The following is a 142,580-nucleotide window of genomic DNA, read 5'->3' as shown; positions in this document are numbered from 1 at the left end:
AGATTCCCTCACACAGGAGCCCTGCTCTGAAGTAAACCCCCCTAACCTCACATTATGAGCTTAAAACAAACCGAGGCTCATGCTCAGTAGTTACACTTTCAATTTGTACTAGAGACATAGATTTAATGAAAAGGTTAATAAAAGAGTCAACAGCGATATGATGAGGGAGCTGTTCCGCTTAATGAAAGCTGTTTGATGGTCTTGTAATTTCAACTCATTTTGGTTTCATCAAGCTCTTTAATGTAGAATAAAATCTTCATTATTGTAATAAATTTGCAGGAAGTCATTGTTGGCCTCCACTCATGACACATTGTGTAAGGATTCACAAGTATAATGAAAGCAGACAGTTTCAAGGCGGCTGGTATTGTGGGATAGAATCAAGAAGATCTGCACCCTTAGAGAAGTGTAGGAACAAAGATTCGGGAACAATCAGCAGCTAGATCGAAAGTTCTCAAATTGACAGTTGGTCCCTATGGACCTCCATGTTAAAATGCCAGACTTTATAGCATAAACAAACACGTTTAAAGCATGGTACAAAAGCAGAAAACTATAGAAGCTAGTTTACTGTGAGGCCTTAATTGCATCCCCAGGATGTGTGTATTATTAAATCCAGCACATCAGCACGGTTAACTCAATATGAGCCAGACCACAGCCTTAGACATTAAGACTGGAAGTGATCACCTGTCTGAGTAGATAAAGATTACAGAACCAGCGCTATGTTATTTTATTTTATTTTATTTTATTTTATTTTATCTTATGAACTTTGAATTCATATAGGTCCTGTATTGTCTCTTATTCACCCTTTTGACTCTGTAGGGATCTGTACGATGAGCGTCCCTGCTGTTGTGCACAGTCTCCTGAGAGTCCTCATGTTGTTACTGCACACAGTGCCAATCGTGTTCTTCACTCAGAGCTGTAAAACATTCATTAAATCAGTGTGTAAGTATAGATCAGTTACCAGCTCAGCGAAACATACAGCTGAACATGAAACAGTCAGCCTGGGAGTGACAGTAAAAAGCAGACTGTAAGGCTGATCATGTTGATGTTAACGCTGCACAGTGATGAAGAGGAAGTAGAAAAACAGCTCCTTGCTTTGATTGCTAATTTAGGACAGGCGGATCCTCTATAACAGACAGCTGAGGAGTACTGTACACAAATTAAATCCTATAGACTTTTATGAAAAGGTGTTTTCTGTGATTTGCAAACATGTGATTGTAATATTATTATTAGATTATTTTGATATTTCAAATAATGGCATTATTTGCTAACTTTTTAGCAGAATTAAAAATACGTATGGGCATTATGTAATGTTTTGTTGTTGGTTGTGCAGGGATGTGCTACCAGGCGCTGCAGAGGAGGATGTTCTCAGCACCTTGGCTGCAGCTTCACAGCAGGCTGCCTTTCCGCACAGCAGCAGCTCTTATGATTACCAGCCTCCTCCTAGCGCTGGGAGTTAAAGGACTCGCACTGTGCCGGTCTCCAATCCTAAAACAAGATCTGGATCAAGGAGCCAAACAAGGCTGCAGAGGAAGACGCTGGCTCCCGGAGAACAGAGATAGATGCATGAACAACAAAGACATTCCTGCAAGGTAACATGGTAACAGACGATAAATCTGAGCAGTAACACCTGATCAGGTTAGAACCTGGCTTGACCTCACAGCCACAGAGGTCTGCTGATTCCTGTGACTCTATCCAGCACCCTGCTGGCACTGCTGTGTGATCCACAACAGGTTCAGATCGAAGTAACTCTATAATCATCCCAACAAATAAATGACGCAGCTTTTCTTTTCCAAGGCCCCTCTTCTACAAAAACAAGGACCAACGACCAAAACACCATTATTGATGAGAGAACTGTTGCAAGTAAGGTCCAGGCGACCTGATCTGTTCTGGCTACATGTGACACCACTCTGGTTAAATGTTTCATTTATTTAAAAACAGCCATATCGGCAATAATAATGAGCCTTTTGTTCCTTAAAGCAAAGGAAGAGCCACAAACGATCACCAACACATACGTGCCATCTTTACTTAGTTTCAAGGCTTTTTGTAGCCTCCAGGCTTTGCTTCATGTATTTTCCCAGTGTCAATATCAGTACCGGTACATGTAAATGTCAGATATCCTGACTCTCTTGGACCACTGCTTCTCTGAGGATATCCGTGGAGTCCACCTGTTTCAATTCTAAGGCAGCCATGTTGTTTTGCCAATCGATCCGAATGGAAGAGAGGAAATAAAACATGGAAGAGTAGAAACCAGTAGATGGTTATTTAATATAGTTTTGAATGAGGAACTGACTGGTGCCAGTCTTTTCGAGAGATTTTTTTTTAGTACTTTTGGTAGTTTTGGTTGTTTATTTCTCTTAACTCACAGCAAGAAGGTTCCCGGTTCTCCCAGAACAGCACTTATGTTTTCTGATCATCGTTAAATGATGCTTTTATGTATAATAAATTTGTCAGTTTCTTGCTTTTGCTAGTTTATACACATACACACTAAGTACAGTAAAATAGAAGAAATGGCTTAGAGGGTTCAAGTAATGCAGACATTTACTCATGTCTAATATTGTGCTTCTAAACAATTGAAAAGAAGAATAATTCACTTACCCTACATATATTTAATTTCTACACTCAGGAATGAGATGATAAATCCTCCTGGTGCAGAGACAGATCCCATTTTGCCACTGTGCACTTTGGAAGGTTGGCTGTGCTCAGCCAAGCATGACACCGTATATCAAACCAACCTCGTTGGACAACGCTCTGTGCTTCTTCCTTTTTTCTGGCTTTACTTACATCCTGTCCTTATCCCCTGCATTTCTGTTTTTAATTGATGTAATCCTAGCTGTTGCAATTATTTTTCTTACAGCAATTAAACAAGAGTATGTCATAATTGTTATTTATGAGAATTTGCGATATTTTTTTCCATTCTAGCAGCCAGAGACAGTCATTGCGTATCTGTGGAACAGCAGGTGTTATTGCATGTAAGGAGGCACTGTAAGTGTAGTAATATAAACTATATATTAATTATTCAAAAAAAATCTGTGTGATTCTAGTCCTCACACGCCTCTGTAAACACATGAGTACACACATGAAATATACACATATTCCCAAGGAGACATTCGCACACATTCATATTCAGGACAGGAGGAAATGATCAGGTTGTGGAAATGTCAGAATCAATCAGCCAATCGCAGACAAGAAAAAAAACCCCTGTGGTCTGTAAGAATGGAGGAAGGAGTGTGTGTGCACATGTGTGTGCGTGTCAGTAAGAGAGGCAGAGATACAGAGAAATAATTGCCTCAGCATGGCTGTAAAAAGATTTTTCCAGAAAATCACAGATAAAGAAAGAGATTGTAATTACCAGAGTTGAAAAGAAAAAGACGGGGACTGAAAGAGAGAGAGAGAGAGAGAGAGAGAGAGAGAAGGCCTTAGTGTTGTGTGTTCTTGTTTTATAGTGCAATACTGCCCTCTGCTGGACTGAAGCTCAGCTCATGCAGATCCACCATGAACCTTTTGAACTATGTTTTACTTAAATCTAGATAGTGTATACAGTTACTTACAGTATTTTGGCTAAAGATTTATTATTGTTTGTGCATACACAAACAGGAAGTGATGCACTATTGACCCTCAATATACAATATATAGTGCTTCTGTTTTCTTTTTTTATTTATTTGTAGTAGCAAATTTACATAATTCACAGCCTGAACTGCATTTTTTTGGGCAGTGGTTACCCCTGTCGCCTCACAGCAAGAAGTTCTTTCTGTGTGGAGTTTGCACGTTCTCCCTGTGCCTGCGAGGGTTTTCTGCAGGTACTCCAGCTTCTTCCCACAGTCTAAAGACGTGCTTGTTAGGTCAATTGGTCACTCTAAATTACATGTAGGTTTGAGTGTGAGTGTGAATAAGTGTTTGTCTGCATGTTGCCCTGCAATCGACTGGTGACCTGTCCAGGGTGTACCCTGCCTCTGCACTGCAGGACAAAGCGGGTTAATGGATAATGGATGGATGTATGCTCCAGGTCAATGTGGATTTCTTTATCCGGGTCACTTTGTGCATTTGTTACCTCAGCGGCAGTACCTGTTTGCAGTGCCTTCCTCTCCTTGTGTCTTTCTGTCTTTGGTGTGGCAAAGCTGAGAATGATCAACAATCACACCTCCTGCAGTCTCACACAACTGTGGCTCATCAGCAATCAGGCTCTGCAGCAAGACAAAAAAATAACTTTGTGTAAATTTTATCATATTCTTTACAGTATGAAGTAATGCTACACTAAGTATTCTTTGTGTAAAATATTCTTCACTATTTCTGCCAACTTCCACAGAAGACTGATTTCTGCTTTTTAAAATTCAAATGACCTACCCTGGCCTGCCAGGCCCACTCCCACACGATGGGAGTCACAGCAACTGGTTTGAATCTGGGTCCTTTTTGTGTGTGGCGTTTAAACATCCTTTATGTGTCTGCGTGGGTTTTTGCTGAGTACTCCAGCTTCCTCCCATATAGCAAAGATGTAAGATGTTAGCTTCACTGGGGACTCTAAACAGCTGTTTCTCCTTGGAAAAGTACACAGCCTACACATGCCAACCTGGCATAATCCTGATGCATGACTGCCTAGTACCAATGGCTGGGTCACAGTCTGGCACAGTCCAACTTACTTAACAGTGAGTGAGTGAGTCATTTAGGCTCCTTTAAAAATCATATAATCCATATGTGTATAAAAACATACATTTGAAAGAGAATAAGGGTATGAGCCTTGGTGGAAGGATCAAATGGAATCCTTCAGAGCAAGACGCCAGGTGTGGATTAGACCATGTCTGATCAGTTGTCATTTAGTCTGTGGTTAGCACTACTGCTACTGTGTAGCCAGTTTAGCACAAAAAGGAGCCTCAGAATAGATCCGCTGTATGGATGCTGGTGAGAAGAGGTTCATTATTTATTTCTGGAGGTTTGCAGAGGATGTTACTTTGCCTCTGTCCTTGTTCTGGAATAAATAAGGACTGGCGGAGTAATAAAGGGAATTAAATGTGACACATTTTATTACCACCACTGTACCTATGGTTGCTGCTGGAGCTGGTTCAACAGGGTGGGCGAGTGGTGAACACAGATTTTTGCAGCTGTATCTGTCCCATGTTCAGATTATGTTTGGCAGATCATATCTGACACAATTAGCATAAGCATAACATGGTGTTGGATGTCAGGCAATACTTCCATATGTTCTTTTAGCATAAACCTGTGTTGTATTTGGTGGATGTATTATCAATCAAAGGTCTTTTGTATGTTTTTTTTTAAGTGGCTGAACTAAATTCCCATGAAACCCAACTACAAACTCGACATGTGGTTCCACCTAATAAAATTAAATCAATCACTGTACATACAATATTAAGAATGTTGTTAATTTATTATTTAATGATTATTTTATGGACCTCTGTTTACTGTAACCACTACACCACTATCAAAACACCTCCATTCTCTTTGACCACACTGACTTTCTTTAAATCAACCTTTATTTTGTGTATCTGAGGTCAGCGGTGACAGATACTGTAGCATCTGTGTTGTTAGTGTAAGCCTCACCTTTACACACCACGTCTTATTTTGGCAACAACTTTCAGCCACTAGTAGGTGGCTCCTTTTGCTTCCACAACACATCCAAATCTTGTGTTAATCAGTCTAAATGTTGCATCTTTACACTTCTTGATCAGAGCGTCCAGCTCTGGAACCTGAGCAGACATGGAGGGGAGACAATATTAGTGTCCTTTATTATCACTTTATATTGCAGCTGTACAACATACATTGTGTACAGTCATGCTGCTCGTCTCAAGTACTCACTGTGTACTATGATTGATTATGTAATTCATTTTTGTATTTGATTGCAAATATATATATATATTATGTTCTTATTTTTAATGTGTAACTTGTAACCTTTGGCAAAACAATTAGTTTATTATTGTGTGTGTGTGTGTGTGTGTGTGTGTGAAAGGGGAGGGCTGCTCTGTCAGCTTGTTTGAAGAAGTGTAAACACTGTCATGCATTGATGTGGTGGGTTTTTGAGGGATGCCTCAGGGCCAGACACTATAACTCTGACAACATGCAGGGCGGGCTGGCTGTCATGCACTCTGTTGGTATTGATCTTCATTTTTAATTTAGTTTGTTTTGATACACTTCATAATTTAATAGTTCAGGGTAAGGTCGGGATGCAAACAAATGATAAAACTGTATGTTGTGTTTAACTCATTATCACATATTGTTTAAGCATAAAAACACACAATACAATACTATATAACTAGATGTCTTTAAAAAAGGAGCATCTAGTGTCCTAGGGTCCTAAGACCCAGAAATGTGTTAGCATTTAAGCACTTCCTATTGAATTCCTATTGAAACCTAACAGTATAACTAATGCTGACCATGCGTTTACTGTGCTATGCAAGTATAGGCTACTGCTGCGCCCAAAAACATTTTTTGTAACCATATATAATATAAAATTCTTAATACTACTAATAATAATTATCAGTTAAAAAGTCTTCCAGAGACCCAAATTGATGTTCTACAAAGCACAGAGTAAGTAAACAGAATTAAATTCATCAGACAATCCAAATGGAATTCGTGCGCTTTTTTTTCGCTCCAAATCCAGAGGTCTTTCCTTTTTCCTGCTCTGAACCGATTCCATCCAGGTCAGACCGGAATAAAATGGAGCCTAACCATAAACACTGGTGCAGTCAACAAAGCCAGAACAGCGCCGCGTTATAAAAGACAGAAACATCCACCAGGCCGGTGGAGTCATGACGGAGAGCGGTGGGGACCTGGAGCGCCTGAGGTGAGTACACGCGTAAAAGACGCACGGGAGCGCACAGAAAGGCGATCTTTCTCCTAAAACGGATACATAACATATATTTTTTTGTTGTTTTTTAACGAAATCTATTTGCTACAGTCACTGCTAATGTAGTTTTACTACAGTTAACCCACACTGCTGCTGCGCGCACAGAAACTGATAACAATTTATTCTAACACATTGCAATAATTAAAATAGTAATAATTATATAATTAAAAGCTAATTGCTGTGTAGTTTGGTAGTTATAGAAGCACAACTTGGGTCCAATAACCCACATCATTTTTCAGTGAACGTAATCCGTCATATATATATATATATATATATATATATATATATATATATATATATATAGCATAACTGTCCATATTTGAGCCTATGATGAAAACTTGAGCCTATGATGAAAACTATTACACTTATATTATTATTATAAGCCTTAGCACCTCTTCTGCTTAATAATTTATTTAAATTTTGTATGAAATTGTGGGTAAAGCCACCAAGTGTGCAGCCTTGATTGCTACAGATACCACAGTGAATACTGAAGTTATGGAGAAAGTTAATATGAATAATAAAATATATGAATGAAGCATTTGTGTGTGTGTGTGCATGCGAACTGACAGAGCCACTCCGTCACAACACTATTGTAGTGAAAACGTAGGAAGGAGTTTGAGTACAAACAGCTGAAATAGTGTGACAGCAGCTTTGTTTGTGTGCATGCACTTGAAGAGTAAAAAGAGGCCCACACTGTTATTGTATGAAATTCTTGGATGAGATGGCATGATGTTGTTCCCAGATAAATCAGAGGGACAAAGGAACCTCTGTCATCGTCTGTCAAATGAGTCAGAGTTTCTCCATGTTGGTCACACTGTGAGGGAGCTGTAGGCATTCCTTCATTAATTCGGGTGCCTTCACATATTTATTCATGTATTTATGTGGATATATATGTATTTGGATTAATAGGTTTGTCTGGTTGGTATGGGTTTATAGTGGTTGTCGACCACCATCCCTCCCACTCCCCTCTCTTCTCTCTCTCTCTCTCTCTCTCAGGTGTTGTGAGATCAGCATAGTCATGGAGGTGCAACCATGAGTGTGCTGATGAGGCCCTGATGGAGGTCTGATGTGAATGATCAGCCATAGGGGGATGATCAGAAAGGGGGGAGGATATATAGCAAATTCTATGCTGTCTGTATTTTGTAATGTGAATTTGGAGAAGTAAGCAAAAGAAACTGAGCTCTGCATCAACTTGTCTTCTGTGCCTGGTGTTTCTCTGGAGGAGGACTCAGTGGCAACTGTCATCCAACAGGTTGATTTACACCTCTCAACCTTACACTTGGTGTCAGGAGTGGGATGTGACACTGCTACTCTGAGTAAAACACCATCAAGGAGAAACATGGGGCGATGGGCTAGTGGAGAGCATGGAGATTGTAGCTACACCTTTTGTGGAAGATGAGGAGGATGTGGAGTGTGAGTTGAGTTTTACACCTGCAAGTCCCTCTTCTGCCCTCACTCAGCAGCATGAGCTGCAGGCCATTATTCCACCTTACATCTTCCAGGAGAAATCAGTGAACACAAATCTTATGAATCAGTGCTGAGGAGATTGATGTCATGCTAAGGTTGGGTGTGATTGAGCCCTCTACTAGTGAGTGGAGTAACCCTGTGGTGCTGGTTATTAAAAAAGGTGGAAGCATTTGTTTCTGCACCGACTTCAGGAAGGTAAATGCACAATCTGACTTAATGCCTGTCCATTACCGAGGCTGGATGATCTCATTGAATGTGTTGGTCAAGCAAAACTTATCAGCACACTTGGTCCTTATAAGGGCTACTGGCAGGTGCCGCTTACTGATAAAGCAAAGCCTCCATAGTGCACCTGCAACATATAGAGGATCTTGTCAGGTATGGAAACATTCTGTGCAGCTTACCTTGACGATATTGTCATTTACAGTAACTCTTGTCAGGAGCACCTGATCCATCTCATGGAGGTCCTACAAGGCATTAAGCAAGCTGGTTTGACTGTCAACCATCAAAAGTGTGCTCTGGGTAAAGAGGAGCTACAGTATTTTGGTCATATCTTGGGTGGGGTTATCAACCAGTGAGAGGTAATTAGTAATAAGGTGGAGGTAATTAGAATGCAGGAGAGACCAGCCACTCGGGGGGAAGTGAAATCCTTCTTGGGCCTGGTGGACTGGTATGGGTGGTTCATCTGTAACTTCTCTTCTCAAGCTGCACCACTGTCTAATCTCACTAGCACGGCCAAGGCAGAGTTTGTTTGGGGGACGAACAGAAGAGGGCATTCCAGAATTTTCAAGAGGCAATGTGTAAGAAGCCAGTACTGGAGAGCCCAAACTTGCATGCATTGGCGGTGTGCTTCAACAAGGAGAAGGAGAGGAGAGGAGTCCAGTGGCCTACATCAGCAGGAAGCTGTTTCCCCGGGAGACTCTGTATTCAGTCATGGAGTTGGAGTGTTTGGCCATTAAGTGGACAATTGACTCGTTCAAGTACTACCTGCTGGGAAGAGGTTTGACCCTTGAGACATACCACAGGGCTCAGTGGCTGGAGTCAACAAAGGACACCAACAGCCTTCTTGTCCCACAGTGATGCCTGCAAGCCTTCCGAAGGACGAAGGAAAGAGTAATGTGAGAGCTGCAGGCATTCCTTCATTAATTCAGTTGTCTTCACACATTTATGTATTTATTTATATGGATATATTTGTATTTGGATTAACAGCTTGTTGGGTTGGTATGGTTTATTGTGGTTGTTCCTGACCTTCCTCTCTCTCTCCTCTCTCTCTCCTCTTTTTCTGTCAGGTGTTGTGAGAGCGCACCATGGAGGCCCATGACTGTGCTAATGAGTCCCTGATAGAGTCTGGTGTGGATGAGAGAGGAGGCTGGAAGGGGGTTATTTGTTTCTCTCTCATGGGTTAGTTGTTATTCTGTTTATTGTGTATGTAGATTGGTTTGGTGGAATTGGAATGTTTTGTGTGTATTGGGTTGTGGTTACCCTTCTCCCCCTTTGGTTGTGATGGAAGTCAGTCTCTATTTTGTAATGTGAATTTAAAGAAATTAGTAAAAGAAACTAAGCTCTACATCAACTTGTCTTCTTGCCTGGTGTTTCTCTCAGTGGACTCAATGGCCGCCATCATCCAACAGCTTGATTTACACCTCTTTATTTTAGGCTGGATTGAATCATTAGGGGAAGATACTTCTTTAATTCTGCATTGTGTAGTTAGTTGTGATGACTTGTTGAGTGTTCCTACCATTTCTGTGTGTAATTTCCAGTCACATTGTTTGTTTAGACAGATCAATCAGATCTTTTATATTTGGGAGGGAAAAAAAGTCAACAGTGCACAGTGGGTAAACCGACCACCTCATCCACAGGAGGTCTGAAGCATTGGGGCCCATTAACTGGACCTTTGTTAGCTGACTGCATGCACCACCCGTATTCTAGTTAGAGTCTAGTTTAAAAACATCATTCTACAACATGCATTTATTTTAAATTAGGCTACAAGAGAATAGGTTTGAAGTGTACTTGTTGGCTCATAGCCTTTTGTAGAGTGAATTGTTGTGTTTACTGTGTGACAGCTGCACTTTTTTTGAGACTTGGATAAATATTTTAAACATTAGTCATTTCACTAATTTGTTTTTTATCATTATTTTTTTTGACAGCCCTCTCTGAAAACAAATTGTGTCTTTCAGGTGCAGCACTCCCAGTATAACGTGATTATATCAATATATCAAAAGTAAATATAACCATATAACCATAACTTGAACTAATAAGATATTTGAACCCAGTGTTCATGGTGCCCACCTGTGGTTGTATTTATATAGCGCAATTCAAATCTGGAATCAGGAATTATCAGCATGGTGGAAGAAAATATGGGAGACAAATTTGTTGCTTAAAAAAATGGCCTCCAAGGATTTCCCTCAAGTCTTTCCATCCCCCTCTCATCCTTTCCAGGAGGTGTTGCTTTCCCATCTGCCCACCACGCTGTCAGCTCCAGCCTCCATCCTGCTTCACTCCAGACACAGTCATGACCGCCTTCAAGGGGATCTGGACTCAGGAATTCTGGCGCTGTGTTGGGGCCGAGTTCTTCTCCATGCTGATCTTTGTCCTGCTAGGCCTCGGCTCAACCATCAACTGGGCTGCCGTGGAAGAGGACCCCTGCCCCCCTGACTTGGTACTCATCTCGCTCTGCTTCGGCCTGAGCATCTCCACCATGGTGCAGTGCTTTGGACACAGTGCTCATATCAACCCAGCGGTCACAGCAGCCATGGTGGTGACCAGGAAGCTCAGTCTGGCTAAAGCAGTCTTCTACCTTCTTGCCCAGTGTGTGGGAGCCATAGTGGGGGCTGCCATCTTATATGGCATCACTCCAGCCTCTGTTAGGGGTGGCTTGGGGGTCACTCAGGTGAGAGCTGTAGCACTTTTCAGAGATAAATTTGACTCATCTGCCCATTACAAGGAGTGAAATAATTGCTCATTTTTTACACAGGTTAATGCAAACATATCCGTAGGAAATGCCCTAGTTGTAGAACTCTTCATCACCTTTCAGCTGGTCTTCACTGTGTTCGCTACCTGTGATCACAAACGGAAAGACCTGAAGGGGTCGTCTGCTTTGGCCATCGGTCTGTCTGTGTGTATTGGTCACCTGTTTGCTGTAAGTACACCAAACACATGTTGGCAGATTATTAGAAACAGATAGAAACTATAGACCATTTCATTTCATCACAGCCACATTATCCTAAAAACAATACCAAACATTAAACGTTTGTACAATGACAGCATGCTTCCAAAAAACTACAGTTAGGGAGAAATTGATGTGAACCCCTGCTGAAATGATCAGTCTATAATTTCCATAGGTTCATTTAAGTTCAGTGAGAGACAGAACAAGGCCACAAGGTTTGCACACATCTCAGGCAGCATTCCTCCTCCTCCAAACACAGCGAGGTGAGGTAATGCCAAAGAGCTGGATTTTGGTCTCATCTGACCACAACACTTTCAGCCGGTCCTCCTCTGAATCATTCAGATGTTCAGTGGCAAACTTCAAATCGGCCTGTACATGTGCTTTCTTGAGCCCCCCTGCACCTTGCAGGCAGTGCAGGATGTCAGTCCTTCATGGTGTAGTGTGTTACCAATTGTTTTCTTGGTGACTGTGGTCCCAGCTGCCTTGAGATCATTGACCAGTTCCTCCCGAGTAGTTCCTCACCATTCTCATTTTTATTGAAACTCCACGAGGTGAGATCTGGCATGGAGCTGCAGACCGAGGAAGACTGGTAGTTATTTTATGTTTCTTCCATTAATAATGAATAATAATAATCATAATAATTAATAATCACACCAACTCTTCTCAGCCAGCTGCTTGGCGATGGTCTTGTAGTCCATTCTAGCCTTGTGTAGGTCCACAGTCTTGTCCCTGATCCTTGGAAAGCTTGATTGATATCTTCTGTGGACAGGTGTCTTTTATACAGGTAAGGAGCTGAGAGGGCTCCCAGTGTCAGCTCCTTACCTGAATGAAACACCTGGGAGCAGAAATCTCTTCTGATTGATAGGAGATCAAATACTTATTTCATTCATGAAAATGTGAATTAATTTACAGCTTTTTTGAAATGCATTTTTCTATATTCATTTGTTATTATACCATTGAAATTATAGACTGGTCATTTCTTTGTTGGTGGGCAAACTTACAGAAATCAAAATCATTGTTTCACTAACTGTATAACTTTAACTGATGTTTGGACACTAGGTTTCAATTAACATACAATATGCGGTCATGTGACAAAAAATCAGTAAGCTATAGAAAATTGCAAGATTTTTGCAGTCAATGTGTATTAGAGGCTCATTTTCTACTTCACCTGTGGAATGAGAAATGATTTTTTGATTTCTGTCATTTGAACTGTTATGCTCCACAAATACATGTTTGTGTTTTGACTACTTGCAGCCATGATTGTGCCACAGTGGTTTGATCATAATGTTGTGTTATTGTTCCCTCAGATCCCCTACACTGGAGCCAGCATGAACCCCGCTCGATCCTTCGGCCCAGCCGTAGTCACATGGTGCTGGGAAAACCACTGGGTAATACATTTAAAGCAGATTAAATCACACAGTTCAGTAACATGTTTTTTGTGCGAGAGTCTATTGTCAACTTTTGCTTTGGCAAGTTTTCCCCCCCAAAACAAATGAGCTGTCTGCAGTAATGAGTGCAGAACCTTTGAAATGACTGCACGCCTGCTGTGCTGTGATTCTGATGTCTCACAAGTATTGTGTGTCTTTGTGTGTCTCTGAGCTTTGATGTCATTTCTTGTTGCGATTTTGATTGTTGTGGTCTCCTGTCCTTTGTGGAGCTTTGATATAATTTCTGCTTTTCACCATTTTCAATCACTTTCTCTGCCCCCACATTTCTATCTGGGTGAATATATTTGGTGATTAAATACACTTAAACTTTATTTTGTTTTTATACTTCTGCTGTTTATTATGGAGGTCTATGGGGATTAATTAGCTTTTAGAGCCTCCAAGTGGCCACTGGAGGAATTGCAGTTTTGCCTTGCAGCCTTTGTGCACTCTCAGAATAACTGTGTGTTTTCTGTGTGTGTGTGCATTAGGTGTACTGGGTTGGCCCATCACTGGGTGGCACTCTAGCTGCAGCCCTTTATGAATACCTGTTTTACCCAGACCAGGAGCTAAAGAAACGTTACTCGGAGACCTTAATGAAGACCCCCTTTGCTACCACAAAACTTCGACAGAACTCCGTCACAGCTCAGGAGCCTCTCTTCACCGTCATGGATGTGGAGAGAGCTGAGCGGAGGGAGAGAGAGAGGGAGAGGGAGAGGGAGAGGGAGGTGTCAGAGGAGGTGCTGTCCTCAGTATGACTAGAAAGAAGATGTACACTGGTGTCCAGACTGCTGCTCAACAGGAGGTCCTGAAGGAGACTGTCCTCCTATAGACTGGTATGATAAGCAACGACACATTACCAAGCAAGCAAAAGGGAACATTTCAAAGATGGCACCTTCTTTGAGCAATAAAACAAACAAGCTGTGAGGTTGTTTTTATTTTTACTGGTATGGAATAAAAATAAAGGAGGCACTGCTGAAAAGTGTGTGTGTGTTTTAGGTTACAGTGTTCTTTGATATACACAGAAAGTGTCACTGCAATAATATTTATGACTGTGGACATGTGATTGGACGAACCACCTGTCAGTCACAGGGTAGTGATCAGTGAGGAAAGGGGAAACAAGACAAGCCAATGAAAATGTTTGCTAGCTAGCATGTAGCAGTTTGTATGCTCTATATGGAAAATACGTTAAGAAAAGGAATCTCCCATAGGCCACCGACATAACTGACATAACTTCCTCACCGGATGCTGATTGGTCCGAACTGTTTCTGGTTCGGTTACAGGCACATAGCGTGAAGCCTTACAAGATAGATTTTGTTCTTATCAGAATCAAGCTGAAGCTGTGGCCTCCGACGTAAGCATGGAAGTAAACAACAAACAGAAAGCTAGCAGAAGAAGAGATGCAAAGAAAAATAGACACAGGGCAAAGTAAAGCTTTGTTCACCTACAAGGCCATGGAGGTTCACACTCTGAGTTTCTTGATTGAAACACATCCACTATGAAAAGCGCCACCACTTCAATGACTTCTGAGCTGCATTCGAGAATTACTTTAGAGCTGTAAAATCAAACCCATCAGACTCCAGCAGTGCCACATTGGGAACAAGCATGCGATCATGTCAAGATGAGGGCGGTGGTTTACACGCTCTCACAGACTCCGTCAGGTTTATGGGGCTAAAACAGTGAGGGTTAAGTTCAGTACTAATAAATAAACATTGACTTGGACAACACTGGCAGTGAAACATTCGTGTGGCAGTATAGGCAGTTAGGCACTGAAAGAATCATTAATTGAGAAGTTAACACAGGCATCAAATAACTATGAGCTGTCAAGCATAATCTTTATTTCAGTTTCACTTTTTTGCATTATATAGATTTGTTCTTCATGTCAGCCTTTATTCATTTACATTATTTTATGATGTCTTTTTTTCAGTCAAAGCTGATATCCCAGTAATATTATCTTTAGCTATCAATAATCTTGCATGAGAGATTACATAACAGTGATTTCTGGAATAAAAGAGAGCCTACTTAACACTGTTAATAATAACCTTGTATCTAAGCTTCTTATGATAAAAAGCTATGTATTTCATTAAGTGCTAAATATATAAATATATCCGCTCTGAATCACAGAAGACTGTCAGAGGCTACAAAGCAAAGAGCAGCCTTAAACTGGATTAAATTATTATTTTTTTAATAAAAAACTTAAGAACATACAAAAACAGAAATGACCTTTGCTGCTCCACAGAGGTCAAGTTTGGTATTAAGCAACTCATATCAGGTTCCACTAAAGTCTTAGTATTATTGTACAGTCAGGCCTCACTTTGTAGCTTACTATTAGGAAGAGAAAACAATAAAAACAACAAAGCCTATATACAGTCAACGGGAGGTCTGACACATGGCTGTATGTGCCACTGTCAAACAGCAGATGGCCCTATTGGCTGACTAATATCCCCTCTATGTTCTATGAAGACAAGTATGTCTGTGTATGCGGCTGCACACTCCTTTAGCTAATTGTTAAAAAATTAAGTTTGTAATAACTAATTGTAATAACCCTGAGAAAAAAGGTGCATTAACAGTGATGCTGTCATGAATCATTGCCTTAATAAGGATCAAGGGGCTTCATAACCTTTATTTACATGTGACTATGTAAATGGAAAATGAATTGGTCAGAAAAATGACGCCATACGATGCTGTATAATTCATTGTCACTAACACATTAACACTCTAACAAATTTTAAATGCAGAATATTTTCTGTATTTTTCTATATTTATAATAACATGAGCAAATGTTTATTATTATATCTCCAGATTTGTTGCTCAACACTGTTTTATAACTATTGCAACATGACAGATGGATCAGAAACCAAGAGTAATGATGTAACTTCTGCCAGTGATGTCATTCTGTCAAGCTCTAATGCTAAACAAGCCATGCATTGTGAAGTACCTGGGGTTTTTTTCTGTTGGTTTGTTGACCTTGGTGATGAAATAAAATTAGTCTCATTGAGGCGTGTCTGTCTGTCAGACAGGGTGGTTGAAACTGCGTGTGTGCATGTATGCAGATGACTTGGTGGTTTTCCTCCCATCTGGCAATATAGGAGTAGCATCCGTTCTCAGAGTGATGCTGAAAAACTCATCCATCTTTTGTCACTTCTAGACTGGACTACTGCAACTCACTATTGTCAGGATGTCCACATTACTCCATCAACAGCCTGCAGCTCAAGAATACACCTCAAGATCCTTCTCCTTACTTACAAGGCTCTTCGTGGACTTGCTCTATTATACCTGCAGGACCTGATTGTACCATATGTTCCTAATAGGACACTCAGATCTCTGAGTGCAGGTTTACTTGTAGTCCCTAGGATTCATAAAAGTAGAATGGGAGGACGAGCTTTCAGCTATCAGGCACTGCTATTATGGAACCAGGTACCAATCTGGGTCCGAGAGGCAGACAACGCCTCCACCTTTAAGACTAGACTTAAAACCTTTCTGTTTAGGAATGTGTATAACTAAACTAAAGTGTGTAGACGTTAGGCATAGACACAGTCGCTAGTTGGTATGGCTGTCAACTCCCCCCCACTGTCTCTCTGTCTGCAGGTTTTCTCTGCCTCCTGATCTGCATGCTGAAGCAGGAAGGTTCTCCCTTATGAGCTGGGTCCTGCTCTTCCTGTTAAAAGGGAGGTTTTCCTTTCCACTGTCTGCCTTTAAGTGCTTGCTCTGGGGTCACGCTCTGAGTTTCTGTAAAGCGCCTTGAGACAATTCTCATTATAAAAAGCACTGTATAAATAACACTTAAATGAACTAAATACCTTTTGTGTCAAATAGTGTCAAATGAGTGCTCATCATGAAACACTGACACTTGTGTTTATATATATATACACATATACACACACACACACACACACACACATTGTGTTACTCCCTGAGGCCAAATAGTTGGTGTTATCATGGAGAGTTAGAACCTGGATATGACACCCCAGGTGTTAACTTATTAGCTGCACCACTTCTATTGGATCCTTAGACAGCAGATGGTGCTCATACCTGATGAGACAATGCTGTTCCATAGGTGTGGGATTCATTAGTATATACAATTATGTCTTTATTATTATCCTGCACCTTGTACACTGTATCTGAAAGTTAGAGCTATCATTTAAATTATTTAGCCTTGCTGAAGTCACTACATGTTAATGCATGTACAAGTTCACGAAATAATAATACTGTAATAGCAGTGATTTAAGACAGCAACTCAAGTTAGGTGAGCAAATGCTTCTGAACTTGTATCTTAAATTTTGATGACAGCAACCTGCTCCTGCCCTGCTTATACACTTGTTAGCTAGGCACCACATTGAAGATGTACAATGTTTGTTGCTACTCATTACATTTTATTCTTTTATCTCTGAAGTTTAAACCAATCAGGTGGCTCTATCAGCTCCACTGATAGCAGAGCTCATGTTTGGCAGCAGCACAGCAGTAGATAAACTGTCACTGGCCTCCTGTCCTCTGCAGCTAACCTTACCATTGAACATGGATCCAGAGTCAGCCTCCACTGAACTGAGCCACCAGTGGACGTGTTTAAAAGATATGTTTGAATTTAGAGGGCCCAAAAATGATTGGTGGATATAGCAGAGCATTCTGTGTGGGTCTGCTGGCAGGGAGTTACTAGTAGTGACATGTGTAGAGGCAGAAGTATCACCAGGAGCTCTATCTGCATTCTTCATCAACATGGCAGCACCTAGATGTTGAGAGACAACTCACTGTGTGAGTACTTTTACTTTGAATACTTTAAAGTACATTTAAAAATAAGTAATACTTTAATTTAAGTAGGATTGTTGATGTAGCACTTCAAGCTTCAACAGCTCCTACCGTTCATAGCACATAAACCTAACCAAGTAAAGGCTAAAAGTATGTTTATAGAACTAAACCTGCATGGTGGAAGTGTGTTAAACTGCGTACATCGTGATGATAGTCTGGCTGATACCACCTTCATGTGCAATTTAAATTTAGCCCCGTCCAACCCCCGCCTACACACCAGTACGCACAAACACACACTCTCATATGCCTTATATCACTGTGCTAAATTAATTATCCTCACCTAGAACTCAACGCACACACACACATCCATACACATACAACTGGTTAAAAAGCAAATGTGTTCACACACAACCTCTCATTACCTCGGAGGTTTGCACACAGATCCCAGCTATTACACTTTGGTGTTAATTTCTTCAGGTTTTTTGACAAGCCTCCGAGCTAAAGCCTGTTCTTTGTGTAAGTGCTTTTTCTGAACTTCTCCCTATCTCGGCAGATTAGTCAGGGAGCAAATTACCTGCCTGCACACACACACACACACAAAAAGCGCAGTCCTACACATTTTGCTGTGCTTGGTGTACAGATCTCCTTTTGAAGACAGGCCATGTTATTTCCTTCAGCCCCGCAGCAGTCCTGGCATGCAAATCATCATAAAATTAAAAAAAAAACTGCACATGTACCGAGGGTTCTCTTATCAGCGTCTGCACAAACTGCATACAAATCAGGCCAGAATCACACAGCACAGCAAAGGTCTCCATGTTTAAAAAAAAAAAAGGCAGGCTAATTGCTAATTGGGTAGCAAGGTCTGGAGCAGGCACGGCTAACAAGAATTAAAATGTGGGGGTGCCTGGTGTCTGTGAAGTGTCTCCGGCTCCCTGGTGACATACCCCAGAGCACAAAGACGCCGACACATGCCACTACCACAGTGGGACTGTGAGAGGCTGCTTTTTTTTTTTTTTACACAAGGATGTTCACCATTAACAGCTTGTTTTATATCTGTTTAACTGCACCCAGATAATGAGACAATGAGCTCCTGGGCACAGATATGTAAAAGAGAAAAACATAAAACACCCTCTGAGCCTCACAGCTGGTATAGGATGTTCTCTCCCTATGAAGGAATAAATAATCAGGAATAAATTGTGTTACTATTACAAAGTTCTAACTGTGTAAGTTTTTCCATTTCTATGAAGTCGTTTTAAAATGAGGGATGAAATGACATTATTTCTTCGATAGCTTTTTTAAAAAAAATGCAGCCCATCCTCACTAGGAGTATGTAAAAGATGCAAAAACAAGATTAGTTCGGCAGTTTTGCATTAGAACTAAGAATATGAATCATCTGTGGAAGCTATAAAACGCTAAAAACATCAGCCAATCCTACGGGACGACCCTGCGCGGAGTATTGGCTGGTTGTCACTCTCTTCCTGCTCTGCGCACATCAGAGAGGTACGTGCATGATGGCCGAAGTCACAGACCGTACTTTCGATATCTGGCTGACTCTCACTGTGTCTTTAAAATCTCCTACCCTAGCGTAGCTAAGTTAAGCTTAACACAAGAAAACATAAGACACAAGACCATGTTCATAAGTTAATTCTATATTTTACTTTTTCATGTGTTCCATTATAAATTATATTATAAATTATATTATATAAATTATATTATTATTATTATAATTGTATTATTTTATTTTATTATTAATATAATTATAAAAAATTCAAGTCCTTGATGAATTGATCTTCAGCAGGTGTACATACCTCTATATAAACAGACGCTTTGGCAGCGTTCACGTGTGTGTTAACACAACGAGGGAAAGACATTAGCAATTCACCTTTGAGCATGGCTGTAACACCATGAATCAGACACAAAGAACAGCAGTTACCAAACTGACAGGAAATGCAGCGAAAGATCAACACCATGACATGTCAGGAAAAAATGTCTAAAATCATGCTGCCTTGCTCAAGTATGCTGGGAAAGTAAAAGAAAACTTCTCCATGGTGGTTATATGATCCTCACAGACAGTTTTAGGGCTACTGTGGAAAGAAAGATTTACTTTGTACTGCACCAGTATGTGATCCAGCAGAGTATACTCTTTACTTCCCTCTTTTGTCTTCTGTTCTATGACATTAAGGATCAGCAGCACTGACACCGTCGACATCAGTAGTAGATACAGCAGTTTAATTTGAGATAATACCACCAAACAGCAATGGGAGCAGTACGTGGGGTACAGACTGCATATCAAGGTCATGATTGCCCAGGAGAGAACCCAGTGCTCTTAGCTGGGAGCAGGCACAGAGCATGATGGGATGCTATATTAAGAAAGTATTAAAATAACTGCTAATATAACTGCATATCAGAAACGAGTGTATCTGACACAAAGGATCAATGTTACTTATACTTTTTTTAGCAGTTTGAGCTACAGTAGCTCTTCTATTGGATCAGACCCTGTCACTGGTTACCCTCTTTCCCCACGTTGGACCACATTTGACAGTTTTGGGGGACACTCTTGACACTATAGCCATCCTTGTATCCTTCTGCTGCCTACTATTTCTGCCTCCAACATCAACTTTGAGAACAAAATGTTCATTTGCTGCCTAATATATCCCAACAGGTGCCATGGTAACCTCATATTCAGTGTGATTCACTTCACCTGTCAGTGGTCAGGGTGGTATGGCTCATAAAAAATCAACTTAAGAAAAAGAAATTCCAGACTGAATGTCAGCAGCCATTATACATGCGAACAAGCACTATAGGTGCTGTTGAAAGTATTGTCTGTGGCATCATATACATATGCAGCCTGTGATGAGATAAATGTGATCATGTGTTATTAAAGGTGGTGAATCCATGTTGTTTCCTCTACTTGTTTGGAGGTGACACTGCAGTCACATCACGGTGTTTGTGCTGCTGGTCCAATATTCAGTCCGATACTGCAGCCTTTTTTTGGCAGGGAGCGCGCATCCAAATTTACCCTCGCTATGAGCTCGTTCTCAGCACCTTAAAAAAAGCGCGTGCACGGCTGAAGGTCACTTAAACACAAAAGGCTTTCAGCGCTGCGGTCCAATATAGCGCATGCGCGCTGCCGGAGGACTGCTTCACAGACCGCAATATGGCGAGAATGCCTGCCAGCGGAGACACGGAGCAGGAGGAGATGAGCTGCCCCGAGAGGAGCAGGGATGAGGAGGAGGAGGAGGAGGAGGAAGATGAATATGAGATCCAGGAGGTCCAAATCACCGGGGAGGAGGAGTGCGAGGAGTTCGATAGAGATGATGATGATGTGGAGCTGGAGTGGGAGTCAGGGAGCACAGTGCTGGACTCCAGCGGCTCCACCGCAGAGACACAAGCGGTCGTTATGCGCAGTATGGACCGAAGCGAGGAGGAGGGGGAGGCGGACCCATTCAGCAGCAGCATCTCCTCTGGGCTGGAGGGGGACCTTCAGCGGTCGGAGCGCAACCGACTGAGCGAGAACACCCGCCTGGCCACCCGGTATGCGGTGAGGATCTTCAGGGAGTACCTCAGTGAAAAAGCCCAAAGTCCAGACTTTGAAACTCTGGACAAGGATGCGCTCTGCGCGTTGCTGCGCTCTTTTTACGCTGAAGCGCGCTCCAAAAGTGGACAGCTGTACAGCAAGTCCTCCCTCATCAGCATCCGGAGCTCGCTGAACAGGTATTTAAACGAGCCGCCGTATTGCCGAACCTTGGACCTCACCAAGGACCCAGAGCTGCGCAGCGCCAACTTGACCCTGGCCGCGGTTATACGCAGGCTGGAAGAGCAAGGTGCCGGTCCCGTGGTTCAGAAACAAGCCATCACGCGCTCAGACCTGCGAAAACTGTATGAGTCCCCTGTGTTCAACACCGAAACCCCGTTCGGACTCCTCAACAAAGTCTGGTTCGAGACCTGTATGTACTTCTGCACCAGGGGCCGGGAGAACCAGCGGGAGCTGGAGGAGGACTCGTTCGGTCTGGCCGTGGATGAGGACGGAAGAAAGTTTGTGTATTTTAAGGCTCTCGGACCGTACCACAAGTCCCGCTCCGCCGCCTGGACCAAGAAGCGTCCGGACGCAGACGAGGACACTCTGCCGCGTATGTATGAGACGGGCACGGAGCAGTGTCCGTACGCAAGCTTCGTCCGGTACGTGTCCAAACGGAATCCGCTCTGCAGGGCGTTCTTCCAGCGGCCCCGGGACCATTGCTGCGCGAGCGACGTGACGTGGTACGAGAACAAAGCCATCGGAAAGAACCTGTTGGGCACGAGGATGCAGATGTTGTCGCGCGCTGCCAAGCTCTCCAAAACCTACACCAACCACTGCATCGGCGCCGTCTCCATAGCAACGCTCAACAGCATCGTCGGAGCTGTGGGCTTCAGGCCGACGACGACGCTTTATGTTGCCTCGGAAAAGGTAAATGGCCACGCGCAGCCCCACCTCCAGCTTGTGATCCCGTACCTGCGCCGGGTCGCCGATGTTGCTGATCTGAATCCACAAGGGGCAACGACGGACACGACAACAACATCAACAGCCCCAGCAGCACCACCACCACCACCAAACACAACAGCTGCTGCTGCGAAAAGAGGCAGCGCTGAGGAGGACTCGGGAGCTCCGTCTGCCAAGAAGCTGTGTCTGCGCCCCGGGAAACGCGAGGAGTCGCCCGGGGACAAGAAGGAGATAGCGTCAGTGCCCAGGAGAGCTGCGGAGTGCCACGTTACGCAGCCCGGCGTCCGGTCCCCGTCCGCTGCGTCAACACAGGTAACAGAGCATGTCATCAACTACAAGTACATTCAAATTTAAGTATAGGCTATAAAATATTTTTTTTATTTGTAGTACTATTTTTTTACCACTTTCTTTTTTTAGTAAAATAAAAAAAAAGAACAAAAAAAGAACAAGTGTTTTAATTCACCAAGTACGGCCTATAAAACTGGTTGGATTGGTTGAATAAAGTTACATAACCATGCTGATACAATGCATGTAAATAATGTTCATCTCGTTTTGATTAATTAGATAAAAAGAAACTAAAATAGAGTAATAATAATAATAATTATTATTATTATTATAAATGTATTCAAAATAGTTGCCTTTTGTTTAACTGTCTCATTATTATTATTTTTTTAAATTACACTATTATAACAATTTTTTACTGCTCTAAAACATTTTTCATTTCTATGTTATCATATAACCTGTATTAAAAACATGAAATACATAATACACTCACTATGGGAGCAACAAACAGCAGTGATTCAGTGTCCCGCTGTTGTCATGGGTAACTACACTGTACCTGCTGATGAATTTACCCACCATGCATTAGAGTGATAGCCGCAGGGTAAATAGTGTTTCAACTCCTGTCAGCACACACACACACACACACACACACAGGGTGTGGATGTGTTAGATACAGCTCGTGTGCTAGTTTTGCATTTCTATAGGCTGCCACTCCAGTACAGTATGATGTGCTCAGCTTCGTAATCACTTATGCAGCTTCAGAAAAGTCTGTATTTAGCCATGAATAGGTGCCACATAGAGGATATACTGATACTGTTTAACCCAGCCCTTTGACTCTGCTCTATTTGCATCTTAAGCTCTGAATTTAGCCTTAGCAATAAAAAAAATAACAAGTAGAGCAGAGCAGCAATGCTGGACACACGTAGGATTAAGAGAGCTCTGGTAGAGTTGGGGCACTGTCCAACAAATCCAGACAGTTTGACCTCACAGTAGGAAATGTGTGTGTATTAAGGATGGCTGCTCCATTCAGGGGAGATCCTGCTGGTGTGCATGCTGCTTCACTGCCATGCCTTGCTGGTACACTGAATGGCACTGAGCCATCATTTTACACCAGTGTCTTTCCTGCTGTCACAACCCAAAGCATCTGAGCTCCTTGCTAGTAGGCACCAACAAGACACACAGGAATAGCATGTGAAAGACTATGACAGGTATTTCGTTACTTCCTGTCAGGCTCTTGGCTTTATCTAACAGTCCCGAGGCTGCTGGCAGCAAACATGTCAAATAACCATCTCTTGGAAAACCTGCAGGTTGACATTGAGCACAGTGAGTGTGGTTCATTTCTTTTTAAATGGACTCACTACGTTGTGTACAGGAGGTGCTTGATGGCCACAGAGCTGGATGCCAGTGTAGTTTTCCAAAGGTACAGTCAGTAAACTCAGTTAAGCTGCACGATTCTTTGTAGTCCAGTGTTCAGCTTGGTCTGTTGAGTCTCAGTTGACCTCTTTGTTGCATTTAATCCGTGGCTGTCAGAGTGTGACATGCACCTCACCAGTGGGGGAATAAAAACATGCAGGTGGGAGGAAATCAGTCTTTTCATGTCTTCATCCTTATTACTGCTTGTCTTTATTGACAAGAATGATCCTACACTCAGAACAAAGCGAGCACACACAAACAAGAGGGTCATTAGTAGATGAAAAATATCCATTAAGGGACTAGGACAAAAAAGTGGAATAATTAATGAAGTTACTGCATAAGTGCACACATCTCTCTCTCTCTTATTTGAGGTCAGTTCTAACATTTTCCATTGGACAAATTCTCTGAAAATGTAATTTAATTTAATCAAGCTTTGCTGCTCTGATGAAAAACAGTGTGGGGCTTGACAAATGCTTACCATTGCTTTTTATACTTCTTTGTGTGTTTGCTGTGTGACCCATCATAGGACGGACGTGGCAGCAGCACCAGCAGCAGCATGTCAGGTCAGCACCTGGCTTCCGTGTCCCCCGCATCTCCTCTCGGTTCTGCCGGCATCCCCACACCAGCCCAACTCACCAAAGCCAATGCACCGGTTCACATTGATGTAGGAGGACACATGTACACCAGCAGCCTGGCCACACTCACTAAGTTTCCTGAGTCGAGGTGAGAGACACACAACAACTGATAACAAAACAAACCTGTAAATACCTGAATAGACACACAACACATCAATCTGCCTAGGATGTTTCATTAAACACGCCTTCACAGTGACCTTCGAGCACCAAAATTGGATGATATAATACATGAATCAAAGTGGATGTAAACACACAATTTATAGAAGTTTCATCAAAAGTAGAGTAGGCCACTTTAATCCATGTCACAGTTTTTTTTTAATTCTACAAATGTATTTGCGTACTTTACTAGTTCTCAGTTTAAGAATAAGATTAAGATTAAGATTAAGAAACCTTTATTAGTCCCACAATTGGGAAATTGCATTTTTGCAACAGCAGATACAGACAGCAAAGGATAAGTTAAGAAAAGATATATACATTATAAAATAGACTACCAATAAAATATAGAATAGAATCAAAAAACAGTAAACATATTAACAGTTATTGCCCAGGTGAGTGGAGGTAGAAGTGTTCTGTAAGAAAACTGTACATAGTGCATCAAAAACTAAATAAATAATGTATTGTACACTGTGGTGTGTGAGTGTTGCACCTATCAGAAGTGTTTATTATAGAGTCTGACAGCAGCAGGAATTAAAGACCTTCTGAATCTCTTCTTCACACACCGAGGGTGGAGCAGTCTGCCACTGAAGCTGCTCTGCAGTGCTGACAGGGTGTCCTGCAGGGGGTGGGACTCCAGCATGGATGTCAGTTTCTGTCACCCACCTCCTGCACTGAGTCCAGAGAGCAGCCCAGGACAGAGCTGGACTTCCTGATGACTCTGTGCAGCTTCCTCCTCTCCCTCTCAGTGATGCTGCTGTTCCATTCAGTTATGTACACTGTTAAACTCTTATGTGCTCCAAGTTGTAGCTCTTCTATGACGGTGCTCTGAATAGCTGCTCCCGCTTTCCCTTGTAACTTCATGCTGGGTAATGTGAGCTAACTGTAGATTGACATTGCTGTGTAACTGATTTCTGGCTCTCCGTTCCCTCTAATTGTCCTGCTGTGTTTCAGCATGTCACAGGCAAACATCTCAGTGGGTTTTTGTCAAAAAGAATCAACAACAAGAATCACACCAAACGTACCTCAGCAAGAGATGTCTTTGCCTCCTGTGTAGATTTCCTTTTTCAGGCGACATGCAGACGGGGAGTCATCATTTTATTAATGCTAAACAGTAGCACATGATACAGAGGTTTATTTTTACATTATTAGTGGTAGCATTGCCTTTAAATTGATCAAGCTGGGTCATAAGTTCTGGGTACTCAAACGTTTTAGGTCTTTTTCGCAGCAAATCACTCCAACATGATACTACCACCACCATGCTTTAGAGTTATGATGACAATCGCTCATCTACTGAACAGCTAAAAGAAGTCTAGACTTAGACTCAAAGATTTCCATTGGTACTGAATGTTGAGATCTTTGTGTTTTTGTCTTGTGCAGAATCGGCCGTCTGTTTGATGGAACAGAACCCATAGTGTTGGACAGTCTAAAGCAGCATTACTTTATTGATCGGGACGGCCCTATGTTCCGCTACATACTCAATTTCCTCCGGACCTCCAAACTCCTCATCCCTGATGACTTCAAAGTGAGTGTCTGTCTAGAGCTCGGATCAGGTACTACCACAGTTCATCACTGCAGCGCGTCAGAACATGTGTCTGTTCATGTGTGCCTATGTGCGTCAACATGTTTCTATGCATCTGTGTGTGTTTATGCATATGAGCCTTGCCGCTAGTTCTTGCTCATGCATCCGGTGTGTTTGCAGGAGTACTCCCTGCTGTATGAAGAGGCCGCTTTCTTCCAGCTTGCTCCACTGCAGGCCGAGCTGGATCACTGGAGGACAGAGCGGGAATGGTTGTGTCGGGAATGTGAGTGCGTGGTAGTTCATGTGGCTCCAGAGCTGGGTGAGAGGATCAGTGTCAGCAGCCACCGGGCAGTGCTCGAAGAGGTTTTTCCTGAGGTGAGAGACACCATGTCCAATTCCCTCAGTGCCAGCTGGAACCAGGACTCCACACACATCATTCGCTTCCCACTCAACGGCTACTGTCACCTCAGCTCAGTTCAGGTACAAACAAAGATTAGACTGGTATCAGGCTTTCTGTTGTTTTTCAATACTATTCTCTTTTTGTTTTTGTAGAAATAACACCTTTATCTTAATGCAATAACACCAGGAGTCACTACATCTCATTGTCATGGCAACACTATTCTCCAGCATGAGTCAGGCAGCTGTTTTTCAGGGAATAAGTGGTGTTTAAAAAAAATTAACAGCATTTGATTGTGCACTCTGTAAGTCTGGTGTCGATGCACCGTGTGAAGGAATCGCCCATTCACTCAGTATTAATGAATCCAGCACTCTATTGGTCAAGGCCCATTTTTGTACTGCTGTCTTTCTGCAGGTGTTGGAGCGGTTACAGCAAAGAGGCTTCTGCATCGCAGGTTCATGTGGCGGCGGAGTGGACTCTTCTCAGTTTAGCGAATACATTCTAAGGAGAGAGGTCGGAAGCAGTCGACAAATACCCACACACACGCCAATCAAACAAGAACTCACGGACTGATCTCATGATCTCAAAGAAGTCTGTGAGTTTACATTTATATCTGTTCTGTGCAACAACGTGACCATACATGAAGTCACAGACTCAAATCAAAATTGCAATATCTTCTTTGATATTACTGCTTGGTAAGGAGTAGTATCATCAGTAAATAGCTTGAGTTAAAGGTATGCTACCATTTTTATTGAAAGGAAATAGAGGCCAGTGGTTATCCTTTAGGCCGTGTGTAAATTCAATAAACAAAAGAAGACATTTTTAAACTAAAATCACATTTTTTTAAAAAGAAAATCATAAAAATATTCTTAAAAAAAAAAGGAAGAGGAAAAAACCCAATATTTTGACATCAAAGTTCAAAAAAGTAAGAAACTTTCTTTAAGAATACCAAGTCTATTAAAGATTCATAAAGTCTAGCCGGTGCATTTTTTCCCATACAGTGCTACTTGAATGTTTGTGAACCATGTGGAATTTTCTAGGTTTTTGCGTGATCTGACCCAAAAATGTCAGATGATTTTCACACAAGTCCTGAAAGTAGACAAAAAAACATCTTTATCAAACTGCAGAGAGGCAGCAGTGTTCTGTTTGCAGAACAGTGACTTTCTCCTTGAAGCTTTGCCATGCACACCATGGTTATTCAGTGTTGTGTGTATAGGCAGATGCTATATAAATAACATTTGATTGATTGATTGATTGATTGATGTTTTGGATAGGCATTTACAAACTATCAAGGAAGCACTGTATGTATATTATGGTGTATACTAGTACAAGGGTTGTGCAGTATTCTCTTGGCTTATCCACATTTGGCAAAACAAACACTGTAGATACAGCAAATCACTCAAACTCATTCACCTTTTACACCACACATAATAAACACATATTGTGTTCTATAAAGTATGATGCTTTCCATTTAAATCTGTGGGTCTACTGTTTATGTGCTGCCTTTGCTGTGCTACCTTTAACGTCATATACTATGGTGTAAAAAAGTGTTTGAGCCTTTAGTGATTTCTTTTTTTTTGTTTGTCACACTCTTTTTGACTCGTTCTGTCAAACTCCGATCTAGTGATCACAGTTCCCACCTATTTGTCATGGACAGTGAATTGCTCCTACAGCCATCTGATGCCAAACTCTTCGACCTCCCATTGGCCGTCTCAGAGTCTCCTCCACCCGTCGCAGGCAGCTCGATCCTCCAGGCAGCACTTATTGATTCACATTCCAAGCTCTGGTCTTGTCCACTACTAATCTTCCAGTGGTCCCGACCATCCATCACCTCCCAGGCACTCGCAGCGTAAACGGCCCAACGACGACCCTATAATGCCCAATGACATCACCGATACGTCAGTTGCTCTACCTGCACCTCCAGCTTCCCCTGGTTGAGATCAGGACATACTGCCTTGGCCTATCCCCCAACTACAAACGGCAGGCGCTCTCCTCTCCCTCCCTTTCCCACTGTTCATCCCAGCATCTCTTCCTTCTTTCATGTTCCTTCAGCCAATTCCACTTCTGCCTTCTTGCCCTTGCTGGCTCCGCCTTCATCTACTGCCATTTCAATGTCTGTAGCTCCAAGCTTTCTAATATCTTAATATCTATTTCTTTATATCTTTACCTGTCCTTTCCCCATCTCCTCCCAAAACCGAACCCTCCCCTTCCCCCCTCCACCTTACCCTCCCTGCTTCCCTCCCCAGGTATCAGTGGCACCACCTTCACCCTGGCTTTAGCGATTCCTCCCGGTCGCCCCCTCCTGGCCCAACGGCCTTCTGGACTCTTTCAGAACATCAGACAACAAATCTTGAACTGTAACTACATTGATCTTGCCTCACTTATTTATGCATCTCTCTTCAATAAGCATCCCCACCAGGGAGTTACCATCTCCGCAGGGCCCAGTTGCCCTCCTACATCTTTTGCCAACACGTTCTAAAGACCTTACTCCCACAGAGTTTGCTTTTGCATTTTCCTTGTTACAGAGACATCTTGTGCTCCATTTACCCTCACTGCCGGCAGAGCTTGACGTGTACCTTTCTATTCTTCTGGGCCTAGCCCTGCAGTTTTGTGGTGCTGGCTTCTACACTTACCACACTCTCTTCGCCTTCCAAGCTGCCAGCCGTCTTCAACAATACCACTAGGACACCTACTGGGGTTCTCTAATCTCTGAGCTTTATTGCAAAATTGCCAACATCAATTGTCGACATCATCAATAAAGGCCACTCTCAGTCTCTCGACATCATGCTCTTCGTCCACAAACCTTTGTGGCCAAGTCAAAGTGCCGACCTGAATCCAATTGACATGCTGTGGCATGACCTTAAAAAGGTTCATGTTTGAAAGTCCTCCAATGTGGCTAAAACTGCAAAGATGAGTGGGCCAAAATTCCTCCACAGTGCTGTCTGTAAAAGACAGTTGTTGCTGCTAAGGGTGGCCCAACCAGTTATTAGGTTTAGGGGGAAACTTTTCACACAAGGCCATGTAGGTCATTTAAAAAGCACATTTTGTGTTTATTTGTTTGATGATCTGAACCATTTACATGTGACAAAAAAAAGAAACCACAAAGGGGTCAGACTTTTTTACACCACTGTACTTAATGAGGATCATACATTGGACTGATAGTTTCAACAGTCTTGGCTAGTTTTTGGTCAATGGTGTGAGATCTTAATATTTTATAAACTACGCTGCCTGGCCATGCACTAATGCTTTTAGCTTTGATTATGGAACACATATTTCACACATTCACCGTGCCATTATTTAAATGAGGCATATGCAACATCATAACATTTATTTCCATCCTGAATAACATTCACTTTCTACCAAGATGTTGTATTGATCATGGAGAGTAAGACCACTGTCTTCTTCAGCACATCTCAAAGAATCTCAGTGGGGTTCAGGTCTGGACTCTGTGGTGGCCAATCCATGGGTGAAAGAATATATACTCACCTTTTTGCAGTTTGAGCCTGATGAATCCTGGCATTGTCACCTTTGAATATGAAAGAAAATTCCACTCATCATCATTACTCACCACCATCCTTCCAGGTTTAATAACATGTCGGACAGTTTTTTTACCCCAAGTTGTACCACAACAGACATACCTGTCTGCTCCTATATGCAGTACTCTGGCTGCTCATACATATCAGTATTTAGAACATTTTCCATCATGCATTCTGTGAATTAAAAAGCCACGATAAATTGATGTTGATGCTTGATTTTCCTCAAGCTCTTTTAAAAAAGTGTTCAAATCCAGACACTTCATACATCAACACGCATGCAGCATCTCACAGATAGTAAGCTGTACAGATTGTATATCAAACTTTGCATCTTAAAGGTTTACAACTACAGTATTTTTTGCAGGAGAGGAATACTAGTTTTAACAGGCTGTATTTGTTTTATGCAACATGTGTATAAATCCTGAGGCATGAGCCTTACTTGCATGTACTGTTGTATTAATTTGTAAGACATCATCAGTTACTTTTGCTGGGGCAAATTTAAAGTTTGACCTAGGAAAATATCAAAGCAAAAGCACTACAGAAACAAACTTATGTACAACTGCACAACTGCATCTTTTTAGAGTTGTTGCACTGATTGTGTTCTGTACTACATCTGTTAGCTAACAAGACTACAGCCAGGAAGTTTCAAAACAGTTCAGAGAAACCAATGATCAATAAAACAGAAATGCCATAACCATGAACATGCTCTTTATTACTACATGCTTGTTAGTGACTCTTGTCTGGAAAAAACCTATTGATCTAATGCTTGAGTCACTAGATATGGGGAACTAGGAGTTTCCAAGGTCTACTTAAGAAAAATCAAAGACTACAAAACCACCACAAACTGTTGACTTAAGGATCTCTGGATTTCTGGTAGTTATTGCTGCCACTTTAAAGCAAGAAGGTTCCTGATGTGAATTTGGCTGATGCTGAAGTTTGCACATGCTTTGCGTGGCTTTTCTCTGGTACTACGGCTTCTTACAAAGACATGCATGTTAAGGTTAATTGGGGTTCTAAAAAGTGTGCCATGAGTGTGACTAATTGTCTGTCTCACTAGACCTGCAATAGACTAGTAACCTGTCCAGGGTGTATCCTGCTTTTCACCCACTGACAATTGTGATATACTCCAGTCCATGACCCCGTAGTACAGGACAGAGTTGAACTTGAAAATAAAAAAGCAGGCTTTTACACTGGTCTTGGATAATAATTCAGTCACACAGTGATCCTGACTATGGTCGTGGCTAATAAGCCTGGTCTACCACTAGCATAAAATCAGGGCATAGTCTGCACCACAAGACAGCACCACATTTCCTGCTGTAGTGGAGGGGAGAAGTTTTCCATTAGCTCAAACAGGGCTTCTCAATCAGCTCACTGTCAGAATAGATGTGTCCCTCATCTTAGTGCTGTTTTGTTACTTATTCTGTGAATGTAACACACTGCCATTGTTGTTTTTCTTGTAATGTTAAGTGATCAGTGGTGCAACAGTTATAAAGTTGGTTCTGATTTTAAGTCGAAAATAATGACATATCCTCACCTATTAAGAAAATGTTTAAATGATAAAGGATCTCCCAATAGCTTGCTCATATGTTAAGGGTTCAGAAAAGTTACTAGACCTTTTTTCAATGAGGAGCAGGAACTATGACAGAAATGTGCGTGAGTTATGAGGGTGGCATTAGTCAACAATAACCCAATGCTGAAATTCAGTTGCTGTTTAGGCTTTAAGTAGACTTTAGCATGCTCACAGTACAAAGCGACAATCAAAGATACAGCAGGATGTGGCTACAATGGTGAAAATAAACAGAATAACGTATAACTTCAGTAAACAGCAATGTCCCCACTATTAACTTTACCATTTCAAGATTATAAATCAAATCTTTTTCAACGAAACACAACAAAACCACAACTGAAAACAGAGAACAGCTGATTACCACCAATAATCCAGCAAGACTCCTCTTACTTGACAACACAGAGAAACAAAGTACAATAAACTGAGGAGGAGAGCAGACATCCACATAGCCTTGTAAACATTTATTATCATTTTTTGATTAGTTATTGATCCATCAAAGCATTGCTTTGTAGAGAGTGAGAGAGTGGCGCAGGGAGTGCTCCTGCTCCATACACATCAGCAGATCCTTCAGCATCACACGTGTCATTCGGTGGACACCCTGCCTGGGCAGCAGACACACCTGATACACACACAAAATCAAACAGTTAATATTAATTATCATGATATCTGGCAATATGTTTAGCTAGTACATGCCAGTGAAAGGTCATTTTTGACATTTCATTAGTGGTCCTCTATGTTGTCACAGAGTTGTTTTGTTTTCATCATGAGACAAATGTAAGTGAATTTGATCTCTTATATTTAAAGGATGCCCTGACTTCTTCAGTCCCTATTGTTGTTGCTTTGTGTGTTTGTGAGTCGAGCCTAACATGCTGCGTGTGCTGCTGATGCTTGTCTTGCAAATATAGAAGAATAGATCAGTCATATTACCAGATACCTCATTTATAGGTATTTAGTCAGCATTATGCTGATATTAATATCCAATTTTAAACCCCTACTTATAACAGACATGTTTATGAGCTTCCTCCACAGAGTACAACCTTTACAGTCAGCACATTTACTTGCACACTTGATGTATGCTATGTCATTTTTTTGCTTTTGCCTAACCTGCACAGGCTGATAAACAACAGCTAGTGCCCTCCTTATACGATTCTTGTGTAAAGACATGATACAAAATCATCTAATTGTAGTGGGTCTCAGTATTAAGCAAGCACACCTGAATGCTGCAAAGCAGCAAACTGCTAAAACATCTGTTTTTACAGAGGTCTGTACAGCTGCTGATGATCAATTCATCATTATATTTCTACACACAGATATAAAAGGAGCTAACTTTTGAACATGACTGAACAACATAGACTTACATTTTAAGGGAAAATATTATAGTTCATGTGTAATATTAGGGCATGCAACTTGTATATTAACAGAAGAGTGGCAAGGCTGTGCACAGACAGATGTTGAAATACTCCTGTCATCACCCCTTCCTGTCACCAGTGTTTGCTGAGCCAGCTATGGTAAAGTCTGTTCAGAGTTAAAGGAAGCCCTGTGGCTGTGAGAGGGATGAGACAGAGGCGGCAGGCAGCCGGCTCCGCTGGGTAATGGAGTTCAAAGCCAGCGTGAAGAGTGTGCTGCTAACAGAGAGTCCTAATCTTTAAACCTACAGCCTGCAGGGCTGCGACTTAAAACACACAAGGAATTAAAGACTCTATGAGTTAAACTAACAGTCTTACACGGGCTAACTGTGGTAAACCATACAGCTTTAATGGGGGGAGGCAGCCAGCTAGCAAGTTGCTCTGTTTGTTTTCTGCAGCTGTTTATGCAGGAATTAACATTTCAACTAAGAGCCTCACATTGAAAGACTTCCAGCAGTGTCACTGACATCATTCCACCACCTCCTAATGAGTTTCAATGTGCACTTTTTCCTAATTGTAATGTATAAAGAAGCTTTAAATCTCTGTGATGAAGTTCTAAAGGTTTTGAGTCTAAATCAAAACCTCGTCAGGACTCCAAGCACAAAAGCTGCTCTTCTGGGTGGATTTTTAACATTGACCCATACCAACCTGACTTCCCGTTTGATCCAGGGGTCTCTTCCGCCGAGGTCCGATGGCAGCCAAAGCGGTGAGGTTGGCCTCTCTCTGCTGCAGCTGAGCTTCTTCCATTTGTTGTAACTTAAAGGAAAAGACAAAGAATGAATGAGGACACTTGGAATTATATAACAAATCAGAGCGATTTTTTTTTTAAATAGCATTAGTGATTTCACCCCTGCATTTTGTGAATATCCATATGCTTATACCAGTTGTACAGGAAGTACATATTATTGTGAAAGTCTATAAATTTAGTGAACAAGCAGAGGGCAGAGCAGGGAAGCTTTGTGTTGTGGTTATTAGTTGAACCAAACCTAAATAGAGTTAAGAACTATACAGACTATTTTTAGTCTGAGGACACTTGTATTCATATAACAACTCTAACAAATTCTACTTCCTTTATTTACTTTCCTCCAAAGGACGAATGGTATTTCCAAAATCTTAACACAACTTTATTATGTCTACACCTTATGTGTATGCAGAGCCGGCACTGCAGAGCCAATCACAGTTAGCAACTGGTTTATTAAGTAAATTTGCTAAACATGTCACTTCACACATTTCATCACTACTGGCTTACGCTTCAGCCTGAGAATCCATCTCAATAACAATCATCACGCACACCTACACGGTGTGTATGTGTAGGTACAGACTTGGCAAAGTGCCTAGCATGTGTGTGGTGCAGTGGCTGTGATTACGTGTGGGGGTGTCCGCAGCAAGGCATGTAAATGAAAACATTTTAATGCTTGTCTGAAGGCACGATAGCTGGGAGATACACAGCAGCTCCGAGAAGCAAAACAAGCCATGTGTGATGTTTCTGCCTCCTTTAAATAGCCACACAGCTACTAATGTCTTTCATCTCCCCTCACACCGCTGCGTGACCAGCTGGCAGAAAACATTACAAAGACTGTCGCATTACTCCATGAACAACTATCAGGAAAAATAGTGGAGATTTAAAGTTTTAAAGTTCTCCAGCAACCAAAAAACATATCAAGTTGGGTTTATATATACATCTGGGTAAATGTCACTTTGTATAAAATGACTCTACTCAGTTGGTTCAGGTTCAAAGCCTGCTGGCTAATGCCCAACACTTCATATATTCTCTATAATGCAGCTTGTTTCCAGTCACCAAATAAAGTACTTTACTGGCGGTATGGTTTAAAAAAGTTGCAACAAATATGAATATTTCAGTCTGTATGGGATATGTGTGTGTGTGTTTTTTGTGTGTAAAAACACAGTAAAATCATCTGATCATAGTTGATCGTAGTACCAGGCAAATATAATGTTAGAGAAATACCTTACCCCTCCTACTGCTTGCATAGGATTTAATTAGGTGAGCTGCAGGAGGTGCTGCTGATCATCAGTCCTCAATGAACTGATTATCAGCAGGTGTGCAGACCTGTATAACAACAGATGTTTTGACCCATCTGTCTGACAGTTAAAGCTTGGTGGAAACTGGGGCTGAAAAAATAAAAGTATCAAGGATTTGGAGTGGTCCAGTCAAAGTCCAAACCTGAACACAATTCAAATAATGTGGTGGGACTTAAAGAGGTCTGTGCATAAGTGAATGTCCAATGAACTGAATTAATGTTGAAAAAGAATGGACCAAAATTACTAAATCATGGAGGGCACTTAGTATTGTCCATGTTGTTTTCTTTTAGGCTTCATTTTTGTTAAATAAAGGCAAGGCTGAATAAATAATAAAATGATTTTGTATTGTGTTTTTACACAAAGCGGAGACACTAACTTTGAAACATTACTGTACAAACACTACACAGATGACACAAACAGTGTGGTGGCTGAACAACATAAAGCATTTTACAATCCAGACGCTATTCTCTGGAAGTGGAAGGGTACAAACACACCTCTTTGGCTCGTTGCTTGAGCTGCTGATGCAGTGGATCCTCAGTGTGTGAGCGACTCTGATCATAGACAGACAGATGTGCTGTAAGTAGGTTACATAATACTCCAAAGTAAGCAGAATTATAATGCCGTGCAGGTATGGTACAGTGGTTTCAGATTAAATGCTGGTGTCTGAAAATACTTCTATTTATTTATTCTATTCTATAAACCTTTACAAAGATAACATTCATTTAAATAAAAATGATGCCACAAAATTTCTTATTTCTAATGAAACTTTAAAAGAGTGCTTCTCTTTCCTTACTTACTCTGGCCAGTCGCAGAAGTCTCTCTCTTTCCTCTTCATCTTTTCTCTTCTTCCTCAAAATCTCTATTTCCTCAATAAAGCGAAGCTGAGGGCGTACATCACTGACTTTGGCATGCCAGTCGTCCTCCTGTTGCCACAGAAGCAGAGGCTTCTCACAGGTTTTGTGGTGGAACAACACACAAAAGAAGCAACGCTTTTCCACACTGAAACTCTATTTTTTTTTTTTTTAGATCAGGGTCAGATTACTGCACCTTCAGGGCTATCTTGCGGTGTCCTGCCATTAAAGTGAGCTTCTCCAGCAGCTTACGAAGGAACTCTTGAGTAGCATGAGAAACCAGGGCTACCACATCTGGGCAGACTTCAGTTATTCCACGTGCCTCTCCTAACACAGGATGCAAATTGAACTAAAACATATTTACCTCATGTTTTTCACCTCTTCTTTTGAAACGCTGCCCAAGCTCTTTACCTGTGTGAAGGATTCTGCTGAGCACCATGTGAGGTGACAGAAAGAGCTGATCCTGACATGACTGCACTACAGAGCCAACCACGGTGGTTAAAATACGGGCATTCTCCTCTCTCAGGTTGACTCCAGCCATGGAGGCGACATCATTAATGTCATCATCTTCTCTGGGGACACACAGAGACTATATTGCAGTCTTTGTGGGGATAGTCATTAACCACCACTAATAGATGCCCTTAAACACTGGATTCTGATGAGATGTGCAAACAAGAACTGTATACATTACTTATAGGACCCTGAACTGGTTTTGAATGTAGTGGAAGGTGGATTCCGACTGAAGGGTTGCTTCATCGTGGTCATTCCTAAAAAGAAACAAAATTAGGCCAAGTGATTTAAAATGCAGCCTTAGGTTTTACAACTTTTACCTGGGAAGTGCTTTCCTGATTGGATGACTGTGTGGTGAGTGACTTGTCCACTTTTTTTAGATATGTGGTTTTTGGATTGGCCTAATGTCATTAAGGCAGGTCTCAGAGCCACTCCACGGGCCTGCACGACACCCTGCAGTTTAAAGAGCAATTATACAGTGTCACTCCCATTTAAAAACATCCCCTTAACAAAAAGACCACAGCTACTTGGCATAACAAACAAACTACGATCATTGTTGGCACTTTCTCACCCCATCATACAACCAACCAGTCCCATATGCAAAAGCAATATATGAACATATTAAGTAAAAACATATATGTGTGCTCAAAAGCGAGTCAATCCCCATAGACTCCCATGTTAAAATGCAGCAGAATTAAACCGTGTTACTGTTTTAGTGTCTCGTGCTGTACAACTGTACATGATTTTTCATTTTCTAATAACTTACGCATGCTAATTAAACCTTGAAATTACACTTAATTACGGATAACAGGTGAATGTCACCTCACAGCATGAGCTTCCACCTGAGCACCACCTACCTCAGCTTAGGCAGTTTAGGCAGACTGTGATGCTGCCAACATGCTGATGGTTAAAGCCGGTTTTTGATTTACCTGCTGGCTGGTCTTCAGGTGTTGCCCAGTGTCTGAGCTGGACTGCTTTCCGGTGTAAGAGGGGTTTGTTGTGCAGGGGGATCCTGATGCATGCTGGATAAATAATTGTGGGTCTGCTGTGAGGCTACGCACTGCAGCAAGACTTTTCTGATAGGAATGAGGAAACAGCAAGAAGAGAGAAACCATTGCATCTGTGTACTGGAGACATTTTGAATAAGCCAAGAGTTAAAATGTGCTTCTGGGTTTCTTTGCACCTTGAGGAACGGCACCAGGCAAGGTTGTGGCGTTGACTTCAACTCATCATAAAGCTTTTCTGTAAACTCCTCTGCTTCCAGCTTCCCTTCCTGTGTGTTAAAACAGTACAAACCCTTTATATAGTTTAACTAATTTTTGTGCAAGTATGAAAAAACTGCATCACAACTATTCTGCTAATCTACTAATGAAACCACGTTCTGTGCAATTTAAGGTAGAAACATACCAGCAAACTCTTGATCAGTCCTCTGACATTGTTGGCCATGTTGGCTGACCTGGTGTCACTAGAAGCCAGCTTGATTAGAGTTACGAGGAAGTTCTTGCACTTTTTTGCACTTTCCAAGGTCTCCTGTTTGATAAAAAAAGTCTTGTATCACTCTAACTGTTTAATGTAGCAACATCTGTGACTGATGAATGAATGAGAATGCAGGTCATCAGTTCACCTGACTGAAGGTCGGTGGTGCCTTCTTCTTGGTTTCAGTGACAACAGCCTGTACGCGAGGATGGCTCCCTGCCTCTGACACAGTACTGAGAGTGTGGACTACAGCTGGTTTAGGAGGAACACCAATCACCTGTACACAATATACACTATCAGTACATCTGCTGTCAGCTGACTGTTAAAACCACATGTTGTATCTTTACCACAGTTGTCTTCTGGACTGGTGCTGGCTGAAAACTGGAGGGAGCTGCCATCTTGATTACTGTCACCTTCTCATTACTTTTAATCCCAGCTGCTGAAGATACCTAGATACACTCATGACATTCACTTAAGACCACAGCACCCATAAGATGTTTGTGAAAAAGCAGCAGCCCACACACACCTGTGGGACCAGGATTCGGGGTGCTTGACCGCTGATAACTCTTGGTCCTTGAGCCATCGCCAGAGCCTGCTGGGATACTAGCATCAGCTGACCGCTGTCACTGCGGATCAGCATCATACCTGGCACAATTGGAACCCAACATCACTGCCTGCAATAACAAATGACTTATCTTGATAGAAAAATTGTTGAAGACACAGTCTACTGCAGCTCACCTGGTGGTATCTGGATATTGGCGGGGAGCTGTGCAGACACAGTCTGAGAAAGCTGAGGGGCAACTGGCTGTGAAGCAGCTGATCTGGGTACGGTTATCACCACTGTGTTCCCTGGAGTTGTGACCTTGTTCACAGCATGTTTTGTTAGCTGTTGGCTGTTGACATTCACTCCTGCCTTTGCAACCACCATGACTGAAGGAGTGGAAGTGTAAGGAGCTGCAGAGGAGGCAGGTTGTCCACCGGGGATGACTTTATGTGTGGCAGAAAGAGATTCACCTTTCGACATGCTCGCAGCAATGGGTGCACGTTTGGCTGGAACCTGTAATATCCTCACTTGAATAGGGGACTCTCCACTCCCTGCTGCTCTTGCCTGCTCCAGGTTTTGAGCTTCAATAACCACTTTATTCGTGGCCATAATTATTTCTGAATGAAAGAACATTGATGTTTTAGACATACACAGACAAATTTTAGGCTACTTGCACTAATTCCATTATGAATATTTCAAAATAGACAGATAGATAGAAAGCATTTTGTCTAAATTTAAGTTGGAATAAAGACCCTTTCCTCCCATTAATAGTTCTTGATCTCGATATTTTGGAACATTTATTTCTTAGACTAATTCCTATCATTATGAATATCTCCACTAAGTACTAAGTAGACCATGATCCTGTTCGTAAATATATTGAATACTAGCCTGTTCTGAGGGTAAACTAGCTAGGCCACAAGCTACGTACCAATTCTGAATCTTAGCTAGCAAACGCAACTTTACTAACGTGTAAAATAACATTATATAATGATAATGTGTAAAATACCTTTACGCTTTGCTTTGTTGCCATGTTGTAAATGAAGCGTCCGTCCGTGAAATGCAGCGGTTTGCCATAAAAACAAACTAGTTAACTTGGCTGAATTAGTCACAACTCCGCGTGCGCTTCAGGCAGTACCACGAGCTCACCTGCTGCTGCGTGTTCCGTGACCTCACCGCGGGCCCGTGTTGCGTTCGAAAAACATGGGAAAAATGGGAGTCGAGGCAAACTCAAAGGAGCTATCTGCTGAGCACTGATAAAAATGTTTTTTTTTGTTTATGTAGAAATAAATCATTCACTATTACATTAAGCTGCAGGTTTTTTTGTGTGTGTAAATTGCATTTGCAATTTTTATAGCAGTCGTCGTATTGTGTAGTAAAGCCTGATCTGATTAAGTTTCCAGTGTCTTTTTTTATGTGAAAGCATTTTATTCACATATTTTGATCCACTCTAGTGGAATCAACATTATTCCAGTCAGAACATAGTCCTTCCACAAGAAATAGAAAACAAATATAATCATTTGTATAAATTGCTTAGCACTACTCAGAGGATAAACTAAAATAGAATGCTATATTCCATACATTAATGAATGTGTATTTATTTTATAATGTGTAAGGGGGGGGGCACCTTATTTTATTTGCTTATAAAACTGCTCAATTCACAACAAACCTTGTGGATGTGTTTATAATGATGCACTGCCTTATCTGCTGCATCAGTGTTTCCCTGTTCATACAGTTCACCACTGTGTCCTGACGGTCCGTTACATTTATTTTATTCTTGCTGATAAGAATACGAGCTGGTGGCTATGTGCAGCTTGACCAGCACTGACGGTTCTCTTTGCGGTGTTTTACGCTCGCTCGATGAAAGCCACTGGCTTTGTTAGGTCCGTTACTATAGTAACGGGCCTAACATTATATGCATTTGTCCATATATGGACATGTGTGGAATGTTGTGTATAACGTTGCTTTGATCTTGTCAGTGCATTATAAACCCTTCAGTCTTCACTGTCAGAGCAGCACTTTACACTCAGAGCTTGCAGAGTTTACATTTTCTTGTCACGTCTTCAGACAAAAGCCTAATTCTACATTTTCGAAGAGTTTATGGGAGCGTCCTTTTTATTGCATGCAGGTAAGTAATGACTTTCAGTTAAAGAAGCATGTTTTTACACACTTTCTTCAACTGATCTGCAATGTCTGTAATTTCTACCATTTTTTGTGTTTAAATATTATATTTATGCTGTGACTTTATGAATTGGATATCTTCATAGTCTACTGCTTTGAATCTAATGAAATTTCTGGCTTCAAAGAGCCGTATTGTGTTCCTGTTGTAAATGATATGGTGATATGATGTACACCGACATTGTAAATACTTGATTTAATCTGCACTTAAAGCAACTGATTTCATTGATGAGACAGTCACAGGTGTATGTTTGTAGTTCATGTTACATGGCCTGCATCCATCTTTCCTTCACACCTCCCGTTGTGAGCCCATGTGTGGGCCAGAAACGTAATGATAAGGTATCAAAGCTGTAGTTATGCATTACAAAAAATAGAATTGAAGTGCACATTGTTTTCCTCATTGCAGGAAAAAACATGTCAACACGACACATGAGCCACTCCTCAGGCGCCTACAACAATGAGCCAGACAACACCCGTAATAAAAAAAGAAAGGCAGAGGGTGATTTTGAAGATCCTGAACCCAAAAGGAGAAAAAGTTGCGACCCCAACAAGACCACCAAACACAGTCGGGGACGCAGCCCAGAATCAAACCCCAACAACTGTCAGCACTCTGAAAAAAGGAAGGCTGAAAGCCACAAAGAGGAGACCCCGGCAAAAAGAATAAGAAGCAGAAGCCCTGAACGACCTGTCATAGCTGCACAAGAGGTCATTGTTATCAGCAGCAGACTTAGTTCACTTTCCTGCTTTATAATTCCAAATGCTGAGGAGCATGAGGAGGTGGAAGAGGACAACAGGGAATCCGACTGTGTTGTCGATAATCAGTCTCCTGAAGAGATTTACCAGCTGTCTTCTGCAGCAAACACACAGCGAGGTAAGTGCGAAACAATAACACAGGGACGTGTTCACACGTCTAAATGAAAGATCTGAAAAACAAAGAAGCATTTCTGTGATGAGCAGTAGTAGAAACATCTCAACAAAACACATCTCTGTGTGTGTTTTCAGATCATTTTGAAAACACCTACACTCGGCTTAGACCAATCGGCAAAGGAGGATTTGGTTCCGTGTTTGCAGGCATCCGTAATGAAGACAACCTAAAGGTAAGTCTTCAAGACACATCGCACACATTGCAATATACACTGATGTACAGTGAGAACAACAAAGCATTTTTTTTTGTCTTGAGCAGGTGGCAGTCAAGTACATTCCTTTGGAGATGATCAGATTTGAAAGAGTGGTGAGGGAAAAGCTCCTTTCCTGACAACCATTCATCAGCTGTGTGTGTAGGAGCTCATTTTTAAAGTGTGTTTATTTTCTGCAGCACTGCAACGGCAAAACCTACTGCATCGCCTTGGAGGTGGCCTTCATGTTGAAAACAGGAGGTGTACCAGGAGAAGTCAGGAGGTCAGCCACGGTGTCCCTTCTGGACTGGTACTATCTGGATAATAAACTAGTTCTTGTGATGGAACGACCGCCGTTTGCCATGGACTTTTATGACTACCTTCACACTATAAAAGGTGGATACCTGCAGGAACACCAAGCAATGGTATGAAACATACTGTGTATGATTCTGTGTTGATATTTTCTAAGCCATTTGGCTAAATAATAGTGGTAAACAAAACTGAAGAGTGGTGAATCTTACTCTGGAACACCAAGTATGGAATTACCTTTAACTCATCTGGACATGTAACCACCTATGTAGGCCACACTAGCTGTGCCACATAGCTCTAATGTGGAAACAATGCTCATGTTTCCTGTGACATCTAATCAGATGGTGTCTTTGTCTGTGTTTATCTGTGTCTCAGTCGGTCCTGAAGCAGCTGGTGGACGCATCCATCGACATGCATTCAAAAGGGATCTTTCACCGGGACCTCAAGCCTGAAAACCTGCTCATGGACATTGAGCATAATAGAGTGCTCATCATCGATTTCGGCTGTGCATCGTTCTCAAATGAAAACACCTTCAAGACCTTCTGTGGTTTGTTACCCGCCTGCATTTGTGAACTCTAAAGATAAGGGTCTTCGCATGTAAACAAACCTCCACCTGATCTTTGTTCTGTCTTTTATCTCCATCATTTGTCTCTCTTTTCTCTGCTACTACTGCGTGTACCAGGAACATCACAATACGCATCTCCAGAATGGTTTGAAGAGGGATTGTATCAGGCCCATCCCACCACCGTCTGGCAGATAGGAGCCATTTTTTACTCCTTGTTCAAAGAACATCAGAATTTTAGTACCCTGGACTTCACCCTTGACAAGATCAGGATTGATCCTAAACTGTCAACAAGTATGAAACAGTTTTCCATTACAATGATTTTTTTCCTGAAAGGTAGCAAATCTGTTCATTTTTTAGGTAGCTGATTCCTTAAACATCGGGTCTCCTCTTTGTCTCTTATTTTACAGGCTGCAAACATTTGTTAAGCATGTGTCTGGCTAAAAATCCTAAGAAGCGTGCAACCCTGGAGGAACTAAAGACCTACCTCGACAATGCAAACAATGAAAGAAAACATTCTGGACTACCTTAACACAAAATACAAAGATGACATGGACCTCTTGTTTGCCATCCACACTGGACCTCCGCTTTAAAAACCGCTACAATAATGATGACCAGGTTGAAGCAGTTTTATCAGCTATCACCACTGAGCTGCTGGCTATGGCAACAGAGGAAGGCCATTTTCCCCAGGCCCCTCAACCACAGCAGCTCAGGGCACCACAGCAGAAAGTGCAGCAAGGGGCGATGACAGCAGGGAGCCACCCAAAAAGGCTAAAAAATCATTTGGATGTTACTTAAAAAAATAAGACACAAGAGAAGACGAGTCAGTTGCCAATGCCACTGAAAATGAGCTCAAGAGCTACCTGATGATCCCTGAGGTGGACAGTGATGTGAGGTGAATTTCCTCAGGCTGGCAAAACTAGCCAGAAAATATCTCTGCAAAATAAAAAAGAGCTGTTTTTAAATGATGTGTCTATCCATAAATGTCCTGGTAAGCAAGTTTTACAGCAGTTTTTGTAAAAAAAATAAAAAATAAAAAAAAACATTTTAAAGGATATCGCCAGATTATTGTTACCGTAAAATTAAAATAAAATAAATCGAGATACACTTTTTCCCATATCGCCCAACCCTAGTCATGGCTACATTTTTCAGACTGGAGCAAAGGACACAGGGTCACTGAAAGCAAACTATTAGCTGGTGTGAATAATAAATAATGTTCCAAAGTGAAAAAAATACCCAGAAACCACTTGGGGGCTCTGAGGGTTAAGTGTTAAATAAGGGCCAAATGTCTTCAGTCCTGATAGTGGTCCCTAATGGTTACATTTTTATCAGCCTTAATTAAAAAAGTTAATAAAGCTCACATTCCTATCCCAACTAGCTTTGGGTGAGAGGCGGGGTACACCCTGGACAGGTCACCAGTCCATTGCAGGGCAACACACAGGGAGACAAGACAACCATTCACACTCACACCTACAGGCAATTTAGAGTAATCAATTAACCTCACAAGCATGTCTTTAGAATGTGGGAGAAAGCCGGAGTACGCAGAGAGAACCCACACAGGCACAGGGAGAAAGAAATCATCTTCAAATTAAAATGGACCATGTGTAGTTAATGTACATTTTCAGTCCAGAAGCAGCTATGGACAGGTCTGTGTGTCATGAGGCAGGCTGTGGGCATCAAGTGAACAGAGAGGCTGCTGATAACAAACAGGCATTCACCATTTTTACTGTGTAGATTCCTGCTTTAGATTTATGTTATGATTCATGTTAATCAGACATTAATGGATGGACCTGTGTTAGCAGACAGCAGCTAACTAGTTAGCTAACTGAGCCAGAGCACCGGCATCATGACTGAGGCTCATTATAGAAACACAGCTGGCAGCGTGACACCAGCTCCATGCAGAGTCTGACCTCACATCAGTCCAGCACTGTGTTCATCACATGGAACAAGGAACTACAGACACTGGAGAAATGTAGTGGAGGAGAAAGTACAGGTAACAGCTGCAGCATGGAGTCAAAGTATAAAGTATGCACTATTATTTTTACTTAAGTAAAGTACTGTAGAAATACATACAAATAACTTAAAACAGTAATAAAGTACAAATACTTTTCACCACTGATTATGCACAACACTTAAAAGATGCATTTCACAATGTTGTTCTGCAATGTTGTGAGCACTTTGAGTCAAAATGTTTTTTAAATATTTGTAATGTTATATTTATAGTCAAGATATGAAAATAAACAAGAGTTTGGTTGCTGGGCAACCAAACTAATAATTCAATAACATATAATCATCAGTGTATCATCAGCATATAATGTTATATGGACAAATGCATATAATGTTAGGTCCGTTACTATAGTAACGGAATGTTGTGTATAACGTTGCTTTGATCTTGTCAGTGCATTATAAACCCTTCAGTCTTCACTGTCAGAGCAGCACTTTACACTCAGAGCTTGCAGAGTTTACATTTATTTATTTACTAATTCTACATTTTCGAAGAGTTTATGGGAGCGTCCTTTGAATTGCATGCAGGTAAGTAACGTAAAGAAGCATGTTTTTACACACTTTCTTCAACTGATCTGCAATGTCTGTAATTTCTACCATTTTTTGTGTTTAAATATTATATTTATGCTGTGACTTTAGGAATTGGATATCTTCATAGTCTACTGCTTTGAATCTAATGAAATTTCTGGCTTCAAAGAGCTGTACTGTGCACCTGTTGTAAATGATATGGTGATATGATGTACACCGACATTGTAAATACTTGATTTAATCTGCACTTAAAGCAACTGATTTCATTGATGAGACAGTCACAGGTGTATGTTTGTAGTTCATGTTACATGGCCTGCATCCATCTTTCCTTCACACCTCCCGTTGTGAGACCATGTGTGGGCCAGAAACGTAATGATAAGGTATCAAAGCTGTAGTTATGCATTACAAAAAATAGAATTTAAGTGCACATTGTTTTCCTCATTGCAGGAAAAAACATGTCAACACGACACATGAGCCACTCCTCAGGCGCCTACAACAATGAGCCAGACAACACCCGTAATAAAAAAAGAAAGGCAGAGGGTGATTTTGAAGATCCTGAACCCAAAAGGAGAAAAAGTTGCGACCCCAACAAGACCACCAAACACAGTCGGGGACGCAGCCCAGAATCAAACCCCAACAACTGTCAGCACTCTGAAAAAAGGAAGGCTGAAAGCCACAAAGAGGAGACCCCGGCAAAAAGAATAAGAAGCAGAAGCCCTGAACGACCTGTCATAGCTGCACAAGAGGTCATTGTTATCAGCAGCAGACTTAGTTCACTTTCCTGCTTTATAATTCCAAATGCTGAGGAGCATGAGGAGGTGGAAGAGGACAACAGGGAATCCGACTGTGTTGTCGATAATCAGTCTCCTGAAGAGATTTACCAGCTGTCTTCTGCAGCAAACACACAGCGAGGTAAGTGCGAAACAATAACACAGGGACGTGTTCACACGTCTAAATGAAAGATCTGAAAAACAAAGAAGCATTTCTGTGATGAGCAGTAGTAGAAACATCTCAACAAAACACATCTCTGTGTGTGTTTTCAGATCATTTTGAAAACACCTACACTCGGCTTAGACTAATCGGCAAAGGAGGATTTGGTTCCGTGTTTGCAGGCATCCGTAATGAAGACAACCTAAAGGTAAGTCTTCAAGACACATCGCACACATTGCAATATACACTGATGTACAGTGAGAACAACAAAGCATTTTTTTTGTCTTGAGCAGGTGGCAATCAAGTACATTCCTTTGGAGATGATCAGATTTGAAAGAGTGGTGAGGGAAAAGCTCCTTTCCTGACAACCATTCATCAGCTGTGTGTGTAGGAGCTCATTTTTAAAGTGTGTTTATTTTCTGCAGCACTGCAACGGCAAAACCTACTGCATCGCCTTGGAGGTGGCCTTCATGTTGAAAACAGGAGGTGTACCAGGAGAAGTCAGGAGGTCAGCCACGGTGTCCCTTCTGGACTGGTACTTTCTGGATAATAAACTAGTTCTTGTGATGGAACGACCGCCGTTTGCCATGGACTTTTATGACTACCTTCACACTATAAAAGGTGGATACCTGCAGGAACACCAAGCAATGGTATGAAACATACTGTGTATGATTCTGTGTTGATATTTTCTAAGCCATTTGGCTAAATAATAGTGGTAAACAAAACTGAAGAGTGGTGAATCTTACTCTGGAACACCAAGTATGGAATTACCTTTAACTCATCTGGACATGTAACCACCTATGTAGGCCACACTAGCTGTGCCACATAGCTCTAATGTGGAAACAATGCTCATGTTTCCTGTGACACCTAATCAGATGGTGTCTTTGTCTGTGTTTATCTGTGTCTCAGTCGGTCCTGAAGCAGCTGGTGGACGCATCCATCGACATGCATTCAAAAGGGATCTTTCACCGGGACCTCAAGCCTGAAAACCTGCTCATGGACATTGAGCATAATAGAGTGCTCATCATCGATTTCGGCTGTGCAACGTTCTCAAATGAAAACACCTTCAAGACCTTCTGTGGTTTGTTACCCGCCTGCATTTGTGAACTCTAAAGATAAGGGTCTTCGCATGTAAACAAACCTCCACCTGATCTTTGTTCTGTCTTTTATCTCCATCATTTGTCTCTCTTTTCTCTGCTACTACTGCGTGTACCAGGAACATCACAATACGCATCTCCAGAATGGTTTGAAGAGGGATTGTATCAGGCCCATCCCACCACCGTCTGGCAGATAGGAGCCATTTTTTACTCCTTGTTCAAAGAACATCAGATCTTTAGTACCCTGGACTTCACCCTTGACAAGATCAGGATTGATCCTAAACTGTCAACAAGTATGAAACAGTTTTCCATTACAATGATTTTTTTCCTGAAAGGTAGCAAATCTGTTCATTTTTTAGGTAGCTGATTCCTTAAACATCGGGTCTCCTCTTTGTCTCTTATTTTACAGGCTGCAAACATTTGTTAAGCATGTGTCTGGCTAAAAATCCTAAGAAGCGTGCAACCCTGGAGGAACTAAAGACCTACCTCGACAATGCAAACAATGAAAGAAAACATTCTGGACTACCTTAACACAAAATACAAAGATGACATGGACCTCTTGTTTGCCATCCACACTGGACCTCCGCTTTAAAAACCGCTACAATAATGATGACCAGGTTGAAGCAGTTTTATCAGCTATCACCACTGAGCTGCTGGCTATGGCAACAGAGGAAGGCCATTTTCCCCAGGCCCCTCAACCACAGCAGCTCAGGGCACCACAGCAGAAAGTGCAGCAAGGGGCGATGACAGCAGGGAGCCACCCAAAAAGGCTAAAAAATCATTTGGATGTTACTTAAAAAAATAAGACACAAGAGAAGACGAGTCAGTTGCCAATGCCACTGAAAATGAGCTCAAGAGCTACCTGATGATCCCTGAGGTGGACAGTGATGTGAGGTGAATTTCCTCAGGCTGGCAAAACTAGCCAGAAAATATCTCTGCAAAATAAAAAAGAGCTGTTTTTAAATGATGTGTCTATCCATAAATGTCCTGGTAAGCAAGTTTTACAGCAGTTTTTGTAAAAAAAATAAAAAATAAAAAAAAAACATTTTAAAGGATATCGCCAGATTATTGTTACCGTAAAATTAAAATAAAATAAATCGAGATACACTTTTTCCCATATCGCCCAACCCTAGTCATGGCTACATTTTTCAGACTGGAGCAAAGGACACAGGGTCACTGAAAGCAAACTATTAGCTGGTGTGAATAATAAATAATGTTCCAAAGTGAAAAAAATACCCAGAAACCACTTGGGGGCTCTGAGGGTTAAGTGTTAAATAAGGGCCAAATGTCTTCAGTCCTGATAGTGGTCCCTAATGGTTACATTTTTATCAGCCTTAATTAAAAAAGTTAATAAAGCTCACATTCCTATCCCAACTAGCTTTGGGTGAGAGGCGGGGTACACCCTGGACAGGTCACCAGTCCATTGCAGGGCAACACACAGGGAGACAAGACAACCATTCACACTCACACCTACAGGCAATTTAGAGTAATCAATTAACCTCACAAGCATGTCTTTAGAATGTGGGAGAAAGCCGGAGTACGCAGAGAGAACCCACACAGGCACAGGGAGAAAGAAATCATCTTCAAATTAAAATGGACCATGTGTAGTTAATGTACATTTTCAGTCCAGAAGCAGCTATGGACAGGTCTGTGTGTCATGAGGCAGGCTGTGGGCATCAAGTGAACAGAGAGGCTGCTGATAACAAACAGGCATTCACCATTTTTACTGTGTAGATTCCTGCTTTAGATTTATGTTATGATTCATGTTAATCAGACATTAATGGATGGACCTGTGTTAGCAGACAGCAGCTAACTAGTTAGCTAACTGAGCCAGAGCACCGGCATCATGACTGAGGCTCATTATAGAAACACAGCTGGCAGCGTGACACCAGCTCCATGCAGAGTCTGACCTCACATCAGTCCAGCACTGTGTTCATCACATGGAACAAGGAACTACAGACACTGGAGAAATGTAGTGGAGGAGAAAGTACAGGTAACAGCTGCAGCATGGAGTCAAAGTATAAAGTATGCACTATTATTTTTACTTAAGTAAAGTACTGTAGAAATACATACAAATAACTTAAAACAGTAATAAAGTACAAATACTTTTCACCACTGATTATGCACAACACTTAAAAGATGCATTTCACAATGTTGTTCTGCAATGTTGTGAGCACTTTGAGTCAAAATGTTTTTTAAATATTTGTAATGTTATATTTATAGTCAAGATATGAAAATAAACAAGAGTTTGGTTGCTGGGCAACCAAACTAATAATTCAATAACATATAATCATCAGTGTATCATCAGCATATAATGTTATATGGACAAATGCATATAATGTTAGGTCCGTTACTATAGTAACGGAATGTTGTGTATAACGTTGCTTTGATCTTGTCAGTGCATTATAAACCCTTCAGTCTTCACTGTCAGAGCAGCACTTTACACTCAGAGCTTGCAGAGTTTACATTTTCTTGTCACGTCTGAGATAAAAGCCTAATTCTACATTTTCGAAGAGTTTATGGGAGCGTCCTTTGAATTGCATGCAGGTAAGTAACGTAAAGAAGCATGTTTTTACACACTTTCTTCAACTGATCTGCAATGTCTGTAATTTCTACCATTTTTTGTGTTTAAATATTATATTTATGCTGTGACTTTAGGAATTGGATATCTTCATAGTCTACTGCTTTGAATCTAATGAAATTTCTGGCTTCAAAGAGCTGTACTGTGCACCTGTTGTAAATGATATGGTGATATGATGTACACCGACATTGTAAATACTTGATTTAATCTGCACTTAAAGCAACTGATTTCATTGATGAGACAGTCACAGGGGTATGTTTGTAGTTCATGTTACATGGCCTGCATCCATCTTTCCTTCACACCTCCCGTTGTGAGACCATGTGTGGGCCAGAAACGTAATGATAAGGTATCAAAGCTGTAGTTATGCATTACAAAAAATAGAATTGAAGTGCACATTGTTTTCCTCATTGCAGGAAAAAACATGTCAACACGACACATGAGCCACTCCTCAGGCGCCTACAACAATGAGCCAGACAACACCTGTAATAAAAAAAGAAAGGCAGAGGGTGATTTTGCAGATCCTGAACCCAAAAGGAGAAAAAGTTGCGACCCCAACAAGACCACCAAACACAGTCAGGGACGCAGCCCAGAATCAAACCCCAACAACTGTCAGCACTCTGAAAAAAGGAAGGCTGAAAGCCACAAAGAGGAGACCCCGGCAAAAAGAATAAGAAGCAGAAGCCCTGAACAACCTGTCATAGCTGCACAAGAGGTCATTGTTATCAGCAGCAGACTTAGTTCACTTTCCTGCTTTATAATTCCAAATGCTGAGGAGCATGAGGAGGTGGAAGAGGACAACAGGGAATCCGACTGTGTTGTCGATAATCAGTCTCCTGAAGAGATTTACCAGCTGTCTTCTGCAGCAAACACACAGCGAGGTAAGTGCGAAACAATAACACAGGGACGTGTTCACACGTCTAAATGAAAGATCTGAAAAACAAAGAAGCATTTCTGTGATGAGCAGTAGTAGAAACATCTCAACAAAACACATCTCTGTGTGTGTTTTCAGATCATTTTGAAAACACCTACACTCGGCTTAGACCAATCGGCAAAGGAGGATTTGGTTCCGTGTTTGCAGGCATCCGTAATGAAGACAACCTAAAGGTAAGTCTTCAAGACACATCGCACACATTGCAATATACACTGATGTACAGTGAGAACAGCAAAGCATTTTTTGTCTTGAGCAGGTGGCAATCAAGTACATTCCCTTGGAGATGATCAGATTTGAAAGAGTGGTGAGGGAAAAGCTCCTTTCTTGACAACCATTCATCAGCTGAAGAGTGGTGAATCTTACTCTGGAACACCAAGTATGGAATTACCTTTAACTCATCTGGACATGTAACCACCTATGTAGGCCACACTAGCTGTGCCACATAGCTCTAATGTGGAAACAATGCTCATGTTTCCTGTTGTTTAAAATGCTGGTTTGGTTTTTTTTGTCTTAATGAGTCCAGATTCTTTTTTTGCAACACAAGACATACTGAGTCAATGTAGGATATATATAGAACACATGCTCCTGTGACACCTAATCAGATGGTGTCTTTATCTGTGTTTATCTGTGTCTCAGTCGGTCCTGAAGCAGCTGGTGGACGCATCCATCGACATGCATTCAAAAGGGATCTTTCACCGGGACCTCAAGCCTGCAAACCTGCTCATGGACATTGAGCATAATAGAGTGCTCATCATCGATTTCGGCTGTGCAACATTTTCAAATGAAAACACCTTCAAGACCTTCTGTGGTTTGTTACCCGCCTGCATTTGTGAACTCTAAAGATAAGGGTCTTCGCATGTAAACAAACCTCCACCTGATCTTTGTTCTGTCTTTTATCTCCATCATTTGTCTCTCTTTTCTCTGCTACTACTGCGTGTACCAGGAACATCACAATACGCATCTCCAGAATGGTTTGAAGAGGGATTGTATCAGGCCCATCCCACCACCGTCTGGCAGATAGGAGCCATTTTTTACTCCTTGTTCAAAGAACATCAGAATTTCAGTACCCTGGACTTCACCCTTGACAAGATCAGGATTGATCCTAAACTGTCAACAAGTATGAAACAGTTTTCCATTTCAATGATTTTTTTTCCTGAAAGGTAGCAAATCTGTTCATTTTTTAGGTAGCTGATTCCTTAAACATTGGGTCTCCTCTTTGTCTCTTATTTTACAGGCTGCAAACATTTGTTACGCATGTGTCTGGCTAAAAATCCAAAGAAGCGTGCAACCCTGGAGGAACTAAAGACCTACCTCGACAATATCCAACCCCAGCCATCCGTGTAGAGGGGCAACTACAGTTATTGTGTGTATATTTAAATATTGAAATAATAACAGTATTTGTGATCCCACCTGGTCATTTCTTTCTTCCTTACAATGTACATTTGCTTCAAGGTGACTAATGTGCTGTAACAGAAGTACGTCTTGCTGATCTGCACATGTGAGGCTGAATTTTGAACTCAACTTTATTATTATCCTGAGGGCAATTTGATCTGCAGCAGACATTAGCTATCAGCTTACATCAAGATAGAAAAGACAAACAAAAATTCCACAACACATATAAAACAAAGGTGCTCCCAACACACTGGATCAGAAACTAAGATGCTAAACAACAGCAGAGTAAATAGAGTGTCAAGTCAAGCCAAAAAGTGCTATGTGCAGATCAATTTAAAAAGATCGACACATCGACATCTGAAAACATATCATGCAAGTATATGAATCAAAACACATTAGCTGAGTAAACTAAGCTTCTCAATGCCCAAAGGAATAAAAGTCCTATTAGCTGTATGTGGCAGGCATTGGTAGGCCTGGATGACTTGTATGCATAGCACTGGACTATAGTGCACAAAAATCAATTATCATGTCTTTAGTCTTGGACATTTATGAATAGGTAGAAATCTTTGCACTAAACAGACTGTGATCAACCTCATCATTTTTAGAAGCCACTTTCATGAGAAGCCTCCGATCATAAGTACTCCTACAGTCACTAGTGTTTAAAAAAAATTAAGGTAAGAGAACACAGCTCTGTGGGAAACCACTTAACATGCCGAGACCTGATGTGAAATCCACAATCCAGCCAATCAGATTTGACTTCAAAATAAAAATGAAGATTCTCAGTTCATTTGTAGGGCTGAATGTGACAAGTCATTAAACAGAAGCCTACCATGCGTTTTTGAGGCCTCTACATTAGAGGTGGACGGATGAATCAAACCAGTTATTGGTCATTTAAAAAAAATAATTTGCATTGGTCAACAAGCTGTGGTTGTCACAAAGAAAGGTTTTCAAAATCTGCTGTGCCAACTCAGACTCATGTCACAGAAGTTTTCTGATGACTCTACTGTTGTGGGGTGTAGATTTGTAGAGTGGGTTGGAGGGAATCACCTGCTGCTTAATGTAGACAAGACCAGAGAGATGGTGATTGACTTCAGGAGGAAGGGAACAGCATCGCAGCCCCTTTGCATCCTGGGTAAGGACGTGGAGATGGTGGAGGAATATAACTACCTGGGAGCAGTGTTGGGAAGAATACTTTTAAAAATGTACTTGGATTATTCTCTGAATTGCATTGCATGCTAACAGTGTACCGGAATCAGGACTGAGGAGCATTAAGCACACAGCGCCTCAGACTCTGACCCCCATCAGTCCGGCTGCTCTGTCCTTTCTGTCCCCCACAGCTGCAGCTTTCTGTCCAGTTTGCCGACATGAACCAAAAAATTTAGCTTTGCTCAAAGATGTTGTATTGATGGTACACTCCAATGACTATTCATTCACCGTACGCGTATATGACCACACAATGAGACAAGCGATCAGGAGTCAGACATCTGCTGTAAATATACGTAATCTTTGTTGTAAGAAGACAAAGATTTTTTACGTGACTTGTTTCATCCAGAAGAGTGAAAAAACACCAACAGACTGAACAAACTGATCAGGAAGGCTGCCTCTGTCATTGGCTGCAGCCAAGAGACCTTTGAAGCAGTGGTGGAGAGGAGGACACTGAACAAACTGTTATCCATCATGGATCACCCCGACCACCCTCTCCTCCCTATACTGGACAGACAACGGAGCTCAGACAGCTTCACTGTCACAGAGCTCGCTACAATCTTTCCTGCCTCATGCTGTAAGACTGTACAACACCTCATCTCTGTGCCAGAGACAACACGGACTCACTGCTGTAAGGGACACGTTCTGCACAAGGTTTAGGTTTTTAACTTTCAAATTGCACACTGTTGTTCTTGTATATCATATCATTTCATACCTAATTGCACAATCCTGTCTTGCATACAAATTGCAAATTTTTGCTTCTGTACCTATGTTTATTTTTTATGCTGTAAATAATGGTAATACTGTTTAATTTTTACCGTTAGAGGTTTATTTTTTAGTATGCTTGAGTACCTGTATTTTCCTGCTGCAATAGTGAAATTTCCCAGCTTGGGATGAATAAAGTATTTTCTATTCTATTCTATTCTATTCTATTCTATTCTATTCTATTCTATTCTATTCTATTCTATTCTATCAACTCGAACCGGGGTTGCTGCGGCCACAACGCAGACTAATAACCACTATACGATCATGGCGAGCTGTCCTGTGGGACAAGGAATTATTCCTGGTGTAACAAACAGAACTCAAAGCGCTAAAATGAAGATATCCTAAAATTTACTTTAAAACACAAGTCATCCATCACATTAGTAAACCATTTAATAATAACTTTATAAACAACATCATAACATAAACGTTTTAGCTCATGAGACTAAATGTACTCAAGACAAAGTAACAAAGACACTGCGTGTCTGAGTAAATGTACAATCTAGTATGTGTGATCAGTGTCTCAGAGATTGTAGCCACTTGGCTGCTGTGTTGTCACCTCTGGTGGCACCGATCACACCACTCTCATTTATCTCTCATTGTCCCACAGGACAGCTCGCCGTGATCGTATAGTGGTTAGTACTCTGCGTTGCGGCCACAGCCTCGGACAGCCACATCGACAATGGAGGCAGAGAACATGGTCCACTCTGACTCGACGTCCCCAACTTCTCTCAGAATCTGGATGAAGCTCTCCCGTAGGTGAGAGTTGAAGATCTCCCTGGTAGAGGGTTCAGCCAAACGTTCCCAACAGACCCGCACAATACGCTTGGGCCTGCCGGGTCTGTCCAGGCTCTTCACCTGCCAATGGATCCAACTCACCACCAAATGGTGATCAGTTGACAGCTCAGCCCCTCTCTTCTCCCGAGTGTGAAGCAAGCCCACACCAGCCCGCCGCCTCTCACTCTGAGCAACTCCAGAATAGAAGAGAGTCCAAGCCCTTTCAAGGAGTTGGGTTCCAGAGCCCAAGCTGTGCGTGGAGGTGAGCCCAACTATATCTAGTCAATACTGCTCAGCCTCCTGCACAAACTCAGGCTCCAGACACAATAATTATAGCTTTGATACAATTGATCAAGATGGCCGCTCAGAGGGCCTTGCAATTGATTTTAGAAGTGAGAGACTTTTGATGATGAAGAAGGGGAATATCAGCATCTTATTAATTTTTCCTTCTGATTGTTACAGCAGGATACTTTTATTGTCTTGCAGGACAGCTCGCCGTGATCGTATAGTGGTTAGTACTCTGCGTTGTGGCCGCAGCAACCCCGGTTCGAATCCAGGTCACGGCAGCTTTTAAAATCCTTTCTTAGTGACACCACAGCTTTACAGGAAAAAAACCCTAAAGTATTAGCGTGCAAAATGCAAAAATGTACTTTACTGTGGCCGTGCAACTATAAAGAGACACAGTACTCAAGCCGAAGTCAAGTCCCGAGTCAAGACAGATGAGTCTCAGGTCAATATTGACAAGTCAAAGTCAAGTTTAAATTCCTAAACTGAATTTTGAATAATTTCAAATCACTTTAACAGATAAATGATATATTGAATTTAAATGACAGATCATACTTCTTAAATCTGGACCTATATGTCACACATTTCATAAAACAAAGACAAATGAAGTCAGAAAATGTACAAAACAGTTTTCCTTCTGATTGTTACAGCAGGATTCATTCATTGTCCCACAGGACAGCTCGCCGTGATCGTATAGTGGTTAGTACTCTGCGTTGTGGCCGCAGCAACTCCGGGTCACGGCAGATTTTAAAATCCTTTCTTAGTGACACCACAACTTTACAGGAGAAAAAACCTAAAGTATTAGCGTGCAAAAAGCAAAAATGTACTTTACTGTGGCCGTGCAACTATAAAGAGACACAGTACTCAAGCCCGAGTCAAGACAGATGAGTCTCAGGTCAATATTGAAAAGTCCAAGTCAAGTTTAAAATCCTAAACTTTGAATTTTGAATAATTTCAAATCACTTTAACAGATAAATGATATATTGAATTTAAATGACAGATCATACTTTTTAAATCTGGACCTATATGTCACACATTTCATAAAACAAAGACAAATGAAGTCACCTAATGTACAAAACAGTTATCCTTCTGATTGTTAGAGCAGTATTGATCCACTGTCCCGCTGGGCAGCTCGCCGTGATAGTATAGTGGTTAGTACTCTGCGTTGTGGCCGCAGCAACCCCGGTTCGAATCCGGGTCACGGCAGATATTGAAAACCTTTCTTAGTGACACCACAGCTTTACACTAGAATAAGCCAACATGTTAGCTGAGTGTGCAAAGACGTGTAAAAGTAGCTTTTTTGGCACTGTAACTTTAAAGAGACGCGATGTTGCTCATTTAGGCATAAAGCCACAAGTTTCAGATGTCACAGTCACAGTTTATTAGCTACTGCAGCAACAGTTTGGCTGGTCTCATGGTCTGTTTGATCAGGTTGAGGCAGCAAAACTACTTGGGTGGGTTTAAGAAATGATCCTGGTTTATGTTTACTTCTTCTGTTTCACATAAATACCCTGCATGTTTTTGGGTTAGCAGTGTGATCAGTGCAGTGACAACACAAATCAGCAAGTGGATACAATCTCTGAGACATTGATCACACATACTAGATTGTACATTTACTCAGACTCAGTGTCTTTGTCTAAGTTTAAATTGCGCCAACTGGACTCAAGAATGTTTTTCACCTGGATTAATAGGAGCATCCACGGATTTATTACTAAATGGTTTAGTATGGCCGAATTATGTCACAGTGTTGGTGGAGTACTACTTACCCCTTCTTAGGCGCCAGATGGTTTGCAGAATCTCTTTGAGGGCTACCAATATTCCTCCTCCATGGCCTCAACAAACTCTTCCCAGACTTCCGGTGTCCACCACCGGGTCCGGAGATTGCCGCCACGGCAGGCACCGGAGGCTTTGCGGCCACAGCCTCGGACAGCCACATCGACAATGGAGGCAGAGAACATGGTCCACTCCGACTCAATCTGGACCTATATGTCACACATTTCATAAAACAAAGACAAATGAAGTCAGAATATGTACAAAACAGTTATCCTTCTGATTGTTACAGCAGGATTCATTCACTGTCCCACTGGGCAGCTCGCCGTGATCGTATAGTGGTTAGTACTCTGCGTTGTGGCCGCAGCAACCCCGGTTCGAATCCGGGTCACGGCAGATTTTAAAATCCTTTCTTAGTGACACCACAACTTTACAGGAGAAAAAACCTAAAGTATTAGCGTGCAAAAAGCAAAAATGTACTTTACTGTGGCCGTGCAACTATAAAGAGACACAGTACTCAAGCCGAAGTCAAGTCCCGAGTCAAGACAGATGAGTCTCAGGTCAATATTGACAAGTCAAAGTCAAGTTTAAATTCCTAAACTGAATTTTGAATAATTTCAAATCACTTTAACAGATAAATGATATATTGAATTTAAATGACAGATCATACTTCTTAAATCTGGACCTATATGTCACACATTTCATAAAACAAAGACAAATGAAGTCAGAAAATGTACAAAACAGTTTTCCTTCTGATTGTTACAGCAGGATTCATTCATTGTCCCACAGGACAGCTCGCCGTGATCGTATAGTGGTTAGTACTCTGCGTTGTGGCCGCAGCAACTCCGGGTCACGGCAGATTTTAAAATCCTTTCTTAGTGACACCACAACTTTACAGGAGAAAAAACCTAAAGTATTAGCGTGCAAAAAGCAAAAATGTACTTTACTGTGGCCGTGCAACTATAAAGAGACACAGTACTCAAGCCCGAGTCAAGACAGATGAGTCTCAGGTCAATATTGAAAAGTCCAAGTCAAGTTTAAAATCCTAAACTTTGAATTTTGAATAATTTCAAATCACTTTAACAGATAAATGATATATTGAATTTAAATGACAGATCATACTTTTTAAATCTGGACCTATATGTCACACATTTCATAAAACAAAGACAAATGAAGTCACCTAATGTACAAAACAGTTATCCTTCTGATTGTTAGAGCAGTATTGATCCACTGTCCCGCTGGGCAGCTCGCCGTGATAGTATAGTGGTTAGTACTCTGCGTTGTGGCCGCAGCAACCCCGGTTCGAATCCGGGTCACGGCAGATATTGAAAACCTTTCTTAGTGACACCACAGCTTTACACTAGAATAAGCCAACATGTTAGCTGAGTGTGCAAAGACGTGTAAAAGTAGCTTTTTTGGCACTGTAACTTTAAAGAGACGCGATGTTGCTCATTTAGGCATAAAGCCACAAGTTTCAGATGTCACAGTCACAGTTTATTAGCTACTGCAGCAACAGTTTGGCTGGTCTCATGGTCTGTTTGATCAGGTTGAGGCAGCAAAACTACTTGGGTGGGTTTAAGAAATGATCCTGGTTTATGTTTACTTCTTCTGTTTCACATAAATACCCTGCATGTTTTTGGATTAGCAGTGTGATCAGTGCAGTGACAACACAAATCAGCAAGTGGATACAATCTCTGAGACATTGATCACACATACTAGATTGTACATTTACTCAGACTCAGTGTCTTTGTCTAAGTTTAAATTGCGCCAACTGGACTCAAGAATGTTTTTCACCTGGATTAATAGGAGCATCCACGGATTTATTACTAAATGGTTTAGTATGGCCGAATTATGTCACAGTGTTGGTGGAGTACTACTTACCCCTTCTTAGGCGCCAGATGGTTTGCAGAATCTCTTTGAGGGCTACCAATATTCCTCCTCCATGGCCTCAACAAACTCTTCCCAGACTTCCGGTGTCCACCACCGGGTCCGGAGATTGCCGCCACGACAGGCACCGGAGGCTTCGCGGCCACAGCCTCGGACAGCCACATCGACAATGGAGGCAGAGAACATGGTCCACTCCGACTCAATCTGGACCTATATGTCACACATTTCATAAAACAAAGACAAATGAAGTCAGAATATGTACAAAACAGTTATCCTTCTGATTGTTACAGCAGGATTCATTCACTGTCCCACTGGGCAGCTCGCCGTGATCGTATAGTGGTTAGTACTCTGCGTTGTGGCCGCAGCAACCCCGGTTCGAATCCGGGTCACGGCAGATTTTAAAATCCTTTCTTAGTGACACCACAACTTTACAGGAGAAAAAACCTAAAGTATTAGCGTGCAAAAAGCAAAAATGTACTTTACTCTGGCCGTGCAACTATAAGATAAGATAAGATAAGATAAGATAAAACTTTATTAATCCCGAAGGAAATTCTTGTGCCAGAGGTATTAAGTTACATTAAATGCAGTTAAGTACAGAGTATAAGTGTCACTATAATCCAAAAAGAGTACAGTACGCGGTATGAGCACAATATATGATACATGGATACAATATGGAGATGTAAGGTGCTAAGTAAACATAATATAGGAATGACAGTGATGCCTGACATGATTATCTAGCGCTTCTCCCTACAGAAAGGGGAGGAGTTATACAGTCTGATGGCCACTGGCAGGAAGGACCTCCTGTGGCGTTCTGTGCTGCTCCTCGGTAGTCTCAGTCTACCACTGAATGTGCTCCTGTAGGACAGCAGTGTGTCGTGCAGGGGGTGAGACGTGTTGTTACGAATACTGAGGAGTTTCCTCAGTATCCTCCTCTCCGTCACCTCCACCACAGACTCCAGCTCCACTCCCAGCACCGAGCCAGCCTTCCTAATGAGCTTGTTGAGTCTGTTGGTGTCGGCCGCCTTCATCCTGCTGCCCCAGCACACTACAGCGTAGAAGATGACGCTGGAGACCACCGAGTGGTAAAACATCTGCAGCATGGTCTGGCAGACGTTAAAGGACCTGAGTCTCCTCAGTAGATACAGGCGACTCTGTCCCTTCCTGTATATTGCCTCTGCGTTTGTGGACCAGTCCAGTTTGTGGTCAATGTGGACACCCAGGTATTTGTAGCTGTCCACAATGTCCACATTGGTACCCTTGATGCTGACCGGGTTAGGAAGTGTCTGGTGCTTCCTGAAGTCCACCACCAGCTCTCTTGTCTTTGTGACATTCAGCTGCAGGTGGTTCTGTCCGCACCACTCCACAAAGCTGTCCACCACACTCATATACTCCACCTCCCGACCTCTGCTGGTACAGCCCACAATGGCAGAGTCATCCGAGAACTTCTGCAGGTGGCAGGACTGTGAGCAGTGTCTGAAGTCCGATGTATAGAGTGTGAACAGGAATGGAGACAGTACCGTGCCCTGGGGTGCCCCCGTGCTGCTCACTATCGTGTCCGAGACGGTGTTCCTCAGCCTCACAAATTGTGGTCGACCTGTAAGATAGTTAGTGATCCAGGTGACCAGTGGGGTCTCTACCTGCATGTCCAGGAGCTTCCTATTCAAAAGGGCAGGCTGCACGGTGTTAAACGCACTGGAAAAATCAAAGAACATGATTCTAACAGTGTTACCTGCCTCCTCCAAGTAGGTGTGTGCTCTGTGCAGCAGGTAGATGATGGCGTCCTCCACTCCAATACGGGGCTGGTAAGCAAACTGCAGGGGGTCCAGCGATGGTTCCACAACAGCACGCAGGTGTTTCAGGACCAGCCTCTCCAGAGACTTCATCACATGTGAAGTCAGAGCAACTGGTCTGTAGTCGCTGTGTGTGCTTGGATGTTTGGTCTTGGGCACAGGAACAAGGCATGTTGTCTTCCACAGGGCAGGGACAGTCATCAGGCTCAGACTCAGGGAGAAGATGTGCTGGAAGACCCCACACAGCTGTGTGGCGCAGTCCCTGAGTACTCTGGGGCTGAGTCCGTCCGGTCCTGCAGCTTTTCCCGGTCGTAGTCGACTGAACTCCCTCCTCACATCTTCTGTGGTGATGGCAACTGTGGACACAGAAGAGCAGAGAGAGAGAGATCTGATGGGGGAGGGTGGGGGGTTGTTAATGGAAGTTGGGGTAAGGGGGGCAGGGTGATGTTATTGATGGGGAGGTGAAACTGGTTAGTATGGTTAGGGGGAGGGGGAGGAGGAGGTACATTGTTGTTATTGACAGGTGTTAATGGTGCATCACAGGGAGGGGGAGGGGGAGGGTGGTCAGGGAGTGGATCAAACCTGTTGAAAAACAGGTTCAGCTGGTTGGCCTCCTGCAGATCTCCATCCATCAGCTGGTCGGAGATCCTATTGTGGCCGGTGATGGTTCGCATGCCACTCCATACCTCCCTCAAGTTGTTCCGGGCAAGTTGGCTCTCCAGCTTCCTCCTGTAGCTCTCCTTGCCCTCTCCAATCTTCTCCTTCACCTCTGCCTGGGCCCTCCTCATCTCCTCTCTGTCTCCACTCAAGAAGGCTGTCTTCTTTCTGTTGAGTGATGCCTTGATGTCCTTTGTCACCCATGGTTTATTGTTTGGGAAGCAGCGTATTGACCTGGTGGGGATTAGAGAATCTGTACAAAAATTAACATATTCTGTGATACAGTCTGTGAGTGTGTCTACATCCTCACCGTGAGTGTCACAGAACACATCCCAGTCAGTCACCTCAAAACATCCCTGCAGGGTCTCCAGGGCTTCCGGTGTCCACCTCCGTACAGTTTTGGTGGTCACCGGCTGCCGCTGTACTGCTGGTATATACTGGGGTTTGAGGTGGACTAGGCTATGGTCTGATCTGCCCAAGGGAGGGAGAGCTATAAAGAGACACAGTACTCAAGCCGAAGTCAAGTCCCGAGTCAAGACAGATGAGTCTCAGGTCAATATTGACAAGTCAAAGTCAAGTTTAAATTCCTAAACTGAATTTTGAATAATTTCAAATCACTTTAACAGATAAATGATATATTGAATTTAAATGACAGATCATACTTCTTAAATCTGGACCTATATGTCACACATTTCATAAAACAAAGACAAATGAAGTCAGAAAATGTACAAAACAGTTTTCCTTCTGATTGTTACAGCAGGATTCATTCATTGTCCCACAGGACAGCTCGCCGTGATCGTATAGTGGTTAGTACTCTGCGTTGTGGCCGCAGCAACTCCGGGTCACGGCAGATTTTAAAATCCTTTCTTAGTGACACCACAACTTTACAGGAGAAAAAACCTAAAGTATTAGCGTGCAAAAAGCAAAAATGTACTTTACTGTGGCCGTGCAACTATAAAGAGACACAGTACTCAAGCCCGAGTCAAGACAGATGAGTCTCAGGTCAATATTGAAAAGTCCAAGTCAAGTTTAAAATCCTAAACTTTGAATTTTGAATAATTTCAAATCACTTTAACAGATAAATGATATATTGAATTTAAATGACAGATCATACTTTTTAAATCTGGACCTATATGTCACACATTTCATAAAACAAAGACAAATGAAGTCACCTAATGTACAAAACAGTTATCCTTCTGATTGTTACAGCAGTATTGATCCACTGTCCCACTGGGCAGCTCGCCGTGATCGTATAGTGGTTAGTACTCTGCGTTGTGGCCGCAGCAACCCCGGTTCAAATCCGGGTCACGGCAGATATTGAAAACCTTTCTTAGTGACACCACAGCTTTACACTAGAATAAGCCAACATGTTAGCTGAGTGTGCAAAGACGTGTAAAAGTAGCTTTTTTGGCACTGTAACTTTAAAGAGACGCGATGTTGCTCATTTAGGCATAAAGCCACAAGTTTCAGATGTCACAGTCACAGTTTATTAGCTACTGCAGCAGCAGTTTGGCTGGTCTCATGGTCTGTTTGATCAGGTTGAGGCAGCAAAACTACTTGGGTGGGTTTAAGAAATGATCCTGGTTTATGTTTACTTCTTCTGTTTCACATAAATACCCTGCATGTTTTTGGGTTAGCAGTGTGATCAGTGCAGTGACAACACAAATCAGCAAGTGGATACAATCTCTGAGACATTGATCACACATACTAGATTGTACATTTACTCAGACTCAGTGTCTTTGTCTAAGTTTAAATTGCGCCAACTGGACTCAAGAATGTTTTTCACCTGGATTAATAGGAGCATCCACGGATTTATTACTAAATGGTTTAGTATGGCCGAATTATGTCACAGTGTTGGTGGAGTACTACTTACCCCTTCTTAGGCGCCAGATGGTTTGCAGAATCTCTTTGAGGGCTACCAATATTCCTCCTCCATGGCCTCAACAAACTCTTCCCAGACTTCCGGTGTCCACCACCGGGTCCGGAGATTGCCGCCACGGCAGGCACCGGAGGCTTCGCGGCCACAGCCTCGGACAGCCACATCGACAATGGAGGCAGAGAACATGGTCCACTCTGACTCAATCTGGACCTATATGTCACACATTTCATAAAACAAAGACAAATGAAGTCAGAATATGTACAAAACAGTTATCCTTCTGATTGTTACAGCAGGATTCATTCACTGTCCCACTGGGCAGCTCGCCGTGATCGTATAGTGGTTAGTACTCTGCGTTGTGGCCGCAGCAACCCCGGTTCGAATCCGGGTCACGGCAGATTTTAAAATCCTTTCTTAGTGACACCACAACTTTACAGGAGAAAAAACCTAAAGTATTAGCGTGCAAAAAGCAAAAATGTACTTTACTGTGGCCGTGCAACTATAAAGAGAATGGGAGTCAAGGAAGCCATCTATGTTAAGCTGGAAAAACCCTCCCTTAAGTCCTGAGTCAAGACAGATGAGTCTCAGGTCAATATTGACAAGTCCAAGTCCTAAACTTTGAATTTTGAATAATTTCAAATCACTTTAACAGATAAATGATATATTGAATTTAAATGACAGATCATTCTTTTTAAATCTGGACCTTTATGTCACACATTTCATAAAACAAAGACAAATGAAGTCACAAAATCTACCAAAAATAAATAATTTCTATAGCACTATAATGAGTGCCACAATATCAAGTTTGGTGAGGACACTTTTTATACATTTTTATAAATAGTGTTATACATGTGTGCAGTGAGTGCCCTCTACAGGTTTAATGGCAGCTACTGCAGCAGCAGTCTCATGGTCTGTTTGATCAGATAAACTACTTTTACACGTCTTTGCACACTCAGCTAACATGTGTAAAGCTGTGGTGTCACTAAGTCATTAAGAAAGATTTTCAAAATCTTAAAATGCTAAAATGAAGATACACATATTTTTCATCCATCAAATTAGAAACCTTTCATTAGTAACTTTAGAAACATGTTAACATAAATGTTTTGCCATTTCCTGTAAAGTCTTTATTTTCACTATGAAGGTTTTCAAAATCTGCCCTGACCTGGATTCGAACCGGGGTTGCTGCAGCCACAACGCAGAGTACTAACCACTATACGATCACGGCGAGCTGTCCTGCAAGATGATGAAAAGGTCCTGCTGTAACAATCAGAACTATTCACTAATTAGTAATAAGTCTGTGGATGCTCCTATAAATCCAGGTCAAAAACATCCTTGAGTCCAGTTGGCCTTGGCACTTGGACAAAGACACTGAGTGTCTGAGTAATTGTACAATCTAGTATGTGTGATCAGTGTCTCAGAGATTGTAGCCATTTATAAGGCCCCTTCACACTGGAGAAAGTCAATCCAGCTAGAGTGGGATTGAATCTGGATAGCTTTTAAGCTGGGTATATTCAGACCTATTTTCAAATCTGACTATGAGACACGTGCCAAACTGCTAGTGGATCATTGCAAAATTCAGACCGTTCAGGCTGTAGAGGGCAGGAGAGTGAGCGCACATGCATCATGCGTTTTTTTCTCTATACTGACAGTGCTGTGAAAAACACAAAGGTGTGAGCGTGTGGGACAGCACATTTTTGGATTTCATCTATTAAACCAAACATTTCTGCAGCATGTTTATTGCATTTCAATTATGACTGATGTCATGATTCCCAGTTTGGTTTCCTTTGCATCCTGCTTGTGTGTTGACCTTTGTGTATTTAAGTCTTGTGCTCCCCCTCCACCCCTGTCTTGGGTTCTTTGAATATTTGCAAATTACAAAATATTGTATAACCATCCATCCATCCATCTTCTAAACCGTCTAGACCAGGCCTCTCTGCTCGCCCTGTCCTCCTCTCTGCAGGCTGCAGCTGGAATGAGCTTTGGAACTCTCTGCAGCTCTGTGTGTCTGTGTGACTCACTCACAGGCTTTGATGTGTCACAATAAAACACCAACGTTCTAATTTTGTTGCCCCTTGGCTTGTTTAAATGTGTAAAAGTGGCTTCAATGAACTACTTGTTACATCAAACATTTATTTATGTGCAACAAGCACTAGAAACATGACAGAAATGCACAAAAAGAAAGCCACCACACACACACACACTCTCATGCTATGTGCCTGTGCAGCTACTTCAGCCGAGTCACAAGCCACACTATGGCACGCTGTCCAGTCAGCACAGCAGCCACTGACGTTTCAATGATAAATACACATTCATTTCTGTTCCTATTTGGCTTTTCATTAAAGAATTTTAATATTTGAATTTTTTTGTGAGAAAAACAAGTTCATTTGTGCATCATTGATTTTGAAAAATGTGTGGTTCTGCAGTGCTCTTCGTTCACACACACACAGCTTGTGGTCTGCTGGGACCAACACAGTCTCCTTTCGTATGCTCTCATGTCCTCTCATTTCCAGAGACGTACACCAAAACACATGTTGACAAGAGACATTTCCTGCTGCAAGTAGGTGGCGCTATGACTGTATTATCATATTAGCATTTCAATCTGTTCAGACTCAGACTCAAATTACCACATTTTTCCAATAGGGCTTTGCACGATCCTAAGTGCTCGGGCCCTTGAAATGGCAGTTTTTAAAAAAATGATAGATTTATTAAGTAGTTAGGATGGCCAGTGATGGCTACAAAGATGAATGATGGCTTTGTAGAAAAACATAAATTTATCATTACATTTTCAATGTTACTCACAAAATTGTATATATGGTATGTTTTCTCATCAAAATGTGTCTCCACCTGCTGGACACAGATGTGACATTCACACAGTAGGTACACATCAAATTACACCTCTCCGATTACAAAGTGTGATGATTTGTGTCACGTTTTCGTCATGAGGTGTGAGTTTCTGAATGTTATCAAAAAAGACGTTTTGTAACATCTAGGCACATATTTAACTGCTTTAAACTTACAGTGGCTATAACAATTCTTTATGGCCATCACTGGCTAATGATGCTGAGTTTCTAGGTGCTATCGTTTCCCTTTCACCTTCAATCTGATCAAATATGACACAAACAATTACTACACGTAAATAACTCACATTTATTGACCTACACTTATGGTTTGTCTTTCCAGTCAACATTGTTGTTTCCAATTAAAAACTAAACATATTAAACGTTTGGATAAAAGGGAAAAAGAATCTCTCTAATGTGTTACTGCTTTTTTTTAACATTTACATGTCTCCCTCATTGTTAAATTAAATTCTAAAGAAAACAATAGCACATAACAAAAAGTACTTAAAAGCAGAATAAATGGGGGTTTCACAACAAGTCCTGGCTGTCTGCAGAAACAATTGTCTGCTAAAACGCTTATTATTACTTTATTGTTATTATTCTTACATTGGTTATCTTTTTTTCTTCATATACATTTCTTAACTAATCAGGGCTGAAAAACATTTAGCACTTTGGTTATTGAGTCTAATATGAAACACACTCCCATCAGGGTGGAGTGAGAAACTTTATCTGCACAGAATTATTATGTCTTTTTATTAGAACTGTATTTAACAGGTTTCTCAATGTCTGTACTGTCCCCAAAAGCCCACTTCCATTGGTAGTATTGTCTATCTTCTTCCACCCAGCAGATGCAAGACTAACTCCTCGTCTTCAGCCAGAGAGAGGCCAGTGTCAAGAGGTGTGGGTTCATCTTCCATCTGCCTTGCTTTCTTACTCCTCCCCACTGTCAGATCGTCCTCTTCCTCGTCACTGCTGTCACTGCTGTGATGCCGTTTTGCTGACCTTGCCTCATCCTCCTCGTCCCCCTCTTCGTCCTCTGACTGTGCCTTGTCAGGATCTGGCAGGCAGCTGGGGTCAAACTCGTCTTCACTGTCTCTGGCCAGGTAGGCCACCACCTCGTCCTCCTCCTCGTCAGACTTCTGGCCGTGCTGCTTGCTGGCCTCCCTCCTGGCTGCCTTGGCCTTCAGCCTCTTTTCTCTGTGTTTGGCTTTCACCTTGCGGCTGAACTCCTGCTTATCGAACTCCTGGTCCTCACGTCGCAGCCTTTCTCTGGCCTTTTCCACATTGATGCCTGCGACCTCCTCCTCCTCCTCTTCACCCTCCTCTTCAACAGCCAGTGTCTTCTGGACCGGAGGCCATAACTGCACAGCCTCACCCTCTTCACTAAACGTCACTTTGGTGTTGACTTGAAAGTTTCTTTTCAGGATCTTTTTAGCCTCTTTATACTTTGTCTCTTTTTCGGTCTTCTTTTTGGACTGCAGCTCAGGATCATCTGAACTATCTTGGTCTTCTGTCAGATTAAAGACATCCTTTCTTTTGACCGTCAGCAGGTCCAGGTCTCGTAGATCATCTTCATCCTCATTTTCACCAGCATTAAGAAGCATCACCTTGGACTGAGCACCTCCCTCCACCTCGCTTTCATCTTCTGACTCCGAGCTCTGACTTTCCCTGTGAGGGGCGTCCCCTTTCAGCTGGGATTTAAAGCTCTTCAGCTCCTCCTCTTCTTCGTCGTCTTCTTCTTCCTCATCTTCAGACTGCTCCTCCCCTCTCTGCCCTTCCTTCTCAGCTCTCTGGGCCTGAGCTTTCTTAAGGAAGCGTACCCTGGGAGCCACAGCGAGGCCCAGTGACGATGCATACTCATCTATCTGGAGTTGGAAGACATCAAACACCTCTTTGTTCTTCATCAGAAAGACAGAGCGCAGGTAGGAAATAAAGCACCTTTGCGCTCGCTCCTTCTGCTCCTTCTCTTGAGCCAGAAAGGAATCTAGCTTCTGCTGGACAGTCTGTAATTTTTCTGGATTCACCTGGAATGAGAAAATACGTTTATGAATACAACACTACCCACCAACACATGGACCTTTAAGAACACATTCTACCTTGTAGATTACAGTTATATTGAAGCAAAAACAACTTTGTCTGACTGATAATATTTATGTTATTTTGCACATTTTTACAGGTGAGAAATCTGATATTGTCCTGCATCTAGCATTTTGTACACGGATTTTTCCTCCTGCTAACTGCTACTACTACTGTGGATGTGTGATGTCTCACTTGGATCTTATTGATGGGAACCTTCTTCTCCTGCAGCTGGTGGAGCATGCCCTTCTCCTCTGAGGGCAGCAACAGGAGCAGGGCCTCTCCCCCCTCCTTGTACCTGGCAGTCCGGCCCACCCTGTGAATGTAAGTGTCCGCATCCTCTGGACAGTCAAACTGCAACACCCAGTTGACAGCAGGGAAATCCAGGCCTCTGGCTGCTATGTCGGTGGCGAAAAGCACGGCGTTGTGCTTTTTGAGGAAGTCATTGTAGACCTCCACCCGCTTCATCTGCTGCTGCTTTCCATGCAGAGCCAAAATGGATATGCCAGGTCTGAGGCGGCAGAAGGCACGGAACAGGTACTGCACCTCCTTGCAGCAGGCGAAGAAGACTATAATTTTCTTCTTCAGGTGGCTCCTGATGAACGAGTAGAGCATGTTGACCTTCTGGTGGAGTTCACATACCACATAGCTCTGCTCAAGGGTGGCTGGCGTGCTGAACTTTGCTTTCTCATGAACCCATACGTATTCTGGGTCTTTGAGACTGAGCCGAGCCAGGTCTTTGACAGACTTGGTCTGCGTGGCAGAGAACAGCAGCGTCTGCCTGGACTTTGGAAGATTCTCCACAATGGCGTTCAGTGTATCTGCAAAGCCCATATCCAGGATGCGGTCTGCTTCATCCAAGACCAGCACATGGAGATTTGATGCATGGAAGGTGGCTGTCTCATCCATGTGCTGCAGCAGCCGGCCAGGGGTGCATATGACAATGTTGGTACGATGGATTCTCTCCGACTCACTCTTTAGATCCTTCCCACCGATGATGAGCCCTGCAGAGAACTCGTGGTTCTTCCCCACCTTGCGGAGGACTTCAAAGGTTTGATAGGCAAGCTCTCTGGTTGGAGATATGATGAGGGCACCGAGGCCGTCCATGGAGCTCCACTGCTGGCGGTACAGACACTCCAGCACTGGAATGAGGAAGGCTAAAGTCTTCCCAGAGCCAGTCTTAGCTGCGCCGAGGACATCTTTCCCTTGCAAAGCAAGGCCGATGGTCTGTCTCTGGATTTCTGTGGGCTGCCTGTATTGAGCTCCCTGCAAACCTAACAGGGTTTTCTTTGAAATGGGAAAGTCTGAAAACTTGACAGCCTCTTTGCTGTTAATGTCTGCGTATTTGCTAACAAGCCTGTTGATATTCTCTCGTTCGACTTGCCACTCGGGCTTCTTCGGTCCTCTATGTCGCTTCACTTGTGCTTTCTTGTTGTTGTACTTTTTCTTCCACTTCTCGAAGTTTTTAACGGGGTCGACGCCACCTTTCATCTTCGCTGGCGTCACTTTCTTCCCGGTTGTTTTTGAGCCTTTCTTCTCCATGTTTTAACAGAACAGAGCGGTAAAACTATTAAAAACACATTGCCTGCACTAGCTAAACAGCGTGGAGAAATGACCGTCGCATTTGGTTGTGACGCAATCATTACGCGACACGAAATGATAATTTACCCTCTGATTTTCCTGCCAGGCAGCACACGTTAAAGTCGTTTTATTTTACCTAAAAAGCCCAAATAACGAAAACAGTTGTTTACAGCTGCTTCTGGCTACTTGTTTATTTACAGTGATGTTTGCAGGATACAGTTCCTACTGATAAAATGATCATGGGAGCTACCTTATATTACCTGGGAGTCCACACTTGGGGAAAAGAAGGGTTATTGGAAATGGCCCTCTCAAATATTTGTAAAATATTGTTGGAAATAAAACTAAGCACATAGTCGAATAAAAAAGAATATAGGAAAGAAAGACATATTTAAGTTTTTATTGCTTTTCGCAACTGTATTAATTTGACAAAAACACTTTCCACTTGTCATGTTGCGGATTTTTTTTCTTTTTAAAGATGACATATTGTGAACATGTAAACAGGAAGCATCGGCTAATATTCAGCTTGTCTTCAGTTTAAACTGTTATTATGTGTAGTGATGGCTGATCAGGCTTTGTTGAAGCTTCAACACCTGATGAAGAAATTACTCGAGGCTTCAGTGACACAGTGCTCGAGTAGGACATCTAGTGGTCAATTAAACGAAATACAATCGAGGTGTGTGTTATTGGTTCATGGAGTATTTAGGATTCGCCATGTAAATTGTTGTTCGACTACACTACATGGTTTAATGGTTTCAAACTGACACAATAAAAAATATATATGGCATTTGACACGTCTGATTGTAATAGGCTATAGTGATATATTTATCCTGACATGTTGTATTATAAAAGTTATTTTTTAATTTAACAAGGCAGTGATTTTAGTAGTTCTAAACTGTAAACCAATAAACAGTCATTAAATGTATTGGTTCAACCTTTTTTTCTGTATGTCATGGAGCAAAAAGAGAAACAACACACTTCCGGTGTTCCAGTTTAACTGGTGATCATGTTGACTGGTGATATTTGTTTACATTCCAGGCAACCAGATGTGCTTGGTGTTGGCCTCCGCAGATTCGTCACAATCCGAGACCACTCCTATGCTGTGTGGCCGTCAAATGTTGCAAGATATAGATATCTGCGTTGAATAAAAACAGCCGTCCTGTCGATACCGTGCACAGAAAGTAATGAAAACGTGCTTATAAAACAAAACAGCCACATGTATAAATAAAGCCCCATGCGGGATTCGAAACTCTGCACAACAGCAATATGATTACCAACCCAGCGTCGTATTCTCTGCACCACGGACAAGCTACTGTCTCCCGTCGCTTTACCTGCACATATCTCCTTCACGGTGTTGGCCGTTCAACACACGTGAGTGATGCGGTGAACACGCCCATGTTAACCAGTGACAGTCACAACTTAACATGGGCAGATGACCCTCTTTAAAAGCGAAATAAACCAACACAAAGCAGCGTTTTTCACAGCGAAACTCAGCTATAGGGAAGAATACACAAGCACGGACACCGTCACGTTGAATGGATTTGATGTGAACCATGTGAAATATGTAACTCTGGCCTTTTTGATCGGACCACCGAACTACAGCCACCATTCAAAACATAAGCAGCGCTGTGTGTCACAGCGACGCTGGTATTGTGAAGAACATTCAAAGACAACCACCACGACGTGACCACAGTCCAGTTATCATCTTCCATGGTGCCCTATAAAGGAGCTAAATGCAGCTTTATCCCGATATCTGTGGTTGATTCTGTCACTCGCTCACATTTAGGCGGCGAGGTTAACGCGCCCATGTCAACTAGTGACAGTCACAACTTAACATGGGCAGACTTCTGTATCCTCAAAAACAAACGATCGTCTCACACAGCAAACTCAGGTGATGTAAAAACACACAGACATGGCCACCGAGGACACAGACCGTGGGCTGACAGCGTTTTTTGGGTTCGGTGTAAACATTTAGAGCTAGTTTAAAGCTCTGTTTGATTACACTGCTGAGCCACAGACACCGGAAGCGAAATGCACCTTTCAAAATAAGAGCAGGTGGCACCATGCACAGCCACCCCAGAAGAAACTACACACAATATGTATCGTTACTTGTGTTTGTTTGTATGTATGCACTAACGATACAAATTGTTTAAATTGTTTACGGTAGTTATCAAACAAACACACAAAAGTACAAGTAGTTTCTTCTGGGGTGGCTGTGCATGGTGCCACCTGCTCTTATTTTGAAAGGTGCATTTCGCTTCCGGTGTCTGTGGCTCAGCAGTGTAATCAAACAGAGCTTTAAACTAGCTCTAAATGTTTACACCGAACCCAAAAAACGCTGTCAGCCCACGGTCTGTGTCCTCGGTGGCCATGTCTGTGTGTTTTTACATCACCTGAGTTTGCTGTGTGAGACGATCGTTTGTTTTTGAGGATACAGAAGTCGGGCCATGTTAAGTTGTGACTGTCACTAGTTGACATGGGCGCGTTAACCTCGCCGCCTAAATGTGAGCGAGTGACAGAATCAACCACAGATATTGGGATAAAGCTGCATTTAGCTCCTTTATAGGGCACCATGGAAGATGATAACTGGACTGTGGTCACGTCGTGGTGGTTGTCTTTGAATGTTCTTCACAATACCAGCGTCGCTGTGACACACAGCGCTGCTTATGTTTTGAATGGTGGCTGTAGTTCGGTGGTCCGATCAAAAAGGCCAGAGTTACATATTTCACATGGTTCACATCAAATCCATTCAACGTGACGGTGTCCGTGCTTGTGTATTCTTCCCTATAGCTGAGTTTCGCTGTGAAAAACGCTGCTTTGTGTTGGTTTATTTCGCTTTTAAAGAGGGTCATCTGCCCATGTTAAGTTGTGACTGTCACTGGTTAACATGGGCGTGTTCACCGCATCACTCACGTGTGTTGAACGGCCAACACCGTGAAGGAGATATGTGCAGGTAAAGCAACAGGAGACAGTAGCTTGTCCGTGGTGCAGAGAATACGACGCTGGGTTGGTAATCATATTGCTGTTGTGCAGAGTTTCGAATCCCGCATGGGGCTTTATTTATACATGTGGCTGTTTTGTTTTATAAGCACGTTTTCATTACTTTCTGTGCACGGTATCGACAGGACGGCTGTTTTTATTCAACGCAGATATCTATATCTTGCAACATTTGACGGCCACACAGCATAGGAGTGGTCTCGGATTGTGACGAATCTGCGGAGGCCAACACCAAGCACATCTGGTTGCCTGGAATGTAAACAAATATCACCAGTCAACATGATCCCCAGTTAAACTGGAACACCGGATCACATGTCGCTCAAAAACAACACTCACGGAAGTTTAATGTGGAGAATTTCAAAATAAAAGATTACTAACAAATAACCAAATACAGATAAGAGTGTGAAAACGAATATTTGTTACAAAATTCTAAACAAAATGGCATGGAGCCAGATTTTTCTTTTTACTCTATTAGCTTTACTTTTTTCTAAAGTAAAGTTTCATTCAAAAGTGACAGTAGAATGATCCGTTTTATTTTGAAAGACGTGACCGGAATATGGATGTGACCATGTTGAAGCTGGTGCTGCTCTACGGACACCTGATTATTAGACAAGGCAGATGATAAACAAGTATTAAGGCAGGTTATTTTGCACAAACCGGAGCCTATATTCGTCGACTGAGGCTCGCTAACACCTCTGCTGCCCCTATGCTCGACAAGGCATGGCAGAGAGACAGGACAATGAGGTAATATTCAGGGCTGCACTGGTTACCAGACACAGTGCACATTTTGTTTTTAGGTTTGCTCGTTTGTCCTAACGCCCATAACTCAACAAAGTCCTGTTTAAGTGAGGCATAAATACAAAAGTCTCCTGAGCAGGCAAAGCTGTATTAGCATCCCTAAACGAACTTAACCTAATATTAGCTTTAGCATTACAAGAATTAGCAACGTCTGTCAAAACGAAAGAAAACACAAGCGATGTTGGAGCTTTACTGCCCATTTAAGTTCACAAATGTTATTTTGTGTCCGACAGATAAATACCAACAGATTACCTCGTCAAGAAAACATACGAGGTAGACAGCAACGCATGAAAACACAGTTCTAACTTAGCCTCAAATGATGTAGCTAATGTAGTACAGGTTTGTTGCTTTGTTTTACAGCAAACTGTGCATAGCATCTTTACTATCCTATATATCTCTGCATTATTTTATGAATATATACATTTATATATATTATAAACGTTGATGCACTGTTGTTATTAAACTATCTTGAAATTACAGATATTAAATCTGGCAACAAGTACGTCATATCTTCTTGCTAGCGAACAGGAAGACTGGGAAAGTCGAACCGGTGTATTTTACAATATCAACATGATCACCGTGATTTATTTTTAAACAGCTGTTTTCCCCCCCAGCAATGAAACGTTACATATTTGGTAGCTCAAATCATTGATACAGTATTATTATTATTATGATCAGAAGTTGCAGTCCTCTGTGACCATATGAGTCCATACATCTGACATCTGACATCTGCTTGTCATAGTGATAAATTGTGAAGCTGTCACACAAAGATTTGTGTTAACTTGGTTTGCATGACAGCAGGCACCTGAACAGCCCACCTTCATGCACTGTTCTGTTTCTCCACATAAGGTGGAGGAGGCTGACCAGATCTACCTGCTTATGAAGGAGGACTATAGGATCTCCCGGAATGTGCGTCTGGCGTGGTTTCTTGGTAAACTTAACCAAGTCATCTGGCCTGCCTCGAAACCTGAAGTGGTGAGTTAATGCTGATCCTTAATTTTGCTTCCTATCCTTGCTGATGCAGCCTAGAGGTCACAATCTGAACTCTTATATATGCGAGTTCAGATTGTGCCACTTCCCTTCCCATCACTGATTATGGGGTTGTTGCAGCGCACTGTATGACTTATTCATTGTTCTTATCACTGCCAGATACACCTCAATGTGCTCTGTTAGTGGAAGTTTAGAGAAGTTTGTTAAGGGTAAGTGAAATTTGAAAGTCAGCAATGCCTGAGGAAAAAAACACACAATAGCTTTTGTGTGTTTATCTACTACCTCAGCCCTACTTCAGCTAATTACCTAATGATATCCACAATGTTATGATTCTCCTGCTGGGCTGCTGTATAGAAACATTCAACAGCACTAATGTCTCAATGTTACTCAGACCTTGTAAGTCACTAACCTTCAATATGACACATTTATAGCTGAACTCAGAAAACGAGCTGGATTTGCTGAGCATCTTACCTAAAGGATGGCAGCCGGATTTCTCCCCCACCCTGTACCCCTGCATATTGATGCCATCCACTCGAGCCACCTTTTTGGCCCGGCGGTACCGCTTCATCATCGAGCTGGACCTCAGCCCATCCACAGGGATTGTGGTAAGACTTACACAGTCTGTTGGTTTGTAGATTGCCACCTGAATGCACTTAGGATACACAAGTAATATTAGAAAGTAATTAGAATCACAAATGTTTGTCTTACTTTTTAGTTTCACTCTCACAGTTTTGGCTTAGTATCATGTCACTACACAGACACATCCTCTGATTCTGTTCATGGGCTTTTGGTGTTTTTAAGTGTGAATATTGGTCTGTTTGCTGATGTGAGGATGCTGGTGTTGTCCGAGCAACAAGCCTGATTGAGTCAACTGGATCACATCCAAAATAGATTATTTTTACATATAAAAGGCTCAGTGTCTTAGAGATGTAATACAAGAATGCTGATATAACAGACTGGTTGTTAAGAAATCAAAAACAAACTGTGTAATTATCTTAATTGCTTCTATGTGATATAATATAGATATTATCTGAAAATGAATCTGCAGACCACACTGCTGACAGTTTTTATGCTCTTTTGAACCATGCTTAAGGGACAGCAGCGTTAGTTTGCTGTTGCACAACTTGGCTCAGATTATTGTGCAGCAATATACTGTACGTACCAAGACCAACCATCTGTGAACCATTTTTTTTCCACAAAAAGAAAAGACATCTAAAGTGTTTTATTTAAAATAAGCTGATAATAAGTTGATAACAACTATGCAGCCAGAGGCTATTAGAGGTTAGGCAGTGAAAATCCACTGAGCCAGTTTAAGCATGCAATATATTGCATGGACTGTCTCTAGGAGCTTTTCAGAGACCCAGAGCCTGACTGATTTATTGTATTATATGAAGTATTGTTTAATTATCTAAAAGTAAATTTGCTGGTACATACAATTTAAATGCTACTCCCTGTTATAATGTTGGTATCAAAGTCTAAGGTCTTATGTAAATCGATGGAAGTGTGCCTGTCAATCACCCTGTCTGCAGTGTTTACTTGAAGATGAATTCAGTATCAAAAGGTGCTTATCATAAATTGATTGAATTGTCTGTGTTTTGCTTCGTGTCCTGCAGGATGACAGCACAGGAGAGATGATCTTTGACGAGGTCTTCCACGCCTTGTCGAGATGTCTGGCTGGCCTGGCACAACCATTTAAAATCCCTGGAACTGATCAGCTTTTTAAGCCGAAGATCTTCATCACCATCTTGGCATATTCATCGATTATTGGCCTCACTTCACATCAGGTCATTACAGTAGCTTACATGTTTGTTTATTTGTACAATATTCTAAAAAGGTACACTTACTGAGATGCAAATAACATCGGTTTGTTTGTTTTGGTCTTATTGCCGAACCCTAATGTTGATGTGTATTTATTTCTGTGTGATGTCTGCTGCTGACAATGTTACTGACAGTCCTGACTCCCCCAGCAGGTTTTGGTACAAGGCTGTCAGCTCGATAGAACAGACCTCGATGAGTTCCTGCATCACATCTACCAACAGCTCAGGGCAGTGGAGAGCAGCATTGCAGAGGTCCTACATCAGCAACACGAACAGGCAAGTGTTACACAATTTGTTGTACTGTGCATACAAGACATCTTTTTACTGCAAACAGTAACATGAATACCAGTATCCCCAAAGATCAGGAAGGGTCTGTCTGGTGGTAGTATATATTTTTTTAAGTACATCAACTACTACACAAATATTCCTTATTCTTTGCCTTGCTGACATGTTTAACTGTTTGTTGTTGTGCATATTTTTTATCATTTGTCACATATGTGTTGTTTCAAGCTTGGGCATTCTGTCTTGTCATTGCTCAGTTTAAAGGAGGGGTTTATTTATAGTATGGGGTTACCCTCAGATGAACTTGTAAAAAATACCCCCCTTAGGTTTCGCTCATTTCCTGGCAACCTGCAATAATTATTATGTTACCGGATATTATAGACACTCTAGTCACAGTTATGTTTATACGTCAGTGTTCCATCTTTTAATTCAAGCAACTCACATCAACAACACACCATTAAACATTTTCACTGTGTTATTATCTGGGAAAAATTTGACAATGTGTGGGTAATACTAAGTCCCCCCATTAATCAATAGCTTGTAGATCCAGCTTCAGCAGCAATAACTTTAAGAAATGGTTTCCTGTGTGACTTTATCTGTCTTCTCACTGGAGACACTGTCACTCCAGATAGTTTGAAATAGTTTCATAAGTCTTTCAGATTGATGTGCAGCAACAGTCTCTAACACCATTGGTTATGTCTTTCTCTCTTGTCATTGTTAACACACACCTGAATGTTGCAGAGCAGCAAATGTCTGTTTTTATAGAGGTCTGTACACCTGCTGATGATCAATTCATCAAGGACTGAGTTAAAAGAGAGGGTACTAATTTTTGACCAGGACAAAGTCACATTTTTTCAGTGTCACTGACATTAAAGCATACAATAAAGCCATGTGTGTTTCTAGTGTATAATTGTTAATAAAAATTGTACATTCAAGTAAATGAAGTAGATTTACAATATGTTGATCTCAGCGGGCTGTCTTCTTTCTCCATGTGTCATGCAAGCAGGCGATGCCTAACATCCTGTGTATTTGGTGGTCTTGTTTGTTGACAACGATTTGTATTTATTGTTCTCCTGTCTCTGTTAGACTGTGGAGCCAACACAAAGTTCAAGTCATCCGGTCAACAACCTGGATGCCCAACCTCACAGAAAGCAGGGCATTTCCATGGTGTCAGCTGACATGGGTCTGGTCAGCATGGTACGTCAGGGCATTCTCGCTCTTCAGCTGCTGCCTCCTAACTCCAGTGCAGGTAGGTCTGTTCTAAGTACCTAAGAAGTTTTCCTAAATGCTTTCTCAGTTGCTGAATTATTTCCTTCCACACCCCCTGTCGACACTTGTAGCAGCTTATTCAACATAGACTATGAAAAGGTTTTTTGGAGCTCTCATTGGGTCCTCAGGTTTCATGAATGTTCATCTCAAATATTCATCAGCCTGCTACCATATCAGTGTCTGATGCACTTTGGTGTTTGTCTTGCCCAGAGAACAAATAAACAATAATCTAACAACTACATAATTGTATAGATACATTGATACAACTGCATTCATTGTTATAGATATTAAACTTATTGTTGTCATTTGGTATAATAAAGTTAGCATGCATATGGCTGTGGCCAATCTGAACCTGATTGGACAACCCTTATGACATGTATTGTATGACTTAACATTTCAGAATAATGCTCAGAGATGGGCTATAGAAGCTCACTGTATTTGCCAATATCCCTGTTGAAATACATATTTGTCAGGCCAAATGCAAATAACAGCCATTGGCTGCTAGGTCAGTACATTTTTTTGGAGTTTTACTTTACTAGTTAGTCCAGATGCACGTTGTCTTCTGTGCTATGTGCAAAGTTGTTGGAATCAGGTTTGAGGTCTCAAATATTGTTTGTGTGTTTTAGGCATCATTATAATCACGGACGGAGTGACAAGTGTTCCTGATGTAGCCGTGTGTGAAACCCTGCTGAATCAGCTCAGGAGTGGAACCATAGCCTGCTCCTTTGTGCAGGTAGAGGCTATAAGATCTTCATGTTTGCATGTCAATTTACTCTAAACTATCATCCACGGTTGATTCTGTGACAAGTCTGTGATGGCTACCCCTGTGTTGGCTTCTTCTTTTCAGGTTGGTGGCGCATACTCATATGATTGCAGCTTTGGCTACATCCCTAACGTAGAGCTGATGAAATTCATCTCATTAGCCACCTTTGGCTCATACCTGCCCAGCTGTCCTGAAGTAGACCCGAACTGCCAGGAGATGAACGCTTATCACAAGGCCTTCTTGACCTACTCGTTTCTCAAGACCCCCGAGTCTATGAACTCTGAGTACTTTTGTGGTGAGACAGCTGTGCATACTGAACTTCACATAAATATTTCACAACAATCATGACAGTGGAACTTATCTCATGATAACCTTATACCATTTTGTAGTTTCCCAGCATAAACTGTTCAATGAGCACTTGGTGTCAGCCAGTGGTAACCCTGCCCTGGTCATGAGGAGGAAGAAGCACACAGAGAAGGAAGTCCATGCTCATTTAATCAGCGTGGTGTCAGTGCGGCTGAGAGAAGGCTACACCATCAGGGAAATCAGCCTCACTAAAGGTAAATGTCTTTAACTAGAACTCTGATTTGTGAACCTCAAGAACAGTGCTGCGTTTTCGTAACCGAGAAATACATTTCTTTTAAGGTGGGACTCAGCTGGAGGTGAAGCTGGTGCTGTTATGGAAACACAACATGCACATTGAGTACCTAGCAGCAGCCCCCTGGCCACTGGACCTTTCCAAGAGAACCACCAGGGTGGAGGTGACGATGGAGGGAAGCTACGACATCCTGCATGACATCAGCTGCACCCAGAGGAAACCCATCACCAGCCCGTACCGCACATCTGTCATTCGCCGCTTCTGGAACACACTACAGAGGTACTGCATCAGTGTCATTTGTTAGAGATGGATGACTTGTCTGTTTATGCAGGAAGTAACTGTTGCATGTCTTTCCAGCATTAACCAGACTGATCAGATGTTGGTCCACCTGCAGTCGTTTAATTCAATTCCTGAGAATTACACAATTCCAGAGAGCACCAAAAACGGAGTTCCTCTGTTCTACATCCCTCCTGGCTCTACTACGCCGGTACTGTGCTGTCCATTTAGACCACATATTGGAAATGGTCCAATAGTTCAGCCTAGTGTGTAACAATCTTTTCTCAGCCTTTCCTCCTTTAACCGAATCCTCCCCTCTTTCAGGTCTTGTCATTGCAGCACAGCGGTTGTAAAGACTCCTCCCAGTCCCAGTTTGCCTCATACTGGAAGCCCATCCTTTCCATGGATGCTAACTTCTGGCAGAGATGGCTGCACATGCATCGCATCACCATCATTCTTGAACATGACATGTGAGAAATGGTCTTATATGGATGGTTTGTACCGTCTGAATTAAAACAACTTCACTGACATTATCTTCTACTTAGCTCTGGTGTTCAAGTCTTTTTATTTTTGTGCTACTAGGCCTGTCCCCAAACACCTGCATACAGCAGGAAACAATGGGCGCTACAGCACCATCCAGTGTCGCATATCCCACTCTGCTCTCACATCTCTGCTGAAAGACTGCAGCAGCTTTGTGCTGGTGGAGGGTTACTCATATGTTAAACTCATATACAGGTACGACTACCAACACAGACCATAAAGATATTCATTTGTTTACATTTTTACAACCTTAGTTTTGGCTTATTAGTTGTGCTTTAGTGGAATTTGTAGTTTACAGAGTCTTGGTAATGCAAATGCTTTATTGTTGGCAAATATTTACTTTTTACTAGTACTTGCAAGATATCATGATTTTAACAGGGGTTAAAGGGTCACACTTTCTGTTGTTTGGAGCCAGAAAGGCATCATACACCAAATCTTTTGTGGAATAAGTTAGATTCTGAAAAAATCTGAGGGTTAATTCTGTGTCCACAGTTTATCAGACCATCCTCCCACCTCCTTCTACTTGGTGCGTCTCATCTCTAAGACACCTTGCATGGTGCTGCGACTGGGTTTCCCCATTGGTACACCAGCTCATGTTAGAAACAAGGTACCGAGAGTCAAACACACAACTGTGCCAACTCATTCAAATATCAAATGAAAGTAATCATGACATGTTCTCCATCAGATTGTTGATGAGCTGAGGGAGCAGATCCTCAAACTCCGCTTTCCTCACCGTGTTCAAAACAAAGAGGCCACACCCAAGACCAAAAGGAAAATTGTTGGTCAACCTTCTCCATCTAAATCTCCCTCCATCCCTGCTCCCAAACCTGCATTGTCAGACAGACCCTGTGTGGTGGTGCTCAATAAGCCTCTAGAGAAGCTGCTTATACGGTCAGTGCATGTGATAGCTGGTAAGGTAATCAGAGCCGCAGTGTGTGATGGGATGAAATGATCTGCTTTGCAGGTATGAGAAGCTCCCCCTGGACTTCAGGACTCCCTTCATTTTCAACATGGAAAACTTTCCGCCACCCTCCAACAGTGGCATGCCCCTCAGCGTGGCAGCCAACCGGACAGCCTCCTCCACCCTGGCCTCTCTTTCCCGCTACTTCCTGCACCAGCGGTGGGTGTGGGCTGTGCAGAGCAGCCAAGGACCTACTGTGGCAATGCAGGCTGTAGCTCACATCCTGTCAATGCTCTCTGAGTGAGTTTACACACCTTTTTAATATTCATTTTATTGTACAGGATCCTCTCAATTATGGTATTATAAATATGCCTATACAGACATCACCTCCAGAGAGTATTTTGTGTACGGGCAAAGCTTAGTTTGACAAAAGGCCATGTAAACACACAGCCTATTTAATTGATTTGGAAATGTCCTTGTCTGTTTAGGATTCGGATATCAGAAGGGTTTCACTTTGCTGCCAGTGGGGATGGCATCATAAACATGGTGATCGAGCTGCCACTGAAGGTAACGAACAGCAGGACTTTATATTATTTGAATGTCTGATCTTCATGGTGTTTCATGTATATGTGTGTGCAGTATCACTAGTGATCCTACTAATGTAATTTCTGTCTTCAGGGTATGCCAGGTGACATGGACAGGGAGAATCACTCTTGTATTGTTCAGTACATCCTGTTTCCACCTCACTCTACCTCCACCAAGGACAGGTAACAATAGCTAGCAACTAGAATGTCTGGATTGAATAAAAACCCACATAACAGTGTACATGCTTTCTGTTTCTTTCATTATGAATACCAAACTTTCATAAAAAATGTGGTCAGAATCTGCTTTACTGGATCATCTTGTAACCTGCTGTATTTCATGGGACTCCAGTTTCTCCACAGATGATGACAATGACACTGAGGTGGAGGCAGTGGACATGGACACAGAGCTGAACCTGGTGACTGAATGCTGGGTAGAACCACAGAGCGGCACAGTGATGAACTGCTTGGACCAGCATCGCCACTTCCAGGGCCTCAAGTACCAGGAGATCCCTCAAGCAGTATGTATAACTAGTATCATACAGCAACCAGGGGCAATAGCTTAAACTTCTGTGTAGGCAAAGAGCATAGTTTACTGTTGTATGTGTATTTAAAGTTTAAATTAAGTTACCTTTTATGTTATAGATCTTTCCTAAGGATCTGGCCTGTATGTCTACCATGATGACCTTTGAGTATTTGAGCCAGCTGTGTAAGAATAAGGACCAGATCTGCTCATTGCCATCTGTACATGATGTGCGAGGTACTGATGTGTTTCCTTGTTTTCTCACGAGTAAGGACCTTTGTTTGCAAGTGTATTGGACAACTTTGAATCATTAGACATTTAAATGGTATTTAAACTGTATTGTGGTACTGTCAGATTGAGAACTCTGTATCATAAATTTGTAGTGTTTTTAAGGTTGAAGTTTAATGTCTGCTTGTGTAGGAGAATCATTGACCTCTGAGGACAGCATCCACATGGTTCCTTTCCAGTTTGACCTCATTCAGCTGCTGCCAAAATGTCAACAGGTTGAACTCTTCTTCCTCACATTCAGTACAGGTACTGTATTCATGTTAAATTCATAATTGAATACAAACAAATAGAGGATGCATCTTCCCATTATCTTTTTGCTCTTAGCAGTGGAGACTGAGGAGCAGATTCACAACTCCCCCTGTCTACCCAACGAGCTCCTGCTCAGCCTCTTCCATGGCAGCCTGGAGCACGAGCTCAGTGACAGAGAGATCCCTTTAGCTAGCAGTGACCATGCTGCCTTCATCCATCACATCTTAGAACGAGAGCGAGATGGCCATGTCGCTCCTTTCTCTTTACCTGTTATTAAAGGTCTGTGCACATGTCTGAATCTAATTTCAGTAGTTGACATATATGATATTTTGTGTGACCTGTGACAGACATACTGTACCTCTTACATTTCAGAGGAGTGTGCGAAGGCACCAGACAGACAGGACACAATGACGTCATTCCACACCACTGGCAGCAGCAAAGAAGTGATGGGATCTACCAGTACTTTACAGGTAAAAATATCCATAAAAAAACACACACGCACTCATTCGTCCTAAAAAGTTCACAGCTGTTATACTGTGGGTGAATTAGTGTAGAATAAAACTTTTGTTTTCTCTGTGTCTTCACCAGAGTTTCAGTAATGCAGACCTTGTGGATGAGGAGCCCTTGTTGCTGGAGCGGAGCTGCTCTACACCACAGTGGAGATGCTACGCCAAGTACATCGGCTCCCAGCAGCTCTTCCTCACTTTCCTTCCTGCTACATTCACAGGTATGCCTCCAGTTGGGTTAGAAAGTGCATACTCCAAGAGCAGAAAGCTTAGCATGGGTCCTGTGTTTATTTTGCAGATGTTCTCATGTTAATGGCATCAGGCCTGGAGGCAGAGCCTCGGAGTAACGTGAGCACACAGGAGGACGACACTCTCACTCCCAGCAACAAATCTCAGGCTGACTCCCTGTCTGGCTCCACCAGTGGCCTGGAGAGGTCTGAGTCTGGCCTCAGTCTGACCAGTAAACTACGAAGGAGCTCCAGCAGTGGACACTTTACAGCTAGGTCCCCTGTGCTCTCACCTCCATCAGAGGGCCACCCTGGGCCTGTTGACTCTCAGATCTTAGAACAGGACAGTTGGGACAGCAGAGTGTCGGAGACTTGGATGCCAGGCCCAGGTCAGTCAAATCATCAAATTCAAAATGTATTTAGGGTCAATTAAGATGTAGTTACCCACAGGTAGAGCTAAAAATTCTACTGTTTTTCCAGATCTGGGAGAAAGAGAGGGAGTCCAGTTCTCTGAACCCCAAAAGGCAGATTTCCACATCAGCTTCAGTAGGCAGATTTCCCAGCAGAGCACCAGCGACAGCAGCCAGTTAAAGTGTCCAGTTTACATTTACAATTGCTCCCTGGAGCATCTGAAGGAGCAGCTGGTACACCCCAACTCTAGCCGCCAACCCAGGGACATCTTTTTCAGGTACAGAGCTCATTTACAGGAAAGCAATGACTTTGTTAGTTTATTCAACTTAGATCTTTTCTGTAACGTTTGCTTTCGGTCAGGAATAACAATGTACTCACTAAGGTCAATTCTTTGCTGGGAACACAGTGGCATCCATAACAATAAGTCAAGCTGGACAACAGGAAACAATGAAGAATGTGCACTTTGGTCTAGTGACTCCAAAAAGTCAGTTGTTAAATGCACTCTTAAAAGTGTCTACTTGTTATCTAATCACCAAAAGGCACATGTTAATAATAGGTCTAACAGGTCTAAACCTACCCTCAGCCCAGGTTGCACCATCCTGTCTGATGGTCTGACCGCTGCTGTGTTTCCCAGGTATGAGCAATAAGTGAGTCAGAGAGTACAGTGTTAATTAAAGCTACATAAAAAGAGCCAAGTTGTAACTTACATTAGCAGTTGTACTACATATTGTATGTTGCAGACCCCTGGATTTTGTCAGATACAAATCAAGTTGTTAACATGTTTGTCTCTGGTTGTCTTCATGGGTAAAAATAGAGTTCAAGATGCAGAATCCTGGGAGATGTATCAGCAGATGAAGTTCAGGTAGCATTCTGTTTGTCTGCTCTCCTTCTCTGCCCGCTGAGGCGCTGCTCAGCTTTCATTGGACACCTCTGAGAATGTATCCTCTTTAGACTGGGGAAGTGTTGCTTCTCTAATACTGTAAGCTCCAAAGCCGTCTGACTTTCCGAGGCCTGTCTGCGCTTCCTCCTTAGGCTCATGTTGCTGCATACACACAGCAGGTGCAGTGCTGCTGCCACACCCTGAACACAGCACATGGCCATCTTCACCTTTGCTATTATTAGCTTCTAGGAAGGAGCATGTATGTGCTCAGCCACAATGCATTGCTGTTTACTTGCCTTGTGCAGTGTTTGTGGAATGCTGGCTTGGATCAACAATCAAATTTACGTTATCTGTCGTATGAGTCAGAAAAGCCAATTTTATTGGATGTTTTTGCAGGGATTATCTTACTGCCCCAGACAGAACAGGGCAGAAGTTAAAAACAAAAACACTTTTAAATTATCATCATATAGCTTTAGCAGGTAATGTTTCCTATTCAAGTTTTAAACAGTATGCTGTGATTATTATTAAATGTTAAGTTTTAAACTTTAGCTGTTGTAGAAAGGTGCCTTGGATCTTGACAGATTTACATGGCTTTGTTTGTTTTTTTTTTAATTATGCCGAAGGAAAAACAATAATGGATAATGTCAATAATGTGAAATGGACTGTACGAACACTCACCTCAGACACACCTGTAAAATTATTACAGTATTCTTAAGAAGTGAATTCAAATTTACATTTTAAAATTTCTGCTGGAATTTAAAGAGACTTTATGATTCTTCTTTTACTTGGACAAAACCTTTCTGTTCTTCTTTAGTAAAGCACCAGCTTTTTCACCTGTTTCATGTCTCTCCCTCCCTTTTTTCCAGATAAATTATTTAGGCCCAATCCAATGCTTCGAGTGCTTGCTGTGGAGGTTCAGCTGTCCCTTGCAGGCTTCTTGGCTTTCTTTGATGTTGCATACTGTAGTGCAGATTAAAGCAAATTTAACGCTTGTGTTATATAAACCTGTCTGTGTGTTTTCTTTGCTGTTGTCCCTTGGCAGGTCACTGTCTCAGGACCGCAGCAGTCCATCCCCTTGGACCGACCTCTTGTCTCAGCCTCACAAACACAAGGAGCTCGCCAACTACTGCAGCTTGCTGCAAGAGCATTACCACCAGAGCTATGTCAAAGGTGACCCAACTCCACCAACATATTCCTATATATCCTTAAACATATTCAGTTGAAATTGCTACAAAGCACGAGTGATTGTACAATGTTTAGAACACAGCATCATTATTGCTTTGCTCCCTGTACTCCTCAGGTGTGTTCCGCAGTCTGCAGCAGTCCTACAACATCAGCTCCCAGGACGTCCTGATGGCCATGGATTACTGTGAAGAATCCCTGCAGGAGATCGACATCACCTCCTTCCTGCAGACCCTCTGCGGGCACATCAGGGTCTTCAGGGAGCATGGTAAAGCTCAAGGATGGAGAGGAAATCCGAAACCTACAAGGAGTCCTGCCACTTTTATTATCGGAGAGGTGGAGGACGAACTATCGGATGACCGGGCAGCTGTGGCATCCGCCTGCAGGTGAGGATATTTATTCAACATAAGAAAAAAGAAAAATCAACTTTTCTTGGACTTACGTATGTCCTCATATTTGTGCAATTCTGCACACAGACATGTTAAAGTTCTCTGTATCTGTAGCTATAAATGTGTTGGATTTTATATTGCAGTGGAAAATGAGCTAATACTGTCTAGAAATAGGACAGGTGTCTCTGCCTCGATTATCTTAAAAAGTATGATGACAGAAAACAATGAGGATATACAGGTTTTTTATAAAGTGGTAAAAAAAGATATAGTTTGATCATATTTAGTTTGTCCACCAGATGGAGATGTTTGTCCACATGGACGTCGGTGTGACATATACAGACACTATAACACTTGACAGTTATTGGTGATATATGAGATCAGTGATGTCATAATATATGCAATCAGTCTAATCAAGACAGAAAAACTCCCATACTGTGAACTTTAATGAATATTTTTACAGTAAATACAGATGTTGTTCAGAAAGTTTTCTGTGTTCTAACACAACAAATATTTCGGGCTGTAGTTTTGAAATGGAGGATGCCAGTGAAGCTGATTCTAGAGGGAAGTCATTTGATCCTACATCACCAATGATCTTAGAGGAGTCCAAAACAGCCAATATCCTGGAGTTCCCTTTGACCTTACTACAGACACAGCCCAAGTGTGAAGTGTATCCTGATCTGCACAAAATAATACAGGTATTGTCTGTTTTGTTTAGGTCTTGCTTTTCTCTTCTGCTTGTAGTTTGTAACTGATGAGGTAACAAAGCTAAACCGATTACATCCACATTACAGGACAAATTCATGGAAATCTTGTCTCAGTATTTCAAATGTGTACCGTCCAATCCACACTACTTCTTCTACAGTCCTCTGACATCCAAGAAAGAGGTGAGTTTGTTTAGCATATTCAATTTCATATGAAAGAGTAATAACTTAATGATTATTGGTTGCAATGTTTGTGAGCTCTTGTCTGTAAAGGGACATTTTTGTTTCATCTTTAGATTAATACTGGTTTTGATGAGACTGGATATGAATCTAAATTGTGGATTTTCTTCTCAGGAGGACTCTGAGGATGATGAGATAGAGAGGAGACAGAGTGAAGAGGTGGTGTCAGAGGCTGAGCCGGCCACTGAAGATGGTGAGAGTCATTCACAGTAGTTTGGTTTAATTAACCCTTATGTGGTGAAAATACAGTTTCAGTTTCATTGCAGTTTGGACACAAGTCAGTGGTATGGAACCCAGTCAAAGTATACATATTACATATCTTACACATACCTTTATTGTCAGTATCTAGTGTGACCTGTTTGTGCAGCAATAACAGCATCTGCTGATCAGTTGTGCAGCAACAGCTTGGAGAAGTTTTAGCTCATTCTTCGGTACAGAACAGCTTAATTTCTGTTGGTGGCTTTCATCACATAAACTGCTCCCTTCAGGTTCTTCCACAGCATTTCAGTTAGATAAAGGTTCGAACTTTGACTTGGCCATTTTAAAACATTGACCTTAAATCATCCTCATAATATTAACTTATTAACAGTGCTTTATATTTACATTAAACAATTCTAATGGCGAAAAGATACATTAAAATAAATGACACATGACACAGGCATAATAAAATAATGTAAAATACAACACAATTCTAGTGAATTATATTTAAACAAAAAGCAATCCAGCTTAAAAGCTGAGTTAGGTTGAGTTCTAGGGATGTCCCGATCAGGTTTTTTTGCCCTCGAGTCCGAGTCTGAGTCATTTGATTTTGAGTATCTGCCGATACCGAGTCCCGATCCGATACTTTCTATGAAGGCACTCATTACGGCAAAACCCGTGCGTGTGTGTGTGTCGCCACACTGGGAGATTTCACACACGCAGCACATCGAGGTCTCGAACCCAGGACCTGTTGCGCCAAAAGCAGCTGTCATACCCCTACACTACAAGACACAGAACCACCCTGCACAGAAGGCATTAACTTTGACAGCCCTAATAAATATATATCCGAGTCCTGATCGGGAGGTAATGTCCGGTTCCGATCGAGTCTGAAATCACGTAATCGGGCCCGGTTTCCGATCACGTGATCGGATCGGGACATCCCTATTGAGTTCACATTTAAATATTTCCCAGCAGCTTTCAGGTCCTTAGTTTTCACTTTTTCAGACCATTAAGACTTAAAGCTGCCTCACAACAATGGGGTCTGTCTGACTCCATCTGGTGATTTTGATGTAAGCCCAACCTTGCAAACCCCAAATGTTACTATCAAAGTAAAGCACATCATATGTGTTTGTTTCATGTGCAGAAAACATGTCGGGCTGCTGCATCATGACAGAGAGTGACACAGATTTGGTGGTGGAGTACGAAGAGCATCCAGGCACCACCTCCCATGGAGAGGGTGAAGACCAGTCCCTGTCAGACTCCAACACGGTCAACCAGGACCAGGACTCCTTCAGCATCCTGGAGGGAGACTCCCTGCTGGAGGGTGAGGGCCAACAGCTGGACATGCCGCCACTGTTTGTTCATGTCACATGTTCTGTCAACATGAAAAGCTGCCATGGCTCCATGCCCATACAAACACTGCCTACCTGCCTCGGTGAGTTACTGTATTTTTACTGTCCTTTTATAAAGTCCCTAAAAGACTTATTTGTACCAGTTTCCCAAACATAGTTCACTAGAAAACGTTGCAGTCAAGAGGTTGAAATGAGGCCATTAAAACTTATTTTCAGCGATGTGTTTGCAGGTGAGATTATTTCCTGTCTGGAGAGTGCAGAGGCCTTACAGTCTGTGGATTTGAATGAGCTCTCCGTTACATTAGATATTTTTGTGCTGACTCTGCCCCTGGAGATTGAAGTCATGGCCGATTTCCATCATAACAGGTGAGTAAAACAAGTCGAACAATGAGTGTGAGCAGAAAGCTTGAACTCTGTATGTTTGAGATGCAAGCAAATCAAGGATGGACAAACGGTTCATCATACTCCTTGTAAATCATGGAACTACATTATGGTGGTGTCACGCCTGAGCTGTGTGTCTGCAGGTACACCTCAGAGAGCAGCGTGTCTCTGAATCGTTCACCAGGACAGCCCTCCTCCTACCGCTCTGACGAGGAGCTGATGGCAGTGTTGGACAGTCTGAGGGGAGCTGGTGTTGATGGGTAGGTTTGTCTAATGCACAAACGTTTGAAATGTTTTTTTCAGATTGACTCTTCAGAGTCAAATTGAAAAAAAGGGCATCTTTCCTGTATCTGACATCTTGTCTTTATTCAGGGTCTCTGCTGATCCCTTATCTAAACTCCCACCTCCTCACAAATTAGCCATCCTGGCCACAATGGACGAGGTGAGTCTTGTTTTTCAACCTAAAATTAAAAAAATAAACAAAACAGCATTTAAACTTATTGCATTTAAAATTGTTTTTTTTTTAAAAAAAACACAAATTTCCAACAGCATAGGATGTACACAAGCTGTCCTTAGTTAGCCTCACTCAAAATAGGAAGATAAATGCAAAATAAATGTGCTTGCTAAAGCTGTGTTTATTTTTCACTGAAAACTTTTCAAAAAAGGGACATTTTTGCTGTTACTGTACACACAAGGGTTTCTGTGTTTCAGATCCGCTGGCTGCTGGAGGATGAGATTGTTTCTGCTCTGAGGCACTCTCGGGTCATTAGCTCAGCCACGCTGCAGAAAGTAGCGGAACATGTCGTGCGGTCCAGCGGTCGGCCACACTGTCACTGTGAAGATGTCCCACTTCAGTTTGTCTTTGGGCCTGAACAGTCTCTGGAAAAGTTCAAAGAGGCAAGAACACACACTTTAAAATTAGACATCAAGCAGTCTGTTTTCTGATCTTATTGAACTTTAAACCTTCAGAATCCCGTGCAGTTTTTTAGGCCTTTTTTCACATTTTTAAGTCATGGTGGGTTCATTTCTCAGTGCAATATAAAGTCCTGCACCTCTATGAAAACAGCACAACCATGGCTACAAAAAGAGATATCTCAAACATGTCTTTGTGGAATAAACATAGACACATTTGTTGTCTGGTGACATCTTATTGTAGGCTACATATTGTCTGTGCATAGTTTACATGTTTCTATTTTACTTGCTAGTCACAAGTGGTTCAGTACTAGCTACCTATCTGCTCTCGTTTACAACAGAATCTTTATATCAGTTTATTTTCAGCAAATTGTTAGTGAATTGTGTAATTTTGGCAGTTTTTTAAACTTAATGCAACAGATGGCCTTTTCTATACTACCTCTGCATATTCATCATGTTGGGTTATTCATATTTCACATATTCTGGCCTATGATAAATATTCTGTTCGACTGGTTTTTCTCTAATAAGTTTTCTACTGAGCTATATCTTGCCACCAACAGAAAAAATACTAAAAATTAGATTTTTGGGTTTAACCTGTCCTTTTGAATAAAACCTTATTCTCTGTTAAACTGTGTGATTCTGTAGGAGTTCCGCAGAATGTCATTCTCTGGCTACGTGTTGAACGGAGAGCAGGACAACTTCTACTACATGTCCCTAAGCAGGCTGCACCCGCAGAGGATCCACGCTTCAAAGAAGTTGTCCGAGAGCACAGCAGACCCCCCGCAACAAACCAACCCCTGCAGCCCTGGAGCTGAAGTGGAGCATGTGGCCACAGAGAGTGAAGCAGAGGCTCGGGCAGATAGCGAGGTTGGACAGATCTATAAAATAAACTATTTTGTAAAGAAACATTTTTAGGCGAAAATGAATTTTGACTGTATTTGTCTGCAGAGTGAGGACAAGAAGTCCCTCAGTGTTGCTGCTGATGCTCCTAGTGAAACAACTGCGGAAAATAACGAGCCAATCAGAGCCTTGAAGCCTGAAGCAGATGAGTCTGTTAGCATGGTGTTGGACAGAAGTCAGCCCAGTACCCCACAGCTTCAGACCGAATCCAGCACAGAGCCCAGCACACCCCCCAAGACGCCATCCAGTGTCAGCCTGGCCGAGTCCATGCAGTCGACCTCTCACAGTGAGTCACAGACACATATTTGAAGTGTATAAAACTCCAAATATAATGTAATATTAAGGAACTTAGATTTAAAGACATCATACATCTCTAGGTTGTTTTTTCCCTGACAGGGAACAGTACAAATAATCACCTACTCTCCTCAGCGAGTGTAATCTTTTTAGAGCAGGTTAGAGACATGCTGTAAAGGTTGGAAGAATCTGGCTGAGCTCTTCCATTTAAGGCTTGGATGTTTGAGTGTCATTCTGATGATGGATATATAAATCAAAATGTCTCTCCTCAGGTGGCAGCAGACTCAGGCCTAGTCGAGTCCAGAGTGTCGTCTCCAGCCAGGGCAGCCTGGACTCAGACATGCAGGGTAAGAGCTTAACGTCACATCATGTTGAAAGAAAAGTTATTTCTCTGCAGTGTTATACACTTGAAGAAAATAAAAAAGTATGAAGCTCGCCTGTAGTCTTAGGAACAGCATTTCTGTGGGCTGTCCAGTAATTGAACTTTTGTGATTATTTCTTCTAGCAGCTTATTTCAGAGTAAGCTTTTGTAACATAGAGTGACTGGCACTGCTTCATTCAGATGTTGGTAAAATCCTGTTCCAAAGGATAGGACACTGTGTGACATGTAAATGATGATATTATTTTGTGTTGAATCATACTGTGATATCAGATGATTTCTGTTATTTGTAACAGTGCTGCAAATTTAAGTTTCATCAGTTTATCAGAGGTTGTCTTAATGTTGTTTTTATTCACATAAAACGAATTCAAACTAATTCTCATATTTAAAAACAGCAGCTATGAGTGTAAACAGTAACTGACTGGCTTGTAAATGTGATCATTATTTATAGTATATCCCAGTTTATGAAAACAAATTGGAAAAATGTCAATCGGTATGTATTGATAGGCTTGAAGTGACATAGTGACTCCTCGGGCTCAGTAATGTTGTTTTCTCTTTGTGTTTGAAGGGTATGATGGTGGCAGCAGTGACTCTGAGTGTGAGAGTCCCATCCTGGATGAACAGGAGTGTCAGGCACGACTAATGCCAGACTTCTGGCTAATTGTTAAGATCCACCAGGACAGAGTGAAGGTCTACTCCCATTCCAGGTCAGACTAACCTCAGGGAATATTCTGAATATTTCAGAATGTAGCGTCACATTTTTTGTTTTTTGTTTTTTAGAAGAATTGTTTTAGATTTCCTCTTCCACTAGTCAGATATAGCTCAAAGCTGTTTGTGAATTACAATGGTTATGTCTTTCACTTTAAAATGTATCCTTGCTGAGAGCAGGAAGCATCATTAAAGAAACTGCTCTGAACTCCAAGCAGTTTTGGGGTGTTTTTCACCTCCTGTCACAATTTTAGAGAGTCATTTGTATCTGTAATATATGGAAACAGCAAAATCATGACTCAGAGACAGACTCTAACATGTCTTTATGCAGCTATAAAGATATATTATAAAAAAAAACTGAGGGCTTGTGATATTTCCTACAGGTGCTTCACAGAGGGAAAAGAGGACAGTACTGATGAGCTTGAGAAGAAGGAGGAAGAACAGGAGCTCCCTGAATACTTACATCTGCATCAAATGGTGGTCAAGAAAATAGGTGAAATCTGCAGAATAGTCAATCAGGTAGGTGCTATGGGGTTTGATTTTTCTGAATAAGATAAGATAAGATAAGATAAAACTTTATTAATCCCGAAGGAAATTCTTGTGCCAGAGGTATCAAGTTACATTAAATGCAGTTAAGTACAGAGTATAAGAGTATAAGTGTCACTATAATCCAAATTAAGAGTACAGTACACAGTATGAGCACAATATATGATGCATGGATACAAATATGGAGATGTAAGGTGCTACGTAAACATAAATATAGACCAGTGGAGGGAATGACAGTGATGCCTGACATGATTATCTAGCGCTTCTCCCTACAGAAAGGGGAGGAGTTATACTATATTTATAATATATATATTATGACTATTTACAGATGTCTTATGTATTTGTACCTATTGATCTAAACATATATCAACACAGTTGTGCTTGCTCAGGGTCTGAAGTGTCTAAATATGTGTGTGTGTGTGTGTAGCGTATGCTGCTGCAGGACCTACATGACAGGCATATGTGTAACACTTTGCTGGTGGCTGAGAGTGAGGAAGACATCTGGAAGAACGAGACACTCTACAGGCAGAGGCTCAATACTTCTGATGGTAAGTCAGGAGATGATGTAGATAGTTTGGGTGGTGAAGGATGTAAGTATTCACGCATCTTCTGCATTGTATAGATTACAACACAGACGAGAGCTACCAGGCCAGAGACTATCTGGCAGCCACCATGCAGTTCATCCCTGGACATTTTGCCTGTGACGTGGTGTGGAGCACAATCATCCACATCCACCCACGCCTCAAGATGGGCCCAAACATGGGGGTGTCCAGAGGTGAGTGACCAGTCCCAACACTTTTAGAATTTCAACTGGGAAAATCCTTTAAAGTATATTTGATTAAATTAAGTACAACAAGATCATAAGATTATAATACTTTAGATGAAATAAAATTATTCTTATTTTTGTTTTTTTGTAGGATTTAATGAATAATTTAGGAAAATTCAGTCCTCTTTGTAAACCTGTTTGTTTACTAGTTTAGACAGTTGACCCGATACACCTTAAAAAGTAAACTGTAGCAGTGTCTACAAAACACTTTAAAACAAAGGTGGATCTTTAAACCCGTTGGAGGGGTCACTAAAATAAAGACGCCAAAATTACACAATTTCTTTCTAGACAGAAGCTTTAAGAACAGACAGAATGATACGACATTGAATGGCTGGAAGGTCCTTGAATGATGGCAAAAATATGGCTAAAGTAGTAGTAAGCTTATTTTCATATTTCATTAAAGGTAGGGTAGGAGATTTCATTCTGATGCACTTTTTGTTAAATTAGTGTAACTTCTCTTTACAATCCAATGGCAACCAATTAGTTCGGCAGTTTCGCTTTAAAATGAAGAATATGAATCATCTGTGGAAGCTATAAAACACTAAAAACATCAGCCAATCCTACGAGGCGCACCTGCGCGGAGTATTGGCTGGTTGTCACTCTCTTCCTGCTCTGCGCGCATCAGAGTGGTACGTGCATGATGGCCGAAGTCACAGACTGGTTGGGAGGCGTGGCTTCGGGGTGAGCTCCGAGAGAAAGGGGCGTGTGTTTACTTTCAAAATCTGACTGACTCTCACTGAGTTTTCAAAATCTCCTACCCTACCTTTAATGGTTGTGTGTTAAGAGGAATGTCATGTTTTTAAAGCTGGGTCTTTTGTTTCTAATATTGTGATGGTCATGTTCTGATTGAATATGCTAAATCTTCCTGTTGCAGCGATCCAGGCCCTGCGCTCTGTGCTGAACTCTTTCTGCGTGGTCAACAGAAAGAACATGTTTGTCTACCAGGAGCGTACCACTAAATCAGTCTTCTACCTCAGGTAGGACTTTCTCTTAATAATTCAGTCGTCTTCTTTATTGGATTTTATTTCTTGAGTACTTCTTATTGTCCTCACCTTCTCTAAGACACAGTAGTTTATAAATAAAGGGTTCTGGGAGGCTTGTTGCTCAACTACGGTACTATACACTATTTTCACAACTCTGAGTTTTGAAGAGTTTTTCTATCACTCTGCCAGAAAAGAAAAAAAAACACCCACAGATGTTCTTGAGGCAGCAGACTGGAAATTGAACTGCAGTCAACGATTTCTCATAAACTTCATTTTGTGATGTTGTTAACCAGATGGAGAATCATCCAAGATCACACTGTGAAGTTCCAACATCTGTCTCTGCCTGTCCTCAAGTTAAGACTGACAGTTAGCAAAAACCACCCGTATCAGCTGATGGCTGATACAAATAAAAATATGAAGATGGAATTACACATTATATGAGTACATGACTATTAATTTCTCAATCATAAAGCCATCAACCTCCCCTTTTGTCCATCCTTCCAGACTCTGTGAAACGTCCTTAACAGGGAAGTACTCCGATGTGGATGGAAACCTCCACATGTCTCGCTCTATTGGGCTCGCCAGGAGTCAAGAGCCTTTGATTTCTGAGGACTCTGTGGTAAGTGAACAAATATGTGTGTGTGATTTAAATCACCAGTGCAATTTCATTTGTGCTATATTTCATTGAAGCTTAGCAGTTAGCTCTGAAGTCACTTTCCATGCATGTGGCAGTCCCTGATGGTGTCTGAGCCCATGTCACTACTGTTTCCAGACAGTGATTTCAGTTTTTTGATTGTAGGACAAAGACAGTACTGACCAGTTGTATGTAAACTGTATTTTCAAAGTCAGACAGCCAATAATCAAAGATGACCGTGGTGCTACATGCATATAGGAAGCTGCATGGATCCTCTATAGATTTTTAACTGTATTTGTGGACGCCGTGGCAAACTGTTTTAGGTGTTCCTGTTGATGATTGGATTTTTTTTTAAACAGCATACTCCACCAACTATGTTTACAAGAGTAAACTTGTATGACATACTGCTGTCAGGGTTGCTAGGCAATAATAAAAAAAGAAGATCCTGCACCAGGCTCATTTAACAACTCTGTGTGTGACCTTTGCAGTGAACGAAGGCCACACCTCTGCAGACTGCATGCTTTTTATGGATGCACCACTATAACTGTACCCTGAAAGCTTTGCTTTATAGTCTTGTGTCAGCTCTCATTAGAAATAGTTCTCAGTCACATATCAGAGGAGAAACCATCCAAACAGTCCACAACTTCTGAAATCTAAATGAGTAGCATTATATAAGGCTGCACGATTGACTGTAGCTTTAAAACTTTGTCCAGCCATGATGATCTTTTTGCTTAAACTATCTCTAAATATTTTGCAGAAATTGCCTGTACCCAAAAGTTAAAAGATTCACATGGAGAGTTACAGAAAATCTTTAGTTCAGTGACTACAGTTCTGAGGCGTTTGCTCCTCTACAGTTTATCTGATGGACTGAAAGGGAGATTAAGCCTCAGCCTGTCAGTCAGGGTGCAGGATAAGGCTTTCTCCTACATCCCACAGCCTTGCAGGGGTTGATGGACAGTTTTAAAAGCACTCACTGAAAGCAGCAGAGGTAATGCTCACCATACTCCCATCACATTTCATGAACATCCTGTGCCTGTGTAGCCGGCAGAAACTAGGTTAACATAAAGTGCAGGTTGAGTTTCTTGATTCCTGGTTTTGCAGAAAACCGATGTCTATTACAAAGGAGCCTTGAGTAACTAGTGCGCTGTCTACAGCCTAGTGCAATCTGAATTAGTTTGGAAGTCATACTGCTGGTGCCAAGTTTTTTGACGTCTATGGTGCTTCTTTCCTCAGGGCTCCAGGTCTTCTCTGGAGGGCTCTCGGCCAGTCGGACAAGTAGACAAACACATCCTACTGCTGGTGCACGGAGTTGGCAATGCAGGTAAGATCTAGTAAATAATAAAAAAAAATGTGTCAAAGCATACCCTGACAATGTGCTGTTGTTTGGGGCTAACGTGCTTCCTCACATTAAAAAAAAGGTATACAAGATTAATTCTTTTTGTTAATATTACTTATAATACTGCCTCCACCATGTCTGACTGAAGATGTTCTGCTTTGGATCATTAGGTGTTTCTTTCCTTCCTTCTTTCCTTCTCTGTCATCATTCTGATATGCTGATAACTTCATGTTGGTTTCATCAGTCCAACGAATCTTATTCCAACACTGGGCAGTCTTTTTTAGCTGGTGCAGTCTAATCTAGCTGTTCTTCTGTTCTTGAGTGTGAGAGTGGTTTGCTGTAGACAGCATCCTATCGTCATCCATTTTTGTTGTCTTTCGTGGTCTCCCAGGTCTTTTCCTATAACTTTGAAAGATAAAATCCCACATTGTAAGGGTGAAATACACATATGGTGCAGTCTGGCAGGAAAATGTAATGAGGTTTAGAATCCCTCTTTGAATGCTTTTGAATAAGTGTTGTTGCTTTTGGTGTTTTGGGATGAGGCGTTCTTGAGCTGGACTGCAGTTAAGGCAAGTTGAGGCCTGTAGCAGTGCTGCTGTCTGATGCTGCTCCACTGCACTGATTGTGATGAGTGGGTGGACAACAGCCAAAGCTGCAAACAGCATCCGCTGTTGCACCTCTGTTCTCAGTGAGTGTGGCTCAGTCCACTGCATGTGTTGACACCTACATGTACACATGTCTTCTGTGGAAAAGGGGAAGGATAGACTCACTTTAGTTAGACAGGGCGTCCCAGTTTGTGTAACAATGTTTTCATTGAAATGTGAAATAACAGTTCTCTTGTTTGATTGGAACAGGAAAAGATTGGTGTTTACACTACAGTGTGCGGTGAGCTTTGTTAACATTCCCTCTTATACCTCCATCTAGACTGAGCTGAACTTTCTAATAGTTGTTTCCCAAAGCCTGAGCGAAGGCTCGGAAACTAGTTTTTTGCTCGTTGAGTTCTTTTTCATCTATTTTTGGAAGCCAGAATGTCAGTGGAGCTGAACATGGTGTAAGTGGAGACTTTGGGGAGACATGAGTTGTCACACAGTTGTGTCCACTGACTCAATTACATTATTGTAGAAGCAGAGTACAGGACCATTACACATCTTCACTGGACACACCTTCATTCTATCAGCTGTATGGCCATGTCAAAAAAAATCTCTGTAGTCCTGGCACTGATTTTAAAGGCTTTGATGTACAGAGTGAAAAAACACTGTAAAATACAATAATATATCTCTAGAATGTAGAACTATTTTGTACAAGTCTGCAGAGACTGTATGACCTGAAATGGTTCCAAAACACAAGGGTTCTTGTCACAGCCTAAATCCAAAAATTCGATTCACACTTTTATCTCTAGTAGGTCATATTACTGCAGTGCACGTTTTGCTGGTCTGTCGAAGTAGGTATTAAATAAACTGCAGCTCATTGAAAATGCAGCAGTCAGAGTTTTAAAGAAAACCAAAAGGTATGAGCACATCACTATGTCATCATGCCCTCTCTCCACTGGCTGCTATGTAAACACAGAGTGGTTCTCTTTCATAGCATTCGTTTCGTGTCTCACTATGGGAGAACGCCCCCTGCGTGATCCCGACAGAAGCTTTAATTACACTACACCAGCCCTTGGGGCTGGTATCAGTGACGTCTATGTCAGGAGGGACCGCCCTCCTCCTATATAATAGGCTGACATAGCTTCAGTCGCCATTCAAACACCTCTTCTCGCTTCTCACAGAAGCCTGATGACAACTGTGTTACTGGGTGCCTAGCTAAACTGCCCACTGATTCGAGTGAAAACTCGGTCACCGGGCGCTTGGTCCCACACGACACGGTTGCTTCACAGCTGAAGAATAGTAGAAATACTATTCCACGCTATCGGTGAAAGTAGAAATACTCTTGCCTCAAGTAGCAATACTTGTCACAGCCGAAGTAGCGATACTTCTGCTAACAGCGGGTGCGTTAGCATCGTCTGTAGGTAGCAATACCACTATACAGCTCACGCTAATAATACCCACAGCAGGTAGCGATACCTCATCACAGGCTAGCCAGGAAAATAGCCATATTTCCCTGAACACAACCAGTAGCTGCACAAGCTAACGCTAGCGCCCTTGAACCCTATGCTAGTCATGGCCACGGCTAACAACCCCGCTGAAGTCGGGAAAAGCCCAAAGCTTTGCCCCTGCGGCAATAAAATGTCTAGCTGGGACACTCACCCCGTGTGAGCAGCATGTCTGGGCGTACCTCACGCGCAGGCGGCTATGTCCTCCACGGACGATTGTATCCACTGCGCTGCTTTCCCACGCAAGTTGCTCCGCCGACGGCTAGCTCGCCAGGCTAGTTTGTCCGGCGGTGACCCACTGCTGTCGGAGACAGCCTCGCCGCAAGGCGGGGTGGATATGTCGGGTGGGGCGGCTGAAGCGCTGCCGCCCGGGCTGAGTTGGGCAGACGCAGTTCCCCAGACTGCAGACTCCTGTTTCCCGTCAGAGGAGGGATGGGAGAGCCTTATCCGTGTCGACCCGAGACGAGACGCTGATGACGAGGAGGGAGAGTCTGCAGACTCCGAGCTCCTGTTATCAGACGGTGACGAAGAAGAAACTAACTTCAGCGTCACCGGCGGGGCTGCAAAGCCGGGCGTCGCGATGGGAGAAATCCCTTCGGCGCTTTCTCCCCTGGATCTCGACATGCAGGACATGTGCAAACGTGCCGCTGTAAGGCTCAACATCCCGTGGCCCACGGTTCAAGCCGAGGAAGTCAGGTCTCGCTTTGATGGCAAGAAGCTGCCCAAAGCAAAGAAGACGGGGAAACAAGTGCTGCCAATTTTCCCAGAGCTGCTTGATGAGATAGCGGCTACGTGGAAAGCTAAACCATACAGCGAGAAACACCCCATCTCGGGGAGCTCCCTGTTGGATTGCGAGGGGATGGAGGCTAACGGCATCCGCCAAATACCTCCCATTGAGCCGCTGGTAGCGACACACCTTCACCCGAAGACGTCCCTGTCCTCCTCGGTTTCATCTTTTCCCTCCAAGACAGACCGCTTTCAGTCCAGCCTCACTGACAAGTGTTATAAGGCGGCGGCTCTGTCGACCAGAGCTCTCAACGCCTCCTCTATCCTGACGGCCTACCAGGCGGAATTAGAGGAGGACATGACGGCTAAACCAGATAACTCCCTGTGGGAAGAAATCTGCGTCATTACGGACCACGTCCTTCGCCTCCACAAGGTGGCTATCCAAGCCACGGGAAGAGCCATGGGTCTTATGGTCCTGCAAGAGAGAGCGCGCTGGCTGGGGCTCACCAACCTCACGACTAAGGAGAAAGAGGAGCTCCTCGACACTCCGGTCGTCCCTCATGGGCTCTTCGGCTCGGCTGTTGCCTCCATGCAGAAGAGATGTGAGGAGAAAAAGAGAGATGATGAGGCGCTGAAACTTTGCCTGCCGAGGAGGGCTCCACCGGTTACTCCCGGCACTTCGCGTCAGTCATATGCTCAGGCTGTCTCTCACCCGGCTCCTGCTTATCGGATCCCCAAGGTGTCCAAGACGCAGGCAGCCCCTCCAGCCCCTAAAAGCGCTGGCAACCCATGGGCTAGGAAGCAGTCTCCCCATGCTCGGCAAGCCGCTCCACCACCTCAACCCGCTACCGCGACGGTGAGGAAGAAGAAGCGGCAGGCCTGACCGCTTCTCCCCAGGTGGAGGGCCGACCCAGGCTGCCCCCCCAACGGGTCGCCCTGCCCTTCTCCAGCTCAGTTCCAGAGCGGGTTCTGCGGGACGTTGCCCGCATAGAGTGCAGCACTTGGGCCGGTGTTCATGTTCGAGTGCCCAACAAACACAGACAGCATTCTCAGTGTTGCACAAGCACTTCTGTCTTGCACTCTGTAATAAAACAGTCCAATGCGCATCCAGGCAGAGAGCCGAGGGCGCTGTTGACTATGACTATGAAAAAAATGCAGAAAAAAGATATGTTAAGACACACAACTATCTTCTCTGCTATAACACAGCCCGCGGGGACCCCGGGCACCTCCATGCAGCAGGTAGGAGTCACCGGGGCGGATGGGCGTTGGGTGTTACGCACCTCGACCTCAAGAGGGCGCCAACGTACCACATATGACAGAGTTGCCGGTCAGCCCGCTTTCTCTGCACACAGAGAATTGGGCGGCCTGCACACGGTCAGAATGGGTGTTGAGAACCGTTCAGCAGGGTTACAGACTTCAATTCAGAGCCGTTCCACCTCATTTCAAAGGGATGATCTTTTCTCATGCTCAGGGAGAATCCGCAAACATTCTCCTAGAGGAAATTTCCACTCTGAGGGAGAAAGGAGCAATAACAGTTGTCCCGCCCGAGGAGGCCCACAGCGGGTTCTACTCGAGGTATTTCCTGGTTCCAAAAAAGGGGGGGCAGGGGATGAGGGCCATCCTGGACCTCAGAGCCCTGAACCACTATTTAAGGAAATACAAATTCAGGATGCTGACACACGCCTCTCTGCTGCGTTTCGTGCGGGCAGGCGATTGGTTCACATCTGTCGACCTGAGGGATGCATATTTCCACATTCCAGTGTATCCTCCACACTGGAAGTTTCTCAGGTTTGCCTTCCGAGGGACAGCATACGAGTTCATGGTGCTGCCGTTCGGCCTGTCATTGAGTCCCAGAGTGTTTGTGAAATGCACAGAGGCAGCTGTAGCCCCACTCAGGGAGAGAGGCATCCGCGTGGCCACTTACTTAGACGACTGGCTTGTCGCAGCCTCTACACCCCGAGAGGCGGCCCACCATACAGATGTTCTCAGGGAACATCTGGTGAGTTTGGGGTTTCGCCTGAATATGGAAGAAAGCATGTTGACACCTTCTCAGTGCATCACCTTCATAGGCCTGACTTTGGACTCTCTCCAAGGCAGAGTTTTCCTGTCTCAGGACAGGGTGGTGGCAATGAAAGGATGCCTTGCACTGTCTCACAGGGGCAACACAGTCACACTCAGACAGTGTCAGAGGCTGTTAGGCCTGATGGCCTCGTCTGTGGTGGTGATACCCCTGGGACGCCTGTACATGAGAGGGCCTCAGCGTTGGGTAGCCTCCCTTGGCCTAGATCCTCTCCGAGATGGTCATCGACGGGTGAGGGTTTCTGTGGACTGCTCACTGGCTCTGCGCCAGTGGAAGAGCCCAGGGTTTCTGACCCAGGGGGCTACCATGGGAACTGTTTCGGCCAGGAAGGTGATCTCTACAGATGCCTCTCTCACAGGCTGGGGTGCTACACACGAAGGGAGGACAGTGAACGGGAAGTGGGGCCCTCACATGCGCTTCACCCACATAAACTGTCTGGAGCTGATTGCTGTTCATTTGGCTCTAAAACATTTCCTCCCCTGGCTGCGGGGACACCATGTCCTAGTGAGGACAGACAACTCCACCGTGGTAGCCTACATCAACAGGCAGGGAGGCTTGAGATCTCTGCGGTTGCATGCACTGGCACACAGACTGATAGTCTGGAGCAATGTGCACTTTCAGTCACTGAGAGCGACTCATGTTCCAGGCGTACTGAATTGCGGGGCGGACCTACTCTCCAGGGGGATCCCTCTATATGCAGACTGGAGACTTCACCCAGAAGTGGTGAAGCAGATTTGGCTGCGGTATGGACGGGCGGCAGTGGACCCTTACGCGTCAGCGGAGAATGCCCAGTGTCCGCTGTTCTTCTCCCTGCACGACCGAGTGGCTCCGCTGGGGATCGATGCACTGGCACACGAGTGGCCACGTGCTCTCCTGTATGCTTTTTCCCCAGTGGCTCTCATCCCTCCAACTCTGGCCAGAGTGAGGGAGAAGGGGCTGGTCGTAATCCTGGTGGCTCCGCACTGGCCAGCGAAACACTGGATGGCGGAGATTTACCAGCTTCTGGCGGGCACGCCTTGGCAGCTGCCATTACGCAGGGACCTGCTATCCCAGGCACGAGGGGAAATATTTCACCCTCACCCAGAGAGGCTGGCTCTGTGGGCCTGGCCCGTGAGTGGTTTAACCTGAACTCAACAGGACTCCCAAACAGTGTCATTGAGACTATTCAATGTGCTAGGGCCTCATCGACTAGGAAGTTGTATGGGCTTAAGTGGCAAGTGTTTGAGAGCTGGTGCTCGGAGTCCCAGGCCATTCCTTTTCAGTGTTCTGTGGGGGTGATTTTATCCTTTCTGCAGGACCTCATTGAGAAGGAAAAAATCTTTTTCAACCATCAAGGTGTACCTGGCGGCAATCTCTGCTTGCCATGTTGGTTTTGATGGTAAATCTGTGGGTCGACACCCTCTGGTGTGTCAGTTCATGAAAGGTGCACGACGTAAATTGCCGGTATCTAGGTCTCTTACGCCGTCATGGGACCTGCCCACGGTGCTGGATGCTCTTTCTGGTCCACCTTTTGAACCACTGGATCAGGTGGACTTGAAGGTGGTATCTCTTAAGACAGCGCTGCTCCTGGCCTTGGCCTCGGCTAAGCGCGTCGGTGAGGTTCATGCCCTGTCTGTGCACGAGGCTTGTACCCATTTTTCACCAGGGGGCGAGAGGGTCAGTATGCAGCCTAACCCAGCCTTTATCCCAAAGGTGGTTGGGTCTCTCTCCCCAATAGAGCTGGTTGCTTTTTATCCACCGCCTTACTCCTCTGAGGAGCATCGGCGTCTGCATACGCTGTGTCCGGTCCGTGCACTAAGGACCTATCTGGACAGGACTCAGGGTGTTAGGCAGAGTGACCAGTTGTTTGTGTCCTGGGCTAAGCCATGTGTGGGCAAGCCAGTCTCAAAACAGCGGCTTTCCCACTGGATTGTGGAGGCTATTGCTCTGGCTTACACGACCAAAGGTCTTCCGCCTCCTGCTGGTCTGCGTGCGCACTCCACTAGGGGCCTTGCTGCTTCCTGGGCTCTCTTTAAGGGGGTTTCAGCCCAGGAAATTTGTGCAGCTGCAAGTTGGGCTTCACCCCACACTTTTGCTAGGTTTTACAAGTTGGATGTTACGGTTCCAACCCTGGCACATTCAGTTCTTGGGGTAGGGTTTTCACGGGGTACAACCCACTCTTCGTGAGGCCCCTCTGGGACAGTTGTCATTTTTACAGGCATGTCTGGCAATCCGGGAGTCAGTATTTCTCCCATAGTGAGACACGAAACGAATGCTATGAAAGAGAACTGGAGGTTATGGCTATAACCATGGTTCTCTGATTAGCATGAGTGAGTGTCTCACCAGACCACCCTCCTTGCTATGGAAGCGAGGAAGAGGTGAGCTTGTTTGAATGGCGACTGAAGCTATGTCAGCCTATTATATAGGAGGAGGGCGGTCCCTCCTGACATAGACGTCACTGATACCAGCCCCAAGGGCTGGTGTAGTGTAATTAAAGCTTCTGTCGGGATCACGCAGGGGGCGTTCTCCCATAGTGAGACACTCACTCATGCTAATCAGAGAACCATGGTTATAGCCATAACCTCCAGATTTTAAAATGAAATGGTTCAGCTCCTTCCCATATTGTTGACACATTCACTGAATACACATTTCCCTCAGATCTTCAAGTAAAGGTCTTCACAGGTGCTCTCATGACTCTTTGTCAATATCCAATCATTTAGAAGTTATTATTATTTATTTAGTATAAAATAATAATATAGCAGTGATAATATTAATATATTTTTGTCTGATTATTTTGCGTCATGTTACCATCTGTTCTTCTATGGTTTATATCATCAGGCACATTGAGTCTGTGACTGTGCTTTCTTAATAACTGTTACTTCACCATGAGAGCCAGTGGAACAATGCTGCACATCCTAATTACAGTTTATCTGCACTTATGCAAGATTAATAATTAAAGAAACTCAGCCTTTGATTATTGTATGTATGATTTATGTCATTATAACTGTATTATATTGCACACATTCATGTTCAAAGACCTGAGTCCTGTCTCTATAGAAGTGTAGGGTTTTATTATTGCAGTGAAAAATGAGCCCATGGCGACTTAAAATGTGACGGCAGTGAAAAATGCCCAGAAACTACTTCAGGTTCTGAAGGTTAATAATTGATATGCTTTTATAGGTGAAAGGGATATATATACTTATATCCATGCTGAACTGCAATATGAAAAGAGCCTGTGTGTAGTCAGTATATGATGAAAGGTTTAGTGTTTTGTTTGTGCTTTCTTTCATTGTAGAATATTTATTGCCATTTTTTGCTGCTGTTGACCACCCAAACTGTGAGGTTGAGTAGTCATGACGCACAGATTCTGAGCTGAAGGCTGCTGTTTCTCCCCTGCACATGCTGATGGGGCTATTGTTCTGGGAGTCTTTCCCTTTTTCAAACGGGCTGGGATTACTTCAGGGTTTCTCAAAAAGCACAACTCTTTAAAACCTTCCTCTGCTCCTTCTAGTCATAGTACATTGACACCATCTCTACTTTGTAGCATCACAGGACAGCAGGATTAGATGACAGATTTTTTTAAAACTGTGAATAGATGGGAAGCCACTCAACAAACTCAACATGACCATGTCACTGGGTCAGAAATGATTTATTACATTTTTTCCAGAATCTAGCTGCTCAACTTATTAATTCAGCGAGACCCACGAGGTTATGTTGTGATGCGTGTTGATGAGCCAACATTTTTGGCCCTTGCTTTTTTGTTGTTGTTGTTGTTTGTTCAGGTCCAGAGATCACAGATGAGCTGGTCAAGGTGCTGCGTAAGCGTCTAGATGAGACCACCTTGGACATCATCACTGTCATGCTGCTCAGGAACTGCAAGCTGACACCAGCTGATGTAGAGGTAAACAGATGTTTTGTCACTTGACCATATAGTTTGCCACACTTACGTACGTGTGTAGTGACCATCCTGGGTTTTATTCCCACTCACACATGGATTTAAGCCCTCACTGAATGTTGTCTGGTCAGTTCATCCAGCCATCAGGATCTCCAGCCACGGAAGTCATGACCTACAGCCTTCCCCAGTACTGTCTTTCCTGGCTGCCCGCTGTGGCTCACTACCTCAGGCAGAACCTGCTCATTTTGGATGTACCCAAGTACACTGACAGCAACACAGCACATCATTTCAAGGTACAATCACAACATGTGACATATTATAAATTAAAACAATGTGTTGAACAGAAAACATCAAAATATGCTTCCATCTGGTATTTTAACATTACTTTTCCATTGTTTTGTCACCAGTTATAACTTTCTTAAAACTTGTTGCTTGCTTGCTCCCCCTCACATTGTCCCAACTTTTAATTAAACATCAGAGTAAACACTCACTCTGACTTTTATATGTCCTCCAACTGCTTGGCTTGAATGATTTGTTGACTTGAAAAAACAACTCAGTGCTGCCTGTGAACCAGAAAATACCTCTTACACATAGATGACAGTTTGACATATGCAATTGCACTACAAACAGCTCTGTTTAAAGTGATCTGGATTAAAAATGAATAAATCCTAGATATGGGAGGCTCCTGGCTCTGCACAACTGATGCAGTGACTTAAAATCATTTTGACAAGTCTCATTGTGATGTATGAAATAAATGCTGACTTGTGTGGTTTGAGCTCTCCGGGACTGATTTGCTCTCTGTTCTGTCTGCAGCACTACTTTCATTTGAGCAGTGAATTGGCTGACGGTGATATCTACCTCTACAATAAGCCTGGAGGCCAGGGGACAGGAGGCAAAGGTAATCACATTTCCCTTTCTCAGTGTGTCTTCAGTGCCGCCCAGCCTCAATCCATGCGTGTGTCTGTCACCTTAGTGACACAAGAGTTTTCTTACTCTTTTGGCCTGAATATATAGAGGACTTATCATGTTCAAAAGTTACTACCCCCTCTTTTACCTCTGTGTATCTTCTGATCATAGTGGATCTTAGTGTTAGACACATACAACTTCAAAGAAAGATCATATAACATTTTTCAGCCTTTATAGCAAAACTGAAGCACCCCCAACGACGAAGTAATGGTTTCTTGTATGACTTCATCATTTTCTCACATTGTTTTGGAGGAATTCTGGCCCATTCTTCTTCAACCCTTCTAAGATCTGCCACAGCATTTCAATTGGGTTTAGATCTGGACTAAGCAGTTCCTAAACCTTGATTCTTTTATTTCTCAGCCTTTCTGATTTAGATTTGCTGCTGTGCTTTAGGTTATTGACCTGATGCATGACCCAATTTACCAGCAGACATGGCTGTGAGCATTAAGACCAAACGACAAGGACATTGTTCCACAAGTGTTGTTCTTTGTTCAGGTGCAGTTTAGTGAACCTGAGTCCTGCTTCCATGTGCTTTTTAGAGGAGGCTTCTTCTAATTGTGCTTTCACATTAACACTGAGCATGCTCAGTGAGGTCTGTAGGCTCTGACATGTAGCTCTTGGGTTTTTTTTTTCTCTGATCTTGGAGTGAATTTGCTGGGACATCCACTCCTGTGAAAGCTGTATTTACTAACACACAGTACAATCAGATGACTTTTTATTATGTATTTACTGAATTTTAACTGAATTTAAAGAGGGGTACTAACTTTTTAACAAGCTGATGTTATCACCATTGCCTGACCATCTCCATTGCCTGACCATGCGAACGAGAAACTCCATGTCAAAGTGAAACAGACTGCCACACCTGATTGTAACTAGTGTTTGAAAAATACATGTTCCAGTAGCTCAACTAGCCTTTTTAGAGGTTCCAATGTATAAATGATCACTAATACAGCTAGACAGGGTAATAAATCAGAAAATGGCTTGTTTCAGTTTTTAGGTTTTAAAAATATCAATTAATCACTATTTTATTTTCTTGTGCCACTACTGTTTCCAGACTTCTCAGTTCACTGATTACAGGACAAAAACAATATAAAAAAGTTATTTAAACACAGGATTCTGTTCCCTACATTCTAACCATGGCTCCCTTTTGTAATGTCCAGCTATCTAATGATTGATTAGCCTGCACATATTTCCCCAAAGCCTGTCAGCCAATAGTCAGAGCCAGGAGGTGGCTGTGTCTCAAGCCTGTTGAGGCACTGAGTAGATTTGTTTGGTTTGCTTTTCCCTTCTGACATATGTGCAGACAAACAGATGTGTACCAGCTGGTTATTGCTTTTGTGTTTTTGTAATCTGACTGGTGACAGTCAGCACAGCAGCCCTGCTGAAAAACCCTGAAAGTGTGTGACAAAGTGTACCGCCTCCTGAGCTTACATGTTCTGCAGCACAGAAAAGCTAAAATGTTCCATTTGTGAAATTATGAATGCATAATCCTTACAGGAAATGGAGCACACCAGATCAAATGATGTAGGTGTTTCACTGCAGGACCACAGGGCTGTGTGACATTTCCTATACAGATGCATGCCCTTAAACTGCTTCACCACTTTGTTTACTTTAAGCAACTTCAGGTTGTGACTCACCCAATGCACTTTTTCATTGGCGCTACTCTCCTATTGTTAAGCTGCCGATCTGGAGACAGTATGATATAAGATATGCTGACAGATTCTTTTTTTATAACTCCCACATTAAATTGAGAAGACATTTCCCTCCGCCTGTCTGGCAAAACAGATAGTGCTGCACTTCTTTTCTTCACTTTTCACACACGGCTAATTTCTTTGATGAGTATCAGCACAATTATTTTCCTGAGGTAGCTTTCTCTTTCTTTTCACTGTGCACCTGGAACTGTGCAGCAGACCCCATGCTCATAGGCGTCCATCAGATGGCCTTTTTTTCCTCCCCCTGCAGTCCCTGTTATTTTCAGACATCCTTTTGCATTTAGATTGCCAACCTAATTTGCTCTTTAACAGAGATGACCTGCCTGTTGCAGGAAAGCCTCTCTGCTGTCTTGTTCATTATACGCAGTGCGCTGCGAGTCGCACTAACAGAACACAAGTGCTGTTTACCGCTGTAGAGAGATTGCACTGTATATGCTGCTGCCCCGGATCGCCTGTTGTATAATGTGCTTGTACGCTCATGAATGTAAATTCACATTGTGCTCAGCGTTTGAGACGAGGCTGAGATAATTGCGATGAGGTTCGGAAAAGTTTTTGCAGCTGGCTCACCATCTCTGTGTATTTCCTTTTAGGTCAGAAGTGATCAGTTCCAATTAATATAGCAATACCTCTCTGTTTATCAATACGCCAATGTCAGACACCTGGCATTTGAAGTAGGTTAAAAGCTGTGGAATGAGTTCTGTGACTCAAAAGGTTACCTTGTTCAGCTTGAATGTGGCTGTGGAAAGCCAATAAATGACTGCATCTCTTATCAGCCACAGTCAAAGGGCATGGGTGTAAATAATGAGTTTACTTAAATGAAAAGCATAAATATGATTAGCTAATTTTTTTGGTAAAACACTGCCTTGCATTATAATTTTGGCTTTTAATTAACACGTTATGTTGTGTCTGCTGGCTACAGTTTGTTTGGTTCATTACTTGAAGTTGTATGCTTCAAACTAAGTTAAAGTTAACATTTGTGTTCATCAGGTTGGCTAGATAAAAAAGACTGTTGACCACCTTGGTATAACCGGCAGGGCTGTGGGCTCAGATCACATGACTTTACACATGATTATTACTCGCACAGATAGAAAAACAAAGTACTCCCCTTTTGAGTTAGTTTTACATACTAGGACATATTAAAAATCATCTGGTTCTTAGCAGGTTTAAAACACAGCCTTAGAGGAAAATGAACACATATTATATGGTGTCGATATTTATTTACTGGTAAGCCATGTGTGAGAAACTAACTAACTAACTAACTCCTTACTGCATTCTTTGGAACTAAGAGGGGAAGTAGCAGCTAGCTGCTTGTGATGAAATGATCATCCGCGAGAGTGTGTGTGTTTCTATAAAAACACAAGTTATGGCACGATATCAGACTCAGAGTCGTACATTTAAAGTGTACTTTCTGCTTGCTGCACCATGTTTTACTTGGAGTGTCAGATTTAGCATCAGAATGAGGTTGTGGTTGTATTAGCAACACCCAGCAAAGTATCGCTTCTTCTCAAAACAGCAACTCCCATGACAGTCTACTCTGTCAAAGTTCTGTTTTTTAAGTAGCAAGTTATGGCTCAGCTCTCTTGAGCACCCACCTTTACACTCTGTTTAAAGTGACCTCGTCAAATTCGGATATAAAGAGTGCATCCCTTGCTCTTGTATTCATTGGATTTGCTGTCTAACTACTTTTTAATTGCTGCGCATGGGAGCTCTGACTTCATCTCATTAGTTTTAGCGGCTGTGGAACAAGGTGCTTGAGTTATATGACGTAGCTGATCCCTGCTCGTCGTGTGAAATAACTTCCAGCTATGTTGCTATGTTACAATGAGAGGTGCCAGGACTTTTGTCTGCACTTCCTGTCAGCTGTGTAATGAAATGTTTTCCAATGATTATTAACTGCAAGTAATGTGTTTGCTGAATCCCAACAGTTTTAATTAGCAGTGGCTTCCAAAACTAGTTGTGACTTTTCAGATCTGTTTGTCGATACACACCTCAAACTGTGGTTGAGCTTGGAGTACCGGTACCTTTGCACTATTCATGTTGCTTGAAGTACTGAAATAGAACATAGTGATGTCATGGTGGGAGTAGAGAAGATCCCAACAACTTGAAGGAATACGACAAATATTGTGATGTATGGCCTGGTTGATATGAGGCATTAATGCCTGCCAGCTGCCACCACTGATTAAAGTTGAAATTGGCAAAACAACATGATGCTGGCACATTCTAATGCTGTTCTCTGGGTCTTTCTAATGTTGGCTCAGGTACCATGTCGGAGCTGGTTCAGCAACTCCTCCCACCTTACCAGTTTAAAGGTACCACCACGTGTCCACTTTAAACCCATGGTGTTGACTGAAGCCAATGCTGCTCCTGGCCTTTTATTTTTTCATCATTGCCATTTCTTTGCTGGGCTGTACCTTCTTTCAGCACAAGTGTTGTTATTATTATATAGCTGTGCTCATTTTTTGAGTTGCCTTTAGGTTTGGCATGGACCTCCGGTGTGTCAGTGATGTGTGTGTGAGCTGAGGGTTTGTTTTTTCTGTTTTTTTTGCAGCTTACTGATCTCTTCTCATTTATTTTAAATGCCCTGGAAATAAAAGCCCCTGCTGCACATAATTCAGTATTGAATCATCATGAGGCAGCTTACTTATTCTTGGACTTCTTTGTTGATGTACTGTTTGGGAACAATGAGTCATATATATTGAGTTTTCTTACCTATTGCCTTCCTGTTACAGCTGTGCTCTATCAATCATCAGCTTCATTTCCCAGATTTACATGGTTCACTCTCTAAATGAGGCAGTTATCGAGGCAGCAAAGAATTGATGGAACACATTTAGCTGCAAACATGCTGCATTTTAGTTAGTAGTTCTTTAAAGGTAGTGTAGGAGATTTCATTCTGATGCACTTTTTGTTAAATTAGTGTAACTTCTCTTTACAATCCGATAGCAACCAATTAGTTCGGCAGTTTCGCTTTAAAACGAAGAATATGAATCATCTGTGGAAGCTATAAAACACTAAAAACATCAGCCAATCCTCCGGGTGGAACCTGCACAGAGTATTGGCTGGTTGTCACTCTCTTCCTGCTCTGCTCGCACCAGAGAGGTACGTGCATGATGGCCGAAGTCACAGACGGGTTGGGAGGCGTGGCTTCGGGGTGAACTCCGAGAGAAAGGGCGTGTGTTTACTTTTATAATCTGGCTGACTCTCACTTTTCAAAATCTCCTACCCTACCTTTAACTAAGCTCTTTATTTTCACATCATATTGGGCTATGGTGACGTGGTTGTTGTTCGGGCTTTCCTCCCCCTCCTTTTGTATCTTACTGTTTGAGGTGGCTGGATTCCTCTAGAGATTTGTGCAAATCCTTCTCTCAGACACATCATTAAATAGCAAAAAGCATCTTTTTATTTGGTTTTAGTAAAAGTGTCTTTTATGTGCTTGTTTTCCTCACAAAGACAGCAGAGATCATTCAACAACGTGCTAGCTTTCAACACCTTGTTGTGTTTTCTTTCTCCACCAGTGTGTGTCAGGCTTTATGTTTAAAGTTACATTTAAAACTAAACACCTATCTGAGTTGGTTCCTCAATTTAACCAACTTCATCCTCAGATTTGAAGCCATTTGACAACTTGTAAATGGTGAACATGTCAGCTACATTTGCTCTGGAGCTACCTTGAGTGACAAGCATGATAGGCCAGCCTTGCTCTTACAGCTCATATCCCCCGTAGCTCCATGCATGGCACTGCTTATTCTGTTTGCGCAGCCTTGACCATGGTAAAGCATGCAACACAACAATACTCTCTCACACAAGCAGTGCTACTAATCACGTAAAAATGTGATGTAATCAGCAATTAAAGGAACAGAAGTGGCAATAAAACACATTTTCAAAAGGCCATCAAAAATCATTTTAATCTCTTTTGACATTGTTGAAGCTAAAAAAAGCAACTATTTTCTGGTGGACTAATGAGTTCCCTGCTGTTTCAGGTATCGCCTGCATTGCCCTGTCATTCGTGGATTCCCATGGTCGGCCCCTTCAGGTTCCAGCTCAGGACTGTGTCTCTCTGCAGAGATCAGAGAACTGCAACATCCCTCTTGATACAGAGCATTTTGATGAGCTGACCAGTGTGGTTAAAGTGGAATCCATCAATGTCAGCTCAGGTAAACATAATCAGCACAACACTACACCAAAACCCTCTTACCACTTTTCTCAATTAAAAAACTGCTGATAATTGTTGGTCGCTGTCCAACTATTGACAATCCTGTGCAAAGTATTTGAAATCCACATTTTGTTTATTGCTACCCTCTACAGGTTGAAGGGTATTGCAAATGAGTTTTGCTCTTGACCGCTGTCATCATCATTCATTTGTATTTTGGCAGAAGACGAGACTAAAGGCAGAACATTCAATAAGATATTTCCAATATGGACGCTTTGCTTCCTGTTTGTCAGGTACAAATTAGTCCATTTAACGGCATTATTTGAAAAGTTAAAAGATCAATCTGGGAGTAGCACCTCACAGTTTTTATTTCTGGTGGTCTGATGACAACAATAGGACAAATTGAATTATATTTTAGCTAAGTATCACTATGCTGAGTTTATTGATGACATTTGATGAGCTATATTAGCCTTTATAATCGGGGAAAAAAGAGATCTCAAAATAAATGTCTAAAAATGTCCAGCGATTAGGACCCTGTCTACTTTTGTAGTCACTGGATTCATCCATCCACGAGGTAAACTGTATTACACTCACGCAGTGAAATACAATTTGTAATCTACTAAAAAAGATCTCTTTCAGTCTTTGATCAGAGCTGTTCTTCTTCCCTTTAATCAAAATGTAAACCAGAAAAAACAAAACAGCATCAGCTCAGGGGCAAAGGGGAAAAATGAGCTGCTTTACAACAGAAAGATGTGAAGATGTGACGCTTGTATTCCATGAAAATGAATTGTATTACTCTTAAAAAGGCCCAAATGGAACACAGGGGGAAACATCCCCATGAGAGATGAAAAGAAATGATGAAATGTTCAGTTACCACACTCCTTTTTGAAATTGACAATTATGTAAATTGTCTATTCCATCAAGGGTATTGTTAAAGTTACCTGCAGCGCTGTAGGATGTTTTTGTCTGTGTGGTTAAAACTGAACTGGCGCATCCTTCCTTTAAGTTCTTAGTATTACCTGACTGATAAATGCCACATCTTCAATTAATGGTTCTGATCATGTGCAATCGCTTCTTATCATTGTGTGTGACGTCATTGGGCCTTTGTGTCAACACCAACTTTTCATAAGCTGTTGTCACAGCTCTGACCACATTGTTTGAGAATCGGAAACAAACATGTGGAGCATCCTATTCTTTTCATCCATCCACCCTTCTCAGTTGCTGTAGCTCTCTTCTCCATCTCCATAGTTACATATCTATGTGACCAAAAGTAAATGGACAGGATGTGCAGCCTTATCGTCCAGAGGTTCCATTTTTAATTGTAGAAATGTGAAATCTTAATGCTGCCGTCTACTAGACTTTGCAGATTGATTGTGAATGATTAATCCATTCTTGTATTCTGACACACTATGGACAAACCAGTGGAAAGCTGTAGCTTGTATTTATATGATGATTTGATACTACTACGACTACAACGGCAGTGCTGCAACTGTTTAATTTCAATGTGAAGTTTACTTTTAAAATTACAGACTCAGACTCCCATCTATTGTATCAGCCGCACTAATTTTGAAATTCATTGCATCATGGGTAATAGTCTGGCCATTAAATTAACAGTCCAAAAAAATTAAATGCCCCTAGTAAATCTAACAAACACAACTCTGTAATATGAAGACATTTTTTGTTCCTGCAAGCTACATTTGTCAGTGTGACACTGCAGCACATGGCCATAAATCACAATTAAGTCTTTAGTTTTAGGGCGTGTTAAGATTATTGTGTGTATAAAAGATTAGTCACACTCTGTTGTTGATTTAATAGGAAAACATAACAACAAATAAGACTCCAGCTGTTTGGTTTAGGGCATTTAATAGAGCTATTCTCAGTGGTGGGTTTAGCTAATAACCACTTTGCACTCACAGCCATAATAAATACATCCATCTATCTAGTTTATATAGTTTGAAGTCATGTTGGCCAAGTAATTTAGCAGTGAACACTGCCTCAGATGACATTGATGGCAATGGCGGTTAAAACATTGTGTCGTCTGCTTGTCTTCTAACAGAACCACAGCTGTACGTGCGCTTTGACATCTGGGAACAAGGCAACGTCAGCCCCTTACAGCTGAGTGACAAACTGCAGGGGGCGCTGCGCCACGCGCTCTGCGATGTTGTCATGGAGCTGAGAGTCTTGCCAAATCCTCTTTGTCTAGGAGTCCTCTGCCCAGCAACTAAAGCTCAGAAAGAAGAAGCTAAAGGTTAGGATCTCTACAGGCTGCTATTTATCATTCCTCTGTGTCTGTTGGTCTCAGTGTAAAATGTGTCTTCAGGGCTGCTGATTCCTTTGCCTGAAGTCAAAGAAGTGAAGGACAGCCACAGGCAACGCAGCGGATCACGGGTCTTTAAGGGCAGCCCTTCTCCCATCACCTTAATCCAAGCTGTAGGGAGCACTCCTGTGACAGGGACCAGCACACCTGAGTCCACCACCCCTACTGGCAAGAGCACTCGCAGGAGCTTCTGGGACATACTTGTGAGAAAGCTTGAATTTAATTGCCTGTGCAGCCTAATTATTGTACTTGTTTTTGTAGATTAGCTGTTTGTTATAGCAGTACGGCGAAATATCTGACTCTGATATTCCGCATTTTTATTCCTTTCCATTCATCAGAGTAAGCCAGACTCCACAGAGCTCGGGAGCCCCAAGACAACCGACGACATAGTGCAAGAAAAAGGAGAGGAAGGCCGAGCAGCACGACGAAGGCACAAGACAGAGAATGTGAAGCAACAGTGGAGCCAGGAAAAGGCCATGGCTGTGGAGCTGGAGCAGGCTCAGAGGTGGGGCATACATAAAACCATTGAATGGCTGCAAAGGTTTGATGGAAACAACTGAAAGTTCAATCCTATACAAATTGAATTTGTGCGATCTGCCACAGTCACTCCTCAACCTGACAAAAGACATGCTCTTGTGTGTTTAATTTGCTGTTGTCCAATTGCCTTCCAGGTGACACCAGTGGCATTAGTACTACATTACTATGGGTTAGCAGGCTGACATTCTTCTAGAAAATCAGCTGAAATATTAAGTTGTAAAAGTCAGAAATCTCAGAACCTAAACAGAAAATGACTGTATAATGAGCATTTAAAGCAGCACAGCCCTGGTCTGTCACTGCTATGAGACCTGTAAAATGCCCCCTTAATTCAGTGTGTGGCTGTTGTGGTTGCACAGAAGGCAGGTGTCTCAGCTGGAGGAGGGCGATTCCGGCACCCTGCACCCTGTCTACCAGGATACCTGCCAGCTGTGGATCACTTTTATGGCTAAACTTGGTAAGTTTCTGCCATATATTTAAACTTATTGAACACAGACTTGACAATCACAGGTTTTCTAGTCTGTGAACTGACCTACCTGTCCCTGTCCACTTGAATCCGTGCTGCTGGTGAACAGGCTGCCCCTCCATTCAGCAGTGCGTGGCTGAAATTGCTTCGCACTTCCTGCTTCCTTCCATTTTGACAGAGATTGTCAGTTTGGTCAGTTCCCTGGCCAGCGATACCACAGTGAAAGCATTTGAAAAGAAAAGGTGAGTTGTTTTAAGCAAAATGTCATAATTTTTCAAAAGTGCTTTTTATACTGTTTATACGACTTTTATCCCACCTCTGCTGGGAATCATAGCACTGACACTGAGTGACACTGACATGCTGCAGTGATTTTTGTTTTTGTTGAGTAGTAGATTTCATGCAGCATTTTTGTATATTTGTTTAAGGATCCATGATTTGTAGGGATGTGTCAATCCTCATAACCACAGTAATGACCAGTAATGCTTTAAAGATACAATATATTATTGGTTATCTTCTAACTTCCTCTGTAGCTGCCCCTCTACTGGAGACATGTTCGCACCTTTCCCTCTCGTCCAGAGCTTCAGCCAACCTCTAGACACTACAAGGAGCTTCATTCTGATTGGCCGCAACTTCCATCAGTGGCACTGCAGCACTGAGCAAGGTAACCAGTTTGTCCTTACCTCTACATACTTGTATATTTCACTCCCTGTTGTATTCTATCCTTTTCATGCACCAAAGCGAACAAAGTAATATCCAAAATGCTGAAACTGATGCACATATGTTTTTTTCACAACCTTTCTTGGAGTGGAATTTGTGTGATGTGATTAAAACGCCTTCTCACATGACCCATGCTAGGCTATTATGAGCAGATAGCAACTTTGCTATCAATTTCTGACACTTTAAAATCTGAACACCGCACAGATACCCGTTTTGTAAGATCACCAGTGTAATTTACTTTTGTGACACCATGACAGCTAGTTAGTGTCACCTTCTCTGCGTGTCAGTATTGATTTGGGTCAGTTTTTACACTGTTTTCCACATTTTTTTATACAATATTGGCAAATGAAATTATTACTTTGCTACTCTAACGCAAAGTCTTTGTAAGTAACCATACAGGAGATAATTGAAGTTTTGACAAGGTTTTAAGGTCCTGTTTTATGGCAATATAAACTGCTGTGATGTGTTCTGCAATCTGAAAAAACATTCAAACTCATGGTTCCATGACTCTAAGTTGTCTCACGTGGCTCCTCTTTCTGTGGTGTGGCCGCCTGCAGACATTTTCTGAACTCTGATTCTGATGTATTCAAAAGTATTCTCAAATCCAAAGAAGTGTCACTGAATTAATCGCATGAGCTCTACACAGTATCTCAAAAGTTCAGTCATTATTTTTCTTATAGGACTCATTCCCAAAAAAAAAAAATTATTCTTAGCTCTTCAGACTCCACTGGTTTAATATCAGTTTAAATTTTGGAACCTCCTCAGCCAGCCGTCTAACATTGTCTATTCATAGTCTTTTATTTTGGAAAGCCTGGCACTTGATGTGATACACTTCACTGCTCCTCCAGGCAGTTTGTTCTGTGGAGACAGTTAGGTCAGAACTGTGAAGAGAAAATCAAATAAATCCCCTATGTCATAAATCATAATATTAAAATAAAGTTGTATTGGTGACAGGAAGTTATCTAAACCTCTATCTGCAGCATGCCGCTAACCTGATTTAACTCTCATGTGTAGTGTAGAAGAAAAAGTCCAAGCATGAGTGTTTTTATGTGGAAGCTTTCGACATGCTCTTTTTCTTGCTGCTGCTCTTTAATCCTGTGTTTCTCTGTCCATGTTAGCTCTAACATACATGTTATTTTGCATTAAGTGTTTGCTTACATCGATTTGTGTCGACCTGTCTTTCACTGTCCATGCCGCCTTGCTGTTTGTACCATTTTCTGTTTGCCTACAGAAGACAGTTCAGATGAGGAAAACACCCCAGTGCTAAATAGGTTCACACGTAAGTCTGCCTCTCAGCTTAACAACAACGTGATGCTGATGGGATGTTTTTGTAGAAATGAGTGTTTTTTTCCAAAATATATATTTGTTAACAAACAGAAGATTTTAAAAATTGTGTCACAAAAGAAAGATACATTTTATTTGTGATATATTTGAATCCCAGTTTGAAGATAAATCAAACTAGTACAGCTATCTGTGAGTTTAGCTCATTTAACATTTGTCCCTCAAACCATTTAAGCTTGGAGCTCAGCCAGCATGCTAAAATCTGCACAGCTAGACTGCACAAAATTAGCCCAGAAGTCATAAAGCTGCAGGAAAAATAGTGCTTCTTGCCTTTAGATTGAAAATAGCATGACGCAAACTAAAATATATAATAATTCCAACATAACATATACCATTCTGAGCAATTTGCTAACATGTGCAAAGCAGAAGTGCTCTCCTCTCTCTTGTTGATCATATTATGCACATTTTGTTTTCTCACAAAAGTTCCAGTCCAGCATTACAGTTTCTTCTGAGATGTAAAGTTTCAGCCAAACCTTGGATATCTCTCAGAGAATCCTGGGTAATTCAGTGCATTTAGCCTCCAGGCTTCATACTGAGCAGGTGCCCAGTAAGATAGAATAAAAATCAATCGCATATAAAAAGTTGAATTTGAAGTCATGCTCCAGTACTGTCTGTTGACTGTAATCTTACAGAACAGAAGAAAGAATGTCCTGACAGTAGTCAGTAGAGAGCCTTTGTTGCCTCAGCGTGCTGCCTGGCTTTGATTCAGATTGCTTTGCCGTTTCACTGAGTTTCTCTCTCTCCCTCTCTTCTGCCTAGCTCATAAGGGCTTCCAGCGCTTCGAGGCTCTGGAGAGTGATTGGGTCAGTCCTAGCCAGGCCGGGGCAGGACTGGCTCCCCGCCAGAGGTTCCTTTTCATCAGCATCCTGGACAAAAAGGTAACTTGGCATATGGAAGCCGCTGCATTGTGAATATCCCTCAGGCTGAGCAGAGAGCGAGTAAAGAAGTCAAAAAGTCCAGTTGGATTAAGCTGTGACTACATCTCTGACCGCTGAATTATGAGCTGTATTAAAAGCAGAAGTGCATTTCTCCTCACAGTTAATAGCTTCACCAAATAAATATGAACTCACTTACTTATAATTGTGTTTAAATCTAAACTGCAGAGGGAAGCAAATATGGTGGTGACACACTGGTCTGGTTACTTGCCGTGTGCCCTCTCAGTGGGAATAAGGCAATCAGAGCTCTGGGATTAAATCAAACCACCAGCCTGTTTGTTTCAGTATCACTTCCTTTATACAACATTTTACATTTAAATGTTAAAAAAGTATTAGCTGTACTGTACCTGTTCAGTCAGCATCCTGCTGCTCATAGTCTTGTGATCACCATCCATATACATCCAAAAATGTACAAAAAGTTAGATTAAACATTAGGAAGCTCAAAAGCTTCCTAATAGATAACTATTTGTCTTCAACCTTGTTTAACAGTGTTTAATCAAAATCCACACTTTTGCATAAGGTGAAAATATTATATCCATTCATACAGTGTTTTTAAGGCAATGTTAGTGTGCGAGCAAGCTAAGCTTAGCCACCTATTTGTAATGTAGCTACACTACATCTAAATGCCAATGTTTACCAATTGTAACATTAGCTTGCAAACTAAGCAATGCCAGCTAGTTAGGATTAAGATTAAGTGTTGGAGCCAGATTAATTTTGCATAGATTCAAATATGTATTGGTGTTGCTACTGATTAGAGTAGGTTAGATTAGATTTAAATTATTTTTATTCAAATTATTTTATATTATTTTTGGAATTTCATTTTATTTTGAGGCACTCTTTGAGAAGGACAACCATGGGTTGTTTTTTGTTATTAAAATTAAGAAACAAGCTGTGGCTCTCCGCAAGTGCCTTTTGCATGTGCAAGTCACAAACCTCCTCCAAACAAAGGAGCCTATAAACTGGTCGTAACAAGTAACAAAACCACAAAAAGGACTCCCAAGAAAGAAGCTGGAGGAGATTGATGCTGATATTGAGCTTCTGATTGGTACCAACATTCCAAAAGCCATGGAACCTTGGCTTGTTGTTAACAGCGACAATAATAGACCCTATGGAATCCTGTCCCTAGTAAGTTCTGTTTACAATCCTCTAGGTTTCCTCACACCATTTGTTCTCAAGTCTAAACAGATTGTGCAAGAACTTTGTAAATCCAAGTTTGGATGGGATGAACTAATCTCAGAGGAATATTCAAAGCCCTGGCAGGAATGGTTGAGAGAGCTAAATCAGCGGAGTGAATTTCACATAGAAAGATGCCTGAAACCAGAAAACTTTGATGCTTTTAGGACAACAGTGTCCTTAGTAACACATGATGTGACATTATGAATTGTATCACACTGTAAACATCGTGTCTTTAGGTGACTTTGCGCAGCTACAATTGGTCTGCTGAACTTGGGGCATCCCTAAATACCAAGCTGGTCCACCTTGTGAAGTGGCAGAACGCGAGGGCTCACGTGGTCCACTGCCTGTTTAACCAGAAGATGGGCCTCTTCCATCACTACTGCTTCTCTGATGCACCCATCCACGAAATAGACTCCAAGCAGGTAAAGACTCTAACACAGTTGCTAATGTAAGATCCAACAGCGGGGCAATGGGAAAATGTCAAAGGTTCAGTAGAACCACATGCTGCTTACTGACCTTATCATAAATCATAAAATTATATTTCAACAAATAAATGTAAAACTAAACAAAGCTGAGCCTGGGCCCACTCAGGTCTGTACTAGACAACGGGCCCTTAGCTTCAATATGATCCCCATCTCTATCAACTATAGAATGCTGCCCCAATTTGTAATGTTTCCTGCTACAAGTATGAGTGGAAAATACATGAGTATAAATGCCTTTTGTGGTGCAAATGACTGTATGTGAAACTTTACTGTGGAACACCCATAGGAGAAGGAGGGAGGGAGAGTTGAAAGATGGATGGCAGCTGGCTGGTGGCCAAAGGACCTCCACCTCCCAGATGGGGATGACATTTCTAAGAGGCTGCATGTTTAGAAAGACTGTAAATCTAAATCCTAACTAATTTGTGGCTGAAAAGCGTTACAGCAGCCTCTGTTTCAGGCGTGGTGGGTGGCTGTTAAGTAGGATGGACTGCTAGGTCAGGTGAACTCATGCCTGGCAGGGAAGTATCTGCATATACACTGTCACAGAAGGTAGCACGTGCTGGGGGCAAATCATTCCTTCTAATGTGAACATATGTTTCTGATCTTGACAACACTAAACAGTTGTCAAGATCCAAATCAAGCAGAAACAGAGCATTGTTTGCATTCATCTAAAGCAGCGTTTGTGTGTGAGTTCTTCTCTCCATAGCTTTGTGTCGGTTTCTAACAGCACTATAGGAAAATGTCTGGCTCTTAAGGTGCTACATGCTGCACCATGTTCACCGGCTAGTCTTCATTTGCTGTTTGGTGCAGGGTACATAGTGCTTACTGGGTTTATCAAAGCTTTTTTGTGGCAAACAATGATTGATGAGAGCACAGAGAGAAACCATGAAGATGAGTAAAATGAAGCAAAAAAGCTGACACTATAAGAGTATTCTTTTCAGTCAGACCAGTGTTTTTTGTGTTTTTTACTTTGACTCGACATGTTTCGACTGCTTCCTGCAGTCTTCCACAGAAGTCACATGATGTTATACAGGTTGTGGCGCCATTCTCCCACTACTCCAGGTAGTAGGGGAACAGCGCCACCTGTAGTCCGGCTTTTTCAGCGCTGTGTCCCAGGTGTGGGACAGCAGTCTGGTCTCCTCAGGACAGTGTTCCAGGTGTGGGACAGTGTGAAAGTCCCCTCGTCCCGGTTCACTGTCCCATTGGCCCGCTTCCTGATTTCGATGGCTTCCTTAATCCACCGGACTTTCACACTGTCCCACACCTGGGACACAGCGCTGAAGAAGCCGGACTACAGGTGGCGCTGTTCCCCTACTACCTGGAGTAGTGGGAGAATGGCAACCTGTATAAAATCAGCTGGCAGACACGTCACCGGTAACATCATGTGACTTCTGTGGAAGACTGCAGGAAGCAGTCGAAACATGTCGAGTCAAGGTAAAAAACACAAAAAACACTGGTCTGACTGAAAAGAATACTCTTATAGTTAAAAAGGTGAAGACCAAATGAACCTTGTCAAAATAGCTGAAAGACACTAACATGTGAAACCACAATGAGCAAGAAAGGGCTGAAATCCTAATCAAAAACCTTTCTTGCACCAATAATAACAATAAGTTATGTGTTGCACTTCACCTCTTAGTTCAGTTTTCTTCTAGCAGACCAAATTCAATGGAGAGGGATACATGGTGCGCACAGAGTTACTGTAAGTTATTAGTTATTACTGCGAATAATAATGATCCAGCTCCAGGTCTAAGCTAAGCACCTTAGTACACCGCTTGATCTATGCTCCTTCAAAGTAGGATTTGTTTGGCATACAAACTGTATGTGTGTATAACTTGTTATGTGGAGGCTACTGTTGGAACAGTTTGGGAATCATGGCACTGATCTGTGTTTCAGGTGAATATAAATGTGACCAAATCAACTGAAGTTATAATTGACATTCCATATAAATACAGGCAGAAAAGAATCCTCTTCCACATTTCCGTCACCTCCAGCTTGTTACTGCTTTATTCAGCTTTGTTTTAAGCATCTCAACAAAACTTTAGGACCTCCCTGTATAACATACGGAGCTGTGGATCAATATGTAACCGATGGTCTTTGCAGCACAAACCAAAACACGATTTCTCAGCCACGCATCTAAGCTTTTTTTTTTTATTTCTCTTGATTATTACCGCTCCGTCATCAGGATCATATCCTGGAAATACAACCCTGTCACATCAGCGGCCTTGTTTTCTAAAATGAAAGACTTAACTACTTTCATGCAATTTGGTCCTTGTCAGTTTCCATTTATCCCCCTGGATTATTTATGATGCTCCGGCATAGGGAGGTGTTAGGATAGGGATGTGTGTACTGTATACCTGTTACAGAGCACTTTGCAAAGCATTTTTAATGTCCCGTCTTGTTTACACTCCTTGCTTTATGTTCACATCATGAGTCAGCTGTCAGATCAGACTCACTGCTGCCACTGATGAGTAAAAGGTCAGGGTGCAGAACGGCACACAGCCACTGATTGATTTTGCAAGTTTTTAAAGGTTGGAGAGTGTTTGTAATATTATACAGTGTACTACAGATGGTTTGAGACCAACCACCTTCTTTCCTGTCACAGGTTAAATGGTTAAAATTAATTTTCCCCATTACAGTTAGTAAGTACAGTAGTATGACTTTAGATATTTGTATTGCATCATTGATGGTCTGTTTGCTAAGAGATAATGTGGAAAATACATCTTAATAAGATCCTAGCTTTTTTTCTCCAGGCCACACATGTCAAGTCATTCCAGCCATAATGACGTTGACAAATAGCATGCAATGCTGTTAAGGGTTAAACAACATGTCATGCATACTGTTGTTCCTGAGTGAGTGGAATAGGCTGAAGTAGGGATTTATTAGAGCTGTTTTTTTTTTTTGCATCAGAGAAAGACACCAAATGCCCTTTTAGCCTCCCCCCACCCCCACCCCTATGGCCAGTAACAAAACAAGCTCAAAGAATAGAAAGAAGCAAACTTTTTCCTTTTTTTTCCAATGGCCTTGCCCTTCATCACTGCATTACTAATGAGTGCAGACAGAAGGCAGAGTCAGAGCAGCAGAAAATTTGCCTGAACAGAGCTTCATCTGTCAAGGTCCTGATGAGAAGCAGAGGGAGCACCAGTGCACAGTTTGACCCTCCAGCCCGTGGGCATGGTACAGCCAGCTCTGCCACACTGGGGCATCTGGGCCCTGAGCTGCTCTGCTGAACTAACTCCCCCCAAAAGTTACTCTGAACTGAAATCAGGCACATCAGCGGTGCCCCGGAAAATCATGTTTCCAATAACACTACTGAATAGACTCTACAAATGATCAAAAAAGTACTGTAGTTTCACATACACGCCAAACCATTCAATCATTTTTGTTTCCATAATCTACCATGTTTTCCAGGATCCTAACCCATTCCTCAGCCCCTCCATGGAGCCTGATGCATTGCTACGCAGTGCTGTTCCTCCCTTAGTCAGTAAGGAGCAGGGCAGGTTGGGAAGCTCTGGTCGGAGTCTTGCTCCACTCCACTTCCCCTCCGAGCTCCTTCCCTTCGACGAGGCGCTGAGGGACGTCTGCACCATCCGTCCCCTTGGATCAGAGGGAGACGTGGTAGCTCGCCACGGAGGACAGCTCTTGGAGATCAAAGCTGCAGAGCGCAGAGGCTAGTCTTAAATTATTTTAGAATTTTAAACTCCACACTGGAAAAGGAAGCTAACCATGTTTTTGCTTACAGAACTGGAGAAACAGATGAAGATAGAGAACCTCTTTGTGACCTGGCAGCAGAGGTCAGCACAGTCCAACATGCCTATTTCAGTAAGTATCACAGGAATGTAGTTCAAATTGGTGACATTAAATAACACAATTTAACAACAAATTGGATCTGTCTGCTAAGTCAGAACTGAGCATTAAATTTCTGCACTGTAAAATCTCAAATATATGTAATTGGACGTGACAAAACCTGGGGGAGCAGCGCCTCGCTGCTTTATGTCTTCCAGGAGCTACAATTACACCTCGAGCCTCTGGGAAATCATTTTATACTGCCTCGTTTCAAAGTGGTTAATTAATAAGGTTTCCATCTGACACTGTGACATCTCAAGAGAGGTGACTTGGTGTCATTAAATGAATTAGATATTTCAGCAGACAGTCTCATATCATGCTAAGCAAGCACCTCAAAGTGTGCTGAGGTAACCATTAGGCTTCAGGTTTAGTGTCCACCTAATTGCATTGGTAGTTTAAAGTTGCTGGTTTTGGGTGCCAGTCCATTTGCAGTTTTATCATTTCACATTGTTCTTAACATGTCTTCTTCAATAGGGGACAGATCTGGAGATTCTGAAGCAGTCCTCAAGGCTGGTTCACTACTGTGCCACCCCTCTTCTCTTTGATCCAATCTTCCGCAAGCAGATCCAAGAGGAGCAGATTATTCAGCCTCCAGTAAAGGTGAAGTTTCTATCTAGAGTCTGCTGGCTAGTCATTGTGTTTTTAAGTAATGTTACATAAACATTTGTGCGTTCCAGAAACGACATCGCTCAAGTGACTCCACGGCATCAGGCCGGGACCGCAGCTACAGCACCGACTCAGCGGAGATGCTGCCCAGCCGTCTGAAGGAAGAGCCCTGGCTACTCGAAATTTCCAACACTTTTCTACAGCAGTATGTCCAGTACCTGCAAAGCATGGGCTTCATCCTGGTCCAGGTCCGCCCTCAGTCTCCAGCTCGCAGGTCTGTGCATGGGTGTTTTTTTTTTTTTTAAGACAGCAACACAATGTGTTTTTGTTAAAAAATTAAAGGTGTATCACTCAGTTTCTGCCGCTCTACCAGCCCCGTACTCTCATCTCCTTCTTCAGCAGTGTTTATCCATTATTCATCACATGTGCTGTGATCCTCCTCTGACCTCTGATCTCTCACCAGTTGTGACCCGTGTCTGATGTAAGCAGAGCAGATGCGGGGCAGATGCCTCTGTTGCCTGCCTGTCACTTTCTAGGCTCTGTCTGTGTGACTCACTTACTGAATTGTATCTTACAGGGTTAGTTATATGCTGCTGTTGGTCCATTGGCCATTTTTCATCTAACCACCCCTCCTCCTCCTCCTCCTCCCTCTATTTCTTACAGCATTGCCCGTGCTCGAGCTGCCATGCTGAGCTCGATGTCATCGGAAGGCAGGATGTCTTTTTCTTATGTAAAGCAGAAGAGCGAGGACAGCCCAAAGGTTACTATTCCAACGCTTTTCAAATGTCTCACTAATGCTGTGTCCAGTATTTATTCTCCTCTTCATACCTGCAAATAAAAGCATTCTCAATACATCCTTTGGAGGATAGAGTTGGTAATGGAAACTGACACTTGCTGTATTCTCTATGGTTCATATATTTCTCCCTATGTGTATATTTGTCTTATATATAAGACAACGCTAGTGAAAGAACGTGTGTAATATAATAAGACTGCAGTGCTGTGTGCTGCAGGGTGTTTCTGTCAGACGGTGGTAACCTTTTCATTGCTGCTAACATCACTGAGAGGTGGCTTGGATTAGAAGTTCTTTGCCTTCTGTGGCACAATCATAACTTCTACAACTTTCAAATATGTGTGCTCTCATATTTTGCACCATTATTTACACAAATACATCCCTTATTATTTTCATGATATTGATTCAGATACTCTCTGAAGAGATTATTATATATATGTATATGCGTGTATATAACTGAGCACTGTGAACATGAACCTTTTTTCTAAATGAATTTTGCAGAGCACTACAGCATCTGGTGCCACCGCATATCATCTTCAGAGGGCGCTGCCAGGAGGGATCGTCTTAATGGAACTGGCTTTTCAGGTGAGATGAGGATCATGATGGACACTCTAGAGATTTGTCCACATGATCTTCAGCAAACTGCAGACAGGCAGCAGTGTTCTTTCTGACTTTCTCCTTGCAGCTCTGCCATGCAGACCATGGTTGTTTCTGTGCTTCTGAGGCTGGATTCATGAACATTAGCAAATGATAATCAGCCACAGTAGTGATGTTTTAATAAATAACATACCCTTGTCTATGTGCCCTCTTCTGCTTCAAGGGATGTTACTTCTGTGTCAAGCAGTATGCACTGGAGTGTTCCCGCATTCCCATGGGTCAGACAGTCAACTCCCAGGTAAATTCCTCACAGTAATTTCTCATGCAGAGCAGAACCTGTACATATTCTACATGGCAAGTCTGAGCTTTAAAAACAAAAGAAAATGAATATAGAATACAGAATGAATCACAGTGCTGATCCACATTTAGAAGGTCTGTGTGTCTCCATGGGCTTTGGCAGAGGTTTGAGCATTGTGTTGTTGAAATGATCTTTTATGTGTTCCTGGGTATTCATGGCTGTTGGGCAAAGTTTAAATAGGAAAGAGTGAAAGGGATGCCTTTTTTGAGAAATCAGAAAAAGTCTGTTTTAAAATGTCATCATATTTTACCTGAAGACACCTTATAGACTTACATTAGTTAGAAGAGCAAGTACCTCACAGGCTGGAGTTTTAAAACTGCTGTTGCTGCTGCAGTTGGTTGTGATTGCGGTTGGATTTTTGTTGTTGTGAACATTGAGAGAGATCAGTCAGTCAATAGTGAATCAATGAGGTGTCGTTTACCCACTACAAGCTGTATTTTACTTGCAGACATACAGTTTTTCCACCGCTACTGTGATGACTCACCAGAAAGAATAAATAAAAACATAAATAAATGCTGCGATCTCAGCACATTTAACACAGATAAGTAAGGAAAGCTTCCAAAAAAGCTCAAGAGAAGGGTAGATATAGGATTACTCTCATGTGGGCCCTTTCAATATGGCCTTCAGACCAGTCTGGCCTGCAAAAGAAAGGAGACCCACCACCGACAAAATCAATAGAAGGCTGTAGAGATAGGCCGACTAACCACCATCCTCCAATCTTTCCCCCACATCAGTCGGCACCTCTCCCTGACGGCTAAGTTCACCCTTTGTCAGATTTTTTTTTGTCGGTTTACTCCTAGCTATCAAATGTAGAATTATAATACCAGGAAATATGATAATGCAGCATTGAACTGCCATGTGTTTTTGGACTTTACCTCAGTATTCCAGGTATAGTCTTGTCTTCAATTCAGACCCTTTCATGTAACTGCCTGTAAAGATGAAATCCTGATGCTGTCCAACAGTGATAGTTCATCTGGAAAGAAAATAACTTTGCTTGAGTACTTTCACTATCCACGGTGTTAGTCACACTGTGTTGCTTTTCAGACTTCATTGGGTTTTCAACTCGGTGCTGTTTCATGCTGTGCATTCCAAGAGATGTGTCGTACAACTTCTCTTTTAGAGAAGATGAAATGAAGAAGTGCTCGACAGCTTTTAGTTTGCCCCCATGTTGTTTACTAGCTCAATTATATCACATTAACCTCCTGCCTCACACTTGGGAGTATTTAGTCATGAGTTAAAAAAAAAAAAAAGGACTGCACCACTGGATATTTATGTGTTTTATGTTGTTATAGATGTCTCACAGGACAACGTTCACTTTGTCCTAATGTTTACTTCTGTGTGGTCCCTACATAATTAGAGGTGCATAGTTTCCCAGTTGTGACTGATCCATTTTCAGACCAGTTAACTTTGATGTGACGAAGAAAGATGTTTTGAAGGATGTCAGAGATGTAATGGAGTCTGTTGCCCTCCTGGTGTTGTTGTCAGAATGTCTACCAAGTGATGCAAGAGGCTGACTGTCATAAAAGAGAAGGCACAGCAGGGCGCCAGAAGAGTTTAAGTGGCGAGAATAGAAGAAGGGGTGCATTTGATAAAGTTATTGAGGGCAAAAGATGTCCATAAAATTACCACATTTGGCTTAAACTAACACTGTATAAATTGGGTTTGTTACTATTTGTTACTATTCCAAAATAAAAGCATATTGTATGAGTTTTTGAATGGTTGCGTTGTCTTCATGAGGCACATTTTGAAGCAGTATTGACAAGTTAATTAAAAGATGGCACCGTATTTCATTAATATAAAAATAGGCAACTGCAGTTCATGCTCTGTGCATGAATAAGCAGAAGACATGTGACAGGAGGAAAAGCACAGACAGTAACAGAGTGAATGATGGCTGCTTGTTCACGCTGGCTCACTGCCACGACTTACTGGCACAGAACAGAACATATTACACCATTATGTCACCATCGCCCTTCCATGTGACCAACATTACAGGCTTTCTTCTTGCTCACAAGCATTTGACCATAAACTTCAGTAGGATTAGTGAGGCATTTATTTGCTAACCGTGCTAGTTCAGCCTGTGTGAATGTATTTATATTAAAACAAAAGAAAGTGCTGCATTAGTGTGAGCAGTAGTTGTATGAATAATAGCTCTAAAGATGCCTAATGGGCTATGTGCTGTGACAGTGCACTGCAATTTAGGCAATGTTAAACCATGGGGTGTGCCCTCAATTAGGAAGCAGTGAGCCCTTATGCTATTTACATCATTCCCCATTCCCAGCCATGGTGGTGTCGCATTTCTGAACGTTAGATTGGCTGCTCCTTATTGACATAAATGTAAGATCTCTGCTACTGTCTGCTTCTAGAGTATGTGACCACTAACATTCACATATGTGCCGGTTACCCCATAGCTGTTACCTACACAAATCTCATTTTAGCAGTAAAAAAGTCACTTAGATGCATATAAATTCATTAATTCAGACTCACATTACCATGGCGACTGCTCTATACCAACCTGCACACTGATGCTCACAAACTATCAACAGGAAAGAAGATACTGACTTTATCTTCCTTGTTAGCTTACCTCCAATTCCTCTTCATAGTATGAAAAAGATCTGCTGAAACCATGAAGTATATCTTCCTTTCCATCCGTCTGTGTGTGTGTCTGCCTGGTCCCATCTCATGTCATCTCTCCATCAGGGCAGCCTCCTCACCAAACCTCGTTGCAAGCCGTTTCCTGATGCCACCCCAGTATCTGACTGCGCGGTATGTCCCAGCCATTCTCAGAGGAGGGGTGTTTCACTTACAATCAGGCTTCACCCCCTCCTCCCCACTCTGCTTGCTGCCATCAGTCCTGGTCATTTCCTTTCTAAATCTACCTGTCTGGCTTGTTTTGTTTTTTTTTGTCTCTTTGAGAATGAATGGGATTCAATTTTCAGTGAAGCTTTCGTACCTGTGGGGCGCTACAATTTGCTGCAACTTTTATCTTGGCTGTAAGAAGTCCAGCTGGATGTAGGGTCTGAACTACTGGCTATTATGATATGTCTGGTTTTAATATACTGTTCTTTGATGATCAGGTCTGAGTCCAGTTCTTCTGTGATTTTGTTTTCCTTCTTGACTTGACTGTGTCTGTGCTTGTTGGTCTGGGTGCTCTGGGAGTCTCTGCTAAGTGTCCGTGCAACCACTGTTGTTCCTCTGCCCTTTCTCTGATAATCTTACTGTAATATTCTCTTGCATCTGTGGTGGAACTACTACTTGAAATAAATCTTTGAAATAACAAGGGGCTGAAAACTGCTGCTGCTGCTCTGCCTGCTACAGATGATCAGTTGAACAGACTGGATGATAGGTAGCTCTCCTGGCACTCAAATGATTCATTCAGCATTGTAAGTTCTAGGTTCAGTCATAGAGGTTCAGTTCTAGGTAAAGTAAACTGCAATTAACATCATGCTGTACTCTTTATGTTTTGTATGTCACAGTAGTTAAACAATACTGGGCTTAGATTGCCATTGTCATTTGGCAATTATCAGCTGACAGCATGAGGTTTCACCTAGCAGGCTAACCTGTTCTGTCTGAAATCATTAGCTTTGCACCATTACATTATTTAACGTTAGGTAAATTCTACACCAGGGGACAAAATATATAGATTTGTCCAATGGATGGTCAATAGTATAAAATCAGATAATATGTTATCACATATGTGAGCAAGCAAACTAACCTCATCTGTCTTTGCTGCAACATAGCTACACTACTTTGGTCTAGCATTATTCACCTCACAACACTAGCAAATAAAGTAATTTGCAAACAAAAAGCTAACCCAAAGAACAGTCAACAAGCTAAGACCACTAAATAGACCTAATGTGTTACATAAGCTCTCCATGGTCAATGGAGAAAGCCAAATTATTTTTGTCTGGTGTAAAAAAAAAAGCCAGAGTAGATTACTGAGTTACATCTTAAGCTATTTATTTTATTATTTTATGTATTACATAGGTACGTGATGACTTATATTTTTACTGAATTAAAACAAGCTGTGATAGGCAAATAATAAAGGCAGGAAATATCTCATTTATATAGGTAATAGGTATGTTGGCTATAAAAATGTATTTATTTGTTCAAATTTTAATTTACAGAACTTTAAATGGGCAAATGCTGAATAATTGACAGCAATGTGCATGTGCAATTGTGTAATTACATGTAATTTAAAAATATTCCACATGTCAAATTTGACCTGTGTCTAGGTCGGGCAGTTTATGCTGATTGAACATCTTTTCAGATCACTTTACTCTGTATAGCAAAAGACTGCCACTCCCACCAGTGCTGTTAAATGACATAGGGAAATGTCATGGATGGCACTATTTTGAAGCTTTCCTATAATGATTCCTCTTCCTTTTTTTTCCAGTGAACTTGCTTTGGGTGTTCCTTTCTTTCTTTTATGACCTCAGTGATTACAGCTTCCCCCTTCATTGTCATTAATTTTACCTCCACTGAGTGCGGCTGACAGGAGACAAGCTGCAGCCCCACGACTCAAACTAGCAATTTATTCCTGTCAAAGTTACACTGGGTGTTTAATTAGTTAGAACATGTGGGATTATATGTTGGAAAATAATAAATGTTAGCTTTATAGTTGAGAGGACACACACAGAAAAAAATCCTCTGTGTTAAGTAGATCCGTGTAGCTAAAGAGTCACACTCAATTTGTCTGCTAGATTGCAATAAGACCATCTGGGAGATGAAAGTTCTTCTTTTCATTCCTCTGTGAAAGAATATTCTTCCTCGCTCTCACCTCTAATGAACCTCTTTTGCACTTTTAGTCTCTGGACAGGTGTTGAGGCAGGAAGAGGTGAGGAATCATTCCACACACAAAGGTGAAAGTTTTAGAGGGAGCTGTGCAGCTTTTTTATGCCTCACAGATGTGATGAAGCACGTCCGTTTAAGTTCCAGGCAAATGGTCCAGATAAAAGTAAATACATGAGTAGCAGTTAGCTCTCCCTGCAAACTGTTAATTGTGCTGTAATTAACTGCACAACACGTTTTCTCCCTGCAGCCGTTTGAATTAGCAGTTATTACTTCCGTCGGCTTACTTTTGATGTTGGATTTAATTAAATATGATACTATTATAAATCTGATTCATATCAAAGTTGCTGCAAAAGGCTTTCACGGTGGAGCAAGGGAAGTCACAGAGCAGCAGGGCCTTAAGGTGGACTGAATGAAACAGACTATTCTGGGAGCAAGGCTTCAAATCAAAGCAGGTTCACCAATGGATGATCACACAGTACAGATGAGTCTGCCTATGCTACCGTCTTGGCCATAGTAATGACTGCCTCCACTCCTCTGTTGTAGCTCTCCATGCTCTTCACCGAAGAGTGCGATAAGGTGCGGGACCTGATGCACGTCCACTCCTTTAGCTATGACTTCCATCTGCGAGTGGTTCACCAGTATCTGGTCGGCTGCCACATGACTCTTCGCCAAGGGTACCAGCTCACGGACTTCCTGGATGATTTCATCTCCCATCACCCTGACATCCCCAAGTTTGGACGCAACCATGTATTTCAAGGTGACTGATTAAAATGTAACTGCAGTTATTACCAGCAGGGGGCAGATGTAAAAGTCTGGTGATATCGGCCGAACACATATAGCAGTTCTATTGGCACATTGGTCATATATGTTGACATATTAGTATTTTTTGATTGTGAATACCAGCATTTGTTGTTAGGGAGACATGATATGTAATAACACCTTTCCAATCACTGAACAGAAAATTGACATTATGTTTGTGGATAATCTGGCCTAAATGGAGCATATAAATTAAAAACAATAACAGACCAAAACTGGATCCCTGGGGAACCTCACCTGAGAGGCAGACCACAACAGATTTACATTAGTGTTTCCGGTGTAAATGTCTTCAGCAGAGGTCCTACTGATGCATTTTTAAATGCACTTGGAACATAGCCAGCAGTGGATTTATTTCAATAATTCAATAACAGAATTATTTCAATTTTTTTCTGATTAAATATGCATTGTTGTATTGTATCTTTGTCAGTGGAAGATGTTCAAAATGTAATATTTTTAGTACAAAAACCATGGTAATTACTCTCCATCATACAACAAGTTAGCATGCTACATAGATTGTCCATTCTGTATCACCTCAGCAGTCGTTTTTAATTGACCAAGACAGCATCCGAATTGTTGGTTTGGTTTTGTTTTGTTTTTTTGTGGCTTTTTTTTTGTTGGTTTAATAGACCTGGACCTGTTTCGTTAGGGGGTGTCCTTGTCTATTTCAGCAAGACAAATTGCATTGAGACTGTCATACCTTCAAGCTACTAGCCACAGCATCGCTACCATCATGCAGAACAATAGCAGCAAGGACACAGATGATAATAACCACCACCACTATACAGAATGGATATCCTCATGCCTCAGGAGGCACAGGACTTAAAAACAAGTTTCCCATTCACTCAGTAGGAGGTGGATGACTCGGAAGCAAACTATAGTAAAATCTCCACCGAGTGCAACAACATGCAACACATGCACGTTTAGAAAAGCCAGTGCAGGTACGACAACATAGTGCTAGATGGTATCCCTGAGTCTCCACATTTGAAATGGAATGACTCTGAGGAGAAAGTGAAACAGCTGATTCAAGAAGTTTCCGCCGCGCTGACTTTTCCCATTCACACTGTGGTCAATTTGGAACCATTACTGCTTCTGCTGCAGGCTCAGAAACACGACGGAGTGCTCCGCCGTTCCACTTCTGCACCTTTGACACTGAACAACAAAGGGTATTAAAGTTGTCAATCTGAGCCGAGTCTATGAATATCTAATACTTAAATGTTCTACAGCAGCAATTTTATCCTGTTGATGTTTTAAATCAAATTTGGTTTGTTAATTCAGACACTGTTTCTAATAGTGTGTCTTCAAACTAGTTTCTTCACCACAGAAGAAGAATCCTTTGTGCATTAGCTCTATTGTGTGTGTGTACCACTGTTTGAGCCTTACCAGGAGGGCGCTCAGTAATTGAAAAGATAACAGACGGATATTTGCATTATGTTTTTAAGACTGTGGGTAGAGAGGAGGGAGGATCTCTGTGATTATCTCTCTGACGGTGTCTGATCCTTGTGTAAATCAGGGGTCTTCTCCATCTCCACGGGGATGATAACAGCTCACCAGCTCTATAACTACATCACCGACCACGCCAGCACTTACGGCATGAAGCCGCTGCGCATGTCCAAAGCTGCTCTCACCACCGACAACAAGAAAGGGATGCCCGACCTGCATGAGTATGCTCTGGTGGCTCTGTGGAACAGGTGAAAATACATCCTAATCCTAGAATAAATATAAACTTTTAACATAAATTGTCTCACTAAAAACTCACTCTTTTCCCCTTAAGCTCGGGCTCCTACAAGGATCTGGAAGGCCTGCACCACCATGATGACTTTGACGTGTCCCTGGTGGTGTGCCATAACGCTGCTCCATTTGAAGAGCAGTCGGACGGAGAGCGGCATTTGCTGAGGTAAGACATGAGCAGTGTTACTGTGATGCTGTGGCTCTAATGACAAATATTTTAGTTTCATATGTTGATTAGTTCAATGTGAAGGCGACTTTGTGTGTGTTTTTTACCGATTTAAAACCAATGAAACAACAGGTAAAAGCTGGACTTTTAGATATAGACTAGGTATAGTGGTCGCTCAGATTATGTATTAATCCACTACCCAGCAAAAATGACATATCCATATCAGTGTTCAAAACATATATTCCTCACATTAGCTTCCAAACGGCTTCACAAAGTTATTAAGTACACGGTCAAAAACGTATAACGTCCCACACTACGCTTTCTGTTACGCCATCAAGAGCATCACACTGCTCTCTATTATATTATATTATTATGAGAATGGAGACCACCTGTGGTAAATTCAGATGATTGGACAAGACCTGTCTACATCTGATGAGGCATATCACACAAACAAGGCTACAATAAACACTCCAATATAAACTCCATGATAGGATTGGCCTCCCTAGGTATTGGATTAATATGAATCCTTAGTGTATTCAAATACAATGTAATTTTGACTATGACTAATGACTTTTAATATTACAGTTATGTTTAGGTACACTTGCAAAAACATCTGGATAATGAGTCATCCATATCACATAAGTATTGTTTTGAAATAATAATTTTCCTAGCACTTATGGATGCCATCTTGATTATTGGCCACTATTTAACATTAATGAAACAGTGGAGCTTTTGATATAACCAACACTTTTGTCATATTTTATGACAAAAAAAAGATCAGGCCAAAAAAATGCAGTATAGGCTTCAAATATATATCACAAAGGTTGTGATCATTTGGTCTATTTGCAAAAGTCTCCTACATCTGAGATGGATATACACTAAAATGATCTGACCCTGCTAGTAAAATGAGGGCCCTATTAACACATAATACGTTTTTATGCATAGGTTGAGATTCTATGTGATCATGACCAGTCAGAGAGAGCTGTTCCCCCGCCTCACTGCCGACATGCGTCGCTTCAAGAAGCTCCCTCAGATCCACCGTGAACCCGGAGAGACTGGCGCCCGCCCACCTCAAGATCGCTCTGAGGCCTCCGGGTCTCGCGGAGCTGAGCAGGATCTCTGGGAGGAAACGTCATCGGAAGCCGCAACCGCCTCCACCCCTACTGACGGCAACGAATTCTACCCTCTGACTGGGGACGGACCCGAGGCCCAGGGGCTGCTCTACGCCTCCCCTCTGTTCCCTCTGCTCAACAACGAGGTGGCATCAGCACGCAGACAGATCCAGGCCAGCGTGGAGCAGGCCATGGGTCACTGCCGCAGGGATAACTTGTGGAGGAGGCTGTTCCACGGGGAGCACGTGGCACTGGACAAACTGAAGCTGCCCAAGCTGTCATTCAGTGAGCTGGAGGAGCTGCTAGAAGCTGTGCAGAGCCGCTCAGTGGGGGAGATTGACCCACAGCTGGTAAAAGCCCCAAATGAGACCTATGTAGTACTATTTGTATGATGGATTGATGGATGTACTTGTTGTTCATATAGCTTTAAAGAAGGTTGTAACAGTGGTGTGTGTTGTTGCAGGATTGTTTCTTGACTATGAGTCCAGCCTGGTACCAGAGTTTGATCAAAGTCCTGCTGAACCGCTTCCCACAGAGCTGCAGGCACTTCGACGACAATGGCATCCAGTATCTGGTGAGGGGGGGGCCTACTTTTAATAGTCATTCCACCAGCTTTGGAACTATCAGACTGACCTTCGTCTGCCATCTTGTTTCAGGCCGTTCTAAACCAAAAGTTTACAGACTGCTTTGTTTTGGTCTTTCTGGACACCCCAGCAGGAAAAACAGTGAGTGGTTCAACTGATTTCGAGTTTCATTGTGAAACTGCAAAATACTCATCAACTGTTCTCTCCCACAGAGTTTGAAGGTCGTGTTTCGGGAGCCGCTGCCATCACAGCCACAGGCCAGCAGCAGCCCACCTCCTCAGCTGGTGTCCATGTATCATCACCTGGAGTCTGTCATCAACACGGCCTGCTACAACCTCTGGACGGGACTGTTGTAGAGCTGGATGTGCAGAGTTCACAGGTGACAGAGCAGCATACCCTGACCTTAGTTAACCAGGCCCAAACATTTAAGAAGATGTAAGCAGATGCAGTAAACTGAGCCTCCTTCAAAAGGAGAGACAAAAAACAAGAGACAACCGCAGAGTGGAGCTGTGTTTTATGTCCCTGTCAATCAGAACATGCAAAGTAACATTCAAACAAGCTTATTACAATTTACAGGAGTTCTTCTGGTAAGGGGAAATCCAACAACCACAAAACAGATTTGTTCTGATTCTAAAATACGTGGATCAGTCGAGGTTAACTCCGGGCCAAATCCACCTGGCTTTTAATCAAACAGCTATTGCTTTAAATAACATCATACAGCAAGAGATCATATCACAGTCACTTCAGAGATGTGTCGCTGCTCTGAGAAATCCATTCATCTAAACCATTAGAAAACTAAAGCAGACACATTATGCCAAGCTGACTAAATACCACTTGTGTCATCAGACTCAGCAAGGTCTCTCAATTCAGAGACTCCTGGCAGTTCGATGGACCTGCATCTACGACGACCAACAACGTCTGATGAGGACATCCTCAAGGTTTTCAGGGATCGGGTCTCTCACAGGACCTCTAGCACTGACTGACAGACATTCTGAACCGCTGTCCATCCGTCTTGTTGTGAGCCACAAATGCCTCCAGGTGTGTGTGTGTGTGTGTGTGTGTGTGTGTGTTTGTTTGTGTCAGTGTGGGGTGGAGACCTGGGAGGAGCTCAGGCACATTCTGACCTGATGGAAGGTGAAGAAGACATTTGACTGAGTTTTTCATGCTGGTTTTATATTTGCACAAGCTTTAAACTCCACGGCTTTGCTAACAGGTCAGTTGTCTTGATCTTGTGCCTTCTGATTGCTTCACGCCACATCAGTGTTATTAGAGACTGAGATACATTGTGAAGGGATTTATGTTGAAATTTCAAACATGTCAAACCTCTTATCCACCTGAGTCCCACTGCCATATCCCTGCCCTGAAGTGCCTTCTTCAGTTTACCCCCCTCCTTTTTTGTTTTTTGTTAAATTTTTATTTTTATTTCCAAAGCAATGAAGTGACAGTATTGTGGTTCCACGCAGCTGTTGTTGTGCAGTGAAAGTGCCTGGGTCAGTTTGGGGAAATGTGACAAAAATTACCTTTCATAAGCAAGAAAATAGCTCATATTAACTTTTTTAATTTGCATAATAGCATGCCACATGTCATCAGCGCCGAGTGTTTCCAAAGCATATTCAGGGTGATGAGTCTTGTGTTGTCTGAAACGGCACACCTCAGTTTAGAAGGGGGCACGAACCAACTCGACGTGGAGCGGTTGTTATATTAGAGCAGACAGGAATCCACTGCGATTCTTTCATTTAATGACATCCTGCAGCCTTAAACACTTTTCAACAGGAGGATCTTTGTAAGGAGCAAGAGCTGAATGTTAAAACACTGGATATCCATCATGCAAAATGTGAAATGTAACATGTCACTGTATTACAAACACTGCACTAACTGTATAATGTATATGTGTATATACAGAACAATTTATACAGTCTGTAAAATGTTAAATAAACCAATAGGATGGATGAGAATGTGTTGAACTGTCCTCACAAGTTTTTTAATCGATTATTTCCACAACAGAAAGATAAAACAAACTGCAGCATTGGGTTTAGATAATCCCCTGGGTGCCCCCCCTTCCGTAAGAGTTCCTGACATGTCTCTCTAGGAGGAGGACCCAGGGCGGACCCAGGACACGGTGGCTGAATTGAATCTCTCGGCTTCCCCTGGAACACCTTAGTATCCCATTGGATGAGCTTGTGGAGGTGGTCTGGGTTTTTCTGCTTATGCTGCTGCCCCTGTGACCCCACCAAGGTCAGCAGAAGAAACCGGATGAATAGATACGTCTATATGTCTAGATAGCCTTCCTTGACCTCATGACCTAATTTTCTATTGAGGTCAAGGACTAGTGGATAGGAAATGAATTACAATTAGCCTCATGTCAGAGCCAGGCTACTTTGGTACCGAACTGAAAGCACTTTTTATGAAGAAACAGCCATTAGAGCAGGTTGCAGGCTTGGTGAGAGGGGTTAGAAATGTGGAATGCCCTTTATACTACAAAATATAAGGCAACAGGAATCTGTACAAGGTCCAAGGACAAGTATTGTTACTACATGCTGGCAGCCCCATGCTCATCATTTTCTCCAGTACTCTTTGACCCAGCCCAGACCCTCTTCTGTGGAGCCTGCAGTGGACAGAGAGAGGGTTTAACTTGTGTTTTTGAGTTGTATTGAAAAAAAATAAATCAATAAATCAACACTGCATCCACCTAGTGGCTTGTATTCACAGCCAATGTAGCCCTGGTAGCCATGTTTTTCCAGGGTGTCGAATAAGTAGCTGTAATTCAGCTCTCCGGCGCTGTCGGGTTCATTCCTACCCGGAACCTGAGCGATCTGAACGTGACCTCAAGAAAGAGGACAGAAGCACTCTGATGAAGCAACTAACTTTTGGAGAAATTCCAATCTACACAATGATTTGGTAAAAATTAGATTAGTAAGCAAGCAGTCAGAAAAGCTAAAGATTTTCCAGCCTTACTCACCAATTATGGGGAAATACTTGTGTATGTTTTGAGTCAGATTTCCATCCATTATTTGCCAGTGAAAGACATCCTGCAACAGTTCAGAGGTATGTTCAATTGAGAGATTCCTCGTGCTTTGTTTTGGAAGTCAGATTTCCAAAGCACCCACCATTTGCAGCTTGATATTTGGCTTTCCAACCTTCTCCAGTATTGCAGCCGCTGCAGAGAGGAAAACAAATAAAGCTGACGCATAACGTGCAAAGGCTGCTGAGTGACGGTTCTGTCTCAGTCTTACCCTGGTGAGGAGAATCCAAAAAGTACCTTGGATCTGTAATCCTGGTGTTGATTGGCTCAATCAATCCAGTGATCCCTTCCTGAAGTACACACAGTACTGATTAACACCATAGTTTCACTAGGAACCACTTATTCGGGAGGCTGGATACAGTCATGTAACAATAGTAAAATGGGAACTGATGGCTAAAGGCTAGGCTTACAAGCAGCGCTGTGATCCTATATGGGAAGCTATATGCAGTACAGCCAGACTCTGCACTCAAGTACTTCAAACACTTTGATGCTTTATAATTGGATGCTTTTCAGAGCGAGGACAATGTGTCAAAGGCAGACTTGCCACTCAATGAACGCACATGCAGTCTCCTGTGGAAAGTGGTTCTGGGGAGACGACAGAAAGGTGACAGGCACTACAATGGATTGAGGAGCCTCCCACACACATTCAAAACCAGATTGTAGGTGAAGTTGTTGCCATAATTAGCAAATAACTTATAAATAAGCTACATGGGCACAATAGTACTTGCTGGTAAATGTAACGGTAGATGTCATATTTAAAAAAAAAAAAACAATCTGAGCACCGCTACAGGATAAAAAAAAAAAAACAGAACAATTACTGCTGCTTGCTTATGGCAATGAATGTGCTAGGATGCACCCTGGAGAGGGATCCCTCAATGTGTTTCAGTTCCCGAGGCTTTCACAGTACAATGCAATATATAAATAACTTTATTAGTCCCCCTAAGACACAATAACACTCAAACAAATAAATGGTACAGGGGAGCTAAATGTGGAACAGAATCCATAAAAGATAAATAACCACAATAAACAGTGAGTGTCCGAAGGAAGATATGGATGGTGATGAACACACAGCACCGTTTTAAAGTCAGCACCCAAAGATGAGTTCACAATGTATGGATCTGTTCCTGAGTTATGATGTCACACTGTTTTTGTTCTGGACAGAAAAGGCCATAATGTAGAACTTTTATCACTATAAACACATAAAAACTGACCCTGACCTTTGACCTTTAAATCCTACACAGAGGTCCTTTAAATACTACACTGGCAATAACTGATTGAAAGCTATTTACACTTAGCCCTGCACTCATACTGCAGTGTTGTCTCGGTGTGTTGGACAGGGACTGTCACCCACCTTTGACAGGACATCAGCAGCGTAGCTTAGGTTCTGCACAAACACTGCCTCCATTTCCTTAACTGGTCTCTGGGAGTCCACAGGAACCCTCCCTGCCATCAGGTGAATCCTGAGGACAGAATGACACACACATACTATATATTGTTGTACGGTTGATTCATTTTTTTTGGAGTAACAAAGTTGGGCACTCACCTTTTGCACTTCAAAGCTCTTGCATACTTTAAAGTCAGATCCAGACCTTGTCTGAACTCTGGCTCTCTTCCAGGAACAGCTCCAAGGCCGAGTTCACCAGCCTTTACATCCCCTGCAAAACACACACACACACCACATCCGGTTGTTAACATCGCCATTCTCTACCTATTCAATTTGTTGTATGTTTACAAAGACGCCTTTGTGTACCTGGAGGGGTGTTGATGAGGACCAGTTCCACCCCCGTAGCCTCTCTGGCTCTCTGTAGCTCCTGCAGGTCAGAGTCGTAGAGCCAGGCTGCCTCCACAGCCTGAAACCCAGCCGAAGCAGCCGCGTATATCCGCTGGCTAAAGTCAGGAACCTCCGTGAAAAGCCAGGAAATATTCGCACAGAACTTCAGCGGAGCCATGCTGCTTTAAGTTCAGAAGCCAACGACCCAGAGTTTGGTCTGTATGCTGGACTTTCACCATGCTAACAGCCGGTGGTAGTCCGCGTTAAGCTAGCTACAGTTAGCCCGTGGTGAAGCGGAAATACACACAACCTTCCAAAACAAAAGTCTAATAAATTTCGGCCTTAATAAAATAAGCTATTTAACTACGTTAAAACGGTACAGTAAGGAGGTGGTAATAAAAACGACACAGTGGTTTGTTTTCATATTCCGTGGATGCTTTTTCTAACAAGGCCAATTTCCCTATTTGGCATTTTATTTTGAAATATTGAAGCAGAAGTAGCTCTGTTTATCTTCACTGTTGTCATGTGACTGGTGAAAGAAGGAAACTTCCAACTTAATAGAATAACATTAATAAATTAAAGCTGCAAGCAGCGATGACGGGCCCTCGCAGCCCTTGCGGTCCGCGGGACCAGCAGCCGCCGCCTCTCCTATCGGCCCACGACCTCTCTCCCAGCTGTACCGGCACGAGCTGTGGTCTGCAGGGCAGAAGAGAACAGCAAAACACACATGTAGAAAAGACAGGTCCTCCGGCCAGTGGGTGGCGCAGTGACTGTAGCATATCAGCATGTCAATCTGTGCAGAGTAAGGTTTTCAGCAGGACTGTAAAGTTTCATCCACATAGGATGAAGTATGAGGGAGATAGAACCAAAAATACATGTATTTCCTGTGCGTTGGCGAAGGTTCAACTTTGTGGCGGCGCCACGGCCAGACCGTGTGACAAAGTGCTGCGTTTTCGATAACTTGTGGTCCCTAATGCCTTAAGAGTAAGCAGACCAAGTTTCAGGTGGATCCTCTAGGAGGAGTTCGTAAAAGTGCGGGGAGTGAAAACTGCAAAATGGCGCAGGTTGTCAAAATGGCGGACTTCCTGTGTGTTTTAGAGTATACCTCCAAGAGACTTTTTTTCTTGTCTAGAGGTGATACATATGCGTACCAATTTTCGTGTGTGTAGGTCAAACGGGGAAGCAGATCTCATTCCAGGGGTCGCTGCAGAGGCATGTGGCCACGCCCACATATGACGATGAGGTGATATGAAAAGGTGCACAGGGGCTGATGTCATGATAGAGAAAGAGGCAGGTAGGATGAACAAATCAAGAAACACAGAAGCTTTCTCTATGGTGGCGAAGGGTCACCTTTGTGGCATTGCCCCACCCACACAGTGTAACATCGAGCTGCGTTTGTGATAACTTTTGCTCAGCCATGTCTTCAAAACTATGGGACTAAATCTCAGGTCTGTCAGAGTATTTCCCTAGGAGGAGTTCATTCAAATATGAGGTGTGGAACATGGATAATCAGCCTGAACACAATTCATACCGCCAGTAGGTGGCGCTATGAGAGTTTCTGGTAATTAGCATATCAATCTGTTCAGAATGACAGGCTCAGCGTACCTGATTTTTTTATTTACATAGGATGAAGCATGTGGGAGATAGAGCCACAAATGCATGCATTTCCTGTGTGTTGGTGAAGGGTCAACTTCGTGGTGGCACCTGTCGGGGTGAAAATCCCCTTGTTTCCTTCTGATCACCCCCTGAATTAGTTTGTAAGGAAGGAGCGGATAAATTCTGGTCTCAAAATTATAATTTATTAAACAATGAGGCAAATTCTGAGTCGCAGAGCTCTGGGTTGTTGCACACAAAGAACCAAACAAGAACAACACAAGAACAGGACAACCAACAAGAACAAACAACCACACAGCAACAAGGAACAACGCAACAACCACTGGACATGGAATTCACACATTGATATACCCCATGGGCGTTCCTGCCTGCCGGCCCACAGGGGCATACTACCCCCCTGCAGACCCTGGGTCATACAGCGAATAGACCATTAGTGTTTACTGCCAAATAAGGTAAAACTCCAATTCCTTAAATCTCATAGGTTGTGAGTCCGATCTGGGGGTGACCATAAACTGGGTACTCAGGAGAAAAACACATTCCTTTAGAATCTGGCTTTTATCAGGTCAAAGGTGATGCTATCCTTGGTCTGAATTTATGACCATCTCGTACCAACCGGAGCTCTCTCCAGAGAGCAGAAAAACAAGAGAGACGGAGAGAGTCAGCTACAAATCTAAGTTATATGAGAAGAATAACATTCCACACTTCTTAATACATTCAGTATCCTCGAATTACTTTGATTTTCTATAAAACTTCCTAACACATAAACACTTATGAAAATC

The 142,580-nt window shown here is 42.4% G+C and overlaps 6 protein-coding genes and 7 non-coding genes across 23 annotated transcripts; 10 read left to right on the top strand and 3 right to left on the bottom strand.

Moving 5' to 3' along the window:
- The first annotated feature begins 10,826 nt into the window (after positions 1-10,826).
- LOC114434446 (aquaporin-4-like) lies at positions 10,827-13,665 on the top strand. Of its 2 annotated transcripts, XM_028403705.1 has the most exons (5): positions 10,827-11,207; positions 11,292-11,456; positions 12,791-12,871; positions 13,399-13,590; positions 13,624-13,665. In XM_028403705.1, exons 1-5 carry the CDS (start codon positions 10,830-10,832, stop codon positions 13,663-13,665), a joined length of 858 nt encoding a protein of 285 aa, XP_028259506.1. In that variant the 5' UTR covers positions 10,827-10,829. The 2 variants fall into 2 exon arrangements, with proteins under 2 accessions (XP_028259506.1, XP_028259505.1); XM_028403704.1 differs by having other exon boundaries at positions 13,399-13,665.
- A 7,142-nt stretch (positions 13,666-20,807) lies between these two features.
- On the top strand, positions 20,808-27,105 carry LOC114434547 (uncharacterized). The gene is made up of 5 exons (XM_028403864.1): positions 20,808-22,097; positions 24,352-24,548; positions 25,994-26,138; positions 26,316-26,615; positions 26,947-27,105. The coding sequence occupies exons 1-5, from the start codon at positions 20,808-20,810 to the stop codon at positions 27,103-27,105; spliced, it is 2,091 nt and encodes a 696-aa protein (XP_028259665.1).
- A 5,020-nt stretch (positions 27,106-32,125) lies between these two features.
- Positions 32,126-37,653, bottom strand: LOC114434546 (transcription initiation factor TFIID subunit 4-like). Its single transcript, XM_028403862.1, has 10 exons — positions 37,623-37,653; positions 37,369-37,515; positions 36,760-36,892; positions 36,621-36,696; positions 36,341-36,501; positions 36,126-36,256; positions 35,876-36,001; positions 35,573-35,629; positions 33,687-33,794; positions 32,126-32,251 (listed from the first exon to the last, which is right to left on the bottom strand). Exons 3-10 carry the CDS (start codon positions 36,848-36,850, stop codon positions 32,126-32,128), a joined length of 876 nt encoding a protein of 291 aa, XP_028259663.1. The 5' UTR covers positions 36,851-36,892; positions 37,369-37,515; positions 37,623-37,653.
- Positions 37,654-55,319: 17,666 nt separating this feature from the next.
- trnah-gug (transfer RNA histidin (anticodon GUG)) lies at positions 55,320-55,391 on the top strand. The gene has a single exon. It is a non-coding gene; the product is annotated as a tRNA-His (tRNA).
- An 853-nt stretch (positions 55,392-56,244) lies between these two features.
- On the top strand, positions 56,245-56,316 carry trnah-gug (transfer RNA histidin (anticodon GUG)). The gene has a single exon. It is a non-coding gene; the product is annotated as a tRNA-His (tRNA).
- An 888-nt stretch (positions 56,317-57,204) lies between these two features.
- Positions 57,205-57,276, top strand: trnah-gug (transfer RNA histidin (anticodon GUG)). The gene has a single exon. It is a non-coding gene; the product is annotated as a tRNA-His (tRNA).
- An 853-nt stretch (positions 57,277-58,129) lies between these two features.
- Positions 58,130-58,201, top strand: trnah-gug (transfer RNA histidin (anticodon GUG)). The gene has a single exon. It is a non-coding gene; the product is annotated as a tRNA-His (tRNA).
- Positions 58,202-59,089: 888 nt separating this feature from the next.
- Positions 59,090-59,161, top strand: trnah-gug (transfer RNA histidin (anticodon GUG)). Its single transcript has one exon. It is a non-coding gene; the product is annotated as a tRNA-His (tRNA).
- Positions 59,162-62,455: 3,294 nt separating this feature from the next.
- trnah-gug (transfer RNA histidin (anticodon GUG)) lies at positions 62,456-62,527 on the top strand. Its single transcript has one exon. It is a non-coding gene; the product is annotated as a tRNA-His (tRNA).
- An 888-nt stretch (positions 62,528-63,415) lies between these two features.
- Positions 63,416-63,487, top strand: trnah-gug (transfer RNA histidin (anticodon GUG)). The gene has a single exon. It is a non-coding gene; the product is annotated as a tRNA-His (tRNA).
- A 2,730-nt stretch (positions 63,488-66,217) lies between these two features.
- On the bottom strand, positions 66,218-69,627 carry ddx10 (DEAD (Asp-Glu-Ala-Asp) box polypeptide 10). Its single transcript, XM_028404658.1, has 2 exons — positions 68,199-69,627; positions 66,218-67,951 (listed from the first exon to the last, which is right to left on the bottom strand). Exons 1-2 carry the CDS (start codon positions 69,543-69,545, stop codon positions 66,755-66,757), a joined length of 2,544 nt encoding a protein of 847 aa, XP_028260459.1. The 5' UTR covers positions 69,546-69,627; the 3' UTR covers positions 66,218-66,754.
- Positions 69,628-73,144: 3,517 nt separating this feature from the next.
- szt2 (SZT2 subunit of KICSTOR complex) lies at positions 73,145-137,349 on the top strand. Of its 10 annotated transcripts, none has more exons than XM_028404597.1 (77): positions 73,145-73,322; positions 74,226-74,351; positions 74,798-74,971; positions 75,980-76,150; positions 76,337-76,459; positions 77,552-77,714; positions 78,361-78,467; positions 78,582-78,792; positions 78,887-79,057; positions 79,143-79,374; positions 79,453-79,582; positions 79,696-79,841; positions 79,954-80,106; positions 80,404-80,518; positions 80,597-80,802; positions 80,876-81,112; positions 81,301-81,379; positions 81,491-81,579; positions 81,746-81,914; positions 82,039-82,153; positions 82,337-82,450; positions 82,532-82,732; positions 82,826-82,923; positions 83,042-83,180; positions 83,258-83,575; positions 83,667-83,874; positions 84,412-84,459; positions 85,520-85,647; positions 85,778-86,045; positions 86,572-86,743; positions 86,840-86,932; positions 87,104-87,182; positions 88,332-88,622; positions 88,770-88,905; positions 89,064-89,180; positions 89,293-89,362; positions 89,632-89,817; positions 90,478-90,699; positions 90,781-91,018; positions 91,299-91,373; positions 91,974-92,112; positions 92,497-92,632; positions 93,087-93,207; positions 93,282-93,434; positions 94,360-94,462; positions 94,973-95,087; positions 96,336-96,423; positions 105,101-105,219; positions 105,345-105,506; positions 106,027-106,111; positions 110,150-110,200; positions 111,866-112,039; positions 114,092-114,283; positions 114,356-114,555; positions 114,691-114,857; positions 115,246-115,343; positions 115,462-115,594; positions 115,883-116,013; positions 117,301-117,348; positions 118,170-118,288; positions 119,758-119,943; positions 123,412-123,670; positions 123,743-123,822; positions 124,321-124,446; positions 124,524-124,726; positions 125,116-125,212; positions 125,744-125,827; positions 126,063-126,137; positions 128,895-128,960; positions 131,532-131,745; positions 133,315-133,492; positions 133,576-133,698; positions 134,644-135,160; positions 135,274-135,384; positions 135,467-135,535; positions 135,607-135,773; positions 136,241-137,349. In XM_028404597.1, exons 1-76 carry the CDS (start codon positions 73,299-73,301, stop codon positions 135,748-135,750), a joined length of 11,208 nt encoding a protein of 3,735 aa, XP_028260398.1. In that variant the 5' UTR covers positions 73,145-73,298; the 3' UTR covers positions 135,751-135,773; positions 136,241-137,349. The 10 variants fall into 10 exon arrangements, with proteins under 10 accessions (XP_028260398.1, XP_028260400.1, XP_028260399.1 ...); XM_028404599.1 differs by having other exon boundaries at positions 82,529-82,732; positions 114,380-114,555; XM_028404598.1 differs by having other exon boundaries at positions 82,529-82,732; positions 115,249-115,343.
- A 4-nt stretch (positions 137,350-137,353) lies between these two features.
- On the bottom strand, positions 137,354-140,460 carry hyi (hydroxypyruvate isomerase). The gene is made up of 8 exons (XM_028404607.1): positions 140,167-140,460; positions 139,960-140,071; positions 139,768-139,876; positions 138,628-138,706; positions 138,502-138,551; positions 138,354-138,423; positions 138,084-138,218; positions 137,354-137,999 (listed from the first exon to the last, which is right to left on the bottom strand). Exons 1-8 carry the CDS (start codon positions 140,363-140,365, stop codon positions 137,950-137,952), a joined length of 804 nt encoding a protein of 267 aa, XP_028260408.1. The 5' UTR covers positions 140,366-140,460; the 3' UTR covers positions 137,354-137,949.
- Between the last annotated feature and the right edge of the window lie 2,120 nt (positions 140,461-142,580).

Source organism: Parambassis ranga, chromosome 4 (assembly GCF_900634625.1).
Source record: "Parambassis ranga chromosome 4, fParRan2.1, whole genome shotgun sequence".
NCBI classification, from domain to species: domain Eukaryota; kingdom Metazoa; phylum Chordata; class Actinopteri; family Ambassidae; genus Parambassis; species Parambassis ranga.
The sequence above is the reverse complement of the archived record's forward strand: the minus strand, read 5'-3'. Positions and strand labels throughout refer to the sequence as shown.

What these genes read in the sequence shown, in the direction of transcription:
- LOC114434446 (XM_028403704.1), top strand. Translation starts at nt 10,830, where the DNA reads ATGACCGCCTTCAAGGGGATCTGGACTCAGGAATTCTGGCGCTGTGTT. An exon ending in GTGGCTTGGGGGTCACTCAG is followed by an intron (nt 11,208 to 11,291) that starts GTGAGAGCTGTA and finishes TTTTTTACACAG; the next exon opens with GTTAATGCAAACATATCCGT. An exon ending in GTATTGGTCACCTGTTTGCT is followed by an intron (nt 11,457 to 12,790) that starts GTAAGTACACCA and finishes TTGTTCCCTCAG; the next exon opens with ATCCCCTACACTGGAGCCAG.
- LOC114434547 (XM_028403864.1), top strand. Translation starts at nt 20,808, where the DNA reads ATGGCGAGAATGCCTGCCAGCGGAGACACGGAGCAGGAGGAGATGAGC. An exon ending in TTTATGTTGCCTCGGAAAAG is followed by an intron (nt 22,098 to 24,351) that starts GTAAATGGCCAC and finishes GACCCATCATAG; the next exon opens with GACGGACGTGGCAGCAGCAC. An exon ending in GTCACCTCAGCTCAGTTCAG is followed by an intron (nt 26,616 to 26,946) that starts GTACAAACAAAG and finishes GTCTTTCTGCAG; the next exon opens with GTGTTGGAGCGGTTACAGCA.
- LOC114434546 (XM_028403862.1), bottom strand. Translation starts at nt 36,850, where the DNA reads ATGACATTAGGCCAATCCAAAAACCACATATCTAAAAAAAGTGGACAA. An exon ending in GACTTCTGCGACTGGCCAGA is followed by an intron (nt 35,630 to 35,875) that starts GTAAGTAAGGAA and finishes GTCTATGATCAG; the next exon opens with AGTCGCTCACACACTGAGGA. An exon ending in TGGATCAAACGGGAAGTCAG is followed by an intron (nt 32,252 to 33,686) that starts GTTGGTATGGGT and finishes TGTGTGTATCAG; the next exon opens with GTGTGTCTGCTGCCCAGGCA.
- ddx10 (XM_028404658.1), bottom strand. Translation starts at nt 69,545, where the DNA reads ATGGAGAAGAAAGGCTCAAAAACAACCGGGAAGAAAGTGACGCCAGCG. An exon ending in TTCCCATCAATAAGATCCAA is followed by an intron (nt 67,952 to 68,198) that starts GTGAGACATCAC and finishes TTCTCATTCCAG; the next exon opens with GTGAATCCAGAAAAATTACA.
- szt2 (XM_028404596.1), top strand. Translation starts at nt 73,299, where the DNA reads ATGGCAGAGAGACAGGACAATGAG. An exon ending in AAGGTCTACTCCCATTCCAG is followed by an intron (nt 92,113 to 92,496) that starts GTCAGACTAACC and finishes TATTTCCTACAG; the next exon opens with GTGCTTCACAGAGGGAAAAG. An exon ending in CCTCAGTCTCCAGCTCGCAG is followed by an intron (nt 124,727 to 125,115) that starts GTCTGTGCATGG and finishes TATTTCTTACAG; the next exon opens with CATTGCCCGTGCTCGAGCTG.
- hyi (XM_028404607.1), bottom strand. Translation starts at nt 140,365, where the DNA reads ATGGCTCCGCTGAAGTTCTGTGCGAATATTTCCTGGCTTTTCACGGAG. An exon ending in CTGCTGATGTCCTGTCAAAG is followed by an intron (nt 138,707 to 139,767) that starts GTGGGTGACAGT and finishes TGTGTACTTCAG; the next exon opens with GAAGGGATCACTGGATTGAT. An exon ending in CAAGTATTTCCCCATAATTG is followed by an intron (nt 138,219 to 138,353) that starts GTGAGTAAGGCT and finishes CTCTTTCTTGAG; the next exon opens with GTCACGTTCAGATCGCTCAG.